The 144,179-nt window shown below is 36.3% G+C and overlaps 2 protein-coding genes, 1 non-coding gene and 1 pseudogene across 5 annotated transcripts; all 4 read left to right on the top strand.

Annotated features, from left to right (window-relative positions):
- Nucleotides 1-26,958: 26,958 nt before the first annotated feature.
- On the top strand, nucleotides 26,959-107,765 carry Pgap1 (post-GPI attachment to proteins inositol deacylase 1). Of its 3 annotated transcripts, none has more exons than XR_012447316.1 (27): nucleotides 26,959-27,227; nucleotides 33,068-33,221; nucleotides 35,910-36,085; nucleotides 44,817-44,988; nucleotides 49,014-49,171; nucleotides 52,465-52,517; nucleotides 53,343-53,409; nucleotides 57,116-57,221; nucleotides 57,874-57,929; nucleotides 61,709-61,792; nucleotides 65,910-65,956; nucleotides 66,660-66,711; nucleotides 69,004-69,081; nucleotides 72,454-72,529; nucleotides 74,451-74,524; nucleotides 74,626-74,677; nucleotides 75,186-75,252; nucleotides 75,661-75,769; nucleotides 76,831-76,869; nucleotides 81,174-81,267; nucleotides 85,036-85,126; nucleotides 85,884-86,081; nucleotides 87,765-87,900; nucleotides 88,916-88,966; nucleotides 89,556-89,743; nucleotides 98,197-98,295; nucleotides 98,899-99,003. XR_012447316.1 is itself a non-coding variant. In XM_020167491.2 (27 exons), the coding sequence occupies exons 1-27, from the start codon at nucleotides 27,081-27,083 to the stop codon at nucleotides 100,706-100,708; spliced, it is 2,769 nt and encodes a 922-aa protein (XP_020023080.1). In that variant the 5' UTR covers nucleotides 26,959-27,080; the 3' UTR covers nucleotides 100,709-107,765. The 3 variants fall into 3 exon arrangements, 2 of the variants coding, with proteins under 2 accessions (XP_020023080.1, XP_073927424.1); XM_020167491.2 differs by lacking the exon at nucleotides 98,197-98,295 and adding an exon at nucleotides 100,570-107,765; XM_074071323.1 differs by lacking the exons at nucleotides 44,817-44,988; nucleotides 49,014-49,171; nucleotides 98,197-98,295 and adding an exon at nucleotides 100,570-107,765.
- Nucleotides 62,320-62,422, top strand: LOC141422870 (U6 spliceosomal RNA). The gene has a single exon (XR_012447576.1). It is a non-coding gene; the product is annotated as a U6 spliceosomal RNA (small nuclear RNA).
- A 12,134-nt stretch (nucleotides 107,766-119,899) lies between the features above and the next one.
- Nucleotides 119,900-122,544, top strand: LOC109688907 (WD repeat and SOCS box-containing protein 1-like; annotated as a pseudogene).
- A 19,614-nt stretch (nucleotides 122,545-142,158) lies between these two features.
- C4H2orf66 (chromosome 4 C2orf66 homolog) lies at nucleotides 142,159-143,600 on the top strand. Its single transcript, XM_074069553.1, is given in 3 exon segments — nucleotides 142,159-142,281; nucleotides 143,364-143,382; nucleotides 143,385-143,600. Coding segments are annotated over 3 exon segments (300 nt in total). The 3' UTR covers nucleotides 143,543-143,600.
- Nucleotides 143,601-144,179: the final 579 nt, after the last annotated feature.

Here is a 144,179-nt window from a genome sequence, read left to right as displayed (position 1 = left end):
TTTGTATGTTACTTGTTTTTTCTCTCTTGCAGCCTTCAATATTCTTTCCTTAGTTTCTGAACTTGTTGTTTTAATGATGATATGTCGTGGAGTAGTTCTATTTTGATCTGGTCTGTTTGGTGTCCTGGAGGCCTCTTGCATTTGTATGGGAATATCTTTCTCTAGATTTGGGAAATTTTCCGTTATTATTTTGTTGAATATATTACGCATTCCCTTCGCTTGCACCTCTTCTCCTTCTTCGATGCCCATGATTCTCAAGTTTGGTCTTTTGATGGAGTCGGTGAGTTCTTGCATTTTCTTTTCACAGGTCTTGAGTTGTTTAATTAGTAGTTCTTCAGTTTTTCCTTTAATTACCATTTCATCTTCAAGTTCTGAGATTCTGTCTTCTGTTTGTTCTATTCTGCTGGATTGGCCTTCCGTTTTGTTTTGCAGTTCTGTTTCGTTCTTTTTTCTGAGGTTTTCCATATCCTGGCTGTTTTCTTCTTTATTGTTGTCTATTTTTGTCCTGAGTTCATTTATCCATTTATTCATTGTGTTCTCTCTTTCATTTTGGTGTTTATACAGTGCTTCTATGGTTTCCTTTATTTCTTCTTTTGCTTTTTCAAATTCTCTATTTTTATTGTCTTGGAATTTCTTGAGTGTCTCCTGTACATTTTGGTTGACCCTATCCAGTATCATCTCTATAAAATTCTCATTGAGTACTTGTAGTATGTCTTCTTTTAAATTATTCTTGTAGGCTTCATTGGGTCCTTTGGCATAGTTTATCTTCATTTTGTTGGAGTCTGGCTCTGAGTTTCTGTTCTCTTCATTCCCCTCTGGTTCCTGTACTAATTTTTTGCTGTGGGGAAACTGGTTTCCTTGTTTTTTTCTGTCTTCCTGTCATTGTCCTTGGTGTTGTTACTGTCCCTGTACTGTGTGTAATTAAGTATTTTCTAGCTTGTAATAATAACAATGGTAATATTGAGAATGGAAGAGTGAGCTGAGATGGAAAGCAAGAAGTTAAAGAAAAGGGGAAAACAAATATACAGACAAGAGGGAGAAAGCAGAACAAGGTATCAGACAAGAGAGTTTCAAAGGTATAAACAGGGAGTGTTAGTGTACTAATCGACAGTAAGCTGAACAGACAATAGAGTGACAGAGAGAGGATTGAAAATCAAAGATAAAAAAAATAAAAAATAAGTATATGAAAGTAATATCTATTTATAAAAATGAATTAAAATAATATGGAAAATAGAAAATTAAAAAAAACAAAAAAAACCAAAAAACCAAAAAACTTCCAAGTTTATATGCAATGCAATTTCAGTCTTAATAATTTGGATGTCCGTCTCAATCTCCAGTCCTGGAGTTGGTGCCTCAGATGTTGTTCTGTAGTTGTCTCATCAAAGGGGATGCATAAAGTAGAACAAAACTACACTCACACACACGCAGAAGAAAAAAAAAAAAAGCCCCACCAAGTGTCCCCAGTTCAAATGCAATACAGTTTCAGTAAGTTTTTCGGCTTGCAGGTGTAATTCGGTTGTTCTCTCATCAAAGGTAGGGAGAAAAAGAAAAAAAAGTGTCTGGAGACAGTTCTGAGAGTGGTATCTGCAACTGTGGCTTGCCTGCCTGCTGCTCTCAGCCTGTAGCTGGCGGCGTTATTTATGCAGATCTCTGGGGTGAGCTTAGCACTCACCTGGTCCCACAGGCTTTGTTTGCTCAGAGTTCTCCTGTGCGGGGGAGGGGGGCCTCTGCTACAGGCTTTTCCCTTTCCAAGCACTGGGAAAGGCGACACTGCCCCGCGTTGTCAGGCCTGCGTGTTTATTTACAGTTCACGTGGGAAGTGGGTCTTCCCTCCTCTCACAAGCTTTCCCTGCTCCTGGTTGCTGGCGCGCCCCGCTCCCGCCAGAGCCTCTCCGGCCCGCCCGGCTCGTTTATTTACAGTCCCGGGAAGGATTCCCTTCCCCCAATCTTCAGCGCTCAGGGCGCCCCACCCTCTTTCCAGCGTGTCTTAACTGTTCTTATTGCTTAGTACTCAGTTTCTCTTTTTTTCCCGGGTGGAGGTCAGTCTGTCCAGGGGGCTATGCTGCTCTGGCCCAGGCTTGTCTGTGGGGGAACCGCGGTACCGCGAAGCTCACCTGGTCCGCGTCTTCCCAAGCCGTATGGGCGCCGGCCACTGGCTGCCCGGGGGCCTCCTCGGTTCTCCGTTTAATGTGAAGTGGAGATTCTCTGCGCCGGCTGGAGGTGTGGAGGAGTCAAAGTTATGCCTTTTCTCAGTGATTATGCCTGCAAAGTGTGTCTCCAGCGTCTCTCCAAGATTTCACTATAGGAGGGTCGCTTTCTGCTTCCTACCTCTAGCCGCCATCTTGGAATTCTCTGGTTGTAACTTTCAACTCAGCATCACACCTAGTGCTGGACAACTTCAGGCTCCCCACTATTCATATTTACTTCCAAATAATTAAAGCAATTAACACAAACATCAGACCACATCCGCCTGCTGAAGGACAGAGTTCACTGAACTCCTGCTATCTGCTTTATTGCCATAGCTCTGGGCAGATCAAGTAATTTAATTTGATATGCAAGACTGAAGGTCAAGTTTTGAAGTATGCAACATAATGCCACAGGCCATTTCAGTTGAAGTCCAGACACTCCTTGTAGGGATGGTTATACAAATACAACCGCAACACTCAGTGTTTGCTCTCAGTGACATGCCTGGTGATTTATTTTGACACACCTGGTGATTTATTTTGATATGCCTAGTGATTTATTTTGGTAATTAGGGGTGGGGCAGGAAAGAGGGGTAAATGAAGATGATGGTTGGGTTTTGAGCACCTACAGGTACAGAATTTTTTTTTTCATGAACTTTAGAACTTTTTTTTTTTTTTTTTTTTTTTTGCTTTGGGCCCAGATGTCAAAAGGTAGCACAAAATTGATGAGGGCCATTTTCTCACCTCTTAGGAATCCAGCATTTTTCTGGCATATTACATCAGGGGCTGGAGTATGTTATTTTTAGCATATTCTTGGTCAAGAGTTTCTCAGTAGACTTTCTCAACAAAGGTATGCTAAAATTTCTTCCAGCCAGCAGTCAATGTTGACAAATGAGAACTGCAGCAGACAAAGAAAAATACTATGGGTGACCCAAAAGATCCAGGACCGAGGTCTGTAGATGATAGGTGCTCTGTACATGTTAATTGGATAGATGAATGGCTCTGTGTAGTGATGAAAACTGAGAGATTGCCTTGTGGATAGGGAAAACAAGTGTCCAGGAACTTCCAGAAATAACCAGGATAATTTTGGAGGAAAAAAACCCTCCTATTCAGAGACAATGGAATTTGGATCCATTGTAATTTATGCCTGGCTATAATGTGTGACCACATTTGTTTCTTCAGGTAAAGGCAGGTGATAATTAGGTTAGGTTAGAATATTTTCTAAGCCACAATTAGTAAAATGACTTATTAACTAGGTGGTCTCCAGGCTTTTTATTTATTATGGCAGTAATAACATCATTTGTAGGTTGGACAATATCCATTGTGGTCTTGATTAGATTTTTCTGTAGACAATAGGATGTGTAACTCCATACTGTTTTTTAAAAATGCTTAAAAGACAAAGAATCTGTGGACATAACATAATTTTCCGAATACTTTTGTCCTCTCCCTGGAGTAGCTAAAACTGAAGGCAAATGTGGGACTACTATGATTATTTAGGTGTAAAGACTGAGTAGTCACCAGAATCTGCTCAATTATAGTTAACAAGCTTCCTTCTAATTCTCAGACCCAGTTTATCACAAAACTTCATGTCTGCATCTAAAATTTATATCTAGATGAAGTCTTCACTAAGGAGAAGGGAAAGGAAGGTAGGTTCTGTTTGGTTTTCAAGGTCAGCCAATTTGGCATTTGGGTTTGCATAACCTTTAGCTTCTCCTAACTAGGAATTTTCAAAGTGTCTGTCTCTCCCTAGGGTACCAATTTGCCAGAGAATCTGCTTACAGCCTGCATTGAGAAGTCAATTTGAATTCTTAGACAACAAAAAACCAAAAACTTGAGCTCATAAAATGAGTTAGCCTTCACTGTTTAGCTCATTGTGATGCTCAGGTTTTAATCAGAATTAATTTTAAACTCATTCATCTTGATTATTTATGCACTCTATTCAATCACCCTCATTCTCCTACAAATAGGTCAAACTTGTATAAACCCTCAGAACGAAGCCAGTCATAGAGGACATGATGGTGGTTTTTTTCCCCTCACAGACAGCAGAGGTGTGTTACTTTTTCACCACTGTGACAAAATACCTGACATATACAAACTAAAAAGGAAAGATTTATTTTGGTTTCAGTCCATAGGTAGCTAGTTCCAATGCTTTTAGGCCTGAGGCAAAGGAGAAATATGGCAGAAGGCCAACAAGGAAAGCTGTTAACCACATGGGAGCCAAGAAGCAAAGAGGAATAATGAAGAAACCAGGGTCAAGATATACCCTTCAAAGGCACACCCATAGTGACCCACTTCCTCCAGCTAGGCCCCATATTCCACAGTTGCACCACCTCCAAATAATGTACTCAAAATATGAATCAGTCAGTGGACTAAACCATTGATTATGCCAGTGCCTTCACAATCTAATTGCTTTTTGAAACACCTTCACAGACATGCCCAAGGTTTTGCTTTACTAATCTAGACATCTCTCAAATCAAATTAGCAATCAAGATTAACCATCATAGATGGTAACTCTTAAACATTCTTTTCCAGATAAAGGTTTTTAAAGTGGTTTAACTTTAACTTTGTAAGTCTTTTAGTATCTGATAATGACAAGTTAAAATCAACATCCCATTGAATTAGGGTCATGATGAACTAATCAAGTATCTTTTTGACAAGAAAATGGAAAGTAATGGGAAATTTCAGTTTATAGTTAGAGATATAGAAGCCCAATTTATTTTAATGTAAAATTTCAAGATAACATGCTGTAGAGTGACTATGTTCATGATTCTATAATTTAATATCTTGCATTCATCTTATGTGACTTTATCCTCTCCTGTAGTTTCAATTACTATTTGTACTCTGTCCAAAGCTGAGTTCAACAGATTTCCTTCCAAACCTAATTGCTCTTTCCTTATTCCCACTATTGGCGACTGACATCACCATCCATTTGATCCCCTGAGATATCTAGGACTCAGGCTATATTAATCTTTAAAAATAAAAAAACAGCCTTAATAAGCTATCACTCACAAATACACAATTCACATGCCATGTAATTCACCTTCATTGAAAATTGTATGATTCAGTTTTTATTATATTCACAGAATTGTGCAACCATTTACTACGATCTAATTTTAGAACATTTTCATCAATCCAAAAAGAAACCTCAGACCCATGAGCAAAGACCCCCTCTCCTCACTGCTACTTCAGTCATAGTTTCTGGCTCTAGATACGACCTTATTTCCATATTCATTAGTTCTCTCACTACTCCTTCATTCAGCCACTTAGCAAACATTTAGTTACATTCCATCTGCCCAACTGATGATGTAGTGTTTTATGACAACTAAAGCAGCGTCTGGCGAGAGTGATTGACAAATGAATTGCTGGTGTGCATTGCACAGAGAAGTACAGGAGATGAGTGCAGCGCTAAAGAAGTCACGGATAATTATGGAGGCATGGAAGTACAACCCCTAATCTGGCCGGGGGTGTCAGAGATGGCTCCTGCAAGATGTGAAAAGCATCTTAAAAGATAAGTGAAACTGAGTGCCGGTGGCTCACACCTGTACTCCTTGGGAGACTGAAATCAGGAGGATCACAGTTCGAGGCCAATCCATATAAATAGTGAATGAGACCCCATCTACAAAATAGCCAGAACAAAATGGACTGGAGATGTGGCTCAAATGGCAGAGCATCTGCTTAACAAGCATGAAGCCCTGAATCCTACACAAAACAGATGAGTGAGAACAAATTCTATTAAATAATTACACCTTTTTTATTGTTACTTGTATCTTCAAGAAAAAGAATTTGCACACACACACACACACACACACACACACACAAATTTTTGGCACTAGGGATTAAACCCAAGGCCTTGTGCATGCTAAGGCAAGCTCTCTACCACTTAAGCTATATCCCTAGTCCTGCTTGAGTGACTTTTAAAACAAACAACCCATGTGTTGCAAATATGCTTTCCAAATGTGATACCTGGCTCTGTCATACTGGCTTTGTGGATGCCCTGGTGCCCACCTCTGGTCTCAGCAGGTGACTGGTCCCATGCTTGTGGGCAGGATCTACTTCTTGTGCCACTGTAAGTACAATACCTTTTCTGCTTCTGAGCTTCTTTGGAAGCCTTGAGCCTGGTCCAAGTGCTGATGTCGCCCAGAGGGGTGGGTAAGTTCACACCCACAAACCAACTTTACAGTGAAGCAAAGTCAGTAAGTAAAGTGCACAGTCTCTTATTCTTCACAGGATTCAGGAGGCATTCTGTGTGCATCTCAGTTTCCAGTAGAGTTGAGCTCCTATTTCTATAGCCAAGACCTCAAGAACACACAATGTATTGGCTTTTCCTCTGTATCAGTGTTTCTGCTTCCCTGTTTGACAATCCTGCTTCCTATGGTCAGCCAGGAAATACACTGTCAGTGCTCAGATTCTCACTATGGGTTCTGTGTTCAAGGGAAACAAGAAATAAAGACTGATTGGGGGGAAAATGAATAATGGGCCTTCCAGTTCATGGGATGTGAATTCTATTTCAGAATTGAACTCTTGCATCAATCATTTCAGCTGAAGCATCTCAATAACTTACAATATTTGTTTTTTTACTTTGAAGAGATCTTTTGTTATGAAATATGAAAGATCTATATGGATAGAAAGTACCTTTAGTATAAATGTTTAATTGAAAGAATAAAATGAGTACTCATATACCCACCACCCCACTTAAGAAATTGAATATAACTAATACCTTAGAAACCCCTTATATGTCTACCCCCTTTTACCCTCACAGGTGTAACCCCATCCAGAACTTTGTGTTGCTTATTCTGTTACTTTTCATCATAATATTAGCATATGTATGTAATGTCACTTAGATTTAGTTTTTTTTTCCTTTTATTTCTTTTTTTCCTTTAACATTGTTCTGATTTCTCTATGGTGATACATTTAATAGTAGTTGACTTGTTTTCTCTGGAGTATAATGCATAAATATTACTACCCTTTAACATCCTATTGTTAACAGACATTTAGGTTGTTTCTGGGTTTTGTTTTGGTTTGTGTTTGTTTTTGCTTTAGCAATGCTACTTTGAACATCCTTGCACACGTCTCCTGGTGTACGTGTGCAAAACTTCCATTTCACAGGAGTGAAATATGCCTTATAGTATGGTATGTGCATATTCAATTTTTATATGTGCTGCTAAACCATTGTGTAATTTGCATTCCTACTGAAACTGTATGGCACTGCATTGTTCTACATCATTTCCAACATTTGCTATTATCTGAGGTCTTAATTTTTCTTGCAAGGTAGAGGCTTAATGGTATTTTATTACAATTTTAGTCTACATTTCTCAGATTACTAAAAAAGTTATTTTAAAAATTTGAGCCAGGCCTGGTGATACACGCCTATAATCCCTTAACTGGGGAAGCAGGAGAATTAAGAGGTCCAGGCCAGCCTGGGCAACTTAGAAAGACTCTGTCTCAAAAAACAAAAAGAAAAAGAAGGAAGGAAGGAAGGAAGGGCGGGAGGGAGGAGGGAGGGAAAGAAAAAAAGGAAGAAAAGAAGGAAGGAAAAGATCTTGATATCTTTCGAGTTCTACATAGGAAATTATATTGGTGGCTAATGACAATTTCAGTTTTTTTTCTTTTTGATTCTTATGCCTTTTTTTTTTAAAAATCTTATCACACTGGCTAGCATCTCTGGTTCAATTTTTTGATAGAGAACATCCTTGCATAAAATAGAGAACAAGAGCTAGAGAGTAGCTCAAGCTGTAGAGTGCCTGCCTAGCAAGCATGAAACACTGAGTTCAAAGCCCTGTACCAACAGAAAAGAAAAAGATAAAATAGAGAATAAAGTAAAAGTCATGATACTGAGGATATTAGTCTTATTCCTGATCTTAAAAGGGGTGTTTTCAACATTTTACCATTAAATGTAAGATCTGTGATAGATTTGTCTGCTTAATCAATTATTGAAATAACTGTGGTCCTTATCCTACTACTGTTGGATCTCTCTCTCTCTCTCTCTCTGTCTCAGGGTCTCACTGTATAGTGCAGGCTAACCTCAAACTTGTGATTCTACTGCCTCAGCCTCTCAAGTGCTGGAATTACAGGTATGTACTACTAAGCCTATCTTGTATTTTTCTCTTAGTTGTTGGATTTAGTGTGTTTTACCTTGTTAGGTTATTAAACATGTGGATTAACTCCTACTTTGTTACATTGTGTTTTTTTATTTATTGCACTGAATAATTGCAAAAATATGCCTGAAAAATTTTCTGGGAACAGTATTATTATTTTTGGAATAGCTCTTCAATTCTGCTTTAATTTTTAAAGGATATAGAACAGGTCAGCCTTCTTATTTCTTCTTGAGAAATTTGTGAGTTAACGTTTTCTAGAAATTCATCTATTTCATATGTTCTCAAGTTTAAGCTATAAAACTGTTCACAAGAAATGTCTGAGGGGAGGAGATTCCAAGATGGCGGCTAAAGGGAGGAAGCAGATAGTGTGCTTTCTAAAGTAAAACCTTGGAGAGATGCTGGAGATACACCTTACAGGAAAAACCACCGAGAAGAGGCAAAACTTTGACTCCTCCACACCCCCAGACCACGCATAGCATTCTCACTCCACGTTAAACAGAGAAACCAGGAGGGCTCCCGCACCACTGCCAGACGCCAGCTCCCAGACCACTTGGGAAGACGAAGACCACAAGAGAAATCAATTCCCATACAGCTGCAAGAGACCTCCAGAACATCAAACAGACCAGACCAAAATAGAACTACCCCATGGCATATTATCATTAAAACAACAAATACAGAGACCCAAGAAAGAATATTGAAGGCTGTAAGAGAGAAAAAACAAATAACATACAAAGGTAAACCCACCAAAATCACAGCAGACTTCTCAACAGAAACATTAAAAGCAAGAAGAGCTTGGGGTGAGATCTTCCGGGAACTGAATGAAAATAACGTCAACCCTAGGACACTCTACCCAGCAAAACTATCATTCAAAATAGATGGAGCAATAAAAGTCTTCCATGATAAACAGAAACTAAAGCAATATGTGACCACAAAGCCACCACTACAAAAGATTCTTCAAGGGATTCTGCACACAGAAAGTGAAACCCAACACAACCATGAAAGGGCAGGCAGCACCAAACTACAGGAAAAGAAAAAGCAAGAAAGTAGAGAGTAACCTCAACTTAAGTACACACAATCAAACCTTCAAACAACTAAGACAACTTACTGACAGGAATCACCATATACCTATCAGTACTAACACTTATGTTAATGGACTTAATTCCCCCATCAAAAGGCACCTTTTGATGAAGTGGATTAAAAAGGAAGATCCAACAATTTGTTGTTTACAGGAGACCCATCTCACTGACAGAAATAAGCATAGGCTTAGGATGAAAGGCTGGAAGATTTACCAAGCCAATGGCCCCCGAAAACATGCAGGAGTAGCAATACTTGTCTCTGACAAAGTAGACTTCAAGCCTACATTGATCAAATGAGATAAAGAAGGACATTCCCTACTAATAAAAGTGGAAATAGACCAAGGGAAATAACAATCATCAACCTATATGCACCCAATGTCAACGCACTCAGTTTCATCAAACATACCCTGAAGGACCTAAAAGCATATATTAACTCCAACACAGTGGTTGTGGGAGACTTTAACACCCCATTATCATCAATAGATAGGTCATCCAAACAAAAAATCAATAAAGAAATCCTAGATATAAAATATACCATAGATCAAATGGACCTAGTTGATGTCGACATAACATTTTATCCAACTTCTACACAATATACATTCTTCTCAGCAGCCCATGGAACCTTCTCCAAAATAGATCATATCTAGGGCACAAAGCAAGCCTCAGAAAATATAAGAAAATAGAAATTATACCATGCATTCTAACTGATCACAATGCAATAAAACTAGAACTCAACAACAAAAGTAAAGACAAAAAACATACAAACAGCTGGAAAATGAATAACTCATTGCTTAATTAACAATGGGTCATTGATGAAATAAAAGAGGAAATTAAAAAGTTCCTGGAAGTCAATGAAAATGAAAACACAACCTACTGGAACCTATGGGACACAGCAAAGGCAGTCCTGAGAGGAAAGTTTATAGCCATGAGTGCATATATTAAAAAGTCTGAAAGATCCCAAATCAATGACCTAATGATACATCTCAAACTCCTAGAAAAACAAGAACAAGCAAATCCCAAAACAAATAGGAGGAGAGAAATAATAAAAATAAGAGCTGAAATCAATGAAATAGAAACAAACAAACAAAAAAAACCATACAAAGAATTAAATGAAACAAAAAGTTGGTTCTTTGAAAAAATAGACAAGATTGATAGACCCCTGGCAAACCTGACTAAAATGAGGAGAGAAAAAACCCAAATTAGTAGAATCAGGAATGCAAAAGGGGAGATAACAACAAACACCATCGAAGTCCAGGAAATCATCAGAGACTACTTCGAGAACCTATATTCAAATAAATTCAAAAATCTTAGAGAAATGGACAGATTTCTAGATACATATGACCATCCAACACACTATTCAAAAAATAACCAAAGCTCAAAATGGCTAGGGATGGAGAGCAGCTGCCTAGCAAGTATGAGCCCTGAGTTCAAACCCTAGTACTGTCAAATAAATAAATAATAAAATATTAAATGAATTCAGGGGTCACAGAAGGCAAGGACTGGCACTCCCCAAAGAGGTTACAGAATATAGATGAGTCTTAAAGACATGGCCCCGAGTGTTCCCTTGTGATATGTTTAAGAGAAATGATTAACCCAGTCATTCCTCAACCACACGTACATCCTCTAACAGAAAAGAAGTGAAACTGGTCATTTATTTCAGTTTTATTGAAATAGTAGTCTCCTCTCAAATTAATTATCTTTATTGAGTTTTTAGATGATAAAAATTGTATTCCATCCTATCATATAGCTCTAGCTTTTCATCAAATTAAAGGATAGAAACCCTTTGCTTCCCTTATAACACTTCTTACACAGTGCTGTGAATATAAGAAACTGCATAATATTGAAATTGCAAGCTAATTAATTCACTCAGAAAACCTCTAGAGCCTTTCTCCTTTTCTGGTAACCACTAGAGGGAACACTTGGGGATTAGACATTTCCATACGGCAATATGTATTCTTATATGTTTGTCTATAAATCACCTTCCACAGGATGAAGTGGTTTCCATGGTAAATTGGGATGATCAGAATGGCAGGTTATTATCTTGGCTTTGTTCCTAAGATTCAGATTTACAAGGATATATATGATAGTGCATAAGGAATTGGGGGAAGACACAAAAGTAGTAGACATGGATGCTGGGTTGACAAAAAGCTACGCTTAACGTACCTGCTACGCTTAACGTACCTGCTACGCTTAACATGTGCTATGGTACTCTGCTGAATCTTGTACATGTATCAGTCATTAAATCTTCCCCACAGCCCATTGAGTTGGTATTATATTACTCAATTTTATAGATGAAGAAAATAGAGTCTGGAAAGGTCAAGTAATTTGACCAAAGGCATACTGCTAGAAAGTAATGTTGCCCATTAATGTCTGAATCTAGAGTTCACACTGATAACCACTGCATTAAGAGACCAAATGGTGGACAATAATTTCAGTACAGTTCCTTATTATAGTCCTTGATTTGGACCTTCCTTTTTACGTACTTTAATAAACCAACACCTATACAACCAGTCACTAATACCTTATACCTCTTTGATCCTATGTCATGGTTCTCTTAGAGTAGTTCTCAAGCCAGTAACTTCATTATCACCTGAAAACTTGTTAGAAACACAAATGTTCAGTTTCCATCCAAAACCTACAGCAGAAGAATCTCTGGATGTGGCCACAGTATCTCTAATTTTAAAAAACTTCTAGGTGAGAATAAATGATGGTGCAGAAAATGTATGGTAAATACAATGGTCACTTAGGATAAAAACAAAACTCTTTCCATACTGAGCATAAAGGGAAGTATTTTACCTTTTATTTCTTTTATTTTTGACTGGACAGGGATTTGAACTCAGGACAACATGCTTGCTAGACAGACATTCTAACACTTGAGCTTTGCCCCCAGACTGAAAGGGAAGTGTTTTTAATATAATAAAGGGTTTTTTTTAAATCAAACTTTGGGTATGTATTATACTTAATCTCTTAAGGCTTGAATATTACAATGTTTTTATTAACCTCTGAAATAGGCTATGTGGATGTATTTTTCCTCTATGTTCAAAAATATAAAATTTAAAAGTATTCTTTTTTTATAAAATAAAATTTATTTCACTTAAAAAACTTCTAGGTGATACTGAAGCATGCAAAAGTTTGTTCTTTTTTGGAGGGGGTAGTACTGGAATTTGAACTCAGGGTTTCATACTTGCTAGGCAGGTGCTCTACCACTTGAGCCACTCCACCAGCCTAAAAGTTTGCTCTAGAGAGAGTCTTTGGATGTAGTTGAGGCCTCATTTCTCCTACAGAGGGCTGTTATAGGTTCACACTTTAGTTATCTCTCTGGTCTCATTTTGCCCAGAACTGAAAAAAAATATGTATGCACACACACACACACACACACACACATTCATTCTTGTTTTATTTCACAACATCCACTCCATCAAGCCCTTCTGTTGACAGGGTATTGTTAGATTTCACAGATCTTGTGGCTGTGCTTGCTACTGGGGCTCACAGGTTTCCATAGCAGAGAGCTATTGCTGTAGTTTCTCCTTTGCTTCCACTTTTCATTGCTTGTTCTTTCCATTTGCCCTCTTTTTCTCTTTCTACTTCCAGATTTCTCTTGAACACACTGTGCTCTCCATGACACACTTTCCTAATAGCTTTTCCTCTCCTACTCACTCTCATAGTTGATAGGCTATTAATTACTCTTCAGGAAAGTGTCATTTTGGCAGAAAAGAAACTGACTGCTTCTTGGTTATATCAAAAGGAAGACACTTCTGTTAAAAGCAATTTCTTAAAATATCTTTTTATGCTTTCTCTCAAAAACAAGGCTCATTGGATTTCTTACTAAAAATGCTATAAGGATAGAATTTATGTATTAGTAGCTACTCAATGTTGTGAAAAATGATAACCTCCCAAGGTCATCACCCTTGGGAGGGTGGTAAAATTGTGGTAAAATATACATAATAAGAATTGTTACCATCTTTGCCATTTTTTAGTGTAGAGTTCAATGGAGTTAAGTAAATTCACAAGACTGTGTAGCTGTCACCACCATCTATCCATGTAACTCTTTTCATCTTGCAACACTGAAGCCCTGTACTCATTAAATAATAATTCTCCATTCCCTTCCCTCCCTGGACCTAGCAGCTACTGTTCTACTTTCTGTCTCTACAAATACAACTACTCTAGGCACCTCAAATAAGTGAAATATTTGTCCTTTCTGGCTTATTTCACTGTGTGCAATATACTCAAGGTTCAAGAATGTTGTAGAATATATGAGGGATATTCCCTAACCCATCAAAAATATACAAACTTTTAAAAATCCACTTATCTGTCGACAGATACCTGGGTTGACTCTATCCACTGGCTATTGTGGGTAGTAATGGATGTACACATATCTGTTTGAGGACCACTTACGTTTACACATTATTCAGCACTCTGTCAAATAATGACAATTCCCAGCCCCATATCTATGATGGAAAGGAAGATATGGATGAGAAAGGGTGACAGGAAGCCCACAGGAACTTTTGGGACCTCCAAGAGAGCCTGGCACCTGACAGTGCAATGCTTTATAGCCAACACAACTATAAGCACATTTTCAGTTCCCTTTACTCTGTTGCTCCACAGTCACCTTCGTTTTGTTCCTTGAACTCTAGTTCTCTCCTTTCTTTAGTTCAAACATGCTGTCTCTGGTTGTTGATTTTGTTCTGCTCCTCATTCTGCTTTTGCTGATTTAACTTTGGCAACTAGTCACCTTTCAGACTATGACCTCTATCTGGCCCTTACACTTTTTACTACCTGCTTGAAGGGATCCATCTCAATACCAGTTATGTGAAAAAAAAAAGAATCTATCACCTTCCTTCTAGCTGGGCATTAAGACAAGTCAGGATAAGACACTGGGGTAGGAATTGTTGGGTTAGACTGAGCAGATAGGAATGTTTGCACATACCTGTTTGCCCAAAGCCTGTGCCATGTGACCCGCCCACAAGACACAGGAAAAGAAATAACATTGAAAATCAGGCTAACCCCTCCCAGACAGACTCCCTGCTGGCTCCCTGTGTGTCTCCTCAAAGAACCAAAATGATTATTAGTTATGCAAAACCTTCCAGAGGTGAGTTCTTAGAGTCTCTATGATGTGACTCATTGAATGGAAGGTTTTTAAGAACAGCAGAGTCAGGGACCTTCTGTGTACCACAGGTCTCTGCAACACCCAGCAATGTAAGTCTCGAATTTCCCATGTGTTTCATATCTCAGAGGCACTGTAGCTAAATTTTGGCAGCAGGCAAGGACCCAGCAGTGAAGCTTTGAGTTTTGAGATGTGGGTTCTTCAGCAGGCCTTGCAGTAACAGAAAAAAAGAAAAAAAAGTCACACAGTTGTAGGAAGAGCCACCAAACTGAAACCTACAGTATAGCTGCTTTGGGCCGTAGGTATGACAGGAGTTCAGAATCAACTACCCATAGAAACTGTGTCCTTCACTGAACTGTGCTTGGCTTGGAGGGTTTAGCCTCTATGCAAAAAGCTTCACTAACTTTCTGTTGCCTGTAAATAAAGCATACCTATCTCTTCTTTTAGCCTTACAACTTCGGTCATTATGTCAAAATTTCTGGATGTCAATTTTGTGCATTTTACCATACTAATCTGTTAGTCTTTCCTTTTTCCTTCCCTTTTGTACCTAAACTCTTTTTTTTTAACTTTACTAGGACAAGTACTAATTTTTCTAAATAGGCAAATGTTATAAAGCTCATAATAACAGTAGGGACTTTTTTGAGTCCTTATTATGTATCTGGTATTTTACAGAGCTATCTGTAGTGTTTTCAACAATCCCAATATAGAATTATTCTTCCCGATAAAACTGAGGCTCAAAGAAACTAAATAACTTCTCAAATCATTAAAATAATGAGTCAGAGGTAAAAACTGAACCAGGTAATTTCACATTATAAAACTAGTTGGGAAAAGTTTGTATTGGAGTCTGAATTTCTCAGAAACACCCTCAGCTTCTTACCAGATCCTAAGTAATTTGGCATTAAAAAACTAATTAATCAACGAAAATAAGACACCCACAACAATCCTTCTTAAAAGTGTCATTTTGCTTCTACCATTTCTTTTTTATTGAGATTGTGTCTTGAGTAGCAATTGTGCCTCAAGAATAACAGAGACCCTCAGCTAACCCTATTTTTAGCATAAAATAAAAAAAAAAAAAAGACTTTTTCCCCTCAGTGGCCTAGCAACACAACCAGGGGAAGGTGTTAAGAATTTCATGGATGAAGACAAAGGACTGATACACAGAATACACAGGGTGCTCAAAAAACTAAACTCCCCCAAACATCAATTAACCAATAAAGAAGTGAGCAACTGAACTAAACAGAACTTTTTCAAAGGAAGAAATCCAAATGGCCAAAAAACACATGAAAAAATGCTCACCATCCCTGGTTATAAAGGAAATGCAAACCAAAACCACACTAAGATTCCACCTCACTCCTGTTAGAATAGCTAGCATCAAGAACACCACCAACAACAAATTTTAGTAAGGATGTGAGTTAAAAGGAACCCTCATACACTGCTGGTAGGAATGGAAACTAATACACCCACTTTGGAAAACAATATGGAGGCTTCTTAAAAAACTAAATATAGATCTGCCATATGATCCAGCAATACCATTCCTAGGGATATACCCAAAGGAATGTGACTCAGGTTATTACAAAGGCACCTGCACACCCATGTTTATTGCAGCACTATTCACAATAGCCAAGTATGGAAACAGCCAAGATGCCCCACTATTGATGAATGGACTAAGAAAATGTGGTGTTTATACACAACAGAATTTTATTCAGCCACAAAGAAGAATGAAATTTTGTCATTTGCAATTAAATGGATGGACGGGAGAACATCATCTTAAGTGAAGTTAGCCAGGCTCAGAAGGCCAAAAATCACATTGTTTTCCCTCATATGTGGATTATAGACCTAAAACAAATGCAGTAGTATTATTGGACATGGGTCACACACTAAAGGAAGAACATGCATGGAAGGAGTAGGGAAAGGGAAGGAAACCTAAAACTTGAATGTGGTTGATGTGCTTACTGTAGAGGAGTGAATATAGTAATCTTAAACTGGCAGAGACCTCTATGGGAAGGGGACTAGGAAGTAGTGAAGAGGTCTGGTAGAGATGAACCAATGTGGGTTGCAATATATGTGTGCATGGCAGCAATGTTAGGAATCTGTATGGCTATCTTTATCTCAAACTAGTGAAACACTATGTCTTTCTTATTATCTCTTATGTTTTCTCTCTCTCCTCTCCCTTGCTCTTTCTCTCAATTAATTTGTAAGAAAATAGTATGTTCACCAATTTTTTGGGCATAGAAAGACACTGAGTACAGAGCTTCAGTGTTACAAGATGAAAAGAGTTACATGGATAGATGGTGGTAACAGTTACATAGCTTTGTGAATTTACTTAATTCCATTGAACTTTACACTAAAAATGGTGAAGATGGTAACAATTTTTATTATGTGTATTTTACCACAATTTTTTAAAAAACGGGTGATGACCTTGGGAGGTTATCATTTTTCACAGCAGTGAGTAATTACTAATACAACAAAATCAGAGACCAAGAGGGGGAAATAGGTTCTGCCTGAGGCTGGGCAGGGGGGAAGGTGGCCTAAACAATGTATACACATGTGAATAAATGTAAAAAATGATGAAAGAAAAAAAGGAATTTCATGGATGAGACACAAGACTGGCAAATGTAGAATTCTATGCAGATTTAACTTTCTGACTGTTATATAAATGTTGTAACATTTGAATAATCATTACTTTGATCCCCAGTACCCTAAGAGGTAACAAGAATGAAAATAAATTTAAGGCATTTATATTGCCTTAAAGTTCCATAGAGAGAGTTTCTATATCCATTTGTGTTTGAATATGTTTCATAAAGAATTTCAGGTAAGTTATTTAGAGTGGATCTATTAATAAAGTTAGTCATAAGGTATTCTTAATCCTTATGAAGCAGTTTAGCGCTACAAGCAAACCAATGTATAACCAAAGAGATGACATTTTTTTTGGCCTCATTTTAATTGTGAGAGACACTGGAAACAGAATTCAGTTCTGGACTGCAAGGCTGGGGTTATGCTGCCTTTCATTTTGCAGCAGTGGAGACTGAACTGTTGAAAAAGGGTAATCAGGTTGATCTACTCTGTGTTTCCTTGGAAACCGACAGTGCTGGCAGCCACAGAGTTGCTGGCATTATGTTTTCTTATTTTCCTTTTAAGCTTTGAAGCATCAAAGAAAAGGTGAGATTTTATGATTATAACAACAGAACCTGACTTCTTGTCAATAAATTAAAAGCAAATATTTGTTGAATGCCTACTATATATAAGACACTAGGCGGTATAACTATCAAGTTTGAGAAAGCTTTAAACCAATCGAGTAGGATAAATGTTAGTTTCTAAAAGTCGATCTATTGCATGTTGGGGTTTTTTTTTTTAAGAAAAAAGAGGAAATAAACCTTTTTTTTAAAAAAACCAATAGTAGAGCATTAGACCACATAATTTAATGAAGTTAATTGAAGAAGACAAGTAGATTTCCATACTAGAGATGATTTTTCTTCTTCCCATGTACAAAATCCAGGTAATATGATGGTGGCTACCCTGTATTGAAAAGATAGTCTTTGCCTCTAGTAAATAAACAAAAACTGAAGAGACCCTATACAAACCTAAAGGGTTTTCTGAGAAACTGATATACATTAATAAATGTACTAAGTATTCAGTTGATACACCACCATTGTTAAATGATTATAATCTGATCTTTTTCTTTATGGAAGTTTACATTAATTTAAATTTTAAAAGCTTTAATCCATTTAAAACATGTTTCATAAACTTTCAGAAATCATTTGTTAAATATCTTCATTTTACATGGGAGAAAACCAAGGAGCAGAGAGAGATGAAGACACTTGCCTCAGGTGTCACTAGCCACCCTTCGGTGTCAGAACTGGAGAGCTAGGGCGCCAATCTCCAGGTCCAGGGCTCCTTATATCTTTGTAGCGGTTTCAACTTACTAGTACTTTAATTTCACATAACTCTGAAGAACTTGTCTATTGCTTGCAAACTGCACACCATAAGAAACAGACTCTAAAGGAATGTGTATTCCAGTGAAACAATTGACGAACAGAGCCTTAACAGCCATATTTAAGTTTGGAGTGAACTACAAATCTGCTTGCTTTTCACACAGTGTCAGAAGCAAAGGCCAGCTGAAACAGGATCAAAAGCCTCTTGGTACCTTGAATTGCGGGAAGCTCACCTTCTCTTCTTCCAATACGGTCATCTGTCCATTGACTCATTCACTCAGTAATTCCATAAGCATTCCTTGAGCCCTGACTATCACTGAATACCTAACGTCTTCTTTGGGATCTCTTTTCCTCTACACAGTTCCGTATTTCCTCTTTTGTACTCACTCCAATACTCTTTGTTCATGTCTCTGTTCTAACACTTGCCACACTGTAGTGCAGTTACAGTCTGTACAACTTTTAGGTTGTTACCTCCTTGATGATTGCTATAGCTTCTCATTTATCTCTTATCCTATTCTGTTTTACAGAGCCTGGACAAATAATCAATTAAGTGTTTTATGATTACATAACCTCTATTTTGTTTTTGCCTTGAAGATAGACATGCAGTAAAGCAAGAAATCTAGCTGAGAAGACTGGGAAAATCGGGAGGACATGAGTACGGAAAATTAGGGGGGCATGAGGTCCTCACTATTGATCAGCTCTTATTGATCACAATTCACTTCTCAAAACAGTAATTCCCAAATATTCACACTCTGAGTATTGATTCTCACTCTCAGCCCATATTCTTACCAGTTGGCTTTACCCCTGCATATAGACTAAGATTGTTCAATGAGAGCGTCCTCACTTTAATCTCTACACCAGTATTTTCTTCCTTCCTGTGTTTCTGAAAAAAAATGTTTCTCTTCCTTATTCTCTTCATCTAAGATCATTCCTCACTGGTCTCTAGTCACCCACTCAAATGTACTTTAGTGTCTTTCTATCCCCCCAAAATCGGTGAACATACTATTTTCTTACAGATATAATTGAGAGAGAGAGAGAGAGAGAGAGAGAAGAGAGAGAGAGAGAGAGAGAGAGAGAGAGAGAGAGAGAGAGAGAGAGAGAGAGAAGGAGGGTGGGTAATCTATATTTGCAACCTTCATTTTTTCCTATTTATTTCTTAAAATACTTTAATCTCCACTATTCTTTTAAAATAACACTTCTGCTGGCAGATGGCTCAAGAGGTAGAGCACCTGAGTAGCAAGCATGAGGCCCTGAGTTCAAACCCCAGTACTGCCAAAAAAAAAAAAATCCTAAAATAACACTCTTCTGCTTCTGTTTTGAGACAGGTTCTCGCTGTGAGTCAGGCTGACCTTCAACTCAAGATTCTCCTGCCTCAGCCTCCCAAGTGCTGGTATTATAGGCATTATTGAAATGACTTCTCTTTTAGGATTTTAAAATTAGACAGGGAGTACTAGTTAATATTGCCAAAGAACTGACTTAATGAAACTTATTCCTCCACCTCCAAACTCATAGAAATTCTTTTTTCTTTTACTATACTTCTGAACTCTTTAAAAAGCAACATCTTTAAGTGCCATAGAGAGAAATCAACAAGTCCTGAACCTCTGTAGATCACAGTGATTATTTAACATGGTTAAACACAAAGTATTAGCATCCCAAACCACATAATAGGGTTGATTCCAATTTTTCAACCTATTTTTCTATTGTAAAAACTCAGGGTCAAGAAATTGATGTAGAAACTGGGGGCATGGTCAAGTGGTAGAAAGCTTGCCTTGAAAATCAATCCCCAGTACCATCAAAAAAAAAAAAGGTTAATGTAAATGCCACAGTAAAGCCTTCAGAACAGGGGAGGCATAGAACCCTGCAGGATATAATTCATGCTAAAGATGAGGTGACAAAATTACATAGCATTTGAGGGAATCTGACACCATGAACAATTACTATCATATGCACTATTTGGGAGAAATAGCAGTAAAGAACTCTAGATAATACAGAAATGGTCTTTAGAGTAAGTATGTTTAAAATGCCTGAAGATTACTTTAAAAACAGGAAAGTACTACAAAAGGTAAGAACAAAACATGACAAAAAAAGAAAATGACAGATGAAGCTGGGCATGGTCTGAGCACATGTCTGTAATCCTACCACTCCAGAGGCTGAAGCAGGAGGATCTCAAGTTTGATGCTAGCCTGAATTACATAGTGAGAAAAGCTCACCCCATATATACATATATATGAAGAAAGTGAACTCTGCATGGAAAAAGAATATGAGAGAAGCAACAGTTATTTACAACACAAATGCTGTATCACAAGTATTTGTAGACTTCCTGTTTTGTCACTATCCAAGTGAAGAAAGATGCCCAGAGTGATAGGTGACCAGCTACTCTTCCAATAAACCAGCAAATTCACATCTCAGATGTAAAACACCAAATCTAAAGATTAAATTTTATGAGGAATCTACATATTTAAAGAGATTCCTCACATACCATATACTGCATACATTTTACAAACTTCTTACATGATGTAACATAGAATATATCAATAATACATTTGAATCAAATTTTAATTTGACGTTGATTATATAGTAATAAAATGGGATTCTGTTTTGGTTTTAGCAGTTCTGGGGTTGGAACTCAGGGCCTCTTGCTTGCTAGGCAGGCACTCTACCACTTAAGTCATTCTGTCAGCCCTTTTTTTGTGTTGGGTATTTTTGAGATAGGGTGTTGAGAAGTATTTGCCCATGCTGGCTTCAAAGCACAATCTCCTGATCTCTGACTCTTGAGTAGCTAGGATTACAAGTGTGAGTCACTGGCATCTGGCTAAAATACGGTTTCTCTTTCTCTTGCTCTATTTTTTTGGTTTTGTATTTTGGGGTTCTGCGGCTTGAGCCCAAGGCCTTGAACATGCTAGGCAAGTTCTCTATGACTTAGGCACATCCCCAGCCCTAAAATAATTTTTATTTTAAAAAATAAATTTGTTACAACTTTAGAAAGTACAGAAAAATAAAAAGAAATCTGAGACAATCATTCATACTATTATTACCAAGAGGTAAATAATGTTATCAATTTCCTATATTCCTTGAAGACATTTTTTGTGCATTTTGTATAGTTGACAATATGTATACAATTTCACTCATGTTTTTTCCTTAACATTATCCCCCATAATAAAAATTTTCAAAACATCATTTTAATTGCTGTGTAGTATTTCATTGTACAAATACAGTATGTTTATTAGTCATTAGATCTGTATATCTGGCATTTCAAACATTTTTGATACCATAAACAATATTGAGGTTAATATATCTTTACATAAATATTTTGGATTATTCCTTAAGGACAGATTCTCATATGGGGAATTACCAGTGACTTTTGTGTCACCAAATCCATGTGTTATTTGTCAGTCCCTCACTCTTTGTAATATAAAAACTCTTGGACACTGATGGCTTCTACCCCTTTCTCCTTCATAAAATACCACTCTCCTGATTCCTCTACCTCTCACAACTTTTTGTCAGTCTTCTTGTCCTTTTATTTCCTTAATTTTACATTCCTATTACTTTAGTCTCTGTTTAAACTCTCACTTGGTATTAAGTGCATTGTAAGCTTTAACTCTTACATGAGGATTTCTACCAAAGCCTTTCCTTGGCTTCTGAGGATTCTGAACTCTTTTCCCTGGTAATTCTTTACACTTCTCATTGCTTCCTGGAAATATCCAACTAAAATTATGTCTAAGACAAAAAGTACTTTTGCCACCAAAGGAGCCTTTGTTCTCATTTTATTGTTTCTTTAGATAGCTACAATTCTTCTCGTGAGCAGAGCTTGAACTGTGGAGTCATTTCTGAATTTTTTCTGTTGTAATGATATTTTCAGTCACTAGTCCTCCACATTTCTTCTTCTTTGTCCCTTGTTTTTTGACTTTCAATGCTGTCTCTGTAAAAGCTATTATTATCTTCCCCTTTTTGAACTAAAACATACAAAATATTTAATTAAATAATAAATTTTGGATTAGATGAAAGTGTGAAACAAAATGTATAAAAACAGATGCAACTTTTCAAAATAAGTTACTTAATTGTTTTCCTTTTTACTGTTTTCCTTTTGGGTTGGTAGCTAGCCCTGTAAGAGACATGGACTGCATTACCTTTATTGTATATTCTCAACAAGCTTATCATAAATATTTAATTGTTTTATCCTACAATATAAAGAGAATAGCTCCCAAATAACAAGGCCATATTACCATTTATGATATACCTCCAGGAAATTAAAATTTCTTTGTAGTTCCTTTTGTCTTTAGAATGAATCACACTAATGATGTACAAAATACTGCTCTAAAATAATTTGTGATAAATCAGTTGGGGGGATAGTGTGGTTTAGTTATTAATTTTGTATAATTGCATTCATTGTTCCAATTAGTTTTTTAATCATAGGATTGCTTTAAAATGATTTTGGTTTTGATTAGCTCTTGTATTTTTATGACTCAAAGTAAAAAGAAAAATTTAAAAAAGAAATCCCTAAGAACTATTGTTTCTATTCCTGCGTCCTTCAGCTCCTTCCCTCTGTATCCTGCTAAGGTTTACTTTATCCTTTCAGTATTTCTCTTTGTTACACAGATGATTATGATCCAAAGACCAGATACATATGTACTGTTCTATACCTGTTTTTCCCTTAACAATGTGTCTTGGAAATCTTCCCATATTATTTAATCAAACTATTCCTCATTGGTTATCTAAATATGCTATATTATTCTTTATAACAGAGAGTAATAAAAGTGCCTTTTTCCTAACATACTTCTACCTGGACTAAATCCACACCTTCCTGCTAGTCTTGATTAGAGACCCCATGCTGTCCAGTCGAGCCAGACATCGATACAAGACAATCAACTCTGAATATTTAATATTTTATAATGTTTAATTGCTTCCACTTATCTATTGATTAAAAGTCAAATTCCTTTGTCTGCTCTAGTTCTGGCTCCAGTTTACTTTTCTAGTCTCACACACTCCAAATCCTTATCAATAGTCTTTCATATGTGAGGCCTGGTTCAAAAGGCCCACATGGACCAATGAGAGACCCTACTTCCCAAAGCAGGATTCTGAACCAAATTGATAGGAGAGGAGATGTAATTAGTGGTGACTAGCTAAACAACAACAAAAACCAAACAGTTGGATTTGGATTGGGAGTGGCCGTGAGGAAGCTGTGTATATCAGGTAGTCAGCATGTGTCCTGATGTGTCCTGACTTGTCCATTTATTTTGGCATCCTGAGATCTATCTTAAAGAAAAAAAAAATCCTCTTTTAAACTTTGTAGTTTTTGCAACCAAGAGAACCCTGCCTCCAGTCCAGGTACCGAGGAACTACTAAATGATTTTATGTTGGAAAGTAGAATGATGGCTGAGAATAAAATCACAGGATGAAGAACATTTGAGGGATGGGAGGGAAAGAGGACAATGGGTAGGAGAAAACACAGTAGAAAATGGTGTTAAGGAGATAATAGAAGGCAGCATTTTAAAGAAGAATCAGGAAGGTCAAGTAAGACCACAAAGTGTCAGCTGGATTTGCTAATTAGGTCAGTGCTTATCTTTGCAAGAAAAGTTTCATTGGATTTGGGGTGGGGGCAAAATTTCTGTCTGCTGAAGCATGAGTGGGAAGTGAGGAACTGGAGATAAGTACACACCACATCTTTAGGAACCCTGACTGTGATAGCTACAGGGAGGATATCTCTTTTTGAAAAATGAATAAGACCTAAGCATATTTATATGCTTTGGGGAAAGAGGATAAAATGAGAAAGACTGACAGAGCCCTTAACGTGATAGAGCTAATTTCTGGAAAAGAAAGTGGGGGGGTAGGAACTAAAACACAACTAGAGGGATTTGCTTTTGATGTCCTCCAAGGACAGCAAAGTACAACAGTGATGATTACAACATGCCAGGTATTCCTTCAAGCACTTCAGATGTACCAACTGAATTAGGACTAGGTAGAGATAATCAACTGAGAATGAGAAGTTAAATCAATGTGAAAATCAAAATGATCTCTATAAATATGAAGATAAGGTTATGAACTAATAATCTAAAAGAGAAGGGAGAAGAAATATAAGGAGTTTAAAAAGCAGTGGCATGAAGAATAGGAGAGGAAATTGATCAGAAACATATATAAGCATTTTTGGACCATAATCAAATGACTGTCGTTTTCTCCAGCAGTAGTCAGATACACACAGCAGTGTCAGAGCTCACAGCAGAGTTTGTTGACCCAAAGTTGGCAGTCTGTCAGTAGGACAAGAAGACCAAAAGAGTTCAAAGAAGACAACAGCACTGACAAGGTGGTAGAAGCTACATTTGGTAGGGTTAGGCTAGATAATAGAAGAAAGTGAAGTGGGGGGCATAATGATGGATAGGAGAAAAGAAAGTTAAAATGTAGGACCGAGAGATTATAAACATACTGAAGCAACTGACTTCTATCCCACTCCTTCCTAAGTGAACAATCAAGGCATAAGTTGCCATAATTCATAAGCCACCAGAAGAGTAAGCTCTGCCATTTTCAAGTTCAGGGTTTTCTCCAAGCAGGATATCCCTGCTACTCAGGGTATAGCCACTGACCATCATTGTTGGCATCACCTAGGCATTTGTTAGACATGCAGAATGCTGGACCCCATCTCAGAACTATTGAATCAAAACCTGGTTTTCAACAGAATTTTCAATGTCTTTGTATGCTCATTAAGTTTAAGAAGCACTGAGATAGAGCCAGGTGTGGTGATGCATGCTGGTAATCCTAGCACTAGGGAGGCTGAGATAAGAGGATCCAAAATTCAAGGCCAGCCTTGGCTAGCTAGTAAGACCCTGCCTCCTGTCCCCCCAAAAAAGCTCTGAGATTGATGAGAGAGTGTGGAATCATCCTTGGTTTGTCATAATATTGCCTATAATATATTAGGAAAAACATGACTTTGTGATGTTCCTTAGCACACAGACGCAATGCATCACCACTCCCTTAATGTATACCTTAAATCCTTCTCCTCATGACTCATAATCCTCTGCACTAACTGGTAATTCCACCCACACCCCAGGTGCTCTCTCCTCTGTGGGCTCAACAATGTCAAAATTCTACAGTATTTTCCCCTTTAACACATCCATTTCTAAACATTGTGCTTACAGAAGCAGGTTCTTCTTGAAAATCCAGTTATATTGGTGTCATTCTACAAATTTAACATTTTATTACTATCAACAGAATATAAAGAGTTGCTAAATGAACTCACCACCCCATCAAGAACTTCATGCATATCACATCTCACATATTACTGAACAATTACTCCACTGGTCAATATTACCCACAGCTCCCTTTTTATCCTGGTCCTTCCAAATTTATCTCCATACATAAAAGGACCCTGCTTCTGCATTTCCCCAGCTTTTTTCTCCACCAATATTCCACATCCAGTAGCTAGCTGTATTTATTAGCCTTGCAAATACTTCTGTATAGGATAAAGAATAACTTGACTCAAATGATCACTTTACCTCTCCTTCTTAGTTTCTCAATGTGAATATCCAGGGTGTTGCACAAGATAAACTGTAAGCTTCCCATCAGTTTTAAAATTCCTTGATTTCATGTATTATAGCCAAACTTCCTCTGCACAGAAAATATACTAGAAATTCAGCCCAAGTGAAATGAAATCGAATCAGTGCCAAAAAACATTGTAAGGGGAATTCTGCAGTAGGCGACACCCCCGCCCATCTGCTGTCTTTCTCCTCCTAACATTTAGTGTTTTGAAGCTGACACCCGTGATGATGTGCGCTTTTGAGCTGCTTTTTACCCGCAGCTTTGTGCAAAACCAAACCGAAATTCTTCAAAATGGATTAAGCCCCTTGAGAGTATTTGTGGAAGCCAGAGCACAGTTACGTCCTCACGTTCACAGGGAACCAACTCCCAAAGAGGCTCTGGAGTCACCTGCCCGTGCAGATACCTGTTGGGGACGCCGGCGCTACTGGACGTTTTCCTGGTGTTTGCTTCTTGTGATTCCTGCTCTCCTCTTGCACTCCAGCAGAAACTCCGGTGACTGCTGGTGGTCTGTTTTTATTTTCATTTTTTTTTAATGAGCCGGTGCTTAAAGCGCTGTTACCTACAGCGCCAAAGTAGGCAGCCAAAGATGGGGGGAAAGTCATTTGTCCCCTCCTTAAGCTAACTGTTCCAGAGAGAGGTGACCGTGCTGTCACCACTGGGAGAACTGAAATTGCGGGACCGGCTTTTATACCGTCGCAGGGAAAGGTGTTTGCGAGGTGACAGCTGGTGGCCTTGACGTGAGGGGGTCCGCTCACCGCCATTTACAGTCTTTGGGCTCTGCCCTCCTCCCAGGGTAACCCAGATGCTCCCCACCCCCAGCCCCACACCCTCCCCGCCTCCCGCTCCCATCCCCCTCTTCTCTACTTTCCCGCCCTTTGCCCCTCCCCTTTTTCTCCACACCGTTCAGCCCCGCCCACTTTCGCCTTCTCGCTCTTTCTCTCTCCCGAGGGAATCGCGCTCCAGCCCCAACACCGCCCCCTTCCTGCTCTCCCGGAGGCGCCGCGAGCCGGCTGCACGCATGCGCACTGTGCGGGCGACGCGCGGGCGGGTAGGGCTCCACGCAGGCGCGCGCTCTCGGCTGGGCTCCGGCTCTGACGGCTTGGTGTCTTCCGCTCGCTGTGTGTGGACTCGGGTACCCGCGCCTGTGGCGGGGCGGCGGCACCATGTTTCTTCATTCAGTCAACCTCTGGAACCTGGCGTTTTACGTCTTCATGGTCTTTCTGGCCACGCTGGGGCTGTGGGATGTCTTCTTCGGCTTCGAGGAGAACAAGTGCAGCATGAGCTACATGTTCGAGTACCCCGAGTATCAGGTAGGGTTCCCCAGTCACCTAGGCGCCCCGAGACGCGCGTCCCTCCCCGGGGCTGCCCCTTACTTCAGCCTTCCGCGGCTCTCTGCCGTTTCTGGGTGCCCCTCGCTTCGGCTGAGCCCTTCCGACCCTTCCGCTACCCGTTTAGCGTCCCGGCACTACAGGGTGTGCGACAGCCCGTTTCCCGGGCGTCGGGCCGCCGCGGCCCCAGGACACCGGGGTCTCTCACCGTGTCTGGCTCCAGATGCTGGGCATAGAGTGGCCGGGCCCAGCCATCCCGTCCCTAGGGAGGCAGCTCCAGCCCCTGTCCCTAAACCCAGACCTAAACCCAAAGCCATCGCGGTCTTCGCGTTGCCGCCCTGACAGGTGCCCTGCGCCCTTCTTGGCTCCCCGGGCGCGCGGTGATTGATCGGCACGTCAGGTGTGGGGGCCGCCGCGGTCGGGACCCGGCCTGGTGGGTGGTGGAGCCGAGCACTATTTCGGCCACCCCCGCGGCGTTTTGTGGGCTCACCGGTTTCGTGGTGGGTCTGGCTTTACCTATGTTTGTGCGTGGCGAGCGGTCCGACCTCGAGCCGGGTGCATTCGGCACCGATCTCAGAGTGGTGTTTTGTTTTCTCCCCTTGTTCGAAATTCAGAGAGACCTGGGCGTCCCCCCATCTCTTCGTTCGCTTTTGAACGCTTCCAATTAGTGCTTCATTAGTTCGGCGTAGTGGAATCTAGAATTTCATTCATGACCAGCTGTAAAAAGTGATGGTGACAAATTACACAACTGTCCAAAGAAATGTCTCCCGGGTGGTTTTTATATTTCGAAATGGGGATCTCTTCATTATGGAATACCTGTTAGGATAAGTCCTGTATGTATGTAATACATTTTGATAAAGTGCACGTTATACTTTGAAAACAATCGCAGGTTTTTCTTTAAGGTGAAAGTCGGGATTGTTTCTGTGTATCGGCCATTATGAGGGAGTGCATTTGTTGTTACTTGGATTTAAAAACTAAAGTCTAATTTGCTTAGGAGCATCCTTTCCCATGGGTAAATTGCTAATGCATTTCTATTTTATTTGTTTTGAGATCCTTCCCTGGGTTTTGCGTTCATAGTTACAAGGGGTGGGGAGAACCATTGAATTTCAGACGACATTAAAGTAGAAAATTTTAATATTACTGTTGTCTCTGTTAATTTCTAAGCAAATAAACCTCCATATGCTGATTTATGATTAGCCCTCTTAATAGTTAAATACGTGGGCTGCTAGGGTTTTTTTGTTATTATAATCCCCTTGCATAATTAGGAAATGCCCAAGAGATTGAAGTAGGTTAGTTTTGTACTGCATAAATATTTTGGTTAAGATAAAATCATTTTGGAACAATACAGTACTAGCTCCCATTTATTTTTAGGTTGGGCACAATTATTGAAGCTATTTTAATATTTGCAGTAGTAGAAATTGCTTTCTTCAATGTTGGACAAAGCATATGGACCTCACAGATGCATTTCCTGCCTCATGAAATTGCCTGGAAAGACAAAAAATTAGTAGTACAAAACAGCTAATTTTTTTTGTTGTTGAGTAGTCTGTACTTAGTTATTTTGGCTCAAATTGTCTTCTGGGGGTTTTACTCTTCTGTTAATTTGTTAGTGCAGTAATAGTTACAATGACAAGTTTACAATGCCCATTTTTAGCAGATTTTATTTTTATGATGTAAAAAGCTGCGTTAATACATTACAGTATTTATATTTGACTCTTAGTTCTTTTATTTGCACACCATGTTGTTATTTTTAAAAACCTACCTATAGACAGGAATCATTTTGAATGTAGTGAGATTTTTAAATAAATGAGGTTATTTTGTTAAGAACAAAATGGTGTTCATATGAATAATAATGTTCTAAAGAACGTTATCCATTTCTAGTTTTAATTATATTTTATTCAGTTTTTTAATTATTCACAGGTTGATACTTAGGTTGTTGCCTGCTTTCTTTTTTTTCTTTCTTTCTTTTTTTTTTTTTTTACTGCTCATTTACACCTTTTGCTAGCCAGCAGAGAAAATGGAAAGGTAGCTGCTGAATTTATTCTTTTTAAAGAATAAATTTAAATTTACTCTTTTTTTATAAGGTGGGGCAGGAATTTTAAACTCTTTCAAAAATGAATTGTTGGACTTTATCACTATTCATCCTTTAGTTGTGGTTTCCCTAGAGTTACTTACTTAGACATTTCATAAATATTCTTAAATCTACCAGGCAAAATGCACATTATCCTTTAAAGGTTTTTGCCCTATTATGACAGCAAAGCAAAACTTTATTTGGCAGAACACAGTTTTAGGCAAATTGTAGAATTTGAGAAGAAACATCTGAGTTGTTTTCTCATACAGTAGTTTGTCTGTCGCTGGCCATATGTGTAACTAATGGCTGCTCTCTGAAAGAAAATGTTGATATTGAAAATATTAATCATATTTTAGTAAGTGTGATATTTATTTAGCAAGTCATTTTTTGAATGACTACTCTGTGCCATGTATATCTGGATACTTAGAGGGAATTAGTGATAAATCAGTCCTCATGTCTTTTTGTCTTTATAATAAAATGAGGGATGCAGGAATGTAACGTGTAGTTGCAATATAATGTGCTAAATGTTGTAATTTCTCTGTGAGAAAGTGTGTACAGGTTCTTCAGAGAAGATAAAATGTCCAAGTTTGTCTTGGGTATTCAGAGGTCTTAAGAGAAGATGCCCTAGTCATTGGGTGATGTGGTACATTTGGCTATGTGGGGTGTGTAGTTCACAAACTACAGAAACAAAATTGCAGACAAACATAGCACATCTGAAGGTAGGAAGGCACCAGGACACATTGCATGAATGGTATTTATAATATGCTACATTTAGGTAAAAAGAAGAAACTAATCCATAAATATTTTCCTTGTTTATGTGTAAAATATTTCTGGGAGCACACACAAATTGATAACATTGGTTGCTTTGTGGGGTTGGAACTAGATGACTAAAGGGCTTGGGGTAGGAGAAATTCTTTTCAGTTTCCTGTTCTGAGTTAATTTTAACATAGCTCAAACTGTTCAGCTACTGTGCTAAAAAGAATAATGATCTAATATGTATGCACTGTTACATCCAAATGTGTACGTAATTGGGAGGAGTTGAGAAACTATTTCTTTTGTTCTCATATTTTCTTTTTGTTTAAGTTGTACCCAAAGAAGTAAATACCATATCATTTTTGATTATATAGTGTGCATAATCAATATTGGGACTAATTTGAGTTAAAGTACCAGTATACTTACAAAGCAAATAGTAGAGTTAGTATGTCTGCATTTTGAGTATTTAAAAAGATAACTGAGGATGCTAAGTCTCTTAAACAATAAGCACATAGTCTCTAAGAGATGCTAAGAGATGTTTCAGTGGTGTAATTGGCACACATTATTTATGGTAATATCCTCAGAGGAATATTCAGGAATGCGCACAAGTGATCAGAATTCTGTTTTTGATCAGTTCTGTTTTTGATTCTGTTTTTTAGCAATCATTAACAGCATTTACAGTTACTGGAATTCATACAATAAAATTTTTTCTTTAAGCACACACTACGTGTATAGCACTTGATATCTACTTAAATCTCTTATCCAGTGTAATTGGTTTTAGTTTTAATTGTTTCTGTCCTCTAAGGGTAAAAAAAAAGAATGTTGGGCATGGTGATACATGCCAGTAATCTGAGCACTTGGGATGCTGAGGAGAAGGATCTTGAGTTCAGTGCTGGTCTGGGCCATATAGTGAGACCTGATCTTTACAAAAGAGGAGAGGGAAGCACAGGAGTTTATACTTTACTATCACTTTCATTGGTGCCTATCCTTGTGGAGTGCCATTAAAATCTAATTTACATTATGTTTTTAAGTGTTTATATAAGCTACATACTCATTTTTATGCAATAATAGGAACTGAATAGTTTCAGGCTTGCTGACACCATGTTCTTTTTTTTATTGTTTTATTATTCATACGTGCATACAAGGCTTGGGTCATTTCTCCCCCCTGCCCCACCTCCTCCCTTACCACCCACTCCGCCCCCTCCCTCTCCCTCTCACCCCCTCAATACCCAGCAGAAACTATTTTGCCCTTATCTCTAATTTTGTTGAAGAGAGAATATAAGCAATAATAGGAAGGAACAAGGGTTTTTACTGGTTGAGATAAGGATAGCTATACAGGGAGTTGACTCACATTAATTTCTTGTGCGTGTGTGTTACCTTCTAGGTTAATTCTTTTTGATCTTACCTTTTCTCTAGTTCCTGGTCCCCTTTTCCTATTGGCCTCAGTTGCTTTTAAGGTATCTGCTTTAGTTTCTCTGCGTTAAGGGCAACAAATGCTAGCTAAATTTTTAGGTGTCTTACCTATCCTCACCCCTCCCTTGTGTGCTCTCGCTTTTATCATGTGCTCAAAGTCCAGTCCTCTTGTTGTGTTTGCCCTTGATCTAATGTCCACATATGAGGGAGAACATATGATTTTTGGTCTTTTGGGCCAGGCTAACCTCACTCAGAATGATGTTCTCCAATTCCATCCATTTACCAGCGAATGATAACATTTCGTTCTTCTTCATGGCTGCATAAAATTCCATTGTGTATAGATACCACATTTTCTTAATCCATTCGTCAGTAGTGGGGCATCTTGGCTGTTTCCATAACTTGGCTATTGTGAATAGTGCCGCAATAAACATGGGTGTGCAGGTGCCTCTGGAGTAACCTGTGACACCATGTTCTTGGTCCATGAGAACTGAACCAGATGCTAATTCACTGAAATGTTTATGGTAATAAGAGTGTACATGTTTTGAGTGAGACGTGGATATAAAGTTCAGATTATTTTGTTAAGCACTTTATGGGTCAAAGCATATTAAGTTCTGATAGCTGAAAGCTGCATTATACAACAAACTTGCTTTCTTATAAAGATGTAACAACTGGAATATGTAGATAGACCTGAGTAAAAGAAGAGACATTGCAAAAACAGTTTAAAATGGCAAAAAAAAAATTGATAATAGAAAGCTGTTATCATTTAAAATATAATTGATACTGATTCTAAATTAAATGAATCTCTAATTGTTAACATGTAACTTACTGACATAGAAGTAGACAGCCATTGTCAAGGGCTATTTTGACTAATTTCTGTTTGTTAGAATTTCAGGTATACTCATTCTTTCTGAAGACTACCTGGTTCAAAATTTACATAATTCAAGAGTAATTCCCTTTATGAATAAACTAAAAGTAAAACTTATTTTGTGCCTTAAGTGTGTTTTTATCATTAGTAATATTTTTATATTGCACTTTTTTTGGTTTTGGTGGTACTGGGGTTTGAACTCAGGACCTTGTGCTTGCCAGGCAGGTGCTCTACCATCTGAGCCATGCCTCCAGCCCCTTTTTTGTTTTAGTTATTATGTTTTAGTTTTGTTTTGTTTTTTGGCAGTACTGGGGTTTTGGACTCAGGGCCTCATGCTTGCTAGGCAGATGCTGTACTACTTGAGCTACTCACCAGCCTTTTTGTTGTTGTTATTTTTTGGACAGGGTTTTATATTTCTGTCTGGGGCACCCTCAGATGGCAGTCCTCCTACCTGTGCCTCCCAAGTAGCTTGGGATTACAGGTGTGCACCACTACAACCAGCTTGTTGGCTAACATGGATCTCACGAACTTTTTGCTCAGGCTGGCCTCTTAACTGAGGTCCTCCCAATCTCCACTTCCTGAATAGCTGAGATTATAGGTATGAGTCACTGTGCCTGGCCTTATTGCACTGTTTCCAAGTTACGTGATTCAGAATTGTATACAGTGAGGTTTAATTGTATTAATAAAACTGATTAAAGCAAACCTTTATTTACTTTGCTACAGAAAATAGAACTTCCAAAGAAACTGGCAAAACGCTATCCAGCGTATGAGTTATATCTTTATGGAGAAGGATCCTATGCTGAAGAACACAAAATTCTCCCTTTGACAGGAATTCCAGTTCTCTTTCTTCCTGGTAATGCTGGAAGTTACAAACAAGGTGAGTCCTACCAGTAAATTTTTAATGTTATAAAATTCAGTTAAAGACTTTGAATCATATGCATACTTGGAGATTCAAACAAAGTGAATGAAATGCTTGCTCTGTGTAAGTACTGTGGTAGGCTTATTGGGAAACCCAAGTGTATGGCACTTCCTGTAAGAGAAAGTGCATGTAAGAAATACAAGGAAAAGAAGAGTTGAAGGCTGCTTTTAGAGCATCTGCCTAGTAAGTGCAAGACCCTGAGTTTAAACCCAGTACTGTCAAAAAACAAAAAAACAAACAAACAAAAAAAATGATTTGGAGACTACTTTGGAAAGAGAAGGAGAGAAAGAATAAGATGGAGTACAGTGAGATAAATAGGTTATGTAGGTATGCAGGAATCAGTAGAAGAAAGGTCTATGTTGAAAATGAAAGATGCAGAGAATTGAACTTGAAGCATTGATTAGGGAGGTAAATCAGTGGCTTACATTATGCTGAACAAGAGAAGAGTTTGGTTTCTTTTGGAGCTGTTTAAGATATAGCGATAGAGAAGTATTGAGGGAATCACAGAAAGGTGAGGAGTAGGGAATTTACATGTGCAGATTCCAAATTCAATGTTGACTGCCAAATAGAAGTAATTTCTGGCGTGACAGCCCAATATGCCAATGTGCAAGTAATTTTTTTCTCAGTAAAATCTGAATTTTTGGTTATTAAATGGAGTATGATTGTTATAATGAGGCTAGAATTGTCTTAACGGGTACTACAATTATGTTTTCACATATTCATCTGGAAAATACTTACAGGATACCTACCATGAGTCAGGTATTAGGGATCCAGAGCAGAACAAGACTTTTTAAGTGCCTCATCAAGTGTATATTCTTGTTGGGAAGATAGCCATCAAACAAACATGTCAGTACTATTAAAAGCTAGAAAGAAACATAAAACAGAGAAGACGATGGGATAAACAGGGTTAGGAGGGGGTAGTTTAGATGAGGTGGTCAGGGAAGACCATGATATTTGAGCAGAGGCTTGAATGTAGCAGGGGATTGTATGTGACTGTTTGGAGGATGGCTCTGATCAGGAGCATGTTTGGTGCATGCAAGGCCACTGTGACTGGAGGAAAGTGAAAAAAATGAAAATGGGAAAGTAGCTGTATGATAGAAGCTGTGGAAAAGACTGAATTTTTATTTAGGAGAGATAGGAGACTTGGATAGTTTGGGGTAAGAAATTATATAATCTGATTTTTTGGTAACTTTTTAATCTAAAATGATAACACACATACATAGAAATACGTGGAATATAGATTTTTTAGTTTAAGATTATTTCAAAGTGAACACCATGGAACCACAAGCCAAGTAAAGAAGTAGAAAATTTTTAGTATCCTGGAAACCTCACGTGTCCCTTCATGATTAAAACTCCCTCCTCTCTAGAAATAATCACAATCCTAACTAAGTTAGTAGTTTTCTTAACTTTCTTCATAGTTTTAGAAGTTAAGTATGTATCCCTAATCTACTTATTTGGGCCATTTTTTACCTTTGTAATACATAATCATTCAGCATGTTTTCTTTTGTGTCTGGCTTCTTCCACTCAGCATTGTTCAATCTGGTAGATAGGATTTACTTTAAAAATGATCACTGTGGCTCTACTGTCACAAAAAGACCACATTATTCCATTATCTCATTTGTAAGAAAAGTACACAATAGGTAAATTCATAGAACGTAGATTATTGGGGACTGGGAGGAGTGGAAGAATGGGGAGTGACTGCTCTTGGACTCAAGGTTTTATTTTTGAGGGATTAAAAATGTCTAACATTAGATTTCAGATATGTACAATACATGTTAGAGGTATGTACTAAAAACTATTGAATTGTACACTTTATGTGGTGAGTTGTGTAAAGTGTGAATTGTAGTGCATGTATAGCATGTTCAAATAAAATGGAATGGAAAACCAGACGTATTTTGTTTGGTAAACTGTGTGCTACAATATTTATGCCACTTAATGTAGTCAATTTATAATAAATGTTATTAAAGGGTTTATAAAACAAATAAAACAAAAAGAATGGAAGCAGGGACATCAGTGAGGAAGTTGTTAGAGTAGCTCAGGCAAGAGAGGATGGTGCTTGGATTAGCATGATAGTGGTAGAAATGATGAGAAGCCTTACCCGGGAATATATGTGGAAGATAGAGAATGACAGAACTTACTGATGGATTGGAAGTCATGTAAGAGAGGGACAAATCATATGAGAGTATCTAAACCAAGTGGTGAACAAATACTTCTTGTAGGAGCCTTTTCATTCTTAAAATCCTCAGTAAGCATGAGGAAATTCCTATTTCTTATTTGAGAAATCCTTCCTATTGTAGCAATTATTGTCCCTAATGAAGGGAAAGAAAGTGAATAAATGATCTGCTCACTTTTTATTTAACTTAAAAAAATTTAGAGCACACTTACTATGTTTTTAAGGCATACAGCCGCTAGGTTAATTTATTCTTCTAAACTGGTACTATTAATGGGTGTCAACCTGAAATAAGTTGTTTATATTCATGATAAGGTTTGTTTGATTGATTGATTGGTGCTGGGGATTGAACCCAAAGCCTGGAAATGCTATGCAAGCACTATACCACAATGTTATTTATTAAGAGACTTTAAAGCAAGAATCAATGAAACTTTAGAATATTTTGTTAATGTCCACTTCACTCTTTTCCTCTGCAGTTCGTTCTATTGGTTCTATTGCACTTAGAAAGGCAGAAGACATTGACTTCAAGTACCACTTTGACTTCTTTAGTGTGAACTTCAATGAAGAACTAGTAGCCCTGTATGGTGGAAGTCTTCAGAAGCAGACCAAGTTTGTGCATGAATGTATTAAGACAATTCTCAAACTCTACAAGGTAAGCAAGAGTCAGAGTCGATGGTGCAACCTGTCAGCATCTTTTGTTTTTTTTTTTTACACTTTACATATAAATTAGGAGTGCAATGCCCTTCTTAAAAACTGTTGATAAAGATTTGTGTTTCCAGCCATGACTAAATGGTACTAGAGTATACTACCTGCGTATGCAAACAACTGTAAAACTAGGCAGAGTATCTGAAGTATCTGTTTTGAGGTGTTGAAAAAATCAAGTGGCAAAGGGCTGTCATCATAGAAAGAAGTGTTCTCTATCTGGAAGCATTTCCTAGCCCGTGGGGCAAGTAGGTAAAGATCAGGCAGAGTGCATTGATATCACAAAGCAGCTGAAGAAGGCAGAGCATTGTAATTTGGGACTACTGAAGTTGCTGTATCGGATGGGGTATGAAAAAGAAGGGAAAGAAGCAAAGAAAGGAGCTCTGAAAATTTACATTTTTTTTCAATCTTTGAATACCATGTTGCATATACACAAGATGAGAAACTAAAAGGAAATGGCATACCAAGGAGGAAGGTATGGAGTGTGTTCACCTCAGGTGTAAGAAACAAGAGGGAATGTATGTCTTTAGAGAATCTAAAAGAGCAAACATCCAGACTGGGTGGCACATGTCTGTAATCCCAGCATTTGGGAGATGGAGGCTGGAGGATCATGAGGCCAGCCTGGGGTACATAGCAAGACCCTGTCTCAAAAAAAAAAAATGAAACAAAATAAAGCAGCAGTTTAAACAAAGTCATTCTGTACAAGCAGTTTCTAAACAGTGTCAGATAAAGTACAACTCCTGGAGTGACCTACTTTTTCCTCTGGCATGCCACTGTATAAGTCCGAGAAAAAATAATTTCTGGGGAGTTGCAAGTTGCATTGAGATTTCAGAGGCTGTGTGGTTCCAGGAAATAGGCATTCTGACTAGCTAAAGATGAAGGACTTAACTGAACACAGTACACATTCAGGTGAGACCCATAGCTCTGAAGTAGTAGCTAGTCTCGGGTCTACCTTAACAGTGCTTAGCTCTATGCCTCAAAGGTTTCAAAATAGAAAATACACATAATGAAGAACTAGGTGGGGCATCTCAGCAGAGGCATGAAACTACAAACAAAAAGGAAAATCTACAACTGAAATAATACATACACAAAACGAAAAGTTTTTATATAGCTTCAGTGAGATGGAGTGCTAAAGAAGAAATACTGGATTTGAACATGGGGCAATAAAACTAACCAGACTGATTAAAGGATGAAAAGACAGACTGATGAACTTGTGGCTAGTACTAAGAAGTCTAACACATACACAGTTGGAATTGCAGAAGAATAGGAGAGAAATGTGAAAGGAAAAACTATTCAAAGAAGTAATAGCCCTAAATTTTCAACCCACAGACCATGGCAAGCAGAATAAACATAAGAAAACCACATTCAAGTATATCATGGTCAAATTGTCAAAACCAAAGGAAAGAGAAGTCTTAAAGCAGATAGATAAAAATTCTTTGCTTATAGGGAAAAATAATGAAAAGTAACCACTGGCTTCCAGTCAGAAATAATGAAAGCCAAACCAACAGAATAGCATCTTGAAGGTTGGGGGTGTGGTTTACCTCTCATTCTAAAATTGCCTATCTAACAAAAATGTCCTTCAGTAATAAAGACAAAATAAAGACATTGTCAGAGTAACAAAAACTGGTAGTTTTGTAACCAATAGAAGGAAATAGGAAAATAGAAAATTACCATTAGAGGCATAGCATAATAATTGCTACAGCTAGGATCTACCAATGGATATTAAACTTAGTTGGTTAAAGTTTGAAGAGAGAAAGGATATTCACATAGCTTCAAAGTTTCACTTACAAAGTATTTATTAGCTACTAAGGGAAGGAATAACTTTACAGTAGAGGCACCTGACAGATAGTTATCTTAACCAAGGTTGACATTACCGCTAATAGGACATACTGATATTAGGAATCTTCCTGACATGGTATAGTGAGAAGGATACAGACATCATTTCTATGACATCATTGCCCAAAATATATAAACTGTTTTTCTTTTGTTTATTTTTGGGGAATGGGGTTTGAACTCAGGGCAGGCACTCTACTGCTTGACTCACACCTCCAGCTCTACATGTAACTTCATTTTAATCATGAGGAAACTTCAGACAAACCCAAATTAAGAGACATAGGACAAAAAAACCCAACCTGTCCATAAAGAAGACTAAAAAAAAAAAAATAAGTCCAATGAATGCTCATCGATAAGAGGAGACTAAGAAGAAATAATGATAAATGCAAGAAAATGCACATTAGTGTAAAAGCTGGTGAAATTTAAATTAGGTATGCAATGTAGTTAATGCTGTTATACCAGTGTTAATGATCTGATTATGGTAATTGGGTATGGTTAGATAGAGTGTTAACATTGGGATAACGGGCACGTGGGAACTTTGCTATTTTTGTGGGTTTTCTTAATTGATTAAAAAAAAGTAAATAACTTCATAGCAAACAAAATGCATTTTGAGGTATTTGCTCATTTGTTCTGGGAATAAAATCCAGGGCCTTGTACACATGAGGCAAATGGCTCTGCATCTCAGCTGCATCATCATACCCTGAAGTACAAAGTTTCTAACTTGTTTTGAAGAAAAATATTTGACATAATAGTAAAAACTGGGTGTAAATAGAATTATTACACTGCAAGTTTCTTCTGTGAAGTGGTATAATATTAACTCATAGTAGACTAACAGGTTAAGGTTGCATATTGTAATTCTTAGAGTAACAGAAAAAGAGATGATTGCTAAAGAGCAAATGGAAGATACATAATGGAACGTTGGAAGTACTCAGTTTGTCAAAATAGCCCTATTTGCAGATGATATGATCCTATACCTTAAAGACCCAAAAAACTGCTCAAAAGCTCCTAGACACCATCAATAGCTATAGCAAGGTAGCAGGATATAAAATCAACATAGAAAAATCATTAGCATTTCTATACACTAACAATGAGCAAACTGAAAAAGAATGTATGAAAACAATTCCATTTACAGTAGCCTCAAAAAAAACCAAATACCTAGGAGTAAACTTAACAAAGGATGTGAACGACCTCTACAAGGAAAGCTATAAACTTCTGAAGAAAGAGATTGAGGAAGACTATAGAAAGTGGAGAGATCTCCCATGCTCATGGATTGGTAGAATCAACATAGTAAAAATGTCGATATTCCCAAAAGTAATCTACATGCTTAATGCAATTCCCACCAAAATCCCAATGGCATTCATTAAAGAGATTGAAAAATCTACCGTTAAATTTGTATGGAAACACAAGAGGCCACGAATACCCAAGGCAATACTCAATAAAAAGAACAACGCTGGAGCTATCACGATACTCAACTTCAAACTATATTACAAAGCAATAGCAATAAAAACAGCATGGTACTAGCACAAAAACAGACATGAAGACCAGTGGAACAGAATAGAGGTCCCAGATATGAAGCCACACAACTATAACCAACTTGTCTTTGAAAAAAGGCACTAAAAATATATGGTGGAGAAAAGACAGTCTCTTAAACAAAAACTGCTGGGAAAACTGGTTAGCAGTCTGCAAAAAACTGAAACTAGATCCATGTTTATCACCGTATACCAATATTAACTCAAAATGGATCAAGGACCTTAATATCAGACCTCGAACTCTAAAGTTGGTACAGGAAAGAGTAGGAAATACTTTGGAACTAATAGGTATAGGCAAGGACTTTCTCAATGGAATCCCAGCAGCTCAGCAACTAAGAGATAGCATAGATAAATGGGACTTTATAAAACTAAAAAGCTTCTCAACAAAAGAAATGGTCTCTAAACTGAAGAGACCACCCACAGAGTGGGAGAAAATATTTGCTAGTTACACATCAGACAAAGGACTGATAACCAGAATTTCTAGGGAACTTTAAATTCTCCCAAAATTAATGAAGCAATAAAGAAGTAGGAAAGTGAACTAAACAGAACTTTCTCAAAAGAAGAAGTTCAAATGGCAAAAAAACACATGAAAAAAATGCTCACCATCCCTAGCAATAAAGGAAATGCAAATTAAAACCACACTAAGATTCCACCTCACCCCTGTTAAAATAGCCATCATTAGCAACACCACTAACAACAGGTGTTGGAGAGGATGCGGGAAAAAAGGAACCCTCTTACACTGCTGGTGGGAATGTAAACTAGTACAACCACTCTGGAAAAAAATTTGGAGGCTACTTAAAAAGCTAAACATGGATCTACCATTTGATCCAGCAATACCACTCTTGGGGATATACCCAAAAGAATGTGACACAGGTTACTCCAGAGGCACCTGCACACCCATGTTTATTGCAACACTATTCACAATAGCCAAGTTATGGAAACAGCCAAGATGCCCCACTACTGATGAATGGATTAAGAAAATGTGGTATATATACACGATGGAATTTTATGCAGCCATGAAGAAGAACAAAATGTTACCATTTGCAGGTAAATGGATGGAATTAGAGAACATCATTCTGAGTGAGGTTAGCCTGGCCCAAAAGACCAAAAATCGTATGTTCTCCCTCATATGTAGACATTAGATCAAAGGCAAACACAACAAGGGAATTGGACTTTGATCACATGATAAAGTGAGAACACACAGGAGGGTATGAGGATAGATAAAACACCCAAAAAACTAGATAGCATTTGTTGCTCTCAACACAGAGAAACTAAAGCAGATACTTTAAAGCAACTGAGGCCAATAGGAGAAGGGGACCAGGAACTAGAGAAAAGGTTAGATCAAAAAGAATTAACTTAGAAGGTAACACACATCTACAGGAAATGAATGCATGTCAACTCCCTGTATAGCTATCCTTATCTCAACTAGCAAAAACCCTTGTTCCTTCCTATTATTGCTTATATTCTTTCTTCAACAAAATTAGAGATAAGGGCAGAATAGTTTCTGCCTGGTAGCAAGGGGTAAGGTGGGTAAGGGGGGGACAAGGGGGAGAGGGTGGGGGAAGGGGGGAGAAATGACCCAAACATTGTATGCACTTATGAATAAAATAAAAATTTTTAAAAAATACTCAGTTTGACATCATACTCAGTTGTAAAAATCTGAAAACTTTTCTTCTAATATCAGAAACAAAGCAAAGATGCCCACTTTTGCCACTTCTAATCAACTTAGTACAGAAAGTCCTAGCCAGAACAATTGGCCAAGAAAAATATATGAGAGACATCCAAATTAGAAAGGAGGAAGAAAAACCATCTCTTTTTGCAGATGCCTTGGTCTTGTATTTAAGAAAGTCTTAAGGATGCCAAACAAGCCTTCCGAAATGAAAAATCAACTCTGTTAGCACTAATAGATGAATTAAGTGAATTGCAGTATACAAATCACATAATGTTATAAAAATCAGTTGTATTTCTATATACTAATGATGAACTATTTGAAAAGGAAATTAGGAAAACATTCTCATTTAAAATAAAATATTGATGAATGGAATTAAAGAATACTAAAGCAAATGGATTGGGAAACTTTATATTGGTAACTTGTTTAAGTACAATCCTTTGTGGGGCTTATATTCTAGTGGGGAGAGGCAGATACTAAACCTGATAAATAGGAAAAATACATATACTCACGATTACAAAAGCTAGGGAGCAAAATAAAATAAGAGAAACAGGCAGTCAAGAACAAAGAAGTACAGTTGTAAATAAGAATTCCTAGGGAAGAAGCACATGAGGGAATGGCCTGTTTGAATATTTAGCGGAAAAAAGAAAACTACACAGAGGAAACACACATATGCATGCTCTATTGAGGACAGAAGGAAACTGGAAGAGCTGGAAAAGAATGTGTGAGCTCGTAGAAGAAGTTGGCTGGGAGCAGATTGACTATAGAGACATATAGGCAGTTTTAAAAGTTTTGCCCTAACCTGGAATGATATGGAAAGCCCAGAGTTTCTGAGTAGAGGAGTGGCTTCCTCTTAAGTTTTAGCAGTATCTTTCTGATTGCTTTTGAGATAAACTAACGGGACATAAGAGTGAAGGTAGAAAGATCAGTTAAGAGGCTACTATAGTAATTCAGGCAAGAAATGATTGATTTTAAGTCAAGTTGGTAGCAGTTGTGGTGAGAAATGGTCAGATTAAGTAAATGTTAAGGCTGAAGCAACAGGACTTGCTGCCTCATCAAATGTGGGGTTCTGTGTGAGAGGAAAAGAAGAGTTAAGTATAATGCTAAGGTTTTGAACAACTGAAGGGATTGAATTGATGTTAGTGCAATAGGGAAGACTAGGAACAACAGATTTGGAGGAGATAAGACAGGTTCAGATGCATAAGACATTCCAACAATAGCAATTGCACAGTTGGAGTTGAAGGCTGGAGTTCAAGAAAAGAGATCCAGTGTGGAGATAATTACTTGGGGATTGACAGTGAGTAAATGTGTTTAAAGCCATGAGACTAGATGTGATCACCGATGGAGTCAACATTGATAAAAAAAAGAGGTGAAAGGACTGAGACCTAGGTCACTTATTTTAAGAGGTAGGAATATATGAGAAGAACCAGCAACAGAGACTAAAAGTGAGCACCCAGTGAGTTAACTGGAGACCCAGGAAAATCTTGTCAAGTAAACCAAAGTATTTCAGAGGAAAAAGTGATCAATAATGTTAAATGCTGCTGATAAGTCAAATAAGATGAGTATTAAAAATTAACCATTAGATTTCTTGGTAACTCAGCAAGAGCAGTTTGGTAGAATGTTGGGGTGATGCCTGATTAGAATTGATTTAAGGAGACAACAAGGACTGTATGTACAGTGGTTTTCAAAGAGTTCTGCTGTACAGAAATGTGGCAAAAATTCTTGGTAAGTGGAAAGCGAGAGTTAAAAAGGTTTTTATTTTTAAGGAAGGACAGTATATTTGTACACTAATGTGAGTGATCTAGTAGAAAGGAAACGCAATGCTCCAAGAAGAATGTGAGAATTTTTTTTTTCATTTTTCTTTTATTATTCATATGTGCATACAAGGATTGGTTCATTTCTCCCCACTGCCCCCACCCCCTCCCTTACCACCCACTCCGCCCCCTCCCTCTCCTCCCCACCCCCTCAATACCCAGCAGAAACTATTTTGCCCTTATTTCTAATTTTGTTGTAGAGAGAGTATAAGCAATAATAGGAAGGAACAAGGGTTTTTGCTGGTTGAGATAAGGATAGCTATACAGGGCATTGACAGAATGTGAGAATTGATGGAGTGGCATACTTTAGAAAAGGCCAAAGGAGGTAAGTTCTAGAAGTAGAGGTTAGCTTTTATTAACATCAGCTGTCTGGGATCCCTAAGACCAGGTTTGATGATTTGCTAGGAGGATTCATAGGATTTAGCATATAATTTTACTGATGTTTATGATTTATTATAATGAAAGGATACAAAAATAAGCAAAGGGGCAGAAGATGCACAGGGCAAAATCTGGAGAAAACTAGGTGCAAGCTTCCAAAAGATCTTTCTCAGAGGACTCACACTTTGCAGTTATTTGCTGTGCCAACAAATTGACATGCGAAATACTGTGTACAGGGACACTCATTAGAGAGTCAGTGTCCGAGGTTTTTATTGGTAGCTAATCGTAGATACCCTTTGCCTAGCGTATACCAAAATTCTAGCCTGCATGATAATAACTATTCATCATAAACCATGTTGTTTGCCCACTTTAGGTAAATGAACCATTCTTATCATTTAGGGAATGGCAGGAACTTCTGAAAATATGAGGTACCTGACTCCAGCCTAGCGCCAGCCTTGCTAGTCCATTCTGAGGATAGCAGTCTAAAGCCTACTGTTCTTAACTCTCTTCTACACAAGTAACAGAAGAAATTCTACACAAGTATCAGAAGAGAAGGCACATGAAAGACCAGTGTCAGGAGAGATGAACAAAAGTTTGGTGATGAGACTGAGGATAGTTGATAGAAACAAAAGGACTTTCGTATCTTTTTAAAAAATTATTGTACTTGGGGTACATTGTGACATTTACCAAGGTTCTTAAAATATATCATAGTTGAATTCACCCTCTGCATCATGTATCCTTCTCCCTTATTCTCCGCGCCCCCATTCCTGGAATAGTTTCAACAGGTCTTATTTTTCCATTTTCATATATGAATCCACAATATTTCCACTATATTCACCCTTCTACACCCTTTCCCTATATCCTCCCTCTTCCCACAGATACCAGCCCGTAGATAGGACCTGTTTTATCTTTCTGTTCTTGGTATTTGAAAAACAACATTTTTTGAGAGATTTTTTTATAAAAACAGTACTCTTAAAAAATTACTTAGTGAATAAATGTTTGAAATGCTGGTTTATTTTTAAACAGATGCATCGTAGAGATAATTCGATAACATACCAATATGATAAGGTGGTATATTGCTGTGACAACTATAATTATCTTATTTTTTTGTAATATTGTCAGTGTCAAACAAATGGTCTGTTTTCTTATATCTTGTACAACCTAATATTCTGGTGTATACCAAATTCAGTTATCCCTCATGCAACATAATGGTACAGACATCATTTGCTTGACCCAGGTGTCCCAATTGTGTTCACAAAACCAAAGCATAAATGTTAAAAATGGCAGAACACAAAATAACACTTAACACATTGATTACAACTATATGAAAATGTATTTCTGTATCTAGTAGTAGGTATTCATATGGTTTAAATTCATTGTTACATAGCTCATATGCAAAGAAATGTTTGGTATTTTTATTATGATATTAAGACTTAATTACGGCAATTTTTTTAATAGGGTCAAGAATTTGCTCCAAAAAGTGTGGCAATAATTGGTCATTCTATGGGTGGCCTTGTTGCTAGAGCATTGCTTACACTGAAAAATTTTAAACAAGATCTCATTAATCTTCTTATTACACAAGCCACACCTCATGTTGCTCCTGTGATGCCATTAGATCGTTTCATTACGGGTGAGTACTATTACATAAGCATTAACTGACCTCCCCATTGTTCAGGATTGAGTAAGAAATCCCTGCTGGTATTTATCTATGTGTGAAGCGACTCCAGTTTTGACCTTCACTAATGTTTTTCAACTTAGGCTCATAATTGAAGATCCTGTTAGTTTTCTCTTTCCATAACATCTTAAGTGTCTCATCCCTAGGTAGTAGAACTTTAATTTGGTTACTCTTGGGGATGATTCTTAGTCTCATAAGATATGTGAAAACTTCTATGTTTTGTTAGCTCTTTTCGGTACTCTAACTAAAATAAGTTTATATTTACTTAAAATAGTAGCAGTGTTAGCTTTAAGCAAACAGGTATGCAAAGACTTTAGATGGTGAGACAGAATTGTTAATATTTATTGAGCTCTTACTGTGTGTTGAGTATTGTATTATGGACTTTCCATGATCTGTTACTACACTTAGTCCACACTGCAGTATCCTGACAGAGGTACCATTATTATCCCCATGTTTATGGATAGAAAAAAGGACAATGTAAAGTTTTTCCCAGTCATATGACCAGAAAGTAGTGGAATCACTGTTTTTTTGATCCTTGCAAACTTGCTGCTGGGCCCGTGCTTTTAGCCTTTGTATGTTATATTGCCTTTTAATTGAGGTACATTATTGTAAAAATAGGAAATAAAGCTATGGGCAAGGTTATGTTGCAGGGAATTTTTGTGTCTTTGTGATACTGGGGTTTGAACTCAGGGCCTTGTGCATGCTGGCCAAGCGCTTTACTACTTGAGCCATGCTGCCAGCCCAGGGAATGTTGAATGAATGGTAGGAGTTTATGATTGATGTCTTTGAATCAAATAGTGGTGATCTCATAAAAAGGATGAAATGTTAGGTGTGATAGTATATACCTGTAATCCCAGCAGTTGGGAGGCTGAGGCAGGAGAATTGGGAGTTTGAGGCCAACCTGGACTACATAGTAAAACACCTGCCTCAAAAAAAGAAAGAAAAGAAAAAGAATTAAATGCCGACTATCTCAACTTTTTGATAAAAGTTTTATCTTATAAGACTTACAGGAATATTGTGTGACTAGAAGAAAATATTTAGAAAGATTCTTTTTCCTGGTTATTAAATTTGTACTTCCTACTCATAAAGTGCATTGTCTTAATTTTGATGAAAATTTTGTTTGTTAGAAATATCTACTAGTAACTCTACCCAGGTAGTTTTCTGAAGTGCCCAATTTTACATTGCCAAGGAATAATTTATTTACTGGAAGTGTTTGGAGCAGTAGTACTAGTGTAAATTATGATTTTTCTGTTACTGTATTTAAAACTTTGCTTGTATACTAAAAGAATGAAATGAAGGGCAGGAGGATAAAATAGGTCTTTTCCAGGGATGGGCAGCGGGATGGACACATGGAAAGGGTGAACAGGTGGATATATTTTGTATCCATATATAAAAATAGAAGAATGAAACCCTGTGAATTGTTGTAAGAAGGAAGGGAAGGGGAAGAGGGAGAACAATGGAGGGTGTAAATCCAACTAAGGTATATTGAAAGCACATACATAAATATCACAATTTATCTTCATGTACAAATATTTTATGCTAATAAAATTTTTTAAAAGGCTTTTGCCTATAGAAATCTTTTAGTAACAAAATTAAGGATTGTTACTATTAAAATTGTTGAAATCTTTTGTACTGCTTCTAATAATCATTAATGACCATAGGTTTAGGTTTAGAAAAAACATCAAAGGCTAAAACTCAAAATGGTTGTTACTGCCCTGTTACTGCATTTTGTATGGTATAGGTAGATGAGCCATGTAGGTTAAATTAAAATGACCGAAAATACACTTAAAATTAGTCTTTGGAAAATGAACTTTCAATGGAGTCAGGTTTTATTGTTCAGGTTGAAATTCTTAGGTTCAGGTGCTTTTCCTGAATTATAGTAAGCCTTTTTCTTCTATTTCATATATTTTTAAATTGTATTAAGTTAGAATTAGAATGAAAAAAACCAGCAAATTCAAGGGGTCATGGGTTTTAAGTTTTGAGAGGCAGAGATCCATATGACTTATATGAGGTTAGATTCCCTGCTAATAGTAGGTGGAAATAGGGTCTTTAGATAGGGAAAGAGGCATTTGGGCCTTGCACTTCAGAGGGCCCTACTCTGGCTTGTTCTTCTCAGGCTAAAAAGTACGCAAGCTAAACAGCCTCTCTACCTGTAGCTTATGCCTTTACTTTTAGGTTGTGAAAGTAAGCCGCTAGACTTACTTTGCCCATTTGCCCCAAGCTGCTTCTAAGTCCTGTGTGGGCTTTTTATCTGGCTGTTTGAAGGAAGGTATGTACAAGCCAGAGCTCAAGTTGTGACAACAGGGTGCTCTGCAGGCAGTATGGGCAGAGGTTAGATGTGTACACGCCCTTCCATTGTAGGGTGGAGTTGGTTTGGGAACAAAGAGAAGATAGCACAGCAGTGAGCCAGAGATCTGCTCTCCTTTGCTGCCTGTAATCCAGTGTCCAATTCAGATGTCTGAGAATTGACAATTGTTATTTCAGTAATATATTTATCAAGGTAGGAATAGAAAATACATTTACTAGTTTCTTAACTGTGTTTTTGACTTTTAAGTGTTTAGACATATGGCATATGTGCCTCACTGGTTCTTGTCCCAGGTCCCGTATGTTAGGTCTGGGTTGAGACCTTTAATTAGAAGAGCTTGCTGTTTCAAATGTTTGAAGACATGAGTGGGATCTAATGCTAGGATAAAAATTCATTACCTTTTGATAATCAGAAAAAGAAATGAAAACTCCTTTGTCTTGATCTCATCTTAATCGTCAACACTAAAATTTTCTCACTTTGTATAGTTGATGTGAAAAATTGTCTATAGATTCTTCCTTTGAACTACTTGTTACAATTAATGGATAGAATACTAACCCTGAGTTCTTGCAGTCTACAGCTTTTTTATTTTTGTAAACTACTGCATTGAAGATAACTGATACATAAGAAACTGCATATTTAATGTATGTGGTTTAGTGGATTTGAACATATGCATTCACTATAAAACCAGCACCACAAATGTCAACAACTCTTTTTTAATAGCTTTCTTATTAGGATATATTCATTATTCAGGGGGGATTCATAGTAACAATTCCGATTAGTCTTGTATTGTACATTATTTACATTGCCCCATTGTCTCTTCTCATCAGCCCTCTCCCCACCCCATTTAAAGCAATTGCAAGAGGTTTTAGTTCTGATTCATGTACCATCACCTTAATCTTCCTTCACCCCACTCCTTCCCCTCCCACTGGTACCTCCCTCCCCCTGCACACACCGTGCCTATTTTACAATTCTGGTTTTCATTATTAATGTTTGAGTTGACATCCAACAGGGTGTCTCACTGTATGCCCACTGTGGGTGTGCTTTACTTTGGTCTGTTCGATCCCTTCGAATATTCTCCCGTGCCTGTTCGATCCCTTCGAATATTCTCCCGTGCCCCTTTACTTCCCACCTACCCCACCCCCGTTTTTCAACAGTTTTCAGTATACATCCTCATATCCTCTACCTTCACATCTTATGGTGTGCAATATTGTTGATGCTCTATCATTCTTTTTTCCTTTCTCTCTTTCCCCGAGTTGCATAGAGTAGTTCCACTGTTGCAAATATGTTCTGCAATTGAGTTTGTATATGATCATGTTTGTTTTTGTGTGTATGTTTATCTTTGGCCACTCTTTAGCAAAGTAAATTCTTTGAAGAATTTTGTGAAGCATCATCCCTGTGGAAAATAGAGATGTGTCATATCGATTTATGAAAGCTAGTAAAATTTGGGTATCTTTTTTCTTTATTGATGAGTTTAGTAACAATATATGTAGTCAGATTTAATGGGGAACTTGGAATATGTATAAAGCCAATGATATTTCTCAAAGTAGAGGAATATGAACAGTGTATTATTTATAGGCCATATAACATAAAAATTTAGTTAAATATTAGTACTATAGGTATGGTTGTAGGGAATGACTATTATTTTTTAGTGTCTTTCCTTTTTATTCTCTACCAGATTTTTATATGACTGTGAACAACTATTGGATTCTAAATGCTCGACACATAAATTTCACTACACTTTCTGTAGCTGGAGGATTCCGAGATTACCAAGTTCGTTCAGGACTGACTTTTCTACCAAAATTAAGCCATCATACCAGTGCCTTGTCTGTTGTGGTAATTATTTTTAAAATTCTACTTAAATTGTAATATAGTAGACACACCAGAGCATGAAAAAAAGAAATAATACATAGCTGTTTGGAAATGACTGATGAGTTTATAGTGTGTGGCTTACTGCATGTGTGTGCATGTACATGTGTGAGAGAGAGAATGTGAATGAATGACTATGAATATGTTGGGAAAGCAGAGTCATAGATGCTTTTGTTCATAGAAAGTAAGAACGATGTTAAAACTGTAAAAATGACTCTTATGAGATATACTTGTTTCTTGTCCAAAATAACAGTCTATGCATTGATTAGAGTTACAACTGTAAGAAAGTATGAACTGGCCAGGCAAGCTGTAATCCTAGTTACTCGGGAGGAGGAGATCAAGAGGATCATAGTTCGAGGCCAGTCTGGCAAAAAGTTGGTTAAGATCCCATCTCAGCTGATGGTTGTGTGCAGTAGTATGCATCTGTCATCCTAGCAGAGAAGCACAAATAGCTGTCCAGGCCAGCCTGCGCATAAAGTGATACCCTATCTCAAAACTAACCAACACAAAAGAAGCTGGAGAAGTGCCTCACGTGTTAGTGAGCCTGCCTAGCAAGTGTGAGGCCCTGAGTTCAAACCCCAACAAGAATTTCTTTTATATTTCACCTTGAAACCTTCATGGATCTTAATTTCTTTACTCCATATACACAGCATCTTTAAATATAACTTGATTCTAAAGAGGACCTGTATAGTATAGTGTGATTGTTCCTTTTACTACCTTATCTGCTGTTGCCCTACTTTAGATTGCTGTTCCTTCATTCAGTAAGTATTTACTGAATATGTGCTATAGACAGCAAATAGGATTATGCTATTCTGCTATTACTCACCATTTTCTTATGATTGGAAAAATTAGGATGGAGCCAGAATAACTTTGTTGTTAAATTGGTAAATCTCTCAAGCCAGTAATGGGTGGTATGAAACTTGTTATTTATGGTGAATATTTTGGAAAATACTGTTTAAAAAAATAGGGGCTAGGGGTGTAGTTCAAGTGGTAGAGCACTAGCCTGGCATGTGCAAGCCCTGGGTTCAATTCCCAACACCACAAAAAAAACAAGAGAGGGAGAGAAGTCACATATTAAAATCTACCAAGTGGCAGTTTAGTCATAAACTAAGTTTACTAATTAACTGTGATTTATTATGAGTTTAAGGAATCTTTGTTTTTGTGGTGGTACTGGGGTTTGAATTCAGGGCCTTATGCTTGCCGGGCAGGTGATCTACTACATGAGCTATAACCCTAGCTCTTTATGCCTTTTAAGTTATTTTTCAGTTGGGTCCATTTTTTTTCCTGGAGCCAGCCTTGGACCATGATCCTCCTACCTATGACCTCCTGAACAGCTAGGACCACAGGCACATACCACTATGCCCAACTTATTGATCAAGATGGGGTCAACTTATTGATCAATAAGTCAGGGTCTTTTACCCTGACTGTCCTCAAACCTCAATTCTCTCAATCTCCACCTCCCAAGTAGCAGGGATTTCAGGAGTGAGTCACTAAACCTGGCCTTAAGGAATATTAAATTCAAATTCTTAATTGAGTAATTAACTGAATTGAGATTCAGTAGAGAATCTGTGAATTCTTTAATAATTTTTAAAGGGCAGTGTAAGCTGGACTAAACAGTAATGACATTTAGAGGGATTTATATTATGTATTATGTTATAGCCTAATTATTTGGATCACTAATTTTTTTTTCATTTTTCTTTTATTATTCATATGTGCATACAAGGATTGGTTCATTTCTCCCCACTGCCCCCACCCCCTCCCTTACCACCCACTCCGCCCCCTCCCTCTCCCCCCCCTCAATACCCAGCAGAAACTATTTTGCCCTTATTTCTAATTTTGTTGTAGAGAGAGTATAAGCAATAATAGGAAGGAACAGGGGTTTTTGCTGGTTGAGATAAGGATAGCTATACAGGGCATTGACTCACATTGATTTCCTGTGCATGGGTGCTACCTTCTAGGTTAATTCTTTTTGATCTCACCTTTTCTCTAGTACCTGTTCCCCTTTTCCTATTGACCTCAGTTGCTTTAAGGTATCTGCTTTAGTTTCTCTGCATTAAGGGCAACAAATGCTAGCTAGTTTTTTAGGTGTCTTACCTATCCTCACCCCTCCCTTGTGTGCTCTCGCTTTTATCATGTGCTCATAGTCCAATCCCCTTGTTGTGTTTGCCCTTGATCTAATGTCCACATATGAGGGAGAGCATACGATTTTTGGTTTTTTGAGCCAGGCTAACCTCACTCAGAATGATGTTCTCCAATTCCATCCATTTACCAGTGAATGATAACATTTCGTTCTTCTTCATGGCTGCATAAAATTCCATTGTGTATAGATACCACATTTTCTTAATCCATTCGTCAGTGGTGGGACATCTTGGCTGTTTCCATAACTTGGCTATTGTGAATAGTGCCGCAATAAACATGGATGTGCAGGTGCCTCTGGAGTAACAGTCTTTTGGGTATATCCCCAAGAGTGGTATTGCTGGATCAAATGGTAGATCGATGTCCAGCTTTTTAAGTAGCCTCCAAATTTTTTTCCAGAGTGGTTGTACTAGTCTACATTCCCACCAGCAGTGTAAGAGGGTTCCTTTTTCCCCGCATCCTCGCCAACACCTGTTGTTGGTGGTGTTGCTGATGATGGCTATTCTAACAGGGGTGAGGTGGAATCTTAGTGTGGTTTTAATTTGCATTTCCTTTATTGCTAGAGATGGTGAGCATTTTTTCATGTGTTTTCTGGCCATTTGAATTTCTTCTTTTGAGAAAGTTCTGTTTAGTTCACGTGCCCATTTCTTTATTGGTTCATTAGTTTTGGGAGAATTTAGTTTTTTAAGTTCCCTGTATATTCTGGTTATCAGTCCTTTGTCTGATGTATAGTTGGCAAATATTTTCTCCCACTCTGTGGGTGTTCTCTTCAGTTTAGAGACCATTTCTTTTGATGAACAGAAGCTTTTTAGTTTTATGAGGTCCCATTTATCTATGCTATCTCTTAGTTGCTGTGCTGTTGGGGTTTCACTGAGAAAGTTCTTACCTATACCTACTAACTCCAGAGTATTTCCTACTCTTTCTTGTATCAACTTAAGAGTTTGGGGTCTGATATTAAGATCCTTGTGGATCACTAATTTTTTAAAAGTATCATTTAAAACTGTCTACATATCATAATATAGTTAAACTAATGCTATGTGCTATCTATAAATATTAGCTTATAAGAATTTCAGCCCCTTTCAAAGAGTAATAAATGTACTTAAGTTTAATTCTTTTCCTTTTAGAGTTCAGCAGTGCCTAAGACCTGGGTCTCAACAGACCACCTCTCCATTGTGTGGTAAGTTAATGTAATTTACTTTGGTTATTTGTCATGGTTCTCTTTTCTCATCAAGGCATTAATTGATTTGCTTGCTTTGTTACAACTTAGTCCACAAACAGGTAAGTTTATGGGAGAAAAATGAACATAAGGGCTTAGAACTCTAAACTTGGTCTTGTTTCTGTTTGACCAAGGTTCTCTTGACAAATCTGTGACATCAGCTGAAAAACAAGTAGCATCAGTCTCAAATGGAGCTAACTTCAAATGCCAAAATTTTAGTTTGTCATAGTTGGGCAGAGTCAAATGTGCCCCCAGGAGAACTTTCTGAGCTCCTGGCCAATCAACATACTCAGATTTGGTTAATGCAGCATTAACTTAGGGAGCAGCACATGCATGGGAAACAAAGTAGGAATTAGATTTACTCTTAATAGAAATAAAAACATAAGAGATTAAATACAGATCAAGAATTGATAGATCCTAATGTCTGTCTCCATGTTTCAGCTTAAAGATTCTCTTTGACCTTCCTTGCCTGTGCAAGCAGTAGTACCTGGAAGAACCACACAGTGCAGGCATGTAAAGATGGCACATACATGGTATTTTTACAGCTAGGAGACTCAAGGACAACAGGACAGTTCTACCTGTCAAACATCCAAGCAAATAATTGGCTTTATTTCTAAAGATTTCAGTCTTAAGATATATGCCTAATAAGAGTGACTTGTTAAATAACTCTTTAGTTTATAGCATTAAAGAAAACTCAAATATTTCATTAATTAGTAGAATCATGCATGCTTGGATCAAAAAGTATGTGTTTTAACAAAGTTTCATTTGTAACACTTTATTGTTTAGGTGTAAACAATTACAATTGACTACAATTCGAGCGTTCTTTGATCTTATTGATGCCGATACTAAACAAGTATGTAATTTATTTATTTTTAAACAAGTATGTATTTTAAAATAAAAATTGTTACAGCAATGTGAAAGCTTTCTTTACAGCAATGATAGATTTAATGCAGTTTTTTACTTTGATGAAAAAAGAAGCCTTACAGCATTATTAATTAGTTCTGAAATGGAAATCTTTATTTTTCTATGATGTTACCTTGAGCATTATTAATGATTCTGTAATTCATAAAGGATACTTTAAGTCTTCCCCTTGTTCTTTCCTTTAGTGCTTAAAAGTTTGAGATACATCCTTCTAGCTATTATTTTTAACTTAAGAGAAATATTTATGAGAAACTATTTTATAATATTTTTTTCTTAGAAACTGTGTCTCTGGTATCTTTTCTTTTGGAAAAGAAAATTTAATGCCTTTTAGGTAATTAATCTTGGCAAAGTATCGCAGATATTTCTGGATTCTGTTCCTTGAAGACTCCAATTCTTTGAGAGACCAATATGGGTGACCTTTCTTAGTAAGTCTTTAGGTGAAGCTTTTTCTTCTAATTGTATCTCCTGGAGTGGACTCTCATGAGGAGTAGGGAGAAGTGTCTGTATTTTTTTTTCTTAGCATTTCAGAAAGCTAAATTAGAGAGAGTCATAGATACTTATCTTTCCCTTAAAAACTAAAATTATTCTGTGTTTTACCACATTTTAAGCCAGAAGATTCCATATTAAGTTAGTATTTTTATTGAAGCAAATAAACTTCATAGAGCTGACACTATGACTTGGTCATGGAGACGAGCAATTTTTTGTTTGTTGACATTGTTTTAATTGTGTGGCTTTGGCAAACATTTTAAGTCTACTTGAGAGAGTGCAGCTAGGTACAGTAATAGAACTTTTGTAAGACCAGTTTGGTAATAACATTTGGTAAATGTAGGAAAAATTTTACTCTGATCAATGAAGAGCAGGGGTACTTCATATAGGTAGGTATCTTTTAAAAAATTATGCATAAAACTAATTTTAATAAATAAAATCCTGTTTTTCCAGTAGCTACAAAATGAGAAAACTCTAATACTAGTGTGTAATAAATTTTAATTCTTAATGCATAAATATTTTAGAAACCTTTAAAGGAGTGAATGAGAACCATTCACTCCTTTATGGTAACCATAAAGGAGTATGGTAACCATACTGCCAAGAATCAAAATACAGTACTGTTTATGAAAGTCAGTTCTGTTTAACAGACTTAACTAGTCATCCTTTTAATCCATGGCTTCAATCAACCATAGACTGAAAATATTCAGGAGGAAAAATTTGTGTGTACTGAACATGTAGTCTTTTTTTCTTTGTCATTGATTTGTAAATATGACAGTATAATAATTATTTATATAACATTGACATTGTATTAGATGTTACAAGCATGCTAAAAATTTAAAGTATACAGGAGGATGTACATGGATTATATGCAAATGCTAACCATTTTGCCTAAGAGACTTGAACATCTGATTTTAGTATCTGATTTGGTTTGGGGCTTCCTGTCACTAACTTTCCGTGGATATGGAGTATGACTGGACTAAATACTAGAAAATAAAAAATTAAGATATGAATCCTCATCTTTAAGCATATAATCTAGTAAGGGAGCAGAATTCATACATTTACATCAGGGAAACTGTAACTCCAAAGCTTATTTAATGTATGATGCCAAGGCAGGAAAAGACCACTGTTCTCTATTCTAGTTATTCCATATCTAGAGAACAGTGTCCTATTTTGTGTTCAATATTTTGGGGGACATCAACAAATTTGAGTTTATCCAGTGGAGGCAATCAGGATGACAAAGGGACTATTTTTAAAAATTCCATAAAAGAGTTAATGTATTTGACTTGTTTAAACTATAGGAGAAATGTTTCATTTAAGCAGGAGACATAACAGTTTTCCAATTTTTGAAGAACTACCCCTCAATCTAAGATACCAAACAGAGAGTCAGATAGTTTCTCTGGATAGAGTAGAATACTCCCCTGGTAAGAGTTGTTCAAATTGCACTGTTCTGTCTTACAAAATAACAAGTGTTCAAGCAAATGCTGGGTGACCTTAAATGGATTGGAAAGGTTTAGTATACTTGAACGTTCTCGTTTCTTTCTCACTCTGTTGTTGCTGGAAAAAAATCACTTTTTTATCATGGTCTCAATGCTAACAACCAGAGAGTTAAATAGTGGTAGATTACAAATGGAATTTTTTATTCCAGTATATTTCTGTTTGTTTGGGTTTTTTTATTATTTTTTTAATTATTATTTTTTTTTGTTTCAAATAGTTTCTATTATGTGAAAACACATTTCCAAATTAAGAGTGGTATTTTTTTTGGAGGGGGGGCCATGAAGCAAGAGGTTAAGGGTAGGCTGCTAACTATTGAAAGGTAACCAAGTGTCTGATTTCTACTCTTGTTGAAGTTACAAACTCAACTGCCAGGTTTTCTGGTTCTGCATTTACTGTTCAGCTATAAACTAAGGTGACCAGTAATATCCCCAATGACTTAGAAGAAAAAGTTAGCACTTCAAGCTTTTTATATTCACCTGAATAGTCAGGGAACTTTCACCTATTTTATTTAGGTTTTCATTTTTTCAAATTCCAACCAGAAAAAGCTAAATACAATTGGAAACCGGTAAGCACTAGTTTTACTCCAAAGGAGTAGGATCATTCAGATTTACTCCAATAAAAGTATGCAACCCTTAAGCAAAGCTTTTCTTCATTTAAAAGAAAAAAAAAAAACGAAACTATACAGTAGTCTTTCTGTATGTTCATTGCACAAAATGAGTTCTGCTTTTTAGAACCTTTTTTTTTTAAAGCAAAGGGCTTTATACAAAATTGGCAACTTCTTATTGTGTTAGGATATAAGAAAGCAAGAAGGAAAAAAATCTTACCCAATCAGCAAAGAACAGAAGTACTTCAGATAGGTGTTTTCTTTTAGAATTGTGCATGTACCTGATTTTAAAAATAAAGCATTTTTCTAATAACTGCTAAGGTGAGAAAAGAACTCTTAAAACTAATATGTAATGAAGAGAGTGGTTTCCAAGGAAGGACAATTGATAAGTTTATATTTTCTCTAGTGACCAATGGCATCTTCATTGTGGGATTGGCACTGGATTGAGTTTGGGAACTGTTAGAATCACTAGGCTAGAATATCTCTTTAAGTTCTCTTTGACTCTCCTTTGTTTGTTTGTTTATGTTGTGGTGGTGTTGGGAATTGAACCCAGGACCTTGCACATGCTAACGCAAGCTCTCTACTACTGAGGTATAATTCCTAGCCCTTGGTTTTTGACAGCGGGTCTTGCTGTGCAGTAAGCCGACCTTAAATTTATGATCCTCTGCTTCCATCTCCCAAGTGTTGGGATTATAGTTCTGTATATCGCTAAAATGTTTTAACCTGATATTTGAGAGGCATTATTGCATAATGACTAAAAACATGGACCTCTAGAGACACATTGCTTGGTATTAAGCCTAGCTCAGACTTTAAGTAGCTATGTGACTTTGGATAAGTTCCTTCATTTCTCTGTGCTTTGGTTTCTTCATATTTAAAATGCAGAATAAAAGGTTTATCTTTTAGAGTTCTTGTGGTGATTAGAGTTAATGACATGTTAAAGATTTACAATAGTGCCTGGCTTGTAGTAAATGTTGACTCTTGTCATTATTTCTTCAATGTTTCATTAAACTATCAGGATCTAAAATGATACAGAATATATCAATGTTCTTTCTAGATAACTCAAAATTCTAAGAAGAAATTATCTGTTTTGAATCACCACTTTATAAGACACCCAGCAAAACATTTTGAGGAAAATCCAACAATAATTTCTGACTTAACAGGTTGGTGGGAAAAACATTTTAAGTAGAATTTTATTACCTTTAGGTAAATTTGTTACTAACAAAGTCACTGAAGCTGTGATACTTCAAGTATTATGATCCTAACGTTTTCTAATTTCCCTATCATGGTATAGGTCAGGTTCTTGGTTTGGAAGGGAGAAAGTAGAAAAGCAAGTTATAAGATACTGATAAAGTTTTTGTATGAAAATAACATGACGTGTAAGAAAGTCTTTAGAGTTAAATATCCCTGTTTTCCTGACATTCACATAAAATAAAAGCTATCTTATGTATAATACCTTTCAGTTTCTCAGTGTCAATTTATTTTTCAATATTCTTTTGAATTATCAACATACCTTTTGCTGGAAAATTTTGCTTTGAACTATAATACTGTTACACTTTACTTAATTAAATGTCTTATGAAAATATTTATTTCCTTCTACTGATAATTCCTTAGACTTAAAGATATAAGTAGATTTACTTGTTTTGAATGCTAGTTGGTGGTGAGCATAAAGTGAAATGTTTCTGGATTTTTTTTTTCAATATAGCCAGTGTTCAGGGAACCACTTCATTATTATTTACAAGTATTTCACAATTCAAAAAAGAAATTAATATAAAAACAAGAGAAGGCAAATAAATTAATTTTCTTTATTTTAAGGTACATCTATGTGGGTTCCAGTAAAAGTGTCCAGATGGACCTATGTGGCTTATAATGTAAGTATTCTGTTAATGGATTTAAAAAAAAATTGTAACATTTATTTTTAAGTTCCAGTCTTGAAAAAAAGATGTCCATGTATTATTTTCCATAATTTAATAATGCTTCCTTTATAGTAAATAGCTAGTGTTCAGTTTTCCAGTTTTAATCATAAATTTATCCCTTCTTTTCTTTTGCTTTTCAGTTTGTTTAAATCAGAATCCATGCAAGGAAGGCCTACACACTATTACTGGTTTATATGTCTGTTCTTCCTCATCAATATTTTGTCCACTTATCTATTTCATGAAACCTATTTGTTGAGAATAATACATCATGTGTATAATAGAATTTCACACTCTTGATTTTGCTGATGGCATTCTTTTTTTTTTTAGATTTAAGTCCTATTTCAAAATTTATTTATTTTTATTCATTTATTCATTATGTGCATACATTGTTTGGGCCATTTCTCCCCCCTCCCCCCTGCCCCCTGCCCCTTCCCTCTCTTCCCACCCCCTCTCGCTTCCAGGCAGAATCTGTTCTGCCCTTATCTCTAATTTTGTTGAAGAGAAAGTATAAGCAGTAATAAGAAAGACAAAGCGTTTTTGCTAGTTGAGATAAGGATAGCTATACAGAGAGATTTCTAGCATTGTTTCCATGTACAAATGTGTTACATCCCAAGTTGATTCATCTCTAACTGACCTTTTCACTAGTTCGTGATCCTCTTCTCATATTGACCTCTGTTGCTTTAAGGTTTCTGTATTAGTTCCTCTGCAGTGGGGACATCAAATACTATCATGTTTTGGGTTTCTTACCTATCCCCATTCCTCCCGTGTGTGCTCTCCCCTTATCATGTGACCCAAGTCCAACTACATTGCTGTATTTGCCCTAGATCTAAAGTCTGCATATGAGGGAGAACATACGATTTTTGGTCTTCTGAGCCTGGCTAACCTCACTCAGAATGATGTTCTCCAGTTCCATCCATTTACTTGCGAATGATAAGATGTCATTCTTCTTCATGGCTGAGTAAAATTCCATTGTTTATAAATACCACATTTTCTTAATCCATCCTTCAGTAGTGGGGCATCTTGGCTGTTTCCATAACTTGGCTATTGTGAATAGCGCTGCAATAAACATGGGTGTGCAGGTGCCTCTGAAGTAACCTATGTTGCATTGGGTGTATCCCTAGGAGTGGGATTGCTGGATCATATGGCAGATCTATGTTTAGAGTTTTAAGAAGCCTCCAAATTTTTTTCCAGAGTGGTTGCACTAGCTTGCATTCCCACCAGCAGTGGATTAGGGTTCCTTTTTCCCCCACATCCTCTCCAACACCTGTTGTTAGTGGTGTTTTTGATGATGGCTATTCTAACAGGGGTGAGGTGGAATCTTAGTGTGGTTTTGATTTGTATTTCCTTAATGGCTAGAGATGGTGAGCATTTTTTCATGTGTTTTTTGGTCATTTGAATTTCTTCTTTTGAGAAAGTTCTGTTTAGTTCACTTGCCCATTTCTTTATTAGTTCATTAATTTTGGGAGAGTTTAGTTTTTTTGAGTTCTCTGTATATTCTGGTTATCAGTCCTTTGATGTATATTTTTCTCCCACTCTGTGGGTGGTCTCTTCAGTTTAGAGACCATTTCTTTTGTTGTGCAGAAGCTTTTTAGTTTTATGAAGTCCCATTTGTCCATTCTTTCTTTTAGTTTCTGAGCTGCTGGGGTTTTATTGAGGAAGTCCTTGCCTATACCTGTTACTTCCAGAGTGTTTCCTGCTCTTTCCTGTACCAACCTTAGAATTTCGGGTCTGATATTAAGGTCTGTGATCCATTTTGAGTTGATACTAGCACAGGGTGATAAGCATGGATCTAGTTTTAGTTTTTTTTGCAGACGGATAACCACTTTTCCCAACAACATTTGTTGAAGAGGCTGTCTTTTCTCCATCGTATATTTTTAGCACGTTTGTCAAAAATAAGGTGGGCATAGTTTTGTGGCTTCATAACCGGGTCCTCTGTTCTGTTCCACTGGTCTTCAAGTCTGTTTTTGTGCCAGTACTATGCTGTTTTTATTGCTATTGCTTTGTAATATAGTTTGAAGTCAGGTATTGTGATACCTCCAGCATTGCTGTTTTTGCTGAGTATTGATTGCCTTGGCTATTCGCAGTCTCTTGTGTTTCCAAATGAACTTTAGGGTAGATTTTTCAATCTCTTTAATGAATGTCATTGGGATTTTGATGGGAATTGCATTAAATATATAGATTACTTTTGGTAGCATAGCCATTTTTACTATGTTGATTCTACCAATCCATTAGCACAGGAGATCTCTCCACCTTCTGTAGTCTTCCTCAATCTTTCTTCAGGGGTTTGTAGTTCTCCTTGTAGAGGTCATTCACATCCTTTGTTAAGTTTACTCCTAGATATTTGAGTTTTTTTTTTGAGGCTATTGTGAATGGAATTGTTTCCATATATTCTTTCTGAGTTCGTTTTTGATGTATAGAAAAGCTAATAATTTTTGTAAGTTGATTTTGTATCTTGCCACCTTGCGGCAGCTGTTTATGGTGTTGAGGAGTTTTTGGGTAGAGTTTATGGCATTCTTACGGTCATTCAATATATTACTTTGCCAACTTTTTCCTATGATTCAGTAGTTGGATCTAGATGCTTGATAAAAGTCTGGGTTTTCTTTTGTTTATGCTTTTACTTGACTATCTCCTTACTGTGATGTCACCAGATGTTGATGAGGAATGACTGAAGTCATTAATTCATTTAGGAGAATGCAAAGGTGATGATATTCCATTATTCCTTCCTCACTTCTTAACTGGAATATGACATAGGAAAAAATCCCATCATCTACTACATTTGTCATAAGTGGAACAAATCATAAAGGAAATGAGTGAGAATTGCTGAGACTTTTGGATTTTACCTTATATTTTTACTGATTATCAGAATAGTGAGCTGGCTTGTAAGCATCCCTCATAAGTCACCAGCAGAGGTTTTTCCTCCAGTATTACTGTGAATTCATGGATTTAAATATATCTGTGTTTCATTCCAGTGATACAAAAATTGTTCTGTGTTTGACCAGTTGAAGTTTTTTTAAGTTTGGCTCCTTAGTATTCTGGATACATCTATTCAGTTTCCTCACTGTTCAGTATGGCAAGATATTTCAGCTCATTTTGTGATCCTCTACCCTAGACCTTGAATTAGCTATTTCTTTAAGGAAACTTTGTTTTTTTTTTTTTTTTTTTTTTTTGAAGAATGGTATCTCAGAACCATAATCTGGTACTAGACATGTTTATGGTTACTGGGTTGACATTTTTAGAACTTTTCAGAAGTCAGAGCTAAAAAGTATATTTCATCATAACCAAAAGTCAAATATTACAAAAAATATGTCTTCATACTGATATTTCCAGGACAATTTCAAGGATTAGAGTTTATACCTAATCTCTCTGTCTTATCTCTTTGTCCTTGCCCCCATTCCTAAAATGTTGGTTCTTAACACTAAGAATAATAAAAATAGAGTAATTATTCATTTGCTTTATCTAGACTTTTTTTTTTTTTCTGGTGGAATTGGGGTTTGAACTTAGGACTTTGTGTTTTCAGAGCAAGCTCTCTACTGCATGAACCATACCTCTAGTCCATTTTTGTTGGGTTATTTTGAAGATGGAGTCTTGATAACTATTTGCCCAGGCTGGCTTCAAACTGTGATCCTCCCGATTTTAGCCTCCTAAGTAGCATGACTGCTTTATTTAGACTTTTGAATGATGAAATTATCTACTCCTTATGGCTATATTGAGTGTGTTTCTTTCTCATTTTTTAGGAATCTGATAAGATATATTTTACATTTCCTCTTGCAAATCACAGAAAAATCTACACTCATGTCTATTGTCAGAGCACCATGCTGGTAAGATAATTGGTACATTTTATTTAAATTTGAAAGGCTAACTATTATTTACATTTTAGATGCAACTCCTATCTAATAGATCTATCTATGAGCTATTATTAAATTTAACTAGTTGAAAATATTTGGAACATTTTTTGACTGATAATTATTAATCAGAATTTTTCTGTAACTGACATTATACTATTAACTTATACCTTTGTTTCTAGTTTTGGTTTTACACTCAGCCTTTCTGCCTTAGTTTCACTGGAGTCAGAAGGAAGGAACTGAACTCACACTTCTTCTAATTCTAAAATTCTATTAGTATTTTAAAGAATATGTATAGTTAAGTACAGTCATTCTCTAGGAATCTTATAGAGTAATCATGATTTTTCATTGACTTCCATACTAAAATTTAAAGTACTTTTGATATCAGATATTCTTTAAAACAGAAGAATATTTATACAGTATAATATGAACATAATATATCAAAGTAATGATTGCTTTCTGTTTCTTTTAATAAATATCTACTGTGCTAGGCATTGTTTAAAAAATGTTAAATGCTCATGTACTAAATTGAGAATGACACAGAGGAAATTAGCATGGCACCTGTGCGAGGATACCATACAGATTTGTCAAACATTCCATATTTTTTAGTGTTAGATGCTGTAGCATGCTTTGTTATGATATTGGGAATAGCCAAATAATAGTTTTGTAATTTATTAACATTTCTTACTTTAAGGAATTTTTCCTGATTTGGGGTTTTTTTCCTCTCTTCTGAATTTTGGTTTTGGTATGTCTCAGAATTCTTCACTTTGTATTTGCATCTTTCATAATTTAATTCCTTCTGTGTTTTGTTAGGTTATTTGTAATTTTTTTTTGGTATTATTTATTTGAGACTGGGTCTCACTGTATTACCCAGGCAGGCCTTGAACTTGAGATCCTCTTGCCTCAGCATCCTAAGAGCTGGAGTCATAGGCATGTACTACCATACTTAGTTTATTTGTATTTTTTAGAACCCAGATCTAGCATATTAACTTTGCTGATAGATGTTGCCATGTAGTATTTAGAAAAGAAGGTAGGCAGCCATTGTACATGTGGTGATAAAAACTACTACTTTTTAATGGAATATGACAGTTTGCATCTCTCTCAAATACTAGCATCTATCAGCCTAAAATCTGGGTGGACAATTTAACCTGGGAGAATCTGGCCCTGAGAATAATAGTTTAAAATCTCCACATTCACTTAATATTGAATTCAAATTAAGAGGTCAGTGTTCTTGGGGATATACCCAAAAGACTGTGACACAGGTTACTGCAGAAGCACCTGCACACCCATGTTTATTGCGGCACTATTCACAATAGCTAAGTTATGGAAACAGCCAAGATGCCCCACCACTGATGAATGGATTAAGAAAATGTGGTATCTATACATAATGGAATTTTATGCAGCCATGAAGAAGAATATGTTCTCCCTCATATGTGGACATTACATCAAGGGCAAACACAACAAGAGATTGGACTTTGAGCACATGATAAAAGCGAGAGCACACAAGGGAGGGGTGAGGATAGGTAAGACACCTAAAAAATTAGCTAGCATTTGTTGCCCTCAATGCAGAGAAACTAAAGCAAATACCTTAAAAGCAACTGAGGCCAATAGGAAAAGGGGACCAGGTACTAGAGAAAAGGTGAGATCAAAAAGAATTAACCTAGAAGGTAACACACACGCACAGGAAATCAATGTGAGTCAACTCCCTGTATAGCTATCCTTATCTCAACCAGCAAAAACCCTTGTTCCTTCCTATTATTGCTTATACTCTCTCTACAACAAAATTAGAAATAAGGGCAAAATAGTTTCTGCTGGGTATTGAGGGGGCAGGGGGGAGAGGGAGGGGGTGGAGTGGGTGGTAAGGGAGGGGGGTGGGGGCAGGGGGGAGAAATGAACCAAGCCTTGTATGCACATATGAATAATAAAATAAAATAAATTAAATAAATAAATAAATAGGTCAGTGTTATATTGAGAAAAATGCTTGCCAAAATGAAAATTATCCATTTGGCTGATTGGAGTATCCTTTCTCTGTATTAATGTCTATGGGTATTAAGTTAATGTGGTGAGTTTTAAAAATTTTTTTGGTTTTATTGTAGAAGTTTTCAAGCATACATAGAAGTAGAGAGAAAATACAATGGTGAATTCTTTTTTAACCAACACAGAACTTTAACAGTTGTCAACATTCTGCTATTCTTCATTATTCCTTGCCACTTTTGTTTTGACTGAAGCATTTTTAAAGTAAATTCTAAGCACTTTGTCATTTCAATATTTCAGTATATTTTGCTATCAGATAAGGATTTACACATTATCATAATACTGTTATTTCATCCAGCCAGATTAAACTAACTCCCTAATATCATCTGCTGTCCAGTCCATGTTCAGTTTTACTCAGCTTACTTAAATTGTAAGTTAAATTATTTGAGTTAAGATCCAAACAAACTATGCATTGTCTTTGGTTCATGGATTTTAAGTATCTTTTATAATAGTCTGCTTCCTTCCTCCCCCGCCTCCCTGCCCCATGCCATTTATCTGTTCAAAAAGTGGGTTATATGTTCTTCAGAATTCCTACATTCTGAATTAAGCTGATCATCATCTTGAGGTGTCTTTTAATATATATTTTTATCCCTTGTGTTTTCTATACACTGGTAATTAAATCTAGAATTTTGATGTGATTCAAATGAATTTCTTGTAAGTAGAATGTCTTATACGTAGAGCGGTGTGCCTCCTACTTCATCAAGAGGTGCTTAATATCCAGTTGGTCACAGTTTGGGTGACAAAGACTTACCAGTAGGCTCAGCAGTACCAGCATGATTCATGCAAGATAAAGTTCCCAATCTTTCATTTAATGGTTTTAGCAGTCATTAAAGACATTTTCTTTTATTCTAAATAGAATCTTTTTAGTACTGTTAACATTTTTGATCAGCATTTTCTTTCCTGTGTACTTTGGGAGTTAGTAACTACTTCATAAATTTGTTTAGCTTTATTTTTGTTTTAGAGACAGTGTTTTGCTGCATTGCCTAGCCTGGCCTTAAACTTGGACTCTTCTTGCCTCAACCACCACCCCGAGTAGAGGGATTACAGATGTGCACCACCACACCCTTCTTCTAAGGCTTTCAATACAATACTTATAATTAGTTGAGTTTGGAGTGTTTTTTAGATTAGAAAAATTTCTTTTGACATAGACATTTTATCAACATCTTTTAGAATAGGCTTGAATAATATATTGCCAGTTCAGTACAGTGATGAATGAGTTAAAATTCCCTGTACATTGGAGTAAGTTCTGTGGAGTCTTGGTAATTTTTATATTGAAGGCTACTTTTGAAGATGAGCTCTGTTAGTAGCTTCAAAAACCCTTTATAAAAATGGTTTAGATCCTAGAGACTGATAGATTTTCTTGGGGCTATATTGACCTTTTTTGTTGTTGTTGTTGTTGTTTAGATTGGGTCCTGCTATATAACTCAGGTTGACCTCAAATTCTCAATTTTTCTGCCTCATACTCCCAAACAGCCAGGATTACAGATATGCACCACTGTGCCCATGTGTAGATCTGTTCTGTCACCCACTTCATAATGTCACATTACTATTTGGGAAAGTGCAGACAACTACCATAGGAATCGCACAAGTATTTTTTCTGTAATGGAGAGCAGAGACATATCACATTGCTTCCTGTCAGCTTTCTTTTCTGCATTCTTAAAAAATGTTTTGAAGTTTTCTTTAAGCTCCTTGAGGGCAGAGACTATTCTCCCTCACTTTTCATTTTTCTTGAGGGCTTGACACAATTTTTTGGCCCTGGAATAGACTTTAGTCTATTTCATTAGACATTGTTGATGTCTATTCAACTAATAGACATTAGTTGAATGAAAGGATTAAGGTTAACTGCTTACCTCCCTCCCCAAATTGGCGTTAGACTTCTCTGCCTGTCCTTAACCTATGTAACTCTTAAGAACATCTTCCATGTTTCTCAATCACAAACTGCTACTCTGTTTCCCTTGTTTGTACTCATTCTACTATTTATAGCAGGAAAGTATTGAAGATGTTTGTTTTATACAAATTTTCTACAATGTTTAGTGTGTTTTGTTTTGTTAATCAATAGGATACAAATAGTTGGATTTTTGGCTGCATAAACAGCAGTTCCATGTGGTAAGTCTTTTGAACTAAAGAACCTCCATAATTTCTTCTTCTTTTTAAAAATTATTTTTTGTTTTTGTGCTGGTTGTGGGGTAAATTGTGGCATTTACAAAAGTTCTTACAATATATCATACTTGAATTCACCCTCTCCACCACTCTCCTTTATCCCCACCCACATTCCTGGAGTAGTTTCAACAGGTACCATTTTTCCATTTACATACATGTGGACACAGTATTTGCACTATATTCACCCTTCCACACCTTTTTCTTCCCTCTCTCCCTCCCCCTCCCACTGATAACAACCTCCCCCCTCCCCACAGGACCTGTTCTGCCCTCCTGTTCTCTGATTTTGTAAAAGAAAAAAAAATGGCAATTTTGTTTATGAGTTTCCTTATAACCAAAACTCAGAAGTTATACTTTAGAATAACTTCATGTACTCTTATGCACATTTTGCTGTTAAATTGTAGTATTGATTTTTAACTGAAAAGTAATGAGTATACCAGTAATTTTTGTAAACATTGAACTAGTTGGTTATAGGAAAAATAGTAGCCAAGCAAACAATGTGGATTAAATATACCAGAGTTCTTAGACTTCTGTTTATTATAACTCTGTCTGCTAGTTCTGTAGATGATTTCTTTTTCCTCCGATGCTTAGCTATAATTTATAATACTTCAATGTTTATCCTCTGAATTATATTTTCATATTTATTTCAAAGCCAGCAAGGGGTTGATTTATCATGGAAAGCTGAACTGTTGCCAACAATTAAGGTAAATTGTAGCTTGAGAATTTTACTATTCAGGTGAAAAAAAACCACTTGAGCCTATAGATATTGTAGCTGTGCTCTTTTACTAATTTAGGTATTAAATAACTTGAGATTTGCTAACATACATTTTAGAAATGTTTTCTTTAGAAATACATTTGATGACGATAACATTTTATTAGTGTATTTTAAATTTTATTTTTGAATTAACATACATTAGTATATGTGTGTGTGCATGTTTTTTTTTTACTTGCTAAGATTAAAAAACTATAAGTTAACAATTCTCTAAATCTCTATTATAGCTCCATTCCAGAAGAGCCGGATAAACTTTTTAAAATTAAGTTTGAGAGTATATTTATAAATGTTTATATTTATTTATGTAGTCTTTGTACTATACTTAGTAGAGAAACTTCAACAAATTTTTTAGATACATACTGAATATTCCTTTGAATTTCCAATTTGTGTTTTCTATCCATCTTATAATTGACTTGTAATTTAAGAGTTAAGAAGAAGGCTGGAGGTATGGCTCAAGCAGTAGAGCACCTCCTAGCAAGCATAAACCCCTGAATTCAAAACCCCAGTACTGCCAAAAAAAGAAGAAATTATCAAAAACCTTACAAAATGTACTCTATTCTTTTATTTTAAAAGGTATTTCTTGAATCATGAAAGCTTTACATTTTTTTTAATCTCCAAAGATTAAACATTGTATTACCAAGCTATTGTTCAGTCCCTGTTTGTTCTGAATTTAAGAATGAATTTTAGAAACAACTGGCCGAGCAACAGGAAAACAAGCAGGTCTAACTGCACTTTTTATAGTGAATGCTGAAGAGAGAAATTAGAAAATAAGGGATATAATGAATTAAATATAATGAAGCTTTTCCATCATACTGAAAATCAGGATTTTCTGTGGTGTGGTAGTCATTTGTAAGTAGCACAAAATCATTTTGCCATAAAAATGAAGGAATGATTAAAGTAAGAAAATTTTGTAGATTTTATTCATATTAATGTTGTCTGAACAAAGATAATACAGATGAGAGTCATGTCACTTTTAGGCTCTCTGCTGACTATGCTGTTAATAAAAGAGATGGAGCCCTTCAGTAAAAATACTTATAAATTCAACTCTTTGCCGTTATTTAGAATAAATATTTAGAAGCTATTAGAGTGCCCAACTACATACAAAGTATCTAAGGTCTTCCTGATTATTTGTCATGTTATCTACCATTTGTCTAGTGGGTCTTAGCTACCTATAACTGTGATTTATGTGGCCTTTTAATGCCCTTTACATTAGAACATAGGAGTTTGTTATAGAGACTTTGCTCAGTTGAGCTTCTCTCTAGGTTCTTAGAGGGCAACTATTGACAGTTTTTCACCTTTTAACACTGCTCTTCTACTTGCCCACATTGATGTTTCTGAAAAAGAATAAATAAAGAAAGCTAAGTATCTTAGAAACTTCTTAAAGCAAACATATTATGTATAATTCCACCCCACATCTGCTTCCCCCCCACCAAAACAAACAAACAAACTGGATTTGGAGGCTTGGCTGGATTTGAAGGCTTGGAGTTTTATTAAAAAGACCAGTCTTCTACCTATTCATTCCTCAAAATATGGACTGTAGGATTAGGCCTCAGTTTGGAGAACTATAATTGTTCCTTTGGTGAGGTGCATGATTAACCATATTCTGTCTTTGTCATTTACTAAATAATTTCCATTGGGTGATATTCATATATACCATTAGCCAGTGACTTTTTTTTTCTTTTGTCAGTACTGGAGTTTGAATTCAGGCCTTGCGCTTGCAAGGCAGGTACACTACTACTTGAGCCAGGTCAAAGTTTTTTTAGATTAAATTGTAATTCTCCCATTATATTTAGCATCTGTTTATCAACTATTGAATGCTTTTTGTCATATACTGCTACCAAGGTAAATGTAGAAGTAATACTGTAATGCCATCTGTAACACTAAATGTAGTGTTAAGTGTAGTTTGTTTTATATGAAGAAATATTTTGTAGAATATTGGGGCAGTACATATTTATTAGGAATTTGACTTGTAGGATTATTGACCTGGAAGTGTAAACATGGGCATTGGATAATGTAGACAACATAAATTTGAGAGCTGGGGTTTTTTTTTGTTGTTTATTTGTTTGGGGTTTTTGTGTGTGTATGTGGGTGGTGTCAAGAATCAAATCCAGGGGCTTGAGCATGCTAAGCTTGTGCTCTGTGAAATGTGTTTTTAAATAATGAATTGAAAAACAAGTGTTAACATGCACTAACCTCCAGCTTTTTATCTTCATTTTTTTTTCAGTCTCTCACGTTAAGACTTCAAGACTATCCATCTCTGTCTCATCTTGTTGTTTATGTGCCATCCATTCATGGAAGTAAGGTAACAAGAGGGTTAAGGTTTTTCTCAGAATGTTTTGGGGATATTTACAATAAATCTTAAAGTTACTTTTTGATGAGTTCTTCTGCCTATGGTTTATCTAAAACAAAGGTCAGTTTGGTGATCCACTTAAAGACTGTCAAATCATTAGGATGATATACTCCAACTTGAACTAAGCAGAATAAACCCTAGACCCTTTGCTCTAAGTGAAAGCTGGTCCCAGTTAACAGTCTTTTAAAATCTGTTACTTCTTACCTCCCTCTTATGTACAAGACTACCAGGAAATTATAGGAGATTGCCCTGTGGGTAAGGGGAGAATAAGCAAAAAGAAATATCCAAATATGTATAATATAAGTCAGAATATAGTACATACATGAAAAGTATTACAAGAATCAAGAATGACTTCACAGTGAGTTGATATTTAAAATGCCCTTAAAGTATAATTAGGATTCTTTTTATAGGTAAGATGAACATTCTAGACCTGTGCTGTCAATCCCAAAATTATTATCATGGGTGGTTATCTAAATATAAACTAATTAAGATTAAATAAAATTCAAAATTCAGTTCCTTACATGAAGTAGGCACATTCCAGAAATGCAGTAGTAATATTGCAAAAAGTTCTAGTGGTCATCACTTTATGACAAAGAACAATGAAAGCAAAGCATATAGAGGTATGAAAGTATGTTGTATATTAGAAAACAGTGAATAAATAAATTTTAAAGGATGGTCACCAGGTATATAAACAATAGTTGGAGAAAAGTCTGGCAAAGTAGTTCTTCCAAGATATTGTGGAAGCCTTCATTAGAACTTCTGGACTTTATAGAATTCAGGAGGCAGTAGGAAGCTGTAAGATTTATCACCAAAGCAGTAACAGGACAGGGATCATTTATTTTGGAAGATTAATCTATTTGTGGTATGAGATAAATCAGAAATAGGCTACATTTGTACAATTAATACATGGTGTAAAAAAAAAGAAATAGGAAGACTAGACACCTCATTAGGGATTATGAGGGCTTGTACTAGGGAACTAGGAGTAAGAACACAATGGTGGTCTTGAGAAAATTATTTGAGAAGAAAGAAGATGTAGTTAAAAAGCCCCCCTGTACTACTACTATTTCCCATTTAACCCAGCGAACTTGTCTTCAAGATTCAATTTTAAGGGTCCCTTTCCTTTTCCAGACTCCTTCAGTAACATTTACTTAATACCATGATACTTTGTTTATAACTTCTTTGAGAAATTTCTTGAATTCTTTGAGAGTAAGACTAGATAAGTTACTTTGTTTCCTCAACCTTTAGTGTGACACTACCACATAAAGGCTCAAAAAATGTTTCTTTAACGAGAAAGTTGGTGAGATTTGTGACCAAATTAATTAGAAAAATTTTAAAGAAATTAGAGAAAGCAAAAGAGGGATGTAATTGGGAGTCATTTCAGAGACTTACTCTCACAAGTACCTCATAATGGATTCACTGTTTTGTTTTGCTTAGCTCAAGTGAGAGGTAATTCAGCATTTTCAGTACTATAAGCTCTCTTTAAGGGTTTTGCTGACAGGTAAGTTGGTTTTGAATGAATCTAACATCTTTCCCAAACTTGAAAAAACCTCTGGTAATTCCAAAATTTAATGAGCTTTTCTGCAAATAGACAATTTAGCAGCCTTATAAATATGTAATATGTTTTAATGCTCTTTGGAAAGTAACATTGCTGTCTCTACTGTTACACAACACTATCTCACTAGAATAAGTTAGGACTTTCATAACTTTTTATGTCTGTCTTATAGCCCATCATCAGAAAGCTGCATATATTCAAATAGGCAATGTAAATAAAGTCAAACCAACTGATAATGCTTTAGGAAATGCAAATGTGGATTCATGTGCATTTTTTGATGACAGAAAACAAAATAATTAAATTCACTAGAAATTTACTTACCTTGAATGTTTTAGAGATAGACCTTTGAATTGTCTCTTGGATAAGGATTTATTCCTTTTTACAAAGCTAGTGGCACAGCCAAATTTTTAAAGCAATAGTAAAAATTCTGTTATTTTAAAATACCTATACAAAGCAATTGAAATTACTTTTAAAAACTGCTTCTCTATCCAGATGCAGGTGGCCCACACCTATAATCCTAGCTACTTGGGAGGCTGTGATCAGGAGGATTGTGAATTGAGGCCAGCTTGGACAAATAGTTTGCAAGTCCCCATCTCCAAAATAACCAAAGCAAAATGGGCTGGAGGTGTGGCTCAAGTGGTAGAGGACCTGCTTTGCAAGCATGAAGCCATGAGTTCAAACCTCAGTCCCACCAAAAAAACCTCCCTCCTTGTTTCATAACTCATTTAAAAGTACTTTGTGAAAATATCTGATTCTGCTCTTTGCCTTTCAAGAGAGAGAAATGAATTTTTTTCCTGTTTTATGTAGTACATATGTATACTAGTAGCAGTTCCCTCTATTTTTTCCTTTCAAACACAAAATCTACCCAAAAGGTAGCCAAAGTTTAGTTGTCAGAAAAGCCTATAATAGACTCTACTGACTTTTTTTTTTTTTTTTTTTGACAGTACTAGGGTTTGAACTTGGGGCCTTGTGCTTGGTAGGCAGGCATTCTACTGCTTGAGCCACACCCCCAGTCCTGGGATACATTTTTTTTTTTTGTCAGTTCCTATTGTGGAGATTATTTTAATCTTAACCTTCACTGGAACAGTTTCTCTTGCAGATAGCTGAGGACAAAGTTTCTTACAGATTTTAAAAAATGTTATTAAAAAAGAAATGTCACCACAGAAATTGGAGGGGTCCATTGTACTTTGTAGACTTCCTTTTTTGAATATCTTTTTCTTTACATGTAATACCTTTTTCCCCCATTTTCTATAATAGCTGGTGGACTGGAAATTTCACACAATTAACATTAGCTATTTGTAGGTGAATGGCAGAAAGTCTCCATATTCCTTTATAGTCTGTTTAGCCTATAGATAATGTAGGATGTTTCAAAAAAAGGTAGTATTACATTTTCTTTTTGACTATGAAAATATTTAGAGATATATTGCCTAAATCTTTAATTAATCTTAAGTTAGCTTTGAATCTCAATTCTTTGATCTATCTTTAATGTCCTTCTATAAATACTAAACTTTTAAGAAAACTTGCTAGGAGTCTATTATTATAGAAATGATGCAGCAGTGATTTCAGTTAACTTAATTGGGTAAATTTGCTTATCAAGTTTCTTCAGCTTCTCTCCTTGAATTCTTGCCACCTAGGATACAGTTACAGTGTCATCAATGATCCACTTTATCTAAAGCTGAGGTCATAGGCTTATTGTTCATTCAAAAGACAAGATACTTTACTCTTAAGCTTAATTCTGTTTTTTTCTAATAAATCAATGTTTTGTATTTCAGTTTGTTGTAGATTGTGAATTTTTTAAAAAAGAGACAAGATCCATACAACTTCCTGTAACTCATCTTTTTTCCTTTGGTAAGTACTTTGTGTTTGGAACTCTTAAGAAGAACCCTTATTTTTAACAGAGTGCTTATATATTTTGCTAGCTAGTTGCAGTAAAGCAGAGCCTTGTTTCAAGTGTAGTTCTTAGAATAATCATATGTGGCTCAGTGGTTTGAGTCTCATACTAGATAAGCAGTCATCTTCTTAGAAGTGAATTTTTAAAGTATTTTTTCCATAATTACATAATTTGTAGTAATCAAGTGTTGTATGCATGTGTGTCATGTTTTCTTATGTGAAATTTATGCTTTTACTGGCTCTTTTACAAAATTTCTTTGAGGTGTTGGGGATCAGACCCAGAGCTTTGTACATGCTAGGCAGGTGCTGTACCACTGAGCTATATGCACAGCCCTTTAAAAAGTATTATAGAGCATTAATTGTTATCTTCCTTATGAAGGTTTCAAGACTTAAATATTCTTATAAACTTTATTTTGAAAGAAGTTGAGACAGAAATGTTAGAAAACAGTTCACAGAGTTCCTTTATATCCTTTACCCTTCTTTTCTTGATGTTTACCTCTTACATAAATACTTTTTTTTTGGAGACAGGGGTTTGTGTATGTAGCTCCAGCAGGCCTTGAACTCACCATTCTCCTACCTCATCCTGCCTTGCAGGCATGTCCCACTATGCCTGGCTAACAAAATTTTTAAAACGATCATTGGTATAACATTCCTAACTTTACGAATAATAGGCTTTGTCTTCATCTGTTTTTCCACTGATTTCTCCTCCTCCAGGCTCCTACCTTGCATTTGTTACAACAACTGTAATGTATGAGTTTCTCAGTCCTTGCTACTTTAAAACCTTCAGAGAATGCTGGTCTGTTATTTTGTAGAACCTCCCTCAGTTTGGATTTGTCTAATGCTTCCTTATTATTAGACTGAGGTTATGCATTTTGCCAAGAATACCACAAAAGTGATGTGTGTTTCTCATTGTATCTTGTCAAGATCCATGATGTTGATTTATGTAATTACTGGTGATGTTAACCTTGATCTCTTTGTTAATTAAGGTGGTGCCTGCCAGGTTTCTCCACAGTAAAGCTAATAAATATCTTGGAGGAGATACTTTGAAAATGTGTAAATATTGTGTTTTTCTTTAAAATAATTCACTATTTTAAAGTTATTTCTTTAGAATAACTCACATCTTTTGGCTCATCTAGTCTTTAGCAAATATTACTCTGACATTGTACATTTATTGAAATTCTTCCTGAGAGATGAAATCATTCCTTCTCTCCAATTAATTAATTTCAGTATAGTCTCATAGATACTTTTTTTTAAATCAGGTTATAATCTAATACCATCATTATATATTCTTTTGGTTAAGTTGTTCCAGCTTTGGCTATTAGGAGCCCTTTTTGGTTGGCTCTTGTGCTCTTTTGATACACTTCATCCTTTAAATATCTTATATTTACATGTATAATACATATATGTAACAAATATATGTACATATATATTTCATAAAAAGAATCTGTGTTATTTGAGATAGGAAACATCCTTTACAGTTTTTATCCTCTCCCCCCTGTACCCTTTTCTGTTTTTGATACAAAATGCTTAGAACAATACAGAAATAACAACTCTGAATGATCTATGTCATTTAAGATAACAAGCTTATGAAAAAAGATCTACAAGGAAATCATATGTTTCTGAAATTAGAAATAAGTACTTGGCTTTTTAAAAACACTATTAGTGTAACTGAAAGTCATTTTTAATACTGTGTTTTGTCAAGAGTTTCTTGTAGGATAATTGAATTTTTAGGAGTTGATTTCTCCATACCAGAAGTGAAAGCATATAGACTATTTTTTCATTTCAAAACTGTTGGCATTGTTTTAATGTTATTTAAGAAATTGGTGCATTAAAAAAATTTTTTGGTATTCTCAGTAATATAGTACTTTTACTTCAATAGGATTGTCTTCAAGGAAAGTAATACTAAATACAAGCGGCCTGTATTACAATATAGAGCTTCTGAACTTTGGACAGGTAATTATCCTGACTATAACAAGAAGGATCTGATTTAACTTTACTATTTCATTAAACAAATAAAACTTTTGTTTTTTGTTTTTGTGGTCAAATTCTATTAGATATACCAAGCTTTTAAAATCAATGTGGTAAGCAAGTGCTCCGGAGTCAAAGGTAAGTGTATTTTCTGAAAAATATACAGGAAATAGTACTGTCGTTTGAAGAATGAATAGGCCTCCATTTGAATTTTCTATACTACTTACTCTTTGATATTTTTCCTTTTTTATGTTTTTGCATGAAGGATAAGTATATAGATGACAACAGAAAAGAGATTTACCAAGGGATTTAACATAGACCTTTTCTTAACAGTAAAGTATTATAATCTGTTTCAGTTTGAATATCCACATTTTAAAAATTAATAAATATATGTCTTATAGTAGTAATTTAGATTTAGCTGTTTAATATTTTTCTAGCTTCTTAGTTCTGTCCATATGTCCTAATACCTTTTAAGTCTAGTTAAATCATAATTATATAGGAATTCTCCGTAATTTCTTATGTGATAGAACTCATACTATTTATTTTTTAAGAAATGGGCAATTGTGTAATTAGTTATTATAGTAGCTTATGTAAAATTTAAGTAACATGTGGTGAGCAATGCTTCTCTTCTTTTGTGTTTTAACAGAAGAAATAACTAGTATCTATAAACTTCATATTCCCTGGTCTTATGAAGATTCACTAACCATTGCCCAGTAAGTACTTAAAAAAATTTACTTTAAATTTTGATGTTTTTGAATAAAAGATACTCTGCTTAATTTATTTAAATCACATGAATTGTTAAAGTACACTCTAAAATGTATATATCTTATAACATTGTGACCATAATTTATAATAATATGTAATATTTATTAAATAATATTGAACTTAAACCTTACTTCCTTGAAATTTGATCACTTTCCTCTATCTCCCCCAGCTCTTAAGTCCTAGAGAGGGAGCATTCAAACAGTTATTTTTGACTGAACAAATGTCCTTCCACAATAATGTATCTGTCATCTACCTTTCTGTACTTTATTTCTTTATATTGTTTTGAGGATTGCCTTAACCTTGGCTGTTTACCACCGTTTTGCATTTGAGAATTCATAATTACATGATCTATTCAGGGTTCCATCTACCACCGAAATTTCTGTGAAACTTCATATTGCTCAACCAGAAAATGACAGCCATGTGGCATTATTAAAAATGTATACATCATCGAACTGTCAGTATGAGGTAAGTTGTGTAAAGTAGACTTCTTTTTGTTTGTTTTTGACAGTACTGGGGTTTGAACTCAGGGCCTCACACTTGCCAGGCAGGTGCTCTATCACTTGAGGCACTCCACCAGCACTAAAGTTGACTTTTATGTTAACTGCAGATATATGGTGATGTGTAAGCCAATAAATATAAGAAACATTTAAAATATTTTAATAAATGCATTTCAATGGTAGTGACACCACAGCCCCCTGATTTATGTGAAATATTTTATTTCTGCTCAGTTGTGTTAATTTAAGCTTTAAATATTTGGATTCTTAAATAAAACTAACTTTCTTAGAGTAAACTAGGATTGGTATTGTTAAATTAATAGAATCTGTTCCCACAACCAAGTTTTAGTTGGACCTGTGTTTTGAATTAATTTATATTCATGAAATTCGTGAATGCTCTGATACCTTGCAGTATTTCTGACAAACCATTATAAACACTTTCTTTTGTGTTTTTTAACCTACACTTCCATATTTCTAATATTAAAGTGATAGTAAGAATTGTGTTGTCAGTTTGGCTCCAAATACTGTGTACTTTCAAAATGTTCATGTTTTTACTGGCATTGCATATTTTCGTGAAGTCCCTATTTTGATAAAACATAGTCATGTGTAACTTCCCTAAGAAAAATTTGTCTTCTTTTCCCAGACTTCCTAAATATCAAAAAAGGATACATTTAGAGCAGAGATAATTATAATAATATTATTTTGCCTTCAATTTCTTTAAATATGATTTGTCCATAACATATTTTGGTTAACTAAATATCCTATTTATTAAAAGTGTACAACACATATCACAGCTTCATCAAGTTGTTGAGGAATTAGATACTAGAAAATGCACTAACTGGTAAAACTGTACTTTATACAATTTAAGTGGTGGTTCAGAAGATTCTTTAAAATCTCTTGTACCTTTAGATTTATTATTATCAAAATTTACCATATTAAGGATATGTAGAATGTTCTTAGTTTAATAAAGTGTGAACGAAAGGAGTTTAGGGAAAGTAACCTCTTTTTCTTAAAATAATTGTTTTGAACTAGGTGACTGTTAAGACGTCCTTTGCACAAATACTTGGGCAGGTAAGAAAGATTTCTGGTTGGTTGTATTGCATTGTGAATAGATACTGGAAATGGTCTTTTTCTGCAAAAATCAGTAATTTAGCAGACTGCATTCAGTCTTCTTGCTTGCTCTAACTGCTGCAGCTGTTTATTTCTTCTTTCTTCTTTTTCTTAATTATTTTTGGATTTCAGAAAAATCTCAAAACCATTCTTGGTCCGTAGGCCATAGTTGATCAACCCTTCCTTTTAAGGTGATGCTTTCATGTTTGATACATTTTGGAAATGAGAGCTGATACTGATTCTCAAGCAAATTAAAATATTTGCCTAAATAAATTTTATATTAAGGCCTTCATGTTTCTTATAACTCATAGCTTAATAAATTCTGTAGACTCTGACATATAAATGAACATTATCAAAGGACTTTTTAAATTGTGCATGCTCAGTTAGTAAAAAATAAAAATAAATTTTATCATAGATAAATGTGAGCTGGGCATAGTAACTTTTCTGTTTGTAGTACCAGCTACTTGGGAAGCTGAGGCAGAAAGATTGCCTAAGTCTGAAGTTTGAGGCCAGTCTTGGCAATATAGCAAGGCCCCATTTCTAAAAAATAAATAACAAGTTAAATTTCTTGAAATTTATTTGTAAATAACATTACAAAAATAATTTTTCAAGTAGTAGAACTACAGATAATATTTAGTATCATTAGAATTTGTAAAATTATGTAATCTGGACATAGATGGCATTTATTAGGGAACTATAGTTTTAAATACAATTCTTTCTTTTTTCTTTTTTTTTTTGTGGCACTGGAGTTTGAACTCAGGGCTTCACGCTTGCTAAGCAGGAGCTCTACCACTTCAGCCACATCTCCATCCCACTTTTCCTTATTTTTAATTTGTCATATTTTGTGATCCAGGTGTATATTTTTTAAGTCATAATACTGTAATTGTAATAAAATGCGCAAATCAGAATTGAATTAGAACCATTTTCATATGCATTATCTCATTTGATCCTTAGAACAACGTGATGAGAACTAGATGTTGATTATTGTTACATTGTGAACATAACAGATTTCTGAGTTAATATATAAGAATTTTGTACTTACACAAATACAAGCAATATTATGAAAAACAGGTCATGCTAAGGGGATGTCACATATGAGAGGGAGAATAAAAGAAGATAGTTAAGAAGGTGAATCTGGTTGATGAATCACCATAAGAAGGGTACTGATGTAGAAAAGAGAAAAGTAGAGGGAATTAACCAATTTGGTTTATAATACATATATACATGGAACTGTCACAATGAAACACCCTGTATAGTTATCTTAAGCAAACAAAAAAATTTTTTTTTCAAAAACAGCACAAAGGCAAAACAGGTCCTGTGTGGGGGGGGGGTTGGTACCAGTGGGAGGGGGAAGATATAAGGAAAGGGTGTAGGAGGGTGAATATGGTAGAAATATTATGTACTCAAGTGTGTAAATAGAAAAATGAGACCTGTTCAAACTATTCCAGAAATGGGGAGAGGGGGAGAAAGGAGACTCTTGGAGGGGGTGAGTTCAGCTATGATATATGACAAGAATTTTTGTAAATGTCACCATATGCCCTCAGTACAACAATAATAAAAAAAGTAAAAACATAATTTTATACTTAATTATGGAAAGATTAAATGTTTTTAAGTTGTAAAATAGCACCATAGATGCTTACAATTTTCTAAAATGTTAAAGGACCGATTATTAATTACCTCTTATAGAGGAAGAATTTGTGCTATGGTATTTTTATCATTTCCAAAAGACATGTTACTTTGGACATGTTTAGAGTGAAGATACAGCATCCCCTTGTCCATATCATCCCTGTGGCCCATATTTCAGATTAGTGACAGGAAAAGTCAGGTTATCTAGGTACACTACAGTCAAGCACTATTGTACACCAAAAGAGGACAGAGTAATGTTTTTGCTTAGATGTGGACATTTTTTAGTCAGGATATCTTGATGTTACAGGATCAGAGGTGGATACTTTTTAAATGGTGGTAATTAAGTCCTTCTAAAATTATTGAAAAATGCAACATGCTTTTCGTTTATGCCTGTTTAAAATTTTAGCTTGTGGGTGCTAAAAGAATGAATAAAATCTGTGTAATGTATATTTTTCATTTTAAAAAAAAATACATATTTTTAATGTTTATATAGTTACAGAAAACCAGGGAAGACAAAGAAAAAACACTTGAGAGAATCTGTAGCCTTTGAATAAGTTATTTTTTCATAAAATTAGTGGGGTTTTTTCCTAGAAAAGGAAAGACAATGTTTACGTGTTCTTTGGACTATTATGAGAAAAAGGACAAAAAGTTAACTGAAAGTTACTCTCTCAAAAAGAGTTCTGTAAATGCTTGCAAATCTTGTTAATGTAGTTAGGAAGTCCAATATTGCTTGCTCTTTAAATTTTTAAGAGAAACTGAAATCTTTGAGCTTTTAGGTGAAATCTTCCAATTTTTCAATGTTGACATCTAATTCAAAGTTTTAGGAAACACTGTGTCAAATAAATGAAGCATGTCCATACTTTAACTATAGCCATGAAGGCCAGTTTATGATTGTTGATTTAGTGGTACCTTGTGTACCCAGCTGTAACCGTGGCTCAGTATAGCATTCAGTGCTCATAGCAATGGCACTTTATCAGTAAAAGAAATTTTATGTTCAGAAGACTCTGTATAGATCTCTTACAAGATTCTAAAGACAGCTAAGGGTGTTGATGGTTAATAATCACAGCTAAGTTTTTTTAATCATCCTACAATGTGTTAGTTACTATTTCAACTCCCTTTTACAACTATAAACACATTTAAGCCTTAACACTGTTGTGAAGTAGGTGCTACTTCATTTTACTGATGAGAGTGTAGATAGAACGAAGAATAAAGTAATTTGCCCAAAGTCATGAGCTAGTGAGAGGCAAAAGCAAGAGTCTAAATCTAGGGTCTGACCCCTGAGCCTGCTAGGGTCTAAATCTAGGGTCTGACCCCTGAGCCTGCTAGGCTGCTTAACTTTCCTTCCATATAGTTTTTTTGTTTAGGTTTTTTTTTCCTTTATCTTTGAGATGTGATCTCTTGCTGTTACTCAAACTGGTATCCCCGCTCCTAGGCTCAGATTATCTTCCTGCCTCAGCTTCCCAAGTAGCCACTGCCCAGCCTTCCTTCCATGCTCTAATGTGTGCTCTATTGTATTTCCTAGGCTGTCATTAGCAGACAGTATCATTTAGGTTAATAGATAGAAAAAAATGGCACTTTTCCTTTTATTCAACCTTCCCTTTTTTCACTTAAAGCTATAAACTATAAATCATGAGGATAGGATATAAATTTTTTGAATTTTTCTAATCTCTGTTAACCTGGAAATCCATGGAGGATCTTCAGGGAGATCCTACTCTTTCTGAAATTTTACACACTATTTTGTATAAATTTTTAATTCCATAGATTTCATCAGATTATGAAGGGAGTCTGTTTTTGTTCTGAAAATTTCTGTGGAATAGAGAAAAGCTTAAGGTAAATTGTAAGACTGATCACTGAAAGAAGTACCTGATATGCATATATGTAAATGTCAAAATGAAGTCCATTGTTTCATACAATTAAAAATGGAAAAAAGTACTTGATACTTTTTTATTTATATGTATGTCAGTTTTGTACAGATTGGATCAACTGATAGAATGACTTGAAGCACTATAACATAATGATTATGATCTCAGGCTGAGTTTAAATTTCAGTTACACAGGATTTACAGTTTAATGATGGACATAAAAGGTTAATAATGACAGCTAAGGTTTTATGAAAGCTTATGTAAAAGTTAATATTCTAAATGCCTTACCCAGTGAGTAGATTTAATTTTCATCACTACCTGTTAGTGCTTTTATTGTAACCATTTTACTGATAAACACACAGAGAAGAGGTAAGTAACTTACCTGTTAACATTTGAAATTGTGCAGGGCACTTAGGCTCTCAATACCCAAATTTTTATGCCTGAATTTAGGAATAAGAACTGTCTCAAAGAATTTTGGGGGAGGAGGGCATGAGATAATGCATGTAATATGTTTAGTTTCTTTCTTGAACTATAGTATATCCTTGGCAAGCAGTTTTGTAGTATATGCTACTCATTTATGCCTTTGATGAAAAATTTAGATGTTTCTACTATGTGATATACATTATTTTACTTAAGGGTTTTTAATGCTCATTACTGAAAATATCATTGTGGCTATGTCAGGAAAAGTGTGAACAGTAACTTTTATTTTGTGTGAAAGTACATTTATTTCATTAACATGAATGCTCAGAAGTTGCCTATTGATTTGCCTGTTTTCTAGGTAGTTAGATTTCATGGTGGAGCTCTTCCTGCTTATGTTGTATCTAGTATCCTTCTTGCTTATGGAGGACAGTTATACTCTCTTTTCTCAACAGGTAAAAATGCTAATAATTTTTAAGTTAATTTTGTTACAAGTTTTAAAGTAGAACAATGATTACTTCCATGTGTATACCTGATTAAATTATGTTGAATTAGGAGATGTAATAAAGGAGTTCTTAAAAATAGCCACATAATAAAAGCCACCACTGCCATCCTTGGAAATTCCAAAACAGCATGTGATTTTATGACCAGTCTTCCTTGAATCTTTTTTCCTTTTCCATTATTAACTACCAGTTCTAAAACTGGTTTGGGACAACTAGTCTAGAGACTTCCAGTTTGTGGTACCTACAAATTACCAACCTGTCACTTTTGTATCAGTGCCATTTTTTAATGGGAAAAATATCTCTATTTTGAGTCTATAGAAATTTGTTTTTAGAAATACGTGTAGGAATCAAACAATGTAATAGTTATTTTTCAGTGTTTATGTCTTTAAAAGGGACAAAAATTTAATCACAGTACACATCAAAAAATTAATAATGCCTTTAGTACTATAAAGTGATTTAAAAAATTATCCTGGTTCAGTAGCTGAGGCCTGTAGTCCTGGCTATACACAGGAGGCAGAGAGCTGGAGGATAGCAATCCAGGCCAACTCAGGTATAAAGTGAGACCGTATATCAAAAGTAACCAACATAAAATTAGCTGGCAGAGTGGCTCAAGGCACTGAGTTCAATCCCCAGTGCCTCCTCTCCAAATATAAATGAACAGTGGCTAGATAAGATCCTCACATTGCAGTTTGTTATTAGATTTAATCATTAAATTCCTTAAGCTATAGGTTCCACCCTCCATCTCTGTCTTTTTTTTTCCCCTCTCTTGTAATTTATTGAACACAATTGTTTTTGTATGTTTGTGTTTCGCATAGTTTGGATTTTGCTGATAATAGCCCCAAGGTAAAGTTGAAATGTTCTTCTATCTTCTCTATTTTTTATAAATTGGAATTTGGAACTGTAGGCTTGATAGGATTTAGATTCTTTTCCAACCTATGCTTCCCTCCTCCTGCCATAACTGCTGCTTCTGCAGCAACAGCAAAAATAGTTCAGTGTTGAATATTTCACTGATGCCTACTAGTCGGTATCCACTCTTTAATCTTCTCCCATGTCAGTTCCCTTCCTCCCTATCCTCGCCTCTCCTTTCCTTCCCTTCCTCTGCCTTCATACTTCCCCCTCCCTCCATCTTTCCCTCCCTTTTTTTCTCCTTCACTCTTTTCCTCTCTGTGGACGACTGTTTCATTTATTTATTTGGTGGCACTGAGGTTTGAACTTAGGGCCTCCCTCTTGCTAGGCAGGTGCGGTTACCACTTCAGCCATTCCACCAGACCTTTTTTATGATGGGTTTTTTCAAGATAGGGTCTCACAGACTGTTTGCCTGGGACTGGCTTTGAACTGAAATCCTCCTGATCTCTACATCCTGAGTAGCTAGGATTACAGGCATGAGCCACTGGCACCCAGCTGGGCCAATGCTTTATAACCATTTTTTCATCTTACATGTCTTATTAAATAAGACAGAAGATTCATAGCACATGTCTCCCAAGTTCTTAGGGTTTGTAATTCTCAAAATTTCAGGACATCTCCAAGAAAATTCTCTATTTAAAAATTTTTTTTTTCCATTTTACACCTATTCTGTACCTCAATTCTGGGGCTGTCTTTAAGATGTAGAGCCTCATTGAAGGCACCTTGTTCTCCATTATGTGCTTAGTATAGTGCCAAGCACGTGGTAGGCATTTGGTATACTAGGCTGTAGAATAGTTGGGATTTTAATGAAGGAGCTATTTCAAAAGTATGTGCAGGGTTAAGGGAATCCATCAAGAGATGATAGCAGTAGGGTCATCTAGTACTCCTACGTACCAGGGCAAGAGAATCTGGAGGCAAAGCTAGAGAGCTGCAGGAGTGGGTGATGTTATTAGAGCTACAATGACTGCAGTCACTGTCATCTTGTGGGAAAGGTGGGGAAATACATACCATAGCCTTATTTCTTCCTACTGTTTACTAGTGACATCCATTCACTGACCCTAACCAGAGACCTGTCCATAAAATTAAGCCTCTTGAGAGTCAGAGCACAATAAGGAGTAGAAAATGTTTCTGAAGAGGGAGATGTAAAATATATAGCAAATAGCTAACCTGCCACCTGGAGTATAACAAAACAGTTTCCTAGGAGCCTAAGATTTGTCTTTAAGCTTTTATTGGGTTTGGAGAGTAATCAATAGAGACAGGAGATAGGGAAAAAAGAGTGAGACCAAAATAAATAAAAGCAATCCTCTACCATTTCCATCTTGCCAAATCCTTCTGCAGCTGCTCCATGCCCTTTACTGACTTCAGGTCTGTCTTTGCAGTTCATTTTCATCTGTTATCCCTTATTCCAGGGAGAGGGAGGTAACCTTAGGTGTGATCTGAACGACACCTAACTTTTTAATGAAGAGATTATTTTGGCAATATTAGGTCAACCAGACACGAATATATGTCTGTTGTTTTGAAAATGAAAGAAGGACTTTATACTAATTTTGTTTTATTCTGAAATACACAGAATTTACTGAATTATCTACATAGATTCCAGGGATATTTGATGTTAATTACTCTAGAGGAATTTTAAGTATAGGGTTATGTCTCAATCCAATTAAACAGATAGTTCTGCACCAAGGGTACATGTCAGAAATCATCTTGGGATCAACCCACTACCAGAATGACTATAATAAAAAAGGTAATAACAAGTATTAACAAAGATATAAAGAAATTGGAACCTCATACACTGCTAGTGAAGATATAAAATTGAAGAGCTGCATTAGAAAACAATCTGACAATTCTTCATACAACTAAGCAGAGTTACCATATAGCTCAGCACCTCTGTTTCTAGAATTACACCCAAAAGAAATGAAAGCACAGATCCACATAAAAACTTGTTCACAAACGTTCTTATGAGTATTATTCACAATAGCATAATAACAAAAAAGTGGAAATAGCTCAAATGTCCATCAGTTGCTGAATGAATAAACAATATGTAATATATCCATACAATGGAATATTATTCAGTAATAAAATGAAATGAAAGGCTAGGGGTGTGTGGCTCAGTGGTGAGCACTTGCCTAGCATACATGAAGCTCTGGATTTGATACCTAGTATCTTGGAGAAATAAAAAGAAACGAAGTACTGATACAGGTTACAACATGGGTGAATCTTAAAAAATGCTAAGTGAAAGTACTAATCACAAAGGACCATGCATTATATGATTCCATTTCTGTGAAATGTTCAGAATAAACAAATGTATAGTGACAGAAAGTAGATTAGTGGTTGCTTAAGAATGGACAGTTTGAGAGTGACAGTTGTTAGGGGGAGCAAAGTTTCCTTGGGGGGATGATGAAAATGTACTAAGACTAGTGATGGATGCATAACTGTGAATATACTAAAAATCACTTAATTGTATAGCCTTTAAATGGATGAATTGTACGACATGAGTAATATCTCAATAAAACTATTTTAAAAAATAGTGACTTGTGGAGATTTGTGAAAATAAAGATGATGAATCTTTAGCTTCGACTCCTTGCTTTTGCTTTACAAATGACTGGATATGCACTCTTGTATAAGAACCATTGAATTACTGTAACTTTTATTCTTTCAAGAATAGACTCTGTGATAGTAGTGGAAATCCTTGTATTTTCTGATATAAAATGTTCTTATGTTATATGTATATATTACTTTTATAGACAATGCAAAATAAAATACATTTCATATTTACTGTGAATTCTCTATTTCATATATTGTTTTTTGTGTCACCAGGTTATTGCTTAGAATATGCTACCATATTGGATAAAGAAGCCAAACCATACAAAGTTGATCCTTTTGTAATTATGATTAAGTTTTTGTTGGGGTAAGTTTTATTATTTGTGATAATTTATACATAAAACAATATGTTTGAGTCTATATTACATTATAAATTTTCGTACCGATTTGTTAATTGAACTGTTTCATAAAATAGGATTTTTCTTTTAAGAAAAGACCTAATGAGTACATCAGCATTTATTGCAGTAGTGTGATTATTTCAAAAGTAATTGCTGAACTTCTATATATCAATCTAACTTACACTGTACATATACAAGGACATAATAATTGTAAGTGGATATAAATATTCTACGTGTATGTATATGACCTTTGAGTATCCCATATTGACAGACACAAATGATTATAGCTTATCAATGAAACAGTGCCTCTGATCACTTTCTCTTAATTCTCATAGAAAGTGTTTTACATTTCTCTACCCTGGTTATGACTCTGTTCTTAATTTATTCACACTTTGTGTTTTTTTGGTTAAGAACCATAATTTAGATCTATTTTATTCTGTATTACAATTAGCTGTTGGCTTTCTGACTTAAAAAAGTAAAGGAATATATTAATGTGGAGATCAGGGGCAGGAAAGCCATGTTGAAACTCAGGACTCATACTTGAATGTCAGTAGGTTCACTTGGAGATAAATGGCTTATTTCATTCAAAAGGATTGAGAATTGTTCTTTAGTATAAATTGTAAACTAGGTATGGCAGAACTATAACACCTCAAATATTAAATCCTTAAATGTAACTTGTTGAATTTTCTGTTTTTGCCTTCAATTTATGTTTTCTTTTGTCCACAGGTATAAATGGTTTAAGGAATTATGGGACCTATTATTATTACCTGAATTAGATGCCATTGTTTTAACGAGTCAGAGTATGTGTTTCCCCCTTGTATCCTTGATTCTTTTTCTGTTTGGAACATGTACTGCCTACTGGAGTGGCCTTGTATCTTCTGCATCTGTGAGACTCCTTTCTTCATTGTGGCTAGCTTTGAAAAGGTGAAATGAATGACTGAAAGCTTTCTTACTGCTTTCTCTTTCCTCTTGGCAGTACTGGGGAAAGAAAACTCAGGGTCTTCCACTTACTAGTCAGGTGCTCTACCATTTGAGCCATCTCCCCACCCCTTTTGGCTTTAGTTATTTTTTTTAAATAGGGTCTTATATTTTTGCCCAGACTGGAAGAACACACAACCACACCCAGCTTATTGATTGGGTGTGAGGGTCTCACTAACTTTTTACTCGGGGCTGACCTTAAACTTCTGTGCCCCTCCCCCAAGCAGCTGGGACTGCAGGTATATATTGCTGTACTCTGCTTCTTACTGCTCTTAGTTAAAAACATTAGAGCTGGGGGGTATAGCTCAGTGGTGCTAACAAGCACAAGGACCTTAAATAATAGGGTTGAAAAACAAAAAAAGGAATTATATTCTGATAGAATATAATTTATATATTATATTCCTATATTCTGTATTTCTATATTTCTATATTCTGATAGAAAATCTTAATGTTTCACTAAACTATTTTTTAAGGAAAGCTATACAATTAGCAAAAGCATGGGTTAGAATTTGAAGCTGTACTTTGTCAAAGCTAATAACATACTGTAAGCTAAATGAGACCTTTGATTTTGACCTTCGTACCCAAGAATTCATTAGAGAAGCTTGACAAATTGCATGGTTTTAAATCTTTCTTAGGAGGGATTGTTCTTCTGCATTGCTTTTTATGCTGACTTCTATAGTCAAACCTGAGGGCAAGAGACTCCAGTCAGTATCTTCAGCATCTAGTTAAATGAAATGTTTAAAGGCTCTGAAAACACTGCATACAGTTGTGTTGTAGGCCCAATAACATAGTTTGAATCTAAAGTTACTGGCAGGCTTTTCTGATAAAACACCAATCTAGTTTCCATTTCTCTTCCATATAAGATGTACTATGTGGTTTATGTCATGGGGTTATGGAGCAGGTCCACTTTTCTGGGTCCTTCTGACAGGTTTCCAACAGTAACACCTTCAAGCATCTGAATGTTGATCTCAAGGCTTTAAACAATGGAAATTTCTTCTTCCCACCAAGACTGGAGATGTATGGCATAGACTCTGTAACTAATGGTCATCTTTGGCAGTGTTTTTTCCCCTTAGTACAAACGACTATAAGCCATAGTATGTCTGAATGAAAAATGAGTTGTCAGTGTGTTTCAGAACTTAAGAAATCAAATGTATATGACTAGTGCCTTTATTTAAGAATGTTTACTACTGTTTACCTCATAGTAGTTACATATTAATAAGCAGGAGAGGCTAGTGAAGTGCTTCAGGTTCAATATCCTTTACCTGAAGTGCTTGGGATGACGGGTGTTTGGATTTTGGACTATTTGTATATACATAATTAGAAATCTTGAGGGTGGCACCAAAGTCCAAACAAGAAATTCATTTATGTTTCATATGTACTCTCTCTATATAATTTGAAGATAATTTTACACAATATTCTTAATGTACCTGCATTTTGAATATGAGGTCAGGTATAGAATTTTCTACTTGTGACATTATGTTGGCATGGAAAAAGTTTCAAATTCTGAAGCATTTCATATTTTGGATTTTCAGATTAGAGATGCTCAGTCTATATATCGTTTTTTCCTTATCTGTGACTATATAAATACATCTTTTGCTATATTTTTAAATTTTATTTTTTTTATTCCAGACCCTCTGAACTTCCTAAAGATATCAAGGTGATATCACCAGACTTACCCTTTTTGACAGTTGTTTTGATTATAGTCAGTTGGACAACGTGTGGAGCGCTCGCCATACTTCTTTCTTATCTTTACTATGTGTTTAAGGTCAGTTAAGGATAGAACTGAAATTATTGGTCTAAGTTGTTTTTTGTTTTAAAAAACAGAAGAAAAGGTAGGATCTCTTTTAGGTTGCTTCTTGCCCTTGCAAATGTTAACTTTTTAAACATTTTATTAGAACGGTTTTATTCACATTGCTAAAGATGAATGAGAAAAAACAATAAGTTTTGTTAGTTGAGGTCAAATTTTTATGGTGAGATAATAAAATATTAACAGGTATTGCTAAAGAATCAGAAGACAATGATAAAAGTAATTAGGCTGATAATTTTACTGAAGAAATAAAAAGCTTTCAAGAAGACTTGACAGCTTTGCAGTAAAATCCAGAAGGTTACCTAAGTGCATTCTCTGCACGTTAGTCTCATAGATACTTGACATCACAGTAGATATTTTATAAATTTTTTTACTTTTTTCAACAAAATTTATCTGCCTCTATTTTTTAACACTAATTCATGCATATTAGAGGCTATTTTCAGCTTCCCAAAGGAAATTTTTGTGCATCTGAATAAACAGAGTTACTTTAATGTAGAATAGGATATTTTGGGAGTTTTTTATTAGGTATTTCTAACAATTAACCAATAAACAAAACTTCCTCAGATACTTAATTTGAAGGAAACCTCATAAATTAACATGTTATTCCTATATACAATTGAATTATTTTATGTTGTATTGAATATAATCAAATCTTTGACCTATAAGACATGTAAACTTGATATAGCTAGGCATCATTCAAATAGGGTCAGGGGTATAAAAGGTATAGGTATACCTAGTATCTATATAAACTTTGGAAGTTTGTTTTGTTTTGTTTCCATTTCTGTCTTTTTAATCCATGATAGTAAGCATTCGTTATTTTATCTTTCATAGAAGAATGTTTTTACATGCTTAAATGAAATTTTGGTTTAAATTTTAAATTTCAGATTATACCCCTTCGGTTTTCATTTAAAAGAAAAGCCTGTACTTTTTATTTCCAAATACAAGTAAAATTAAAGTAATTTCTTTTTCTTAGATTGTTCATCTGCAAGCCAGTCTAACAACTTTTAAAAATAGTCAACAAGTGGTAAGTTTTATTTTCAAAACTCTACATAACTTTTAATATGAAAGAACATGAGAAAATAGGACTCTTTTTTAGAAGCATTAGGATGTTTCTTAAAAACTTTTATGAATTTAAGAAAAGAAAGCAAAGAAATACTAAAATATACTTAAATTGTTCTAAATTTAATTTGATCTTTGTCAGTACCGATGTCATTTTGTTATTACAATTTATTATGGTTTAAATTTCATTTTGCGTAATTCTTAGAGGATGTAGTCTCAGGAATGAAAATAGCAAGTTAAAAGAATATAGCTGGGCATAGCAGCACACCTGTAATCCCAGCACTTAGGAGGCTGAGGCAAGAGGATTACTTGATCTCAGGAGTTGAGAGCCTGGGCAACATAGCAAGACTCCATCTCAAGTAAAATAAAAAGAATAAACGTTAAAACCATAACCATTTTCAAGTAGTTTTAAACAAGTTAATTTTGATATTTTATTTGATAATGAAAAGATGTACCTACTTAGCGATGAAGTTAATTGAGTACCATTCTAAATAAAATATTAAATTACTTTTGTTAGCTTAGTATGTTGACATTTTTACTTTATTGCTTTATAGAATCCCAAACACGCTAAAAGAAGTGAAAAAAAATCCAGTCACCACAAAGACTCTTGTGTGCACCACCTTCGTTTATCTGCTAATGATGCTGAAGATAGCCTTCGCATGCACAGCCCTGTGATTAACTTACTAACGTGGATTGCATTGCTCAGCATGCCATCTTTCATTTACTGGTTAAAGAATCTTAGGTGCGTTTACTCACAGAAGTATTTTTATGTGGTTCAGACAATAAATATCTGTAAGTAGAGACTTGCTAGATTCCTCATTGTTCATGAAAATTGCTTGGGAACAGGAATCTGTTTTTTATTTATTTTTAATACATTCACATTTCCTCATTTACCATAAGAATATAAACCTTGGTAATACAAATTTCCCCAAAAAATCAGGAAAAAAGTGTACTTTTAGAAAACGTTTTAATTAAGAGTATATACTTATTTTTATTAGCATACATTAGGTGTACAAAATGATGGGTTTCATTATGACATTTTCATATATAAGTATTTTGATCATAGTCATTCCCCTATTATCCTCTCTTGTCCTGCCTCCTCCTGCTGGCCTCTTTCCTCTTCCCAAATAGTATCTTTTCTCCTTTCATGCCTTTCTTTCTTTCTTTCTTTCTTTTTTTTTGATTCCTTAACCTAGCCTCTGCAGTATTTGTCTTTGAGAATCTGGCTTATTTCTCATTACATGATGATCTCCAGTCCCATTACTATGTTCATGAAGGAAACTGGTCTATAGTATTCTTTTGTTGTTGTTGTTATATCCTTATCTGATTTTGGTTCTAGTTTGTGAGACAGTTTGAGGAGAATTAGTGTTAGTTCTTTAAAGGTCTGGTAGAATTCAGCAGTGAATCCATCTTCCTGGGCTGTTCTTTGTTGGGAGACTCTTCAGTACTGCTTGAATCTCATTGCTTGTTATAGTTCTGTTTAGGTTTATAATCTCTTAGTTCAATTTGGGTAGGTCATCTGTGTCTAGACATTTATTGTGTTGTTCTAGAAGTTCCAGTTTATTGGAGTATATGTTTTTAAAATATTCCCTAATGATCCTCTGAGTTTCTTGGTATCTTTTATAATACCCCCTTTTCATCTCTGATTTTGTTAATTTGAATCTTCTCTTTCTTTTTTGTTAGTTTGACCAGTGGTTTGTCAATCTTGTTTATCTTTCAAAGAACCAACTTTGTTTCCTTGATCTATTGTATTCTTCTACTCCTCATCCCCTGGTCTTTAGTATTCCTTTCTGTCTACTAAGTTTGGGTTTGACTTGTTGGCTTGTTCTTATTTTTCTAAGGTCTCAAGGTGCATCATTAGGTTGTTTATTTGAGATGTCTCTTTTAATGTAGCCACTCATTGCTATAAACTTCCACCTGAGAGTTGCCTTTGCTGTATTCCGTAGGTTCTGGTATGGTGTACTTTCATTTAATTTAATTCTAGGAATTTAAAAATTTCTCCGTTTCTTCAGCAACCCACCATTAGAAGTATATCGTTCCAATCTCCATGTGTCTGTGTGATTTCTATAGTTCTTTGCTGTTGATTTCTTTTATTTTTTTTTAATTTCTTTTATTCATATGTGCATACAATGTTTGGGTCATTTCTCTCCCCTTCCCCCCTGCTCCCTTCCTTTCCCCCACCCCCTTCTTCTCCCTCCCACCCCCTGCCTACCAGGCAGGAACTATTTTGCCCTTAGCTCTAATTTTGTTGATGAGAGAATAAAAGCAATAATAGGAAGAACCAAGGGTTTTTGCTAGTTGAGATAAGGATAGCTATACAGGGAGTTTACTCACATTGCTTTCCTGTACATATGTGTTACATTCTGAATTAATTCTTCTTGAACTAACCTTTTCTCTAGTTCCTGGTCCCCTTCTCCTATTGGCCTCTGTTGCTTTAAAGTTTCTGCATTAGTTCCTTTGCATTGAGGACATCAAATGCTATCTTGTTGGGGTTTTTTTTGGGTTTCTTACCTATCCTCATACCTCCCTTGTGTGCTCTCACTTTATCATGTGATCAAAATCCAGTCCCCTTATGTTTGCCCTTGATGTACAGTCCACATATGAGGGAGAACATATGATTTTTGGTCTTCTGGGCCTGGCTAACCTCACTCAGGATGATGTTCTCCAGTTCCATCCATTTACCTGCAAGTGATAAGATTTCATTCTTCTTCATGGCTGAATAGTATTCCATTGGTTATAAATACCACATTTTCTTTTCTTTTTTTTCATTTTTCTTTTATTATTCATATGTGCATACAAGGCTTGGTTCATTTCTCCCCCCTGCCCCCACCCCCTCCCTTACCACCCACTCCACCCCCTCCCGCTCCCCCTCCCTCAATACCCAGCAGAAACTATTTTGCCCTTATTTCTAATTTTGTTGTAGAGCGAGTATAAGCAATAATTGGAAGGAACAAGGGTTTTTGCTGGTTGAGATAAGGATAGCTATACAGGGCATTGACTCACATTGATTTCCTGTGCGTGGGTGTTACCTTCTAGGTTAATTCTTTTTGATCTAACCTTTTCTCTAGTACCTGTTCCCCTTTTCCTATTGGCCTCAGTTGCTTTAAGGTATCTGCTTTAGTTTCTCTGCGTTAAGGGCAACAAATGCTAGCTAGTTTTTTAGGTGTCTTACCTATCCTCACCCCTTCCTTGTGTGCTCTCGCTTTTATCATGTGCTCATAGTCCAATCCCCTTGTTGTGTTTGCCCTTGATCTAATGTCTACATATGAGGGAGAACATACGATTTTTGGTCTTTTGGGCCAGGCTAACCTCACTCAGAATGATGTTCTCCAATTCCATCCATTTACCAGCGAATGATAACATTTTGTTCTTCTTCATGGCTGCATAAAATTCCATTGTGTATAGATACCACATTTTCTTAATCCATTCGTCAGTGGTGGGGCATCTTGGCTGTTTCCATAACTTGGCTATTGAATACCACATTTTCTTAATCCATCTGTCAGTAGTGGAGCATCTTGCTTGTTTCCATAACTTGGCTATTGTGAATAGTGTTGCAATAAACATGGGTGTGCAATTACCTTTGGAGTAACCTGTGTCCAGTTCCTTTGGGTATATCCCCAAGAGTGGTATTGCTGGATCATATGGCATATCCATATTTAGCTTTTTAAGTAGCCTCCAAATTTTTTTCCAGAGTGGTTGTACTAGTTTACATTCCCACCAGCAGTGTAAGAGGGTTCCTTTTTTCCCGCATCCTTGCCAACACCTGTTGTTAGTCGTGTTGCTAATGATGGCTATTCTAACTGGGTGAGGTGGAATCTTAGTTTGATTTTGATTTGCATTTCCTTAATGGCTAGAGATGGTGAGCATTTTTTCATGTGTTTTTTGGTCATTTGAATTTCTTTTGAGAAAGTTCTGTTTAGTTCACTTGCCTATTTCTTTATTGGTTCATTAATTTTAGGAGAGTTTAGTTCTTTGAGTTCCCTGTATATTCTGGTTATCAGTCCTTTGTCTGATGTGTAGCTGGCAAATATTTTCTCCCACTCTGTGGGTGGTCTCTTCAGTTTAGAGACCATTTGTTGGGCAGAAGACTTTAGTTTTATGAAGTCCCATTTGTCTATGCTGTCTCTTGGTTGCTGAGCTGCTAGGGTTCCATTGAGAAAGTCCTTGCCTATACCTATTAGTTCCAAAGTATCTCCAATTCTTTACTGTACCAACTTTAGAGTTTGGGGTCTGATATTAAGGTCCTTGATCCATTTTGAGTTAATACTGGTATAGGGTGATAAACATGGATCTAGTATCAGTTTTTTGCAGACTGCTAGCCAGTTTTCCCAGCAGTTTTTGTTGAAGAGGCTGTCTTTTCTCCATTGTATATTTTTAGTGCCTTTGTCAAAGACAATTTGGTTATAGTTGTGTGGCTTCATATCTGGGTGCTCTATTCTGTTCCACTGGTCTTCATGTCTGTTTTTGTGCTAGTACCATGCTGTTTTTATTGCTATTGCTTTGTAATATAGTTTGAAGTCAGGTATTGTGATACCTCCAGCGTTCTTTTTGCTGAGTATTGCCTTGGCTATTCATGGTCTCTTGTGTTTCCAAATAAATTTAATGGTAGATTTTTCAATCTCTTTAATGAATGTCATTGGGATTTTGATGGGAATTGCATTAAACATGTAGATTGCTTTTGAGAGTATAGACATTTTTGCTATGTTGATTGTACCAATCCACGAGCATGGGAGATCTCCACTTTCTATGGTCTTCCTCAATCTTTCTTCAGGAGTTTATAGTTTTCCTTGTAGAGGTCTTTCACATCCTTTGTTAAGTTTACTTCTAGGTATTTGATTTTTTTTGAGGCTATTGTAAATGGACTTGTCTTCATATATTTCTTCTCAGTTTCTTCATTATTAGTATGTAGAAATGCTAATGATTTTTCTATGTTGATTATATATCCTGCTACCTTGCTATAGCTGTTGATGGTGTCTAAGAGCTTTTGAGTAGTTTTTTGGGTATTTAAGGTATACGATCATATCGTCTGCAAATAGGGATATTTTGACAGTTTTTTTTACCTATTTGTATTCCTTTTATTCCCTCTTTTTGCCTAATAGCTCTGGCTAGGAATTCCAGTACTATGTTGAATAGGAGTGGAGATAGTGGGCAACTTTGTCTCATTCCTGATTTTAGAGGGAATGGTTTCAGTTTTTCACCGTTAAGTATAATGCTGGCTGTAGGTTTGTCATATATATCTTTTATAATGTTGAGGTACTTTCCTTCTATTCCTAGTTTTCTTAGAGCTTTTATCATGAAATGGTGTTGGATCTTATCAAAGGCTTTTTCTGCATCTACTGAGATGAACAAGTGGTTTTTGTCTTTGCTTCTGTTAATGTGGTATATTACATTTATTGATTTGCATATGTTGAATCATCCCTGTATTCCTGGGATGAAGCCTACTTGATTGTGGTGAATGATCTTTTGGATGTGTTGTTGAATTTGGTTTGCCATTATTTTATTGAGGATTTTTGCATCAGTGTTCATTAAGGAGATTGGCCTATAGTTCTCCTTTTTGGAGGTGTCTTTGCCTGGTTTTGGGATAAGTGTAATACTGGCTTCATAAAATGTGTTTGGCAGTTTTCCTTCCCTTTCTATTTTCGTGGAACAGTTTAAGGAGTGTTGGTATTAGTTCTTCTTTAAAGGTCTGATAGAATTCAGCAGAGAATCCATCAGGTCCTGGACTTTTCTTTTTTGGGAAACTCTTGATTGCTGCTTTAATTTCATTTTGTGTTATAGATCTATTCAGGTGACTAATGTCCTCTTGGATCAGTTTGGATGATCATAAATATCTAGAATTCTGTCCATTTCTCTAAGATACTCAAATTTATTTGAATATAGGTTCTTGAAGTAGTCTCTGATGATTTCCTGGACTTCCATGGTGTTTGTTGTTATCTCCCCTTTTGCATTCCTGATTCTACTAATTTGGGTTTTTCTTCTCCTCATTTTAGTCAGGTTTGCCAGGGGTCTATCTATCTTGTTTATTTTTTCAAAGAACCAACTTTTTGTTTCATTAATTCTTTGTATGGTTTTTTTTTGGTTTCTATTTCATTGATTTCAGCTCTTATTTTTATTATTTCTCTCCTATTTGGTTTGGGATTTGCTTGTTCTTGTTTTTCTAGGAGTTTGAGATGTATCATTAGGTCATTGATTTGAGATCTTTCAGTCTTTTTAATATATGCACTCATGGCTACAAACTTTCCTCTCAGTTTATAGCCATGAATGCCTTTGCTGTGTCCCATAGGTTCCTTTCATTTTCATTGACTTCCAGGAACCTTTTAATTTCCTCTTTTATTTCATCAATGACCCATTGTTCATTAGGCAATGAGTTATTCAGTTTTCAGCTGTTTGCATGTTTTTTGTCTTTATTTTTGTTGTTGAGTTCTAGTTTTATTGCATTGTGATCAGATAGAATGCTTGATATAATTTCTATTTTCTTATATTTCCTGAGGCTTGGTTTGTGCCCTAGGATATGATCTATTTTGGAAAAGGTTCCGTGGGCTGCTGAGAAAAATGTATATTGTGTAGAAGTTGGATGAAATGTTCAGTAGACATCACCTAGGTTCATTTGATATATGGTATGTTTTAGATCTAGGATTTCTTTATTGATTTTTTGTTTGGATGACCTATCTGTTGATGATAGTGGGGTGTTAAAGTCTCCCACGACCACTGTGTTGGAGCTAATATGTGCTTTTAGGTCCTTCAGGGTATGTTTGATGAAATTGGGTGTGTTGACGTTGGGTGCATACAGGTTGATATTGTTATTTCCATTTGGTTTATTTCCCCTTTTATGAGTATGGAATGTCCTTCTTTATCTCTGATCAATGTAGGTTTGAAGTCTGCTTTATCCATGATAAGTATTGCTACTCCTGCCTGTTTTCGGGGGTGGGGGGCATTGTCTTGGTAAATCTTCTTCCAACCTTTCATCCTAAGCCTATGCTTATTTCTATCGATGAATATATTACACATTTCTTTTGCTTGCACCTCTTCTGCTTCTTCAGTGCCCATGATTCTCAGGTTTGGTCTTTTGATGGAGTCAGTTATTTCTTATATTTTAACTAATTAATTTTAACTATTCTAACTAATAGTTCTTCAGTTTTTCCTTTAATTACCATTTCATCTTTGAGTTCTGAGATTCTGTCTTCTGCTTGTTCTATTCTGCTGGATTGACCTTCCATTTTGTTTTGCATTTGAGTTCATTTATCTCTTTATTTATCATGTTCTTTGTTTCACTTTGGTGTTTATGCAATTCTTCTATACTTTCTTTTATTTGTTCTTGTGCTTTCTCAAAATCTATATTTTTGTTGCCTTGGAATTTCTTGAGTGTCTCCTGTACATTTTGGTTGACCATATCCAGTATCATCTCTATAAAATTCTCATTGATTAATTGCAGGATTTCTTCTTTCAGGGTGTTCTTGTGTGTTTCATTGGGTTCTTTGGCATAGTTTATCTTCATTTTGTTGGAGTCTGGATCTGGGCATCTGTTTTCTTCATTTCCTTCTGGTTTCTATACTAATTTATTATTGGGGGGAAAATGGTTTCCCTCTTTCTTCTGTCTTCCTACCATTGCCCTTGCTACTGTTACTGTCCCTGTATTGTGTGTAATTCAGTATTTTCTAGCTTACAATAGTAATGATGGTGATATCTAGAATGGAAGGGTGAGAGGAGAGGGAAAGCAAAGAAGGTAAACAAAAAGGGAAAAAAGCAAAACAAAAAACAGAGCCAAAGAAATAAACAGGGAGAGATAGTGTACTAACCAACAGTGAGCTAAAGAGGCATTAGAAAGACAGAGAGAGAGGATAAAAAAAATAATGATAATAAAATAAATAAATAAATAAAATTTCCCAAGTTCAAATGCAATAAAGTTTCAGTCTTAATAGATTTGGTGTTAGTCCTTCAGCATCCAGTCCTGGTGTTGGTGTCTGAGTAGTAGTTCTGGTGGTCTCCCAAGCAGGGTAGGAGCTGGCGTCTGGCGATGCGGGAGTCCTCCTGGTTTCTCTGTTTAATGTGGCAGGGGCAGGTGCTATGCGTGGGCTGGAGGTGTGGAGGTGTCGGAGTTTTGCCTCTTCTTGGTAGTTTTTCCTGCTAGGTGTATATCCAGCATCTCTCCAAGAGTTTACTTTAGGAAGCACGCTCTGTGCTTCCTCTCTCTAGTTGCCATCTTGGAATCTTCCTTTGCTGTTGATTTCTAATTTTATTCCATTATGATCTGTTGAGCTGCTTTTTATTGTTAAGACTGCTTTATGATCTAAAATGTGATGCATTTTTGAGAAAGTTGCATGGGCTGCTGAGAAGAATGTGTATTCTGTAGCTATTGGGTGAAATATGACTGTTAAGTCCATTTGATTGATTGGGCAGTTTAACACTCTAGTTTCCTTGTTGATTTTTTTGTTTGGCTGATCTTTTGTTGAGAATGGAATATTGAAGTAACCCACTATTATATCAGGACCTATTTGTCCTGTTATGTCCAGTACTATTTGTTTTATGAAATTGGGTATATCCTTATTTTATGCATATATATTTACAATCATTTTTTCTCATGGATTATTTCCCATTTTCTTTTTTTGGTAATACTGGGGTTTGAACTCAGAGCCTCACACTTGCTAGGCAGGTGCTCTGGGTCTTATGAACTATTTGACCAGGCTGGCTTTGAACCATGATTCTCTTTATCTCTACCTCCTGGTGGCAGACATGAGCCACCAGTGCTTGGATGTTTCCTTTATTTATATGTAGAGACCTTCCTTATCCCTTGTGTCTGCTTTTGGCTTGAAATCAGCTTTATCATGAATACAGCTACTCTAGCTTGCTTTCAGATTCCATTTGCTCAGAATATCATTTTCTATCCTTTCATTTTTAGTTTGTGTGGGTCTCTGCCAGTGAGGCAGCAAGCAGTTGGATCTTGCTTTTTCATCTATTCATCCATTCTCCATTTTTTAATTAAAGAACTAAGACTATTTATGTATACGGTTATTACTAAGAGGTATGTACTAGTTTCTCCCATCATCTTAGAGGTGAACCCCTAAACAAAAAATGACATAATGCTTTCATATTTTTTTAGTATTGAAAGTATTAAGTTATTAGAACGAAAATTTCAATAAACTAAACCAAAGGTTACCAGATGTTAATATCCTCCTTTTGTGCCTCATTTTAATTAAGGTCCAGATTTTTGTTCAGAGCTGGGTGCTGGTGACTACGCCTGTAATCCTAGCTACTCAGGAGGCAGATCAGGAGGATCTCAGTTCAAAGGCAGCCCGGGTAAATAACTGGGGAGACCCTGTTCCAAGAATACCTAACACAAAAAGAGCTGGTTGAGTGGGTCAAGGTGTAGGCCCTGAGTTCAAGCCCTGGTACCAGAAAACAAACAAAAAAACACAGATTTTCATTCAGATTTATAGTCAAAATTACTTGAATAGCACAAACTTAGGATTCTGATAGATTGTAAACAGTAATGCAAGAGATGAGATTTTGAATTTTTAAAAGATAGGGAGCAGTTATTTTATATATACCTCCATTTTATGTGTTTTGTTATGGAACCATCTTAATATATTTTAAATAATTTATTTAAGAAACTATATGGCTTTTTAGGTATATTCACATACACTATTAAGGAAGTGCTTCCATACTGGGTATTTTTATTTCCTGTAGGAGTTTCTGAACAAAATTCTCCATATAAAACCTTGAGTATAAGGATAATGTAGGCAAGAATTACTTAGTAGAGATGTCATGAACTGTTTAGAGCTCTCTTGAATCCATATCGCTAGTGTAATGTTTTGAAAATTACTGATTTGTTTGATTCTGATCATTTAAAATGATTAGTTATGCTTTGTTGATTTGTTTTATTTTTCTTTTTTACTTTAGGTATTATTTTAAACTTAACCCTGATCCATGTAAACCTTTGGCATTTGTCCTTATTCCAACTATGGCAGTTCTTGGAAATACTTACACAGTTTCAATAAAGTCAAGGTATAGCAGTTTAAACTCTTTGTTTTTTTCAAATTGATTCCTGGCATTTATCACTGGTTTTATTTCTGAAACATACTCTTTATTTGCATTTAATTTAATTTGACTATTCCTAAAAGTAAAGCCATAGCAGTATTATGGTTTATGTGCAAGTACAGTTTCTATGCAAATATATTGTCTTGGGTTTTTTTTTTTGTTGTTATTTTTCGAGGGGGTTAGGAATTTTTTTGAGTACTAGAGTAGAACTCAGCTCTCTACCACTTTAACCACACCCCCACTTCTTATTTTCTTAATTGTAGGTTTTAATTGTTATAATTTATTTTTCTTTGAAAAGTTAACCCTTAAAAAGATAAGATTCTAAGAGGCTGAAATTGGGAGGATTGCAGTGCAGTTTGAGGCAAGCTCGAGCAAGGAATTTGTAAGACCCCATCTCAACCTTTAACTGGATATAGTGGTACATGCCTGTCATTCCAAGTTACCTGGGAGACTTGAGATTGGGAGAATCACAGTTTCAAGATTTCAGTACCCTATCTCAATGGAAAACAGCTGGCAATGGTGGTGTACACCTGTCATTCCACTGTTGACCAGCAGGTTCGAAGTCCAGGCCAGCCCCAGCCAAAAGCTAGACTATCTCCAAAATAACCAGAGCAAAAAGGGCTGGAGGCATGGCTCAAAGTGTAGAGCTCTTCCCTTTCAAGTGTGAAGCTCTGAGCTCAAACCCCAGTACTGTGAAAAAATAAATTATTCTAAAGTTAACCCTTAAATATATGTTATCTAAGATTTACTTCCAAAAAGTACAGGGGGAATGGAAATAAATGAGGTACAGGTGAAATAACATTGGCTATGATTTGACCATGTTGTAGCTGGATAATAGGTACATGAAGAGTTACTATGAGATGCTCCAAAAATTTAACTTTTCTTTCACTGATTTTTTTTGCTCTGGGAGCCTTTTTTGTTAATTCTGGAAATTATTATTCTGGGAAACAAACAGACCTGAGGTTTAACTCTTAGCTTTGCCATTTCATACCTCTTTGTCCTTGGATAAGTTTCTTAATCTCTCTTACCCTCAGTTTCTCTGTTTTCAAAGTAAAAAGATCATAGGTTTTCCTTAATATAGTTTTCCCTTAAAAATACGTAGTGTCTTGACTTATATGTTCCTTTTGTTTGGAAGTAAAGATGGTCCCTTTTTTGTTTGCTTGTTTTTTTGTTTTAACTGGGATTAAAATAAACATTTCTGTAGCTGTGTCTTAGTGAACATTACTTTTGTTTGGGTAAGTTTTTAATGGTCAAATTGCTGAAAAATCCAAGTAGTATTTTTCTGTTAAAATTTTAAGAGTAAAAAAAATGGCTGTTCTCTAAATAGAAATATTTTTTCTTTTTCTAGACAAAATATGTCTTTTATTGACCTTTTAAAAATTATTGATAGGTATTTTTTCAATTGCATAAAAAGTTCATTTAAAATCACTTGGAACACTTATCTTTCCAAAAACTATATAAAAGATTGACATATTTCATTTTAACTCACAGTGTAGTTTACATAATAATGTATATTTCTTTGTCTCTTCACAGTAAATTGTTGAAGACTGCCTCACAATTTCTACTTCCTCTGGCTGTTGGTGTGATTGCTTTTGGCTCAGCACATTTATATAGGGTTCCATGCTTTGTCTTCATTCCTCTTTTACTCCATGCATTATGCAACTTTATGTAAGATTGGACTTAAATGGTAAAAATGATTTATGCCTTGGAGCCTATAATATGAGTGAACACACAGATCTACCAACATGGACAGCAAGGTCTCTTCAGAAGACAAGTCTATTTTTACAGTATTGAAAATAGGAAATTAGTTTTGTAATACTTAAAGAAATAAGCATGATTTTGTTCTGTGGTGTAGCATTTGTGTACTAATCAGTTTTGAAGAATTAGTGAAGGGATCTGGTGGTCACTATCTTTGAGGACTCCTGTGCATATCAAGTAGTCTGCTTCATCAACCATACTAGGGGTCTTCTAGAGACTCAGTAGATGAATCATTGTTTATAATCTCATGTAAAGCATTCTGCTTATTTCATCCGACTTGCTTTTGAAAAGTGGGTTGTTTTATCTTTGTTATAGTTTATATAATGAAAAATAAGTCTTAAAACATTGACAAAATTCACATCTATTTGGTTTCTCAAAAGGAAAATAGCCACAGAGAACATTTGGTCAGGTTTTGGCAGCCATGGTGAACAAGGGAGATTGTCTGTCTTCTTACATCTTTGAAAATAGAGCCTTAAATTATAAGGAGACATGCCTTTTTTGGTAATTACTGTAAGATTGATGGATGGAAGCGTGATTCAAATTCAAAGCAATGAAGTTTTCTTATAACGTTCAAGTATGAATCTTATTATGTACTCTTGGTGACTATCAGAAGACCATTAAAGAGATCTGTTAAAGAGTGAATATTCTCACAGGTATTAACTTACTGGCATTGGAGCAGTTCATTTGTTCAGTTTTTATACCATGTGATTTAATTCATTGTCCCCATGGTTGCCAAAAGTGAGTCAGGTAATAATAGGTTGTTAAAATAACTGATTTCCAGTGGTTGGAAACAGCTCTAAGCTTACACCATTTTTGTCTAAAGTGGGAAAATCAGCATAATCAAGTATGGTATCAGACTTGACATATAAAATTATATTACTAATGGGGGTAGCATTACCCAGCTGTTACTCTATTGATACCATAAATGTAAGCAGAACATCTGAATAAATTGGAAAACTTCAGCCCTAGGTTTAACAGTGGAATCTTCATTTGCCCATGTAGAGATCTAAGTTTATGTTTCTATTTCATTTCAAATTTTGGTTCACTTTTTACAAAAGATTAGGAAGAAGGTTAATGGAGCATGATAGAAGAGTTACAAGTATTCTTTGTTTTCAGTTAGCATGAACTCAGGTTATGGTATACCTAACATGTAGAGTTTTGCATTTAGATGTGTGTACTATAAATAACCAAAACCTCCCAAGTAAAGTCATTGAGTTTCATGGTTCCACAGTTGAAATTGTGAACATGTGACCTCATTAGTTGCCAGGGATGTCCTAGAGAATCAGTTTCATTTTTATCCACCATTTTGTCTGTGTTCCATCTCAGCCTTTCAACTGTTACTGCCTAGTAGAGGGTTACTCCCTCTTTACTCACTCCAGTGTGAGTTACTTCATTTCTCCTCTTAGTTCTTCCTCATGTCCTTGCTGTTTCATCATTAATTGAAGAGGTTCTCACTATCACCTTTGATGTTTGTAAGTTTGTATGATTCCGTTTATGTCTTATTGTTCAGTATTTATATTTTCACCTAATTAGACCATTGAAGGGAAGTGATAACTGCCATAGTAGATTTGGCAGACATTCCAGGCTCTTGTTTGTTTCAGAGTAGTAGCACAAGGAATAAACGACATAGTGCTCATGTGTTCAGTACCTGAGAGGAAAGAGAATTTATTAATTATATACTTGTCTCATCATACTACATAGATATGAAATAGGACACATCTGCCTATATAGGACCATACATATACAGCACTTTTATACACATGGTATCCTTTGTTTTGCCATTGATATTATAGTTAAGTGTCAAGTCTTTTTCTGAATTTGAACTTAGGTCCATATACAGAAAGAACTAATTTGGATCTTCTATTAACAGCCATAATCATTATGTTTATGAGATCTAAAGTCTGTTTGTTTAGTCTGTACTGCTCATGAATAAATGTAACAGACTTGAGTTTCTCACTCATGAGTAGTACATTTGCTTTTAAAGAACCAGACTAAGCACCCTAATTCTCACTAAAATATTTCTGTGTGCATATACTTACACCAGTGAAATATTTCAAGGACTATAAAACAGTGTCTAATTAAACATCTTACAAACAGTGGTAGGTTTAATCATTTGATGTGTGCATGCGCACACACATACACAGATAAATATATCTAAGGGCCTTTGTCAAGCTTTGTAGATGCAAATAGCTACTAGAAATGAGGATGTAGAGTCTGTGTGAAGATTAGCAAAATTAATATTTCTATCACTTAAAAAAAGGAAACTCCTGTGCAGGTGTGGTGGTGCATATGTTTATACAATAAGGAAAAAGAAAGAATGATAGTAGGTAGGTCTAAATGTTTGTTGATGATCTTACCACTCATGTAGGCACCATTCATTTTCACAACAAACTTGTATAAGGAAATTTTTTGTTTCATTGCCTAGTCACTACACTTTCCTTAACTCTTCAGACTTTTCATTTACAGATAATGGGATTTGTCTCATATTGCAATTCATTAGCACCTCTTATGGAACAGGGTCAAGGAAAGTAAAAGTCAGTTTTCATCTTAGTCTTTTTTTTTTTTTTTAACTGGGGATTAAACCCAGAGCTTCACACTTGGCTAGGAAAGCCCTCTACCACCTAAGATGTTTCCCCAGTCTTTTTGTTCTTATTTTCTGTTTTGAGATAGGATCTCACTAACTTTCCCCAAGCTGGCTTGAATTGACATCCTCCTACTTGAGCCTCCTGAGTAACTGTGATTACAAACAGGTACCACTATGCCCAGCTTCCAGTTTATTTTTTGAAAGCTCTCAGAAGAATAAGGCAAACACAATTCTATGAGATAAACTAGGCCTGTTGACTGAAGATCCCCAGATAAATCTGATGGCCTGTGTTTTCATCTTAGGCGTTAAATCTAAATTAGTGTAATGTCTTGCAGTATTGCTTAGTTTAGTGCAAAACATTAGAATGTTGCATTTGAAATTCTAGGAACAAGCTTTTAAAGTCAATTAGGAAAAATCCAAAAGTGTGTTGGAACTATGACTAGGCTTTTCTTGATTATTTTTCATTATCACTTTTTGCTTTCTCAATCTGTAGGATTTGTAAGCATAGGAAACAAAATACCTGTGAAGTTTATTAAGAGGAAAATCAACTTGGAAAGTATGACATTCATCAGAATAAAGAAACAATAAAAGTATTTTTGTTTGGGAAATTAGACCAGGAAATCTTCCTTTACCAAATAAATGTAAGTGTAGGAGATATTTTTACAAAATTGTAAAATGACTAGGTCCTGAAATTTTATCCCAGTCTTTTTGAGCAAAGAACAGTTGAAATTCTGCAGTCAACTTTCACTTATACACATTACTCCTGCATTCCTTCATGATAAGTTTTAGTACCTGAGGAAGTAAGAAATCTCTGAGACTACTCACATTCTTTACTTTTCATGGAATAATAGGCGAAGAAAAGTCAGCTCATTAATCCAAATCCAAGTATGTATAGTATGAACTCTCAAGAATTTGTATTTTTATATAAATGATATTGTGAATAAAGAAGACTGGATTTTATATGTTAGTAATTGAGTTTTGAGAACAGAATAATATTTGGAAAGAGAATAGATAAGCTGTCATTCCATTAATAGTATAAATGTAACAGTACACCTAAATCAACAATGTTTTTCAAAAGTTGGGTGATTCTCTAAGCTACGTCTTGATTAAATTGTCTGCAATTAATAATTTTTAAATCAAATACAGTGTTTAAATGCCAAGTGCTTGGCATTTATGCTGCCAAAAACATCTGTTTTGAAATACCAAGCGACCAGTTAACTTCTGATGACTTTCTGTAGGACTTAAAATGTATGAGTCAAAATCAATCTGTAATCGTTCTGTACATTGCAAGTTTGAACATTTACGAAAAAGTGTCTGTTGATAATTAGTGAAAGTTTGTGTATTTGAATTCTAATCTTAGTTTAGGAAGCCTGAAAGTAGCCATTTTAGTAAAGTTAATATGCTGTCTTTTAATGTTATTTTGCTTTTTAGTATTTATATAGTAGTAAATTACTAGTAAAGTTTATAGACAAAGTATACAGCTGTTAACTGTTCAAAAGCCTAAATGATAGGCATATTTTGTGTTTCATGTTGTACTTGTTCTGTTTCATATTGGAATTTTTACATCCCTTTTTTAGGAAAAAAGACACATGTGATTTCTTTTTGGCATAAGCTCTGCTTTGGGAACTATATAACTTCATATAGTTAGCAAAACACACTCTGCCACCAAAGCTAAATGAAACTGTAAAATACCTCTGGATATTTGTGCCAATGAACTTTTCTTATATTGGGATTAAAACAAAAATAATCTTCAGTATTTTTCATCTAGAACTTATAATAAATGTGTATATCATGAAAACTTACATTCCATACTCTAATTTTTCTCTGAAAATGTTCAGTTATAGCATAATATGTTATATTTTGTCAACTTTCTTGAATGTTTTCTGACCTTATTGGGTAAAAAATTAGTTCACTCAGTGATGATGTTTCAGCAATTAATTGAAATAATCATTTGAAATAATTTTGCTTCAGATTTGTGATATAAAACATTGTTTTTTATTTTGGTACAAGTGTCTCATTTATTAACTGAAAGCTTATTGTGAATTTCCTTTGCTTTCTACATATTTCCATTCATTCCCTTTATATAGTTATGTTTCCCAATGGAAAATTATCCACTAGAACCTAACACAGTCCAATGAGGTAAACCTTTTAGGAAGTGTTTTTACAAGAAAATAATTATAAAACAACCAAGATGTTAATGATGAAATGTTAATATTAAGATGGTGTTACGCCCATTGTAGAAAAGTAGACATATGATAGGTTCAGAAACTGCTATTTATCTGTTTGAACTGCTTTAATTTCTCCCATTGAAATGTTAGGGAAATTTCAGTCTCTTGTATTACAACTTTTGCCATCATTTATATCACTTACTGTTTCTCTGACCAATAATGTTGATACATTTTTCATAAGTAGCAAAATGAAAAATAGCACAGAAAACCAAATACTGAAATATTTGATTTGATTTAGTGAGTTTATCCAATTTTCTGATGGAGCTGTAAGTAGTATTAGTAAAAAGATAATAAACAAGACCTGACTTCAGTATATACTAACCTTTGGAATGAGTTTGTCCTGTATGTTGAATAATTTTAACCTAAGAAGGAGATGCCTATATTTAACATAGTCATGCTTTCTACATAGTCCAGTATGTATTTGTTAGAATACTGGTAGAAATAACCTTCCTCTCCTCTGTTGTGCAGGTGGGGGGAGAAAAATCCAAGTATAGTGTATATAAGTTAGGAAATTGTGTTATGTATTTACATTTTTAAAAAAATAGCAAATGACTTAAATATATTATTTTGAAGTGATTGTATTACAGTTTCTTAAAGTTATGACTAACTACAAATGTAGCGACACCCATGAGAAACCAGACCAAAATTAAATATATATCATCACTGTGACCTTGAACTTATATTCATTTGGGATAAAACAGACTGTGCCTTAGAATAATAAAGGAATGCCCTACAATTTTATAACTGCATATTTCATTATGGGTAGCCTTCTCAAATTTGTCTGGAATCTTTTTCTTTGAAGTTAGTGTATAAAAGTTTAAAAGTTTAGCAGTACTTCCCTATTGATTGCTCTAGAGGCCTCCCTAATTTTCATGATTCTTGTTTCTTGTTAAAATTAACTTAGGCTACATAGACAGAAAATTAACTTTGGTTGAAGTTTCTAAGGAAAAAATTATTTTTGGAGAAGGTTCATGGCACTTCTGTTTTAAACTCTGCACATGGAAAAACTAAATTTCAAAATGTATTTTTGTCATGTTAATGAATAATCTGTCAAAGATAGATTGACCATCCTTGACCTGTGTTCATTTTCCCCAGATTTTTGAGGCTCATATTTGATTTGTATATCAAATAAGGTTAATTTACTCAATAATTATTTTTTAATATTTAAAGTCAGATTCATGTAGTATATCTTTTAACATTATTTTCTCATTTTAGTTCCCCTTCCTTCTCTCATGTTTCTTTCTCTTTTTCCTTCCTACTTATTTTTAAGGTACCAAGAGAAAATTGGCCCCGTGTTTTTTTTTAATATGAAGTATTGCATTTTTACTGTACTTATTTAAGCTAAAGGATATAGTTTCTATTAAAATTCACTTCATTCCATTTACAGGGTTTTCATGTTCTCTGCTAAAAGATCACATTTCTGTGTTCTTGGAAGTATATTTTTCAGTTAGTTTTGAATGTTTCTTTACTCCTATATCACTTCCACTACTTCCCCCAAGAGACAAAAAAAAAGAGTTTCTTTAAAAACTTGTAGAAAAGGTAACGTCTTTCCTTAAAGCCTGGTCAAATTAACAAGAAAATAGCATTGGCAAGGGTATATAATAAGTAAGTGGCTCTAAACATGCATCAATTTTTATACTGCAGTAAAAAATTACATGGCACAAAGTATATGTTAATGCTGAGAGATACTCAGTAAATAATTGTTTCTTTGTAAATTTGTTTTGTTCTCATCCAGAAAGTAAAGTGCATAGTGACAATACCTGACAGTGCAAAGGAACGTGCCCTGTAGTACCTACTGACAAATGGTTAGCACCTTGCAGATTATTCCATTTAAACATGCATGATCTTCTCCAGTACTATGTACAATGGATGGTGTACTAATACACTTATGTGTAATTTCCTGTGTGGGGGGTATAATTAACATTGTTACATTTGACTGGTTACAATTCAGACAAAGTGCTCCTTACTGTTTTTGGTAGAGTGTTGTGAATGTTTTTACCTGTTTCAACATTATGGTGTAAATTTAATAGATGAATATTTGCCTTCAGTCTCTGCTCAGGTATTAATGTGTAGCAATTTTGGTGCTTTCTTTTTAATTTGTCAGAATGTGGTCTCAATATTCCAAAATAAATTTGGTGAATAAGCCTATGTGATACAAAGAGTTCTTACCTTTTTGCGTACTCTTCACAATACTATCTAGATATTTATTTATTTATCTTTGCTGTACTGGGCTTTTGAAATCAGGGTTTTGTACTTGTGAGTCAGGCACTCTACACTTTGCAGCTTAAGCCACATCTCTAGCCCTGGCTGTTTTGAAGAGAAAGGTCTCACTTTTTGCCTAGGCCATCCTAAACTGTGATCCTTCTATTTTATACTTGCTGCCATCACCAGCATGACAGTTATGTGCCACCATGCTCAGCTTTTTTCTGTTGAGATGGGAGTACTTTTTTTTTGCCCAGATTGGACTGGAACTGTGATCTTCATAATCTCAGCCTCCCAGGTAGCTTGCAATGATAGGCACATGTCACCGTACCCAGCTATTGATTTGGATTGGGTCTCATGAACTTTTGACTGGGCTGGCCTTGAACCACAGCCTCCCAAGTAGCTAGGTTTGTGGATGTGAGTCACTGGCACTTTGCAAAAAATATATATTTTTTAATTATTTCTTTACATGTCTAAGTTAGCATTTCAGCAGCACAAATGCCTATTAAGCACAGGACACAATATATCACAGATAAAAAATGGAAACAAGATAAAAGCTAATGTTTTCCTACTTTGTGTTTTGTAGCTCTCTTATACATTTCTGTGGACACTTCATGATTCACATTCTATTTAAAGAATTATGTTTCTCTCAGAGACCACGCTTTTCTTTATATTAACTTGATATATTCTTGGTTGCCCAATTTCCCACCTTAATAAGAATGAGAGTGATTTTTTTTAACAGTACTGGGGATTAGACTTTGGGCTCCAGAAAGTCCTTTTTGCTTTTAGTTTATTTTTCAGACAGGGTCTCATGCTTTTTCCCAGACCTGTCACAAATAGCAATCCTCCTACCTTTACTTCCAAGTAGTTGGGATTATAGGCATGTACTACACTATGCACTGGCTAAACAAGAGTGATTTTGTTGTTGTTTGTACACAGATTTCCAGATCACCCAGAACTACTAAATTTGAACATTTAAAGGAGAGGCTTGGGATTTTGGTTTAACAAGTGTCCCAAAAGTAATTCTCAGATAAGTTTGGTGGACATTGCCTTAAGCAATGAAATTAATTTGTTAGGGCTGAAAGACTGTCTTTAGGGTTATAAGGTGTCAAGAGACACTATACACAATTTGAAAGTTTACAAGAGATTCAAACATTTTATAGAATGAATGGGAGGAGTGCAATGAGAGAATATATTTTGAGGGGCACATATCTTCTATTTTAACTAGCATTTCTGAATATATGAGTATCTGGTGTCACATGTATATTATTGCATACACATCCAAATGTAAGGTTTTAAGGATAAAAATGTATGTTAGCTTTCTGCCTCTGACAAAATACCTAAGGTAATCAATTTTTAGGTTGATAGGTTTATTTTAACTCATTTCAGAGGTTTCATGGTCCATGGTCATTTGCCTCCATTGTTTCTGAGACTTGGTGAGGCTCAACATCATTGTGGTGGGGTCTTGTGGTGGAAGAGGCCACTCACCTCATGGCAACCCAGAAGCAGAAGTGAGAGAGGAAGAAGCCAGGACAAGATATGGTGCCCAAGGTCATGCCCCTAAGGACTCCATTCAACTAGGTCCTACCTTCTAGGTTTCCATCAAATTATGGGCTAATCATCCATTGATGAAGTCATGGCCCTTGTGACCCAGTCACATCCCAAAAGCCCAGCTCTGAACATTGCTCCTTGCAGACCAGACTTCCCACACAGGAGCGTTTGGGAACATTTCAGAGCCAAACTGTAATAGGAAAAACTAGAAGCTTTAATATTTGGAAACCACCGAAGTATGCAACATGAAAATCTGTGAGCCTTTCCAATTAGTTTTTCTCCTTTTTCAATTCCCTCATCTTTTCCCCTTTCATTTACAAATGTATATTCCTATGTGAATTACTGCATAGTGATTACACGTTTTGACAGCTTAACACAACTGCCATTTATTTGCTTGCAATTCTATAGAAGTCCATGCACAACTCAGCTGGCTTCTCTACTCAGAGTCTTCTGAAATCAATTGCATGGTGCCGCTAACCCATCTGAGGCTAATTCAAGTTGTTAACTGAATTGACTGACTCGTGTTCACAGGACTGAGGTTCCTGATTTCTTGCTGACTGGTGAGCTCTTTTGCCATGCCCTGCAAACTTTCCCTTCACAACATGGCAGCTTGCTCCTTCAAAATCAGCAGAAGAATTGCACATTTTAAATCTCTTTATTTCTGTCTCTGACCTTTAGACTCCAATTTAGAGGGCTCAGGTAGATAGCTCAAATCCACTGAAATAATTTCCCTTTTGATTAGCTCAAAATCAACCTTAATGATGTCTGTAACATCCTTTTTTCCATGTAAAGTAACAGTCATTTCTATCATATACACAACCACCATCAAAAAGAGGGAATTGATTGTTACAAGGTATGTACACCAGGGGGTGAGACTGAGGCTCTTGGGGGCCATTTTAGAAGTCTGCATACCAAATATAACATGGAACTAAAGTGTTTTTACATAATTGCTCAATGATATTCCATAGTTTTAATTCAAAAGAGCTGATGGATTAAATATAAAATGTTTCAGTGGAAGAAAATCCCTTCAACTCATTGATTGAATTTTAAATGGTCTTAAAAAGAGAAAATAAGTCTCTTGCACCTGGGCTGTTTGGCGTGCATGTGCTGTGTTTAGCTCCAAGGTAGATTTGTTCTGTTTTTGTTTAGGACAGCCATATTTGGGATATGGCCTGAAATAAAAGAAGAGTAGACCAACTCGCCTCATTATGTCAGCAAAACATTTTACCAAATTTAATAGATACTATTCCATTTTGGGTGTGAATTACAAACAGTGACAAACTGAAGCAAAATGATAAAAGATGTAGCAGTTTTCAAAAATGTTTCTAGTTTCTAGTAATTTTCTCTTGAATTATATATGTTCCATAGAGTTTGTAGATGTGCTTAAATCACAGTGTACTGTACAAGTGAAAGCTTTGAGTTCTGCAGAACTGCATACTCATTTGAATATTCATATATGTAACTCATCCTTCAGTATGAAGTACTTACATAAGAAATATTAATACATGCTCAACAAAAAGAACTCAGTCATCATGCACTTGATATTTTGTGCCATTCTGATTAAGAAATACTTAAAGAATATTGAGAGAAAAACAGCTAAAATGATCAAGGGATTAGAATATAAGATTGGGTTCAAACAATACAGGGCTCTTCACTGTAGAATCACAAAGGTTTAAGGAGGAAACTCTTCAGTCTCTCTGTTCCCTGGCTTGCAGGAAAGAGTACATTGCATGGTGAGCATTATAGAAATTATTGCTCTTAAGAAGGGAGTAGAGGATTGGGTGGAAGAGAGAGAAGGAAGTTGATTTTTCTACAAAGGACTTTGATCAGCTGAAGAAAAATTTAAAAGTATTTAAGTTAAAGGCACTGACTTACCCTTTTTAGAAGACTGTAGAAATGTGCAACATTTACTATATTTAAAAATATTTGTTCTAATTACTTTTTCCCCAATTTTTTTGTTCTAAAATACACATGACAAAATTTACTGTCTCATCCATTTTAAGTATGTTATAGTTGAGTGTCATTAAATGCATTCATAATGTGCAATTCTCACCACATGCATAGCTCTTCATCTTAAAACTGAGGGTGTAGCTCAATAGTAGGATGCTCTCCTAGCATGGCTGAGGCTCTGAGTTAGATCCTTACCCCTGGGGGGGAAAAAACTACCCAGTAAACAAAATAATCCCCATTCCCCCTTCTCCCCTGCCCCTGGCAACCACCATTTTACTTTCTGTAATATTAATTTTAAAGAATTTAGTTATATTTGTAAATTGCCTATCCATAGAGTATCAAAAAGGGAAATATGGTTGTTTTTAGATAGTGATCTCCAAACTTTTTGATACATTTTAAAAAAAAAAGTTGAAATTCCCTTTATAAACATACCATCATACTGATGTGTAATAAGCAATTTAAGAGGACATGATGAAGATGACATTTTAAAAATATTTGCTGTTGTAATTGCTTACACTATAAATAGCTAATATCTCAAGACCGAATATATTTAGGACAATATTTGATATTAATTGATGTTTCAAGTCTTGGTAGGTTATAATGGAGAGAGGTGATAATAAATTGTCAGATCTGTTTAAATAATTTTTAATTCTAATGAAGCTGACAAAGGAGTAGAAGTATATTTTGCTCGTTTCTGTTTGTGTTACTATTTTCAACCTGTCATTTCCTGGAGTGTTTTTAAACTGCTTATTCAATCTGGTGTAAGCTAAAACTAAATAATACAGTATTTTAATAATGTAGTCCATGAGTCTTTTAACTGGTTCATGTACTCTGTAATGTCACAATATGTGTAAAGTGAACAAGCAAATGAACAAATCAGTAAGTTACCCTGTTCTCCTATACACTGTGGAATTTCCACCTTCCTCTGGGGGTCCATCCCACATACCATGTGATCAAGATGAATGTGTGAGGGCATTCGCAGCATCCATATAAAGATATTAGAAACTTCATTTGTTAGATCGAATACATGAAAAATGTTTTCCTCCCACACCCAGTATGATATCTTGTATACACGCCACTTAGAATGTACATACCCCATTTGGGAAAAAATTAACTTAAGATATATTCTGTAACCTTTTAAAGTTGTCTTTTCCCAAGTTTTAATTGAGATATAAACAATTTTGATTATCAAAATCAAGCTAATTGACAGATCTATCACCTCTCATGGTTCTAGCTTGTATGAGTGTGTGGTGAGAACATTTAAAATCTGCCCTCCTAGAAAATTTCCAGTATACAATGCAGTATTGTTGACTGTAGTCACTTACCTTGCTGTGCACTAAGTCTCTAGAACTTAATCCTAAGTAACTGAAAGTTTGTACCCTTCACCAATATCTCCCCATTTCCCCTGTCTCCCAAATCCTGATAACCACCACTCTGCTTCCATGGAATTTGCCTTTTTCAGATTTCACATGTAAGATCTTTTTCTGTTTATCATTGTGTTACTTAATGTCTCCCAGGTCATCCATGTTGTCCACAAATGACAGGATTTTCTTTCTAAAGTAGTATATTTCAGTGTTTGTATATGTGTATGTATACAAACACCACACCATGCATACTATGTTTTCTTTGTTCATCCATTCATGGGCCCTTAAGATGATAGCTTATCTTGACTGTTGTGAATAGTGTTGCAATGAACATGAGAGTGCAGATAGCTCTTTGAGATACTGATTTAATTTTCTTTGGATGTATACTCAGCAATGAAATTGCTGTATCTTTCAGTAGTTCTGTTTTTAATTTTTTGAGGCTACACCAATTTATAATCCAACAGTGTATGAGAGTTCCTTTTTCTTAGTCCTCACTGACATTTGTTTTCTTTTATCTTTCTGACGGATGTGAGGTCTTAGCTCATTTGCTTTTCCCTCTTGATGAATGATCATTTCTTCATATACCTGTGGCCATTTGTCTTTTTTGGAGAAATGTTCATTCAGATTCTTACCCATTTTGGGTGGGGAGCAGTGCTGGGGTTTGAACACAGGGCCTCAGGCTTGCCAGGCAGGTGTCCTACCACTCAAGCCATGCCCCCAGCCCTTCTGTTTGTATTTTGTTTTTGAGATAGGGTCTGGCTAACTTTTCCAGGCTGGGCTTGAACTTTGTGGTCCTCCTACCTTCTGCTTGTTTTTTAGTTGGATTGTTTTCTTGCTGTTGACTTACTTGAATTCCTTATATGTCTTGGATAGTACTCCTTACAAAATGTATGCTTTACAAATATTTTCTCCCATTCCTCAGGGTGTGTCTTTACTTTGTTGATTGTTTCCTTTACTCTGCAAAACTGAAGTTTTTGTTTTTGTAGGCTCTTTTGTTTGTTTTGCAGTACTGGGGATTGAAACCAGGGCATCTTGAAAGTTTCAAGATCAGAAACAATTATTACCTAAAAGTAATATCCACATCAATTCCCCTTGCTTTATTATTCTCCCTTGAGGCCAGTATGAGGAGAGCCAGACAAACCCTGAAAGAGTAAATGAAGTTTTTTGTTTTGTTTTACACAACAGGAAAGAAGCTGAAAATTAAGAATCTGGAAATTCACTACCCCCTTTTTGCTAAAAAGGAGAGAAACTAGTGCTCCCAAATGTTTTACAGTCCTTTGGAATGTAAACAGGTGACTCAGATTCAGCCCTACTTTAAAATGTAAAACACATGGTTCCACCAAACAGGGAAGCCAGGGGAAGAAGAACATTAAAAGAGCTATACCTCTGGGGAAAGATGACACTGTTTTTAGCTGTCTACTTGCTTTGCTCAGGAAGACAAGCCACATGGGAACATGAAGTGTTATTTTGTAGTAGCCTTCACAGGTACAGAAATACTACTACCCTTTGTCTCCTGGCATTTGTGTTAGAAACATTTAATGACCAGATGATTTTGAAAGTCTTTTGACAAATGTCATGACTTCTAATTCTTCAGTTGAGACTTACTGGGTAGGGGAGGTGGGAATGAAAGTAGTAGCACTGACTTTGGAGGGTTTCTTTTAATACTGAAGTTTGTGAAATCTTTGTGAAAGCGTTTTTCCGTTTTAGGCTTGACTTGGGACATTGCTTGACTTCCATGATGTGGAGGATATGAACACAAAGTCCCTTAAGATGCTCCTAAAAATGTCTCCTAAAAATATTTTTGAAGACTTGCATAGAAATATGACAATATATAATTTTAATAATAAATCATGATAGAAAACTGAAAAAAAGATGCTCCTAGCCAATGACCTATTTTAGTTTTCATTATTCTCATGATCTTAGGTACAAAAGAGGGAATGGGGTTTGTTCTATATCCATTTTGTTGGATACCTTACAGTTGTAGATAACTTTTAAAAAGAAGTTAATTCTGCCAGGCATGGTGGTGCACACAATCTTAGCACTCAGGAGATTGAGGCAGGGGTATTGCAAGAGAGAGAGAATGAGTTATTTCCAGTGAGATAATGCAGTAAGCTCTGTAGGTACCAAATGCTACTGATACTCTTAATCAGAAATATGTGCTGTAATTCAACTTTGAGAAAAAGGAAATAAATCATAAAAAAAACTTAACAGGTGCCAGCAATTTATTTTAACAAAAACCATCCAGACCACATTGTGGGTTTGTACAGACTTTCTTTTCATCAGTACTTTGTCCTTTGAGCAGTCATTGAGTACCTTTACTGTACCAGAATTCATGCCAGACACATTCATAGGTGCTCATTTTATTCTCAAAAAAGAAAAAACTAACCTGGAGAAGTATTATCCTCACATTCGCAAGAAAAGAACTAGGCTCAAAGGAATTAAGCCATTTGCCTGTAGTAGTGTCGAAACAAGATTATCCAAGAAATAGAGCTCTTCCACTGAAGATCTGCAATATGTAAAAATATTTGTTCATTTCCTACTCTTTGTCAAATCTTTCCTGACCATACTCACTATTCCTTTCTGCCTTGAAAAATGTGTTTCCAATGTTCTGCCCTCAGTCTTCCTTTTTACTCTTCTATACTTTCCTTCAGAGATTTCATCCAATCTGACTTTAATGATGTTATATTCTTAGTAGATGATTCACCAAGCCAGACTTGCTCCCTCAGCTATCTAAGTGTCTGAGTCAGCGTGGTTCACTTAGCCTCCCTGAGTCTGTGTCATAAATTATGGCTAGCAATATCTGTCTTACAAACCTTGGATGAGGATGAAATGAATTTTGCACCACATGCACCAGATACAGAGTAGGTGCTCAAGAAATGATAGGCGCTTTCTTCCTAGTCCTCAAATCCCTAGTCTTGTTTCCCATGAAGACTCCAGGAAGCAATGCTTTGTGACAGACCCCAGTTTTAAATGTGGGTAAATTTGGCCCTGAAACTCCACCATACTGTGCTGTTTCTCCAGGTAGATTATCTACTCCTAGTATATGAGGACCACCCTTTCTGTGTACCTCTTGGTATTCCCACACATAGTAGTGCATATTGTACATAGTGGAAGTATTTCTTAAGAGAAAGATCATAACAATGACTTAAGACTAACTTAATGACTCCAAAATTCTGACTTAGTAAAAAGTGACAAAATTGGGATAGTTCTTGAGGCTGAATGATAAGTACATAATCTTGCATTATTTTCTATTTACTTTTGTATATGCTTGAATTTTACATAATAAAATTTGAGTTCTCAATAGTTTTAGCTAGTTCCAAAGGATCATTGTTATCCTTTTGTAGGAGACTTCATATTATTATCTTCAGTGCAACCACTAATACAATAATATAAGGAGATACAGCTAAAATATCAATGGATATAACGATATATACTGAAAGCTGTGGAATAATAGGTGGTAAAGGGAAAAGGTAAGGGACAGTAACAGGGAGTTGAACTGACTAAAAGTTTATTCACAGCAGGGATACATGGAGAAACCCCTTTGAACACTGAAAGTAAAAATGAAAAACAGGACTATAAAATAGGTACTGGGGGGATACTTAAAGGTGGGGGGAGAGTGAATAGAAGAAATAAAGTTGAGGGAATATGGTTGGTTTCGTATACACATACGAAATAGAACATTGAAACTTTGGGAGATAGTAGGGAGGGGGCTCAGAAGGGGAAATGGGGTGATTAACCAATGTACATAGTCAAAATTGTCACAATGAATCCCCTCCTGTACAATGAATATATGCTAATAAAAATGAAAAATTATCACAAAAGCCTTAACTATAAAAGAAAAAATTTGATAAATTGATCATCAAAAATTAAAACATTTTCAAAAGATGATGTTAAGAAAATAATTTATAGGCAGAAAAAAATCAAATATATCCAATAAAGAGCTTATATCGAAGATAAAAGAACTTTCAACACTAAACAATAAGAAAACCCATTTCAAAAATGGACAAAATAAACAGACACTTCATTAGAGAAATATATGGATGGCAAAATGAGCACATGAAAAGATGTTCAAATAGTCATTAGGAAACTGTAAATTAAAATCTCAAGGCCTGCTAGGTATGGTGGCACAGACCAGGCTGAGGCAGGAGGATCATAAGTTGAAGGCCAGCCTGCAAGATCCTCTTCCAAAAGGGAAAAAAGCAGGGGAGACTGGAGATGTAGTTCAGTGGTAGAGCATTTGGCCTAGCATGCACAAGGCCTTGGGTTCTATCCCCAGCACCATCAAAAAAAAAAAAATTCCTAAAATTAAAATTTTCAAAAACTAGCAATAACAAATTTGAAATAACTAGAATTCTCATACATTACTGTTGGGAATGCAAAATGACCACTTTGGGAAATTTGGCAGTTTCTTACAAAGTTAAGCATACACAACCATATGAGCCAGTGGTTTTACTCAAGAGAAATGATATCCAAAGGCTTACATCTTCAAAGAACTACTTGTGGATGATGAAAATGCTCTAAATCTTGATTGTGGCAGTGGTTTCACAACTATGTGCATTTTTTTTAATTTGTAGAAATGTTCACTGAAAAAGTTATCAATAAACTTGACCTAGGCCCAACACGGTGGCATGTACCTGTAATTCTAACACTAGGGAAGCTGAGGCAGGAGGACTGTGAGTTAGACACTGCAAAGCAAGTGTAGTTTTTTATTGTTTCAAAAAACAATAAATCCTCTCAAAAGCCCTCCCACACAGAATACAAGTTCAATATGCAAAAAAATCTATTTCTACATACAAGAATTGTGAAATAATTTTTATAAAATGTCATTTTTCACAAAGATAAGATACATAGGAATAAATTAAAATGTCAGACCCTCTATGCCAAAAACTACAAAATATGTAAAATGTAAAAATATATAAAAGCCCTAAGATAAATAAAGATATAATATTCATTGATTGTAAGACTATTGTTAGGATGTCAGTTTTCTCTAAAATAATATATAGACTAATTGCACTCTCAATCAAAATCCCAGCACCGAATGTTTCTAAAAATCTGCAAATTAAATTTGTGGAAAAGAAAACAACTTTGAATAGTCACAAAAACTTTGAAAAGAATTGATTTTAAGACTTTAAAACTATAGTAATTAAGAATGCACACTATTGGGAAAGAATAGTTATGTCATGGAACACAGTGCCCTAGAAATAAACCCACACGTTCATGCTCAACTGACTTCTGATAAAGTTTCCAAAACATGCTCATGGAGAGATGTTTTCCACATGGGGTGTTGGAATAACAACATGCACCTAGGGGGAAATAAACCTTGATTCTTCCTCACATTAGCAAGAAAATCAGTTTGAGATGAGTCATAGATATAAGAGTACAAACTAAACTTTAAAACTGTATAAAATACAGGATAATGCTTTGACATGTTGGTAGGCAAGGGTGCTTAGAAAAAAAGTTACAGTGATTCTTAAAAATTGGTAGATACTTCTCATCAACAGACATTATCATCTGACTATAGTCAGAATGTGTTTCTGAAAAGGACACGTTTGGTGGCTTTTTTTTTTCTTTTTGAGAATACATAAAGAACTTCTGCAACTCATAATAAAATAGCCCATTTTTTTTCATTTAAACTGAAAAGTTTCTGCACAGCAAAGGAAACAACAGATGGAAGGAAAAATTTGCCAACTAGTCACCCAGCAAGAGATTAATATCCAGAATATATAACATACAAAGAACTCAACAGCAAAAACAGTACAAAACAAAAAAAGAAGTCCAATTAAAAATGGGTAAATGATCTTAATAGACCTTTCTCAAAAGATAGATAGCCAAGTATATGGAAAAAATGCTCAATATCACAAAATCTGAGGAAAATGCAAACTAAAACCATACAGAGGATATGGACTTACTCCAATTAGATTGTGTTTTTATTGCACAGCTTTCCATTGCTGTAACAAAATACCCGACATGGTCAACTTAAAGGAGGAAAGATTTATTTTGGCACATTTCAGAGGTTTCAGTTCAGGCTCACTTGACTCCATTGTTTCTGGGACTTGGTGAGGCAGAGCATCATGGTATAGGGTTGTGTGGCAGAGGAGGCTGCTCACCCCATGGCAGCTCAGAAGCAGAAGAGAGAGGAAGGGACTGAGACCAAGACACATTATCCCCAAGGGCATGCCCCATACTTCAACTAAGTCCTAACTTTTAAGTTTCCATCTTTTTCTAATAGCTCATCAAATTATGAATTTATTGATGGATTAACCCATTGATGAGGTCATAGTCCTCATCATCCAGTCATTTCCCAAAAGTCTGACCTCTGAAAACATTGCTTCATTGTGGACCAAGCCCTCCTTGTGAGCCTTTGGGGAACATTTATGACCCAAACCATAACAGTCCTTTATTAAAAAGACCAAACATAACAAATACTGACAATAATGCGTAAAAAAGGAACTCTCGTACATTGTTGATTATATATATTTTTAAAATAGGAAGTTGAGGGAAAAAAAGGGTTAGGAAGAACTGTCTACATTGCTAGCATCTGATTTAGCAGTCAATTTGCTCTTCTTTAGTCAAGAAGTTAGTGGAGGCAGAGCAAGATTTGGGGTAGAAGCTTTTTCCATCTGACTGAGAAGAGTCAGGGTAACAAAGGAGAGACTATATTTAGAGAGAAAGAAAGGAGGAGGACTATGAACCATGAAAGAAAGACGGGACAGCTGAAATGCATAGAGAAGCAGAAAGGTGACAGAGTAAATTAGGACACAGTTTATAGCTCCAGTCCTGGCCCCCCATGGGGGGAGGGGAAGCCAAAGCCTCCACTACAAAATAAACTAGGTGGCCTTGGCAACAGACTGGGAAACAGTTGTGAGACAAATCCACACTTCCCACAAGCCTTAAACCCAGAGTGGGATTTGGTGGGACAGTCATTCCCCTGGTATGACAGGGAGTCTCAGACAAGAAAGATATTCTTGAGAGCACCTGCCTAGCAAACACAAGGCCCTCAGTTCAAATCCCAGTTCTGCCAAAAAAAAAAAAAAGACATCTTTTTGTTCCCCACATCTTAGAGAGTTGTACCAAGGCACCATCTTGATAGAGGGCCTTTTGTTTGAGACTTAACTACTCAGAGGTCTTGAAAACAAAGAATATCATGATTCAGGGAGTCTTGGGACACCAGCCACACTGTCTAGAGACAGCCACCAGAGGTGTCCTGGAGAGGGAGAGGGTCTGACATGGATCCACTGACCTTGGGCAGTGGAGGGTGTAGTGGCTGGTGCTCTGCCTTCACTGGTAAGAGCAAGTTTCATTGCCTGAGGCTCACAATGAAAGTAGAGCAAGCTTGTGGCTAGAGGAGTGCTCTGTCTCTAGGTGCTGTCTGCTGGCCACAGGGTGTTTTCTGCCAGACAGGGTTTGAGGTTGAGCTACTCAAGAACTTGAAAATCAAGGAAAGGTATATCTCAAGGACTCTTGGGACAGCTTGTTACAGTGTCTGGTTGAGCAACAACCATAAAATGTGGTCAGGTGAGGGAGAGTCTGACATGGCTTCGTAGAAGTTTAGAAACAAGGAGCTCCAGCAATGAAGGACAAGCTAAGTACTGTTGCCTGAGGATCACTGTGAAACAGCCCCAAGCCCACGGCTGCTGGCAGTGCTCATCCTCCAGGATCTGTCTGCCAGCTGTGAGTATTCACTACCCACAGCTCAGAGCTCAGAGCACAGGAACCTAAGGATCACGTGATCTTCCCTAGCCTCCTCCTTCCCACAGGGCAATGAACTTCTGCGAAGACTCTAAAAGCACTGAGACCTCTAAGCAGAGTTCTTGCATCCCTCAGTTCACCACCACCAGTAGAGAACTCAGTGCTCTGTTTGCTTCCCCCACTATTGAACACAATTAGGGATCAACCTTAGGCTTGCACACATGCTGCCTTGGAGACACAACACAAAGGAGGACCTGACAGCAAGTGGAGAACTGACCCACAGACTAAAAAGCTTGGTGTGGCTAGCAGCAGCTTCCAGTCCACAAAGAAGGGAGGCCTCTGAGCATCACAGAAGTGAACATTTGACCAGCCCCAACCTCAATCCACATATAACACCAAGCCATACAAGGGACTTCATCTAAATTTCCTCGGAGTAGTGCTAGATATCAGGCCTGGTTCTCTGAGCATGCAGACTGAAGTTTGATTACTGGGCTATCCACCAGTCCATGGGTGAGAAGCTATGCTACAACGCTGCCTAACTATTGAGAACACATCAACTGAAAAACTACAGGTGACTAAAACTTCTAACAACCATGTGGCCTCAAGGCAAAAATCCCAATGCAGAAATACAAGAGGTCCCAGTGTCTCGCTTGCTGTCTGCTGTGCTAAGTGGCCCTTTTAGTCCCTAGGCGGAAGGCAGCATATCGGGTCTTTGTGTTTGACTCCCTAGTTTGGTCCAAGACCTTCCGGCGTTTTCCCGGGGCAGCCAGCAGAAGCCGAAGCGGCCGTCCCCACCCCTCCCCTGTGTCCCCTGGCCCCCGAGGGACTGAGCTCGAGTCACGCCCCTCGGCGCTTCTCTTTTCTCTTCTCTGTTGTTGCGTCCGTCCGCATGGAGTCCCCGGAATCAGACGGTGCCCCACAGATGGCCAGCTTTCGCCCGAGGTCAGCGAGAGAGAGATGGTGAGAGCACGTACTATAGTGAACTTTTAGCTCCAGCAGCTCCTTTCGACAGGAAATGTGGTCGTGAAAACTGGACTGGTGCTTTTGCTCCAGATGGTTCATATTTTGCCTGGTCACAAGGATAGCACAGTGACGCTTGTTCCATGGTCCCGGTGCCTTAAGAACGTTCTCTTGCTTGGCACCAAGAATGTTACCAATTCAAGCAGTTGAAGATTGTCAAGACAAAATAGTGATGGTGCTCAGAAAAATAAGCTTCGTGAGCATATTCTAGACTGTGCAGATACAGTTTGGAGTCTTGCTTTCGGGTCTTCAGTTCCAGAAAAACAGAGCCGCTGTGTAAATATTGAATGGCATCGATTCAGAGTTGGACAGGATGAGCTACTCCTCGCCACAGGATTAAACAATGGTCGCATCAAAATATGGGATGTTCACACAGGAAAACTCCTCCGTAATTTGGTGGACCATACTGAAGTGGTGAGAGATTTAATTTTTGCTCCGGATGGAAGCTTGATCCTAGTGTCAGCTTCAAGAGACAAAACCCTCAGAGTGTGGGACCTGAAAGATGATGGAAACAGATGAAAGTATCGAGGGGGCATCCGAACTGGGTGTACAGATGCGCGCTCTCTCCTGACTCTTCCATGCTGTGTTCAGTTGGAGCCAGTAAAGCAGTCTTCCTTTGTAATATGGATAATACAGCATGATACGGAAACTAGAAGGACACCATCGTGATGTTGTAGCTTGTGATTTTTCTCCTGATGGAGTATTACTGGCTACTGCATCCTATGATACTCGAGTGTGTATCTGGGATCCACATAATGGAGACATTCGAATGGAATTTGGGCACCTGTTTCCCCCACCTACTCCGATATTTGCCGGAGGAGCAAATGATTGATGGGTACGATCTGTATCTTTTAGTCATGATGGACTCCATATTGCAAGCCTTGCTGATGATAAAATGATGAGGTTCTGGAGGAATGATGAGGATTATCCAGTACAAGTTGCACTTTTGAGCGATGGTCTTTGCTGTGCCTTTTCTACTGGTGGCAGTGTTTTAGCTGCTGGAACACAGGATAGAAGTGTATATTTTTGGGTCAGTCCAAGGCAAGTTCCTAGCCTTCAACATTTATGCCACATGCCAATCTGGAGAGTAATGTCCATCCAAAAAGTCGAGGACCTGCCACTTCCTTCCAAAGTTTTGGAATTTCTTTCTTATTTTATTTAGAAGACACTGCCTTCCCCAATGTGGGGACTGACAGGATACACTTCACACAAACTCCAGGCTTTACTGACTTCAAGTATCTGTTTTTAAAGGGTTAGAAAATTTATTTAAATTGATACATTCTTGTACTTCGCTTTCATTAATCAAGCTTTTAGAATATTATTTATATACCATACAAGAAATATTTCTGAACATATCAAATGTAATTTTTTTAAAGATCAACTGTGAAAACATACATAACATGTATATATTCAGGCATAAGCTGCTATGTGTTGAATGGACCCCTCTGCTTTTTTAATTTTTAGTTTTGACTGTATGTAATGCTTCAGTACAGCCACAATATATAGCTGTGTTGTAAAAGTAGAAGGAATTTTTTTAAAAGTAGATGATAAATAATTAATTTACAAATGCTGAATTGCCTTAATACAAAACGAATTTCGTCAGGGGGAGGGTGACTAACCTGTAATTGAGACTATTTTTATATAGGGAAAGGATTTCATTTTCCTTAGGCATGGTGTCTGACAGGTGGAGTTCAAATGTGACATTATTTACAAAATAAATAAATAAGAAAAAGGGTGTCTTCTCCCCCCACCCCTCCATACTGCTGTGGGCCTTAATTTTGGAAAGCAGCTTATATCTTACCCTGTTATATAAAGTATTACACATTTTTGCCAGTTTGAAAGATACATCTACTGTATTATTGCTAAATATTTTGTTTATACTAAGAGACAATTATTTTAAGACCATGTTTTTGCTGTTTGTTTTTAACACATATTTTGTGTTTCTGTAAAAGATGATATTGGTGGGCTGGTGGAGAGGCTCAAGTGTTAAGAGAGCCTGCATATTATTTTTTTAAAAAAAGTGCCTGCATAGCAAACATCAGGCCCTGAGTTCAAACCCCAGTGCCACCATAAAAAAGATATTAGTGACTTGCCAAAGAGAAGCAATGTGGTTTATCTACTTTTGCCTTCTGTTATTTATCTTATCCGCAGTTATCAAGGATATATATTTTTTGTTGAGTTTTTTAATTAAAGACTTGTAAAAAGAGTGTATTGGATTTTTTTTTTTTTTGTGAGACTGGAGTCTGAACTCCCACTTGCAAAACAAGTACTCCACTGCTTGCCTCCAATTTGTTTTACTGTGGTTATTTTGGAGATGGGAGTCTCATGACCAGGTGGCCTCAAACCACAATCCTTTCAGTCTCTCAGTCTCCCAAATTCCTGGGAGAATAGGTATGGGCCACCAGTGCCCTTACTTGTTTTGTAAGTAAGTTTGGTGGAGGATGTGGGGTGCTTCGTCTCTCTCCATTGTAAGATTGATGGAGGGCCACAAGCAACAATGACAAAGAAGCAGTGCAACAGTAGAGCATTGCTTTTGTTCTGAGGCAGCTGTTGTAGTAAAGCTTATTAATTAAAAGCACCTAAAACTGTAGAACAGATTACTTTTGGGAGTATCGACATTTTTACTATGTTGATTCTACCAATCCATGAGCATGGGAGATCTCTCCACTTTCTATAGTCTTCCTCAATCTCTTTCTTCAGAAGTGTATAGTTTTCCTTGTAGAGGTCTTTCACATCTTTTGTTAGGTTTACACCTAGGTATTTGATTTTTTTTGAGGCTATTGTAAATGGAATTGTTTTCATACATTCTTTTTCAGTTTGCTTATTGTTAGTGTATAGAAATGCTAATGATTTTTCTATGTTGATTTTATATCCTGCTACCTTGCTATAGCTATTGATGATGTCTAGAAGCTTCTGAGTAGAGTTTTTTGGGTCTTTAAGGTATAGGATCATGTCATCTGCGAATAGGGATATTTTGACAGTTTCTTTACCTATTTGTATTCCTTTTATTCCTTCTTCTTGCCTAATTGCTCAGGCTAGGAATTCCAGTATTATGTTGAATAGGAGTGGAGATAGTGGGCATCCTTGTCTGGTTCCTGATTTTAGAGGGAATGGTTTTAGTTTTTCTCCGTTAAGTATAATGCTGGCTGTAGGTTTGTCATATATAGCTTTTATAATGTTGAGGAACTTTCCTTCTATTCCTAGTTTTCTTAGAGCTTTTATCATGAAATGATGTTGGATCTTATCAAAAGCTTTTTCTGCATCTATTGAAATGATCAAGTGGTTTTTTACTTTGCTTCTGTTAATGTGGTTTATTACGTTTATTGATTTTCGTATGTTGAACCACCCCTGCATCCCTGGGATGAAGCCTACTTGGTCGTGGTGAATAATCTTTTTGATGTGTTGCTGAATTCGGTTTGCCATTATTTTGTTGAGGATTTTTGCATCAATGTTCATTAAGGAGATTGGCCTATAGTTCTCCTTTTTGGAGGTATCTTTGCCTGGTTTTGGGATAAGTGTAATACTGGCTTCATAAAATGTGTTTGGCAGTTTTCCTTCCCTTTCTATTTTGTGGAAAAGTAATCTACATGTTTAATGCAATTCCCATCAAAATTCCAATGACATTCATTAAAGAGATTGAAAAATCTACTGTTAAATTTATATGGAAACACAAGAGGCCACGAATAGCCAAGGCAATACTCAGTCAAAAGAACAATGCAGGAGGTATCACAATACCTGACTTCAAACTATATTACAAAGCAATAACAATAAAAACAGCATGGTACTGGCACAAAAACAGACATGAAGACCAGTGGAACAGAATAGAGGACCCAGATATGAAGCCACACAACTATAAGCAACTTATCTTTGACAAAGGAGCTAAAAATATACGATGGATAAATAGCAGCCTCTTCAACAAAAACTGCTGGGAAAACTGGTTAGCAGTCTGCAAAAAACTGAAACTAGATCCATGTATATCACCCTATACCAAGATTAACTCAAAATGGATCAAGGATCTTAATATCAGACCCCAAACTCTTAAGTTGATACAAGAAAGAGTAGGAAATACTCTGGAGTTAGTAGGTATAGGTAAGAACTTTCTCAATGAAACCCCAGCAGCACAGCAACTAAGAGATAGCATAGATAAATGGGACCTCATAAAACTAAAAAGCTTCTGTTCATCAAAAGAAATGGTCTCTAAAATGAAGAGAACACCCACAGAGTGGGAGAAAATATTTGCCAACTATACATCAGACAAAGGACTGATAACCAGAATATACAGGGAACTTAAAAAACTAAATTCTCCCAAAACTAATGAACCAATAAAGAAATGGGCACGTGAACTAAACAGAACTTTCTCAAAAGAAGAAATTCAAATGGCCAGAAAACACATGAAAAAATGCTCACCATCTCTAGCAATAAAGGAAATGCAAATTAAAACCACGCTAAGATTCCACCTCACCCCTGTTAGAATAGCCATCATCAGCAACACCACCAACAACAGGTGTTGGCGAGGATGCGGGGAAAAAGGAACCCTCTTACACTGTTGGTGGGAATGTAGACTAGTACAACCACTCTGGAAGAAAATTTGGAGGCTACTTAAAAAGCTGGACATCAATCTACCATTTGATCCAGCAATACCACTCTTGGGGATATACCCAAAAGACTGTTACTCCAGAGGCACCTGCACATCCATGTTTATTGCAGCACTATTCACAATAGCCAAGTTATGGAAACAGACAAGATGCCCCAGCACTGACGAATGGATTAAGAAAATGTGGTATCTATACACAATGGAATTTTATGCAGCCATGAAGAAGAACGAAATGTTATCATTCGCTGGTAAAGGATGGAATTGGAGAACATCATTCTGAGTGAGGTTAGCCTGGCCCAAAAGATCAAAAATCGTATGTTCTCCCTCATATGTGGACATTAGATCAAGGGCAAACACAACAAGGGGATTGGACTATGAGCACATGATAAAAGCTTTAGCACACAAGGGAGGGGTGAGGATAGGTAAGACACCTAAAAAACTAGCTAGCATTTGTTGCCCTTAACGCAGAGAAACTAAAGCAGATACCTTAAAGCAACTGAGGCCAATAGGAAAAGGGGACCAGGAACTAGAGAAAAGGTTAGATCAAAAAGAATTAACCTAGAAGGTAACACCCACGCACAGGAAATCAATGTGAGTCAATGCCCTGTATAGCTATCCTTATCTCAACCAGCAAAACCCCTTGTTCCTTCCTATTATTGCTTATACTCTCTCTACAACAAAATTAGAGATAAGGGCAAAATAGTTTCTGCTGGGTATTGGGGGGGGAGAGGGAGGGTGCGGAGTGGGTGGTAAGGGAGGGGGTGGGGGCAGGGGGGAGAAATGAACCAAGCCTTGTATGTACATATGAATAATAAAAGAAAAATGAAAAAAAAACTGTAGAACAGAAGAGAGTAACTACTAAGCAAAATTAAAATATGGTTTTTTAGGGAAACTAGCAGGTTTATGGTACACCTTTGTGGTTAAAGTATATATAAGAAAAGTCTAGTGGTCTGGGTCCTTTAAGAAGACAAAAAAACCCCAAACCAAAATTTTATTAGCCTTGTATCATCTTAAAGATTTGCACTGAGATTATTTGAAAGTTCTTAAAGTTAGCTGTGGTAAGGGATTTGAAAAGCATATGGATGTAAGGCATGAATTTGAAAACCAGGAGAAAACTTTTCCAAGAAACTTCCTGAGGGTTATCTATATTTTATAAAAAGTAAAAAGCATTTTACTCTTAAAAAAAAGAAATACAAGAAATATGCAGAAACAAGGCAAAGCCACAGTAACAGATGCTAAGGATAATAAAGTGGTTGAGATCCCAAAGAACTCAAGAGAATAATTACAAGAATTTTCAATGAAATTAAAGAAACTTCTAAATGAATGCAAGGAGAATAAAAATAAACAACTGGATGAAACAAAGAGGAAAATGCAGGATATAGAAGGGGAATCCATAAAGATATAGAAATCCTAAAAAGTATCAAATTGAAATATTAAAAATGAAAGTTCAATATGTCAGAGAAAAAACTTTAACCCCCTTTCTTACTAAAGAAAAATCTCAGTTGAAAGCTTCTCTAGCAGACTGGATCAAATTGAAGGCAGACTATCAGAGCTGAAAGACAAGGTAGATGTATTAGAGGATTCAGATAAAGATAAAGAAGTACAAACAGAACATTCAGGTCCTCTGAGAAATCATTAAAAAACTAAACCTATGATTCATGTGCAGAAGGGGAAAAGGTGCAAGCAAAAGGCATCAGTGACATGTTCTAGACTGGGAACATGGCTCAAGTAGCAGAATGCCTGCCTAGCAAGCACAAGACCCTGAGTTCAAACACTAGTATCACAAAAAAAAAAAAAGCAAAATACATATTCAATAAAATAATCAGAAAATTTCCCAACTCTTGAGAAAGAGACAGGAATTCAGATACAAGATGCTTTTAGGATACCCAACAGACAAGATCAGAAAAGAACCTCTGCAAGGCATATCATAGTTAAAACATAAAGTATACATAGAAAGTAAAGAATATTGAAGCTGCAAGAGAGAAGTGCAAAGTCACATATAAAGGCATCAGAACAACAGATTTCTCAACAGAAACTCTAAATGTAAGGAGGACGTGGACTTATGTACTTCAAACCCAAAAGAAAATAACTGCCAACATACTTCATAATCAAAGGAAAAATTTTAAAAATCCATGATAAACAAAAACTAAATCAATTCTTGACCAGTAGACCAACACTGCAGAAGATATTTAAAGGAATCTTAGACACAGAAGAGGAAGACACACAAACATGAATATATGGCAAAGGATAATTTCTCACTAGACAAGTAAACACGCAAATGAGGATTAGGAAAGAAACATTACAAAAACAACAAAATGACACTAATTGCTACATATCTTTCAATAATTATTCCAAATGTTTATGGTCTCAATTCTCTAATTAAAAGACACAGACTGGCAGGTTTGATGAAAAAAACAAGACCCAGCCATTTCTTGCTACAAGAAACACACCTTGCTAGCAAAGACAAACACAGGCTTAAAGGAAAAGGATGGAATAAGATTGTCCAAGCAAATAGAGTCCAAAAGCAAGAAGGAATAGCTGTACTCACATCTGACAAAGGACACTTCAAACCAAAATTAATCAGAAGAGACAAAGAAGGTGACTTCATATTGACAAAGGGAACACTCCATCAAGACGAGATGACAATTGTAAACATATACAGACCAAATGTTGGTACATCCAGTTTCATAAAACAAGTGCTATTGATATAAAAGAACTGATAGAACCCAACACAATAGAGTAGGTGTCTTCCATACCCCACTCTTTCCAATAGATAGGTCATCTAGACCAAAACAAATCAACAAAGAAGCTTTAGAATTAAATAATATTATAGATCAAATGCACATAACAGACATCTACAGATTCCATCCTATAGCAGAAGAGTATACATTCTTCTCAGCAGCCTATGAAACTTTCTCCACAATAGGTATTCTAGAACATATAGCAAGTCTTAACAAATATTTAAAAATTGAAATAACCTTCAGTATTTTATCATCAGATCACAATGGAATAAAACTAGAAATCAACAGCAAAGGAAACCACAGAAAATATTTAAACACATTGAGAGTGGGTCATTAAAGAAATAAGAACGAAAATAAAAAGCTTCCTAAAATCAAATGAAAATGGAAAAACAACTCACCAGAACCTTTAGGACACAGCAAAGGCAGAGGAAATTTTATAGCTATGAGTACCTAAGTTGAAAAATCAGAGACATATCAAGTGAATTACCTAATGAGACACCTCAAACTCTAAAAAAAACAAGCCAAACCTAAAATTAGTATATGGAAAGAAATAATAGAAATCAAGACCAAAATTAATGAAATGGAGACAAAAAATACAAAGAATCAATGAAACAAAACATTCATTCTTTGAAAAGATAAACAAGCTTGACAAACCCTTAGCCGAACTAACCAAAAGAAAGAGGGAGAAGACCCAAATTAATAAGATTAGAGTTTAAAAAAAAGCAAATACCAAAAACATTCAGAGAATCACTGGGGAATGCTGCAAAAACCTATATTCTAATAAATTGAAAACTGTAGAAGAAATGGGTGAATTTCTAAACACATATGTTCTACCTAAATGGATCCAAGAGGATATCAGTCACTTAAACAGATGTATAATGAATAATGAGACTGAAGCAATAATAAAGATTCCCCCAACAAAGGAGATTCCAGGATCAGATGAATTCACCATCAAATTCTATCAAACCTTTAGGGAAACATTAACATCAATGCTCCTCAAACCATTTCATATAATAGAAAGAAAAGGGACACAATCAAACTCATTCTATGAAGTCAGTCTTACCCTGATTCTAAGATTGGATAAGGACACATAAAAATAAAGAACATTATAGACCAATTTCCTTGATGAATATTAATTCAATAAATCCAAATTTAACAGCATATTAAAAAGATCATGTTCCATGATCAAGTTGGTTTCACTGCAGGGATGCAAGGATGGTTCAGCACACACAAATCAATAAACATAATACAGCATATAAACAGAATAAAAGACAAAAATATCATCTCAATAGATACAGAATAATTCAATATGTCTTCATGAGAAAAGGTTTGAAGAAACTAGGAATAGAAGGAATTTACATCTACATAATAAAGGCTATCTACACAAACCTGTAGCTAACATCATAATAAATGGAAAAACTCAATTTCCTCCTAAAGTTAAGAATGAGACAAAGGTGTCCACACTTTCCATTCTTACTTAAAATAGTAATTGAATTACTAGCCCAAGGTCATAAGGCAATGAAAAGAAATGGGATACAAATAGCAAAGGAAGATGTCAAAGTATCCCTGTTTTTAGTTGTATGATCCTATACTTAAAAGATACAAAAGACTCCATCAAAGGGAAAAAAAAATGAAAGAGAAAAAGAAACCTCTTGATCAACACAGCAATACTATGAAACACTGTGCATATTAAAGAGGCCATGCACAGGAAGGGTAGCTATCTTTATCTCAAACTAGCAAAAATGTCATGTTTTCTTTTTATCTTTTCTCTTTTGCACAACTGGAGAACAGGAGGGCAGGACAGGTCCTGCCCAGTGGGTAGGGCTGGCACCCATGGGAGGGAGATGGTGGGGAAAGGGCATAGGAGAGTGAATACAGTGTAAAAAATGTGTGCACAAGCATGAAATGCAAAAATGATACCTATAAAAAGAAAAAAAAAACCCTCTGGATCTAATAAGCATTTGTTTTTATTTTTGGTAATGGTGGTACTGGTGTTTGAATTCAGGGCATCCCTCTTGCTAGGTAGGTGCTCTACAGCTTGAGCCATGCCCTCAACCCTTTTGTTGCTTTAGTTATTTTTTAATAGGGTCTCACATTTATGCACAGGGTAGCCAGGACCATAATTCTATTTACGTTTCCCACATAGTTAGAATGACAGATGCATGCCACCATACCTAGTTTTGGTGGGGATTTTGGTTTTGTTTTGTTGTTTATTTTTTGAGATGGGTTCTTGTGACGTTTTTGCCTGGGCTGACCTCAACCACAATGCTCCTAATCTTCACCTCCCAAGTAGATAGAATTACCAGCATGAGCCATCACGTCTGATTTGATAAACACTTTTGGCAAAGTAGCAAGATACAATATTAATGTAAAAAAAATCAATAGCTTTTCTAAACATACAACAACACATGGTCTGAGAAAGAAATCAGGAAAACAATTCCACTCACAATATCTTGAAAAAAAAAAAACAACCTAGGACTCAACCTAGCTACAAAGGCAAAGGACCTCTATAATGAAAACTATAACCCATCAAAGAAAGAAATTGAAAAAGACACTAGAAAATGGAAAGACTGCCATGTTCATGGGTCAGCAGAATTAATACTGTGAAAATGACTATACTACCAAGAGTAATCTACAGATTCAATATATCCCTATCAAAATCTTAGTGTCATTTTTCTCAGAAATAGAAAAGTCCATCTTAAAATTTTTTTTCCTTTCTTTTTTTTTTCTTTTATTATTCATATGTGCATACAAGGATTGGTTCATTTCTCCCCACTCCATCTTAAGATTTATATGGAATCACAAAAGACCCTGAATAGTCAAAGCAACCCAGAGTAATAAGAGTAATGCAGGAGGTAACACAATACCTAACACAAACAGCATGGTTCTGCTCCCCCCCCACCCAAAGACACACAGACCAATGGAATAGAACAGAAGTTCCAGAAATAAACTCACATAACTACAGTCATCTGCTATATGACAAAAGAGCCAAAACCACGCTGGAGAAAAGACAGCCTCTTCAAGTAATGGGGTTGGGAAAACTGGATATTCACATCCAGAAGACTGAAACTAGATCCTTATCTCTCACCCTGTACATAAATAAATTCAAAATATATCAGAAATCTTAATATAAGACCTGAAACTTTGAAACTACTAGGGGGAAACACTTGTAGATATAGGCATAAGTAATGACTTTCTGAATAGACTGACTGCTCAGGAAATAAGAGCAAGAACTGACAAATAGGATTACATCAAATTAAAAAGCTTCTGCACATCAAAGGAAAAAAATTGCCAGAATGAAAAGACAACCCACAGAATTCGAGAAAAATCTATTCATTGGATAAGGGATTAATATTCAGAATATATAAAGAGCACAAACAATTAAACACCAAAAGAACAATCTAATTAAAACAGGCAAAAAAATTGGACAGTTCTCAAACATACAAGTGACTAATAAATAAATGAAGAAAATTTCAATAGCTATAGCCATAAATTGAATGCAGATCAAAATGACGCTGTTATTTCATCTCACACCAGTCAGAATGACTGGGCTAGGAACATGGCTCAAGTGGTAGAGTATTTGTCTAGCAAACACAAAAGCCCTGAGTTCAAACTCCACTACCAGAAAAAAAAAGAAAAGAAAAAAACTAACAACTGCTGGTGAGAATGAGCAGAAAAAGGAACCTTTATATACTTTTGGTGGGAATGCAAATTAGTATAGCCACTATGGAAATCAGTATGGAGGTTCTTCAAAAAAGAAAAAATAAACTACTGCAATACCACTTTTGGGCATAGAGCCAAAGGAATGCAAGTCAACATATAATAGAGATAGTGGCACACCTATGGTTACTTATGTGCCCAACAACTGACAAATGAGTTTTAAAAAAATTGGTACATAAGCACAGTGAGTATTTTTTAGCAATAAAGAGGAATGAAATTGTGTCTGTTGTGGGAAAGTAAATGGAATTGTAGATCATGTTGAACAAGACAGGCCAAGCTCAAAAAGGCAAATATTATGTTTTCTCTCATATATGGAATCTAGACCTTAGTAATAATGATATTACATAATTGTAAAAAGGGTCTGTTTGAGGGAAACCAGTAAGAGGAGGAAAGGGGAAAGGAGGGGTGATGGGGTGAATATAAATAATCCAAGTACATTATATGTATATGAAAATAGCATAATTAAACCTACTAAAAACTGTTAAAAGGGAGGGAGAAGAAGGAGGGAGGACAGTTTAGAAAGAGTAATAGAAAGGGTGAATTTGATCACATTATATGTTTCCATGTATGTAAGCAGCACAACAAAACCCCTTTGTACAATTAATTTAATGCTAATGAAAACAATATGGAGCTTCTTCAAAACCTAGAAGCGAGCTGGGTGCTAGTGTCTCACACCTGTGATCCTAGCTACTTGGGAGACTGAGATCAGGGGACCAAGGGTCGAGGCAGCTCAGGCAAACATTTCACAAGACCCCCATCTCCATAATATCCAGAGCAAAATGGACAGGAAATGTGGCTCAAGCAGTAGAGCACTCACTTTGAAAACACAAAGCCCTGAGTTCAAACCCCAGTCCCACACACAAAAAAAGTAAAAAGCAGAAGTGGTAGAGCACTTGCCTAGCATTCACAAGCCTCTGGGTTCAGTCCTCAGTACAGGGGGCAAGGGGAAGCCATCTCAAAAACTAGAATACAACTATGACATGATCCAGCAATTCCACTACTGGGTATATACCCAAAGGAAATGAACTCAGTGTCTGAGAGGAATATACATCTGCACTCACATGTTTGTGGCAGGACTATTTATAATAGCAATATTTACAACAGCCAAGATAGGGAATTAACGTAAGTGTCCAACAACAGATGAGTAGATAAAGAAAATGTGGTGTATTTATACCATGAGATATTACTTGGCCATAAAAAGAGTGAAATCCTGTCATTTGTGACTACATGGATGGAACTGGAAGATGTTATGTGGAGTGACAAAAGCCAGGCACAGAAAGGCAAATGCCATGTGACCTCACTCATATGTGGAATCTAAAAAGTTGATCTCATAGAAGTAGAAAGTAAAATAGTGTTTTCAAAGATGGGGAAGAGAGGAGGAGAAGGCAGGGATGGAGAGGAGATGGGTTGACAGGTACAGGAGTGCACATGGGTAGGAGAAAGATTTTTTTGTAATGCTCTATAACGCTGTATGGCAAATATGGCTGACACAACTAATTGTATTTTTCAAAATGGTTAGTAGATAGGATTTTGAATATCTCCAAGACAAAGGAATGATAAATATTTGAGGTGATGGATATGCCAATACCTGGTCTGATCATTACACATTGTGTACATGTGTTGAAATATCACACGGTGCTTCCACAGATATGTACTACTTTGTGGCAATTAAATATTCAAAATATTTTCAAATCTAAAAAATCAAAAGTTTTCTCTAAATAAAAATATGGAATTTTTCAAAGCAGAATTCAGCAGCTAACATTTTTATCAGAAATCCCCATGATGTTTGGACATACGTGAATGTTGGGAGATTAGGATGACTTCATTTTTGTGACTGAGATTTCTTTTCCTAGAGCTGGAATTACAGACCACGCTTCTGAAGGGCAGCACGAAAGTTTACTATTCATTCTATTTTGTTTTAAATGAATAGAGAAAATTTTATGCACCTAAAGCACTCCCAGAATGCTAGAAATTAATCATCATTTTGCTAGGGGTGTGTGTGAAATTTTGGGCTTTATATTTTGTTGATTTCTTTGTTCCTTAGGATGAAAGCTCACTGGTTCTATTCCAGAGCTCACAATTGATGAATCATTTGCCCAATTATGTCCCAAAATATCCAAAGAAATACCGGTGTGAAATGTCATTTTTCCCTTCTCTGAAACTGCTCCCTTTATCATACAAAATGTTGGAAATTTAGGGTTATACGTTAAAGAATTTTTTCCAAATACATAAATAACTTTATTAATGGGTTAAGATATGTGGTCCATTACAAAATTATGTGACACTTGAATAAGGTCTTATCAAATATTCTGACATATGACCTTTTCTCACTCTTTTCTATCAGAAAGACCTATTAAAACTTACAGGCTTGCACATGTAAAACCCCATGTTCCTAAGTGCCATTTTTACCCAAATCCACTTTCAGGTAAGCTGAATGACAAAAGCTCAGCCTTTCTAAAAGGAAGTGAAGAGTTTGGATCCAGTTTCTGTCTGTGGCGCAGTGTGTTCAGTAGAAGTTATAAAGCATGAGTGATGACTCATGTGTCTTCCTCCTTCGTGACTGGCCTGAGAGCTCCGCATCCCCTCTATTTTTTTCCTGTGGCTGCTGAAATAAATTACCAAAGACCAATCACTATCAAACAACAGAAATATATTCCTTCCATTATCTGGAGGTCAGAAATCTGGAATTAGTACCATGGAACCATAACCAAGGTATGCACGGGGCTGTGTTCCCTTTGGAGACTCTAGAGGAAAATTTGTTCCTTTCCTCTTCCCACATCTGTTGGAGGCCAGCATTCCCTGGCACATGGCTGTATCCCTCTGGTCCACAAGGTCAGCACGGATTAGCTGTACTTTGTGCTCAATCACCTTTCCCTTGGTGTGTCTGTGAATCTCCCCTTGCCTCTCTCTTGTAAAGACAAAAGATTATGCTGATTGCACTGAGGGCACACAGAGACAATTCTGAATAATCTCCCCATCTCAAGAACCTTAATTGGATTTTGTCTACAAAGACCTTTTCTTTAAAGTAACATCCACCGATATTAGGACTTGATGTCTTTGGCAAGGTTAGTCAGCCTATCGTATCTCCCGTGCACCAGAATGCTTTGCGCAAGTCAGATCCTAGGAGGCCCAAAGTCTCAGAGAGACTATCTGCACTGCCAGGCTCACTGAAACCTTGGACCACCTCAGAACCCTTCAGAGAATTCTTTTCTTCAGACACAGTCTCTCTATGTAGCCCGGGCTGGCACTGAACTGCAATCTTCCTGCCTCTGCTTCCCAAGTGGTGGTGGGTTTGCAGGTGTGTGCCCAGCTTAGAATACTTTTTCATATATTTCCTATCTCTTTTTTAATCTGAGGTGCACACTAGTTCAGACCCAAACTCCCGAAATATATTTAAATTAACACCGAGTACCAAGCTAGGAAATCAGTCTTGAAAACTTCTCTTGCAACCTTCACTCACTACCCCAGGTATAAAGTGAGAAGAATGTAGCCTATATGTATATTGATATGATGCAGATGGTCTGATGGATGATGACGATGTGTGTTCAATAAATCCCATGCTAGCTACATCAGAAAGGCAAGCAATCCTTAGTTTGGTAATAAGCCAGAAATGTACGTGGCTATTTAAAAGGTACAAAAGAGAGAACTTGCACAGTAGGCCACACTGATGACTAAGGAGAAGACACTTCCTCAGAGGACATGAGCAGGGAGACCCATAGCACCTTTGGGCTCCTGGAGTGCTCATGATGGGCTGCACCAAGTAGGGCCGCAGCTGCCATATGTCTGGAAAAGGAAAACAAAAGAGGCCTATATGTATATTGATATGATGCTTTGCTTGAGTGGAGGGGAGTAAGCTGCACCAAGAGTGATTATTCTGGGCACTGCTGATGTCCTTTAACTTGTGGCAGGCCCTGTTGTGATCGGAAACTGTCATATGGAACATATGGTATTCCTTATTATGAGGCTTCCCTGCCTATGTTACCTCAGCACTTGAGCGAGGCATCTCTGTCCCACACCCTCAAATCCAGAACAATTTTATTTTCTCTTTCTTTTTTTTGGTGGTGCTGGGGTTTGAACTCAGGGCTTCATCCTTGCTGGGCAGGTGCTCTACTACTTGAGCCACTCTAGTCCCAGAACAATTTTAATAAAAATGCATATAAGTTCATGCAAGTGTCAGAGTCCCACTAATTTGTGTGCAAGAGCTAGACCAAATATTAATTTATCTTTTACTGGTCAATTGATTATTAAAGTCATTATCTCTTTTTTATTAAATTATCTTTTTTAATTAAAATATGGCATGTAAGTCTCTAGGTGAAATACGTAATATAGAAATATAAGAAGGCACAACTTTCCAAAGGACATAAGAATATAAGCTTGAGTGTTACTTAAGTTATAAATTCCATAAGATCTGTGAGATAGCTACTCTACTCCAGGCATTATGTCATGACTCTGAAGTAGCAATGATAGAAAGAAAACACACAGCGCCTACTTTGAGGAGCTCCCCTTGTGAATCCTAAGACATGTGGGAGTAAATGCCACGTGTAATCTAGTTGTCATCGGTTTGGGATGCCGTTCCAGAGGCTGGAAGTCTAATATTGGAGTTCTAGTGAGGGTCCTCTCTGAAATGCAGACTGCTCTTTTTTTTTTTAAGGTAGGACTGGGATTTGAACTCAGAGCTCCACTTTGCTATTTTCTTATTGTTTCCTTACTTGATGGAAAAGTAGAAGAGTTCTCTGGGGCTCTTTTACAAGGGCACAAAACTCATTCGTCAGGGCTCTACCACATGACCTAATCACCCCCCAAAGGCCTCACCTTTTAATGCCCCCAGGTTGAAGGTCAGTTTTTAACATATTACTTGGAGAGTGAGCACAAATATTCAGTTTATTACATTAATTCAACATGGTAAGAGCAGTAACACAGTAAGGCTAAGTGGTGTTTGAGCCAGGCACCAGTGGCTCTTGCCTGTAATTCTAGCTATTCAGGAGGCAGAGATCAGGAAGATCACAGTTTGAAGCCAGTCTGGGCAAATAGTTCACAAGACCCTACCTTGAAAAAACTCTTCACACAAAAGGGCTGGTGGTGGAATGGCTCAAGGTGTAGGACCTGAGTTCAAACCCCAGTTTGCAAAAAAAAAAAAAAAGAAATACACTTGAAGGTAGGCATGGTGGACTCAAGCCTGTATTCTCAGCTACTTGGGAGGCAGAGATCAGGAGGATCACAGTTTGAGGCCTCAAGAGCCAAAAGTTAGTGAGTCCTCATCTCAACCAATAAACTGGCTATGGTGGCATACACTTGTAATCCCAGCTATGTAGGAGGCCATATGTAGGTAGATGGTGGGACAAGGTCAGCCTGGGCAAAATATGCAAGCTCTTACCCGAAAGAACAAAAAAACCCAAACTAAAAAGCAGAAAAAAAAGAAGAGTCCAGTAGCATGGCTTAAATCTCTAATGGTAGAGCACCTGCCTAGTGAGCAACAGGCCCTGAGCAAGCTCAGGACCCCCAAAAGTGAAAAAGCATGTTTGGCAGATAGTGCTGAGAGTGTGGCCGAAGTGACTATTTGTTGAAGAAATAAGGGGTCCAGGGTGATGTTCATCAGAGGAGAACAAAGGTCTGACATTTACACAAGGCCATGGGTTTGAGCCCAGCTCTGAAAAAAAAAAAAATTTAAATACATAATTTCTTTTAACAGTCAGGGTGAGCCCAGTGTTAATGAGTGAGACTCACATGAATGTGTCACCTTTAGTCCATTATTCCTATGAGACACGGTAGTAATTTCTTGAAGGGGGCACTCTTAGCAGGGAGAGTCTGGCTTGATGAACGAAATCAAATCTTTCAGCTGAGTATGAGCTGAGACGTGCATTTTTTAAAGATAAGGCTGGGGAAAAGGGAGAACAGAAGAGCTGTGTTTTCATCCCAATGGAGCTGAAGGTAGAAGTTACTTACAGACCAGTGGAATTCTGTCTGACTTGCTGTCACTCTTTTCTACTTTAAAAGTGCCCAGTGCTCCAGGTGCTGGGGATGTGAACACATCTGAAGAGTCCAGCACAGTGGCTTTGCTACAATCTCACTCACAACTTAGTACTTCAGTATTATTAGGTGCTTTAGGGGGTTTAGGGGAGAAATGTAATAAAATTCCAGGGTGTTCTTTTACTCAATGAAAACTGATATTTAAACAATCTCTGTTCTCTCACATTAAAAACAATAATGACAATCCCAGTACTTGGGAGACTGAGGAAGGAAGATTGTGAATTAAAGGCCAGCCTGGGTTATATTAAAAAAAGAAAATCCTGAAAACAAAATGATACCTTCCCTTGATTTCACTCCCCCTCCCCCCGCCAGTTACTGCCTTTTCTCTTTCCCAAGTACTTGTACTCACTCTCTTTCCTCTTCCTCTACTCCCTTCTTTTGTTTTTTATTGTTTTATTATTCATATGTGCATACAACGCTTGGGTCATTTCTCCCCCCTGCTCCCACCCCCTCCCTTACCTCCCACTGCACCCCCTCCCCTCCCCCCCACCCCCTCAATACCCAGCAGAAACTATTTTGCCCTTATCTCTAATTTTGTTGAAGAGAGAGTATAAGCTACAATAGGAAGGAACAAGGGTTTTTGCTGGTTGAGATAAGGATAGCTATACAGGGCATTGACTCACATTGATTTCCTGTGCGTGGGTGTTACCTTCTAGGTTAATTCTTTTTGATCTAACCTTTTCTCTAGTTCCTGGTCCCCTTCTCCTATTGGCCTCAGTTGCTTTTAAGGTATCTGCTTTAGTTTCTCTGCGTTAAGGGCAACAAATGCTAGCTAGTTTTTTAGGTGTCTTACCTATCCTCACCCCTCCCTTGTGTGCTCTCGCTTTTATCATCTCTACTCCCTTCTAACCTGACTTTCACCCCACCTCCAGTATAGCTCTAATGCTCCATGGACCCTTTTCAGTTCTTTTTAATCCAATTTGTCCCTTCTTGAATGGTCTTGTACCTCCATCCTTCTCCTTGTTGTCCCCTACTTCTAGGGTCTCTTTTTTAGACTCCTGTATGTGGGTGTTACATGTTAATTTTCTCAAAGCACAAGTCCTAGGACCAACTTTTCCAGTTTTCTGAACTTCCTGAGGCAATTTCATTCATTTCTTCATCAACAACTCCCATTTACATTTCCTTCTCAAACCTCTCCTCCAAGCTTCAGATCTGTGGATCCAATTGCACACTTCATCACTACTTGGAAATCTCAACTCAACATGCCATGAATGGCAATTTCTTCCCCAGGGAATGGCACTGGAACCACTCAGCTGCATAAGGCAGAGACCTAGGACTGGTCTATGAAGTCCCTTCCCCTTAGCTCTGCCCCTCATAGCATCCACATGTACCAGTCCCTTAGAACTATCTCTCAGCTCTACCCTCATTTCTGCATCTGAGCTTCTGCTGCCATAATCCGTCTTTCTCTGCTTGGACTATTACAGTAACCACCTATCCAGCTTCATATATTTCCTTTATATAGCTCTTTTACTCCGCCTCCTGTACACATATATGCTGTAGCCAGAATAATCTTTTGTAAGTGCCAACCTGATTAACCCATCTGGATACTTAAAATCCTTCAATTATTTAGCATTGCTTGTAACAGAAGATCATAATTTGACTACTTTTCCAGTTCTATCTCTCATCAGACTCCTACTTTTCTCCTTCATCTCTCATACGAACTTACTTTCAGTTGCTTTAGTGTGCCATGTTTCTTTCCAGCCACAGGGTTTCACACAGCTGCAAAGCTAGTTTGAAACTCTTCTTCCTTTGTCTTCCCCAGGTGGCTAGGTAACTCCTAATTGATTGACCAGATATGAGGTCACTTCATCACAGAAGCCATTCCTGACCCAAGAGAATGAATCACATCTCCCATTTTACTCTTTCTCTTCATAGAAATTATCTACCTTGTAGGGGTATGTTTATTTAATTAATGTTTGCTTGCCCAGTAATTTTTGACCATTGAGGGGAGGGACTCATTTATCATTCTTACCATTTTATCCTCAAGGCCTAATGTAATGCCTGGCACACAGTGGGCACTCAGTAAAAGTTTGCTGACTGAGCTGGATGAGGTGTATGTGCCTGTAATCCCAGACCAGGGGAGGCTCAGACAGTAGATTGCCAGTGCCAGGCCAGTCTGAGTTACATAACAGGAGACTGTTGGGAACAAAAAAGACAAGGAAGGAAGGAAGGGAGGGAGGGAGGGAGGGAGGAAGGGAGGAAGACAGGAAGGAAGGAAAGAAGAAGGGAGGGAATTAGGGAGGGAGGGTGGAGGAAGGAAAGAAGGAAGGAGGGCAAAGGAAGAAAAGAAAAAGAAAAAGTTTGTTGACTGACCAAAGGAAATGAACAAATGAAGGTCATAATTAGTTGCCCAAGGTCAAGATGGCAAGGCTGAAACCAGTCCAGATGACAGCCTTCTCAACAAAGAGCTCATCCTGATTTTTCTTTGAATCACTGGAATCAAAGTAACTTTAAAGCTCATTGAGTTCAATTTCTCAGCCCTACCATTTCTGCAGATGGCATTTACTTAGCGAGGGTCTGCTTAGGTATAGTAATGTTCCCTTCATCCATGAAGCACATGCTATTACATTGCTCCATTTTGAATAGGGCTTTATGGTAAACCATGTCACTATTTCAAACTTATAAAGCTTACAGAGAGTCTCAGAAGAAATACAACATATAACTCAAAAGGAGCAATTTGGTCTCTTGCAATAGAATTTCCTGTCCAAAAAATGCTGTTAATTTGAAAACTGTTATCTCCAAAAGAACATTCTATTAGGTGGGATAATCGTCATATTTTCAGCTGCCGTGTATGTAACTTTTCTTACACATTTAAAAAGAGAAAGACACTTTGCTATGTGGAAGTGCCTTGTGTATTTTCTAAAATCCACACCAAATGCCCAGTGATTCAAGGAGAGACTGCTGCATTTCTAAGATAAATAGGTTACCCCTGAAGAAGCTTGAAGATCTGCCTAAGGGGCTTTGTGCCATGGATGGAAATGGAATCATTATTTTTGAACTTCCTCTGCTCACGTCAGTGACTCCCACCTGCACCCAGTACACTGGTTATAAGTACCCATGGATCATCTTGCAGGTCATAGGCAGTGTGACCTACGAGAGCCAACCAAAGCTGAACTCCTGGTAAGCTTATTGCCCTTTATCTGTGTTCCAGCTTCCAGTTCACACCTTGGGGTGGAAACAATACTACTCACACCTGTGTGGGGGGTGTCTGTTTGTCTCCATTGTGTGTGTCGGGGCATTTCCCAGTTTAGGTTATCTGAGGTAGTTTCTTTTTTTTATTGTTTGTTTTCTACTTTTCTTTCTTTCTTCCTTTTTTTGGACTGCCACCTTAAGACATAAGTAATTTAAGGTTTCAGTTTTGGGTTTTGTTTTAAAACACACTGTCTTTGGAGACAATAAAGTTTGCATTTTTCAAAGATGAAAAAGACATATTAGACTTTCTAGGTTATGTTCACAGTTGCTTCACTCATCACTATAATCTTCGTACCATCCAGAATGACTTTAAGCTCACCTCCTGGATTTGGAGAGCCTCATTTTTAGTGAATCTGGAAAAAGATGGTTGTAAAATTTAGGTGGTCCTCTATACTATTTCTCCTTCCTAGTCTGCGTTTACAGTCATTTCTTCTTTCCTCCCTGTCTCTTGGTGACTACTGTCAGTCCCCTGACCCCTCTCTTTATTCAGCTTCGTTGCACCATGTCCAAAGCACCCCTCCTGCTGCTGTGTGTTGCTCTGGTGCTCACTGGCCACGTGCAGGGAGCCACGCTGAGAAATGAAGACAAATGGAAGCCACTTAGCAACCCCAGAAACCGAGACCTGGTAAGAGCATGCCTGAGGCACGCTGACTGCAGGTGAACTGGGCACCTCTCTGGAATTACATGCTCTGTACTCTACAGCACAGTGGAGACAGGGCTAAGTGTGCAGAAGATTCTCAGCAAGGCGGGACCAGGGTTGTGCTTGTTAGTGGTAGGCATTCTGTTATTTCTCTGGCCAATTCACATTTGTTTCTGTAAAGAGAAACAAATTTATTTTTAGAAATGGAATGATCACATTATGTTTGTAAGTGATCTTATATACACATTGACTTTAATAGCAGTTATTTCTAACACTTTCCAAAGTCAAGAGTGTAGTAGGGGCCTGGGGATATAGTTCAGTGGTAGAGTACTTGTCCAGTGTGTAAGGCCGGGGGTTTGATCCCCAGCACTGAAAAAAAAAGTTTGCAATGACAAATTGCTTTTTGTATAGCATAGATTTAATAGATGATAAAACAGACTATCATATAACCAGCATTTGCAAAACTTAAAAGTTGACCCTGCATAGTTACCAATTTGCAAAGCATATTTTTAACATGTAATTGTTTAGATAAAAATCCTCTAAAAAAGTATGCCAAACACAATAAGCATGTTGACATAGCTATTTTAAAATATGGTTTTCTAAAGAAAATGATGTGGAACATACATAAGAGTAAAACAATCAAACCAACAGCACTTTACGTGCTTCTGCATGTTCATTTCCTAACATGAATTTGAAAAACACATATCTGAAAAGAAACCATTGCAGAAGACAGGGACTGGGAACTCTCCTTCAGGCCGAGGAGACACTGAGCTGGTGCCCGTGGAATTTAATTTCATTGCTGATCTCAGTACTCAGAGATGGTTCACACTGAATCCTCTGTCTGTAGCACTATTAAATCATTGATATCCCCACCCCAAGAATGGTGAGTCATCTTCCGAGGGTTGAAATGTCAGAAAGAAGTAGAGGGGCCAGGGTAGAAACTTCTGATTTTCAACCTCCTGTTTCTAGATTATTCTTAAAGTCAATTCTGGGAGAAAAAAATTGGTTTTGAGTGTTTTGGATGTTTCATTTATACATGGCACTGATGGCTTGCTTTCTCTCGTTAGTTTTTCAGAAGTCTTCGGGCATTTTTAAGGGCAGAGGCCTTGATCTTGGGTGGTTTCCAAATACTTTCTCTGGGAATGAGACTCCCAGGCCTCTCTCTTTCCAATCAGAACTTACTGCTTTAGCATTTGCAGACTACGAGGAGCAGAAAAACTCCTTTCCTAATTACCTTGAAGGCTGAAAGTTTCTTCTGAGTTCAGGTAAAAGTCACCCCTTTATTCCAGGGATCTGCCCAAACATACAACTAATAGTAGAAATTTTGTATTTCTTTGAAAAATAATTTTACTTTCTCATAGAAATAGGTCTCAGTTCTGACTCTACTCATCACCGTTAAATATTTGGAGTTGATTCAGGTATTTTACAGCCTAACTTTTAAAAAGAAATGGTACAATTTTTAAAGTACAATGTTCTAGGGAGGAATATACTAAAATAACAGAATTGATACTCTTAATAGGACTATTAAATTAATGAAATAGCCCATACTCTTACCTATATCTTTTTTCAAACCAGGTTATATTACTAAGTGATGTGGAAAATCATATCTAAAGAAATAGGTCAAATTGAGCAGTTGGATAAAATGGGAAATAAAAGTTGAAAACAATAGTTCTTTTAGAGAAAAAGAATTACATATGAACTTCCTCACTTTGAGAGAAGCAAGGCACATATAAAAAATTTAAAATGTATTTATAGATAAAGTTTGAATTTTTAATTATTACTTTAGCATCCTTGCCAAATAAATATATATTATTTAAAAAGAAGCACCTATGAGCATTCCAAGCAAATACATTATGATTCTAGTGCATTAACTTTTTTGCTTG

The sequence above is a fragment of the Castor canadensis genome, chromosome 4, assembly GCF_047511655.1.
Source record: "Castor canadensis chromosome 4, mCasCan1.hap1v2, whole genome shotgun sequence".
Classification (NCBI taxonomy): domain Eukaryota; kingdom Metazoa; phylum Chordata; class Mammalia; order Rodentia; family Castoridae; genus Castor; species Castor canadensis.
The sequence above is the reverse complement of the archived record's forward strand: the minus strand, read 5'-3'. Positions and strand labels throughout refer to the sequence as shown.

What these genes read in the sequence shown, in the direction of transcription:
- Pgap1 (XM_020167491.2), top strand. Translation starts at nt 27,081, where the DNA reads ATGTTTCTTCATTCAGTCAACCTCTGGAACCTGGCGTTTTACGTCTTC. An exon ending in TTGATGCCGATACTAAACAA is followed by an intron (nt 53,410 to 57,115) that starts GTATGTAATTTA and finishes TGTTCTTTCTAG; the next exon opens with ATAACTCAAAATTCTAAGAA. An exon ending in AATAATTTCTGACTTAACAG is followed by an intron (nt 57,222 to 57,873) that starts GTTGGTGGGAAA and finishes CTTTATTTTAAG; the next exon opens with GTACATCTATGTGGGTTCCA.